Source organism: Lissotriton helveticus, chromosome 1_1 (assembly GCF_964261635.1).
Source record: "Lissotriton helveticus chromosome 1_1, aLisHel1.1, whole genome shotgun sequence".
NCBI lineage: Eukaryota > Metazoa > Chordata > Amphibia > Caudata > Salamandridae > Lissotriton > Lissotriton helveticus.
This window is the reverse complement of record NC_136057.1, coordinates 1329019982-1329164160: the sequence shown is the minus strand read 5'-3', so window position 1 is coordinate 1329164160 and position 144179 is coordinate 1329019982. Positions and strand designations below refer to the sequence as shown.

Below are 144179 nucleotides of genomic sequence, written 5' to 3'. Positions count from 1 at the left end.
ATAGGTAACCTATATCTTAGTATGGGGTGCATGCACCTCCTTACCCTGGCTGCAGTATCAGTCATGTGGTGTCATTTTGGAAGGCTTCCTAGGGGTGGCACAATATATGCTGCAGCCCCTGGTAGGCCTCTGGGGTACCTATGCCCTTAGTACCTAGTGTACCATATACTAGGGACTCACATGGGTATCCCAGTAACCATACTGGAGTGTACCTATAGTACATGGAATCAATTTAGAGAGGAAGCAGCTAGGCTGGCTTCCTGGACAGCAGGGCCCCAGCCACACAAAAGCCGAAAAACAGTGAAACATCAGCAAAAAGTGGGGGTAACCATAGTAAGCAGATCCTACTTTCCTACGCATATTCACACCTGCAGATCACTACACAGTATGCTGCTGCATCACGCTTGTGCTGCTTAACACTTGGCAAGAGCAGTATCCTTTAACCACTACGAGAGCAGTTATTTTGGCACCCCTCCCAGACCAAAAAGACTGCATGATCTGTGTTCGCCCATTAGGGATCCAGACATCATTACCGTTGGGGCACTCGATGTAGGGGTGCAAGTCCATCCCCAAGAAGGGAACATTTCCATCTCTAAAGACATCTCTCCTGGATGAAGACACTCTGAACCAACTCCTAAACTGGAGAAGTTGGATGGTCAGATCTGTAAAACCGTTGAGTCCATCAGCATTCCCATGGCTCTGTGCTTCACTACAAAGTCGACCCCTAGCAAAGGACCAGATAAGCTCAACAATTTGGAAATCTCTCTCTTCATAGCCATCAACTATTTCAGTGGCTTATGATTTGTTTGCACCACAAACTTAGTATCAAACAAGTAAGGTTGGAACTTGTGCAAGGCCCATACTATGGCAAACAGTTTTTCTCAATAAATGCCCAGTTCTGTTCTCTGGTTAGTAACCTTCTACTACTGAAGCCTACCGAACACTTTCTCCCTGTGTCATTCAGTTGAGAAAACACCGCTCCAACTCCCTTGTCAGAGGCATAAATGAAAGGATGACTAAAGTCAGAGGCCTTCAGTACCGGTGAAGTGCATAGTCTATCAGTTCCTCAAATGCAGTCCATATCACCTTCCGGGGCTGCTTCATGGAGGTCAAAGCAGTCAATGGGCAACTATAATTACTTATTTTGCGACAAAGTTGCTGTAATACCCGGTGAGTCATCCTGAAGAGGCCCTCGCCTCAGTATGGGAGGTAGGCACCTCCCACTCCATCACAGACTGAATCTTGGTATCCAAGGAATTAATCTTCCCCTTCTCTAACTCATGCCCAATGTAGACTACAAAGTACTGACACCTCGTGGCACTTGGTTGCCTTGATGGCCTGTTTCCCCTCCTGTATTCTTGCCAACACTTGTTCCAAGTGCCTCAGGGGATCCTGCCATGAAATGCTGAACCCCACTATGTTGGTATGCCACATAGAACTCCTCCAGCCCTGCAAGAACAGGGTTCACCAGGCACTGAAAAGCGGCAGGAGAATTCTTCAACCCAAAGGTCATCACCATGAACTATTATAGCCACTCTGGGGTTGAAATTGCAGTCTTCTCGATCTGACACAGATACCCTTCTCCAGGCGATCCAGGCGTCCAGGACTGCATTGGAGAGCCAGATTGGAGTGGTGGGGACAGTAGTGGCCCTCTTATGGCAGGACCTCAGAAACCTAGCGGGTAGAGTCACCGAGGTGGAGACGTGGCTGGGTGAGGTGGAAGACTCAGTACATGACCTCCATAAAGGTATGCGGGAACTTCAGTCCTCGCATAAAGAATTGTTGTGGACGGTGGACAACGCGGAAAACAGGGCCAGACGTAATAATTTCCGTTTCGTGGGCTTTAGAGAAGGAATTGACGGGACAAATATGCTGGACTTTCTCTACACGTGGCTACGGAACACCTTTCCAGCAGACAAATTCTCCTCCTGTTTTGGCATAGAGCGAGCCCATCAGACTTGGCCGGCCAGACCGTCTGTGGGGGCCCAGCCCCGGCCAGTGATAGCCCGCTTCCTGAACTTCCTAGATAGGGATATGATTCTCAGAGAGGCCCGGAAATTGGGGGACATCAGACATGAAAACACTCGTATAATGATCTTCCCGGACTACAGTAGGGAAGTGCAAAAGCAGAGGCGCACTTTCGACTCCGTGAAAGCTAAACTGAGAGAACGCAAAATCCAATACATGTTGCTCTTTCCAGCGAAACTGAAGGTCCTCTTCTTGGGCAAGTTGTACTTCTTCCAGATGCCGGAGGAGGCTTGGCAATGGCTTGAGGAATGCCCCCCCTTGAGGAGACTAGAAGCGCAGATGAGCGGGCCGGGGCCTTCAGGCGAGCCTGGTAATCGACCTCTGGACTCGCACCTTACACTCCGACCTCGCCAACTGCGAAAGGGTCGCACCTTGGAACCTACCCCATATGTCCAAAAGGGTTCGGGAAGGAGGAGATGCCGCACTGGTGGATCACTCGACTTTGGACTTACGGCGGGCGCGCGCTCCGCTCCTCCAAGCGGCGAAGGCCTGACACTGCAGTGGACAGAGGTGCTGACAATGACAGCGGCCAGTCCTCCTCCGGAAGGGAGGAGGTGTTGGACTCCTCGATGCACCCCCTGGCGGCTGAGATTATGGCACTGGAACAAGCAACATTGCCTGGTGCTGGGACATCCCAGTCTGACCCTCTGGACTCTAACTCCTGAACAGGGGCCTGCAGGGTTGACCGTGATTTACACTATTCAGCTGGAGTGAGCCAGCTGGATACGTACTCCCTTATCTCTACCTCTCTAATTCTTATCTTATTCTGCTGATTTCTGTTCTTTTACTATTTCTCTTTCCTTCACTTCTGGTGTTGGAACTTTCAACCACTTTTTTCTGGGCTTTACCCTGATGGTTCTGGGACACCCACAGGAGGGAGTCATGGGGGGGGGGGGGTGAGAGGAATGGGGAGGGGGTCCCGATGGTTTTCTGGTTGGGAAAGTTCTGTTATGTGTTTTGTTTTCTATTTGATTGGCATACTGTAAACAGTTCCGCTCTGGTAGGCGCACACGCCGTCAGGCCCACCCGCGAGGCACACTTGACCACTGCCCCGACATGGCCACCGTGACTACACATGAAGCCCCTGAGGGTGGATGGGCGATGGGCCCCTGTAAGGTTCTCACTTGGAACGTAAATGGTTTGAGAGACAAGATTAAAAGAGGGCTGGTAATAGCACACATTAAGCGGTTGCACCCGACGTAGTCTTCCTCCAGGAGACCCACCCTAAGGGAACGAAATTCGGTTTCTTGGCAAGAGGAGCCTACAAAGTATTGGATCATGCGGGATACATGACGGGATCACGGGGGGTAGCTATCTTTATAAAAAAATCTCCTCCCTTTACCGTGACTCGGACCTGGACAGACCCCCAGGGGACCTATGTAGGGGTGACAGAAACGTGAGGGCGACAGCGGGTCGCACTGGTCTCAGTCTATGCCCCCCCCAAAACTCCAGGCTAGGATGCTGTCCGGAGTGGCAGAGGTCTTACTGGACACACCGGATACACTACATCTCATAGATGGGGACTTCAACAACGTTATGTCCACCTCCCTGGACCGGTCGGGGTCTCGAGATGACGGCTCTCCACCAACGCCGCTGGCCAGGACTATGGGTACCCTGGGTCTGACAGATGTGTGGCGTTGGCTACATTCGGATACAAGAAACTACTCATATTACTCATGGGCACATAAAGTACACTCCCGCCTGGATTATATCTTCCTTCCCTGACATGCCCTTAAGGCTAATGACGAGCCCGAATATCTGGCACAGGGTATTTCGGACCACTCGCCACTACTGGGCAGGCTGGGAGGGAGGGAGGCTCCTGCCTCATGCTGGGGGGTGGAGACTGATGACATGGGATCTGCAGAATACTGAGATAATGCAGGGCCTCAGAGCAGAGACGAAGGTGTATTTTGCTGAAAATGTGGGCTCAGTACAGTCTGGGGTTACCGTGTGGGAAGCATACATGACAGTGCTCCGAGATAGGGCACAAAGTAGGATACCTTGGGAGAAGCTGTGGGTCCCTACCTGGCAGGTAGGGACCCACAGGTGCTTCGGCGCCTGATGGATACTCAACACCAGTATAGGGATTTGGTAACGAATGAAGCAAAAGCACAGGCACTCGCAACCCTGCACAGGTTGTACGATGTTGGGGACAAGTCTAGAAAGCTCCTGATGTGATTGAGCCATAGGGAAAGGGATGTCCGATGGGTGGATGGAGTGGTTGATGGACAGGGACAGTTACAGAAAGGGGACTCCCAGATCGCCCAGACGTTTGCATCCAATTTCCAGGAATTCTATAAAGCCAAGGAACTGGACGGCCCGGACGAAATCACGGCCTACCTGGCCAATATTCACACCCGAGTCTTAACAGACGAAGAAAATGAGACCATCGAGGCTGACATATCGGCCACAGAAATAAGAGAAGCAATAGCTAGGCTTCGGCCAGGGAAGGCCCCGGGGCCAAATGGTCTTCAGGTGGAATTCTTTAAAAAAGGTACTGATCTCTTGCTACCCCACCTCCTGGTGCTCTTCAGAGACGCAACCCAAGAGGGTACTCTCCGGTCTGACCTGAGAATGGCCACGATCATGCCTATATACAAACAGGGCAGGCCCCCTGACGCCTGCGCGTCGTACAGACCAATCTCCCTCTTGAATATGGAGGCTAAGCTCCTGGCTACGGTCCTGGCCCTTCACCTGCGCCAGGTGATCTCGGGCCTGGTACATCAGGACCAGACAGGATTCCTGCCGGACAGGGCGACCAGGCAAAACCTGTGGCGGACCCATAACTAGCTCATGGAGGTACAGCAGAGGGAGGACCCACATATGTTCCTCTCTCTTGACGCTGAAAAAGCGTTTGACACCGTCCACTGGCCCATTCTAGAGGCGACGCTGGTTAAATTCGGGGCCGGACCCAATTTTAGGAAATGGGTGGGACTTCTATACACGGACCCTAGAGCCCGGGTTGAAGTGAATGGAATACTGTATGATGACTATCCTGTCAGGAGGGGGACCCGGCAGGGATGCCCCCTGTCCCCGCTGTTATTCACCCTTACTGTTGAAATAGTGGCCTATGAGATCCGCCAGATGGAAGAGGTGCGAGGCTTTCGTATAACACAGTGGTACATATGTAAAAGGGTCCCCGTAAGGATAGTGTATCGTAAGTAACATACACTGAATTAAAATTAAAAGCAATCAAACAAAAATTAGAAAACAATTCTGGATTGGTACATGTGATTTATTACCAAACGCTGCGTGATTGCCGATGGCAATATATGAATTAGATTTGTGAATAGCAAGCCCCAAGAAGGGGAAGGGGGAAGGGGAGGGGGGAAGAAGTGCTCAAGGGAGTGATAAGGACATGGAAAATTAACACAATAAAGAAGGGTAACAAATGTATTACAAATTAAGTGACAGTATAAAGATAGTTACAGTACAGATGCCAAAATGTAAGGCAAAATTCAAAACATTGTCAATGAATCACATTCAAGGGGCACATCTGGATACTAGATGGATCGGGGGTGTGCCGGAATATCAACAAAGAAAAACAGTCGACGTTTCGACCCCTAACAGCAGGCTAATTAAAGTCCTTTCACGGGGTCTTCATCAGGACGTCACACAGGGAGGGGGAGGGGCAATTCATGGGGTACGGCCCGGCTGGGCTCTGTACATCAAAGGGACGCCACGCTAGGAAGTCGTGGTCAATCACTTGTGGTGGAAGCCTCGACTATAAGTTCTAAAAAGTGAATCCGCCAAGGATCCACGAGTGTGGCACACTATTGGAAAATTAGCTGCTTTGGTCTCCTGTGATCAGAGGAAAATTGGAGCGGACAACGCCGTCTGCGTGAGATGTTCAGCCAAACTCCGTCACGTCAATAGCGCGGAGCGGGAGATTCAAAAGTCTAACTCGAAGCGGGATTAAACTTCCAGCGCTCGTGTGTCTGTTGGACAGAGAGAAAGCGAGCAGCGCCGTCTACATCGGTCCTGCCATGAAATCTGCAGCTTTCGTATAACACAGGCCGACCTGCAGGAGGAAAAGATTTCGCTCTACGCGAACGATATTCTCCTATATGTGACAAAACCGGCTGCCATGGTCCCTGCACTATTCAAACCCCTGGATAGGTATGGTTCCTTCTCGGGGTACATGATAAACTGGCGCAAATCGATCCTATATAGCCCACGCGTGGAGGAAGAGTAGCCCCCGCTACCGGGCTCCCTCCAGGTCACCCAGTCAGGGTTTACATATTTGGGGATCTACCTGACTACTGACAAACATATTTCCTATAAAAAAAATTCCAGAGAGTGATTAGGAACTTTGCAGATAATGCCCTTAGATGGAAGTCCCTCCCACTTACAATCTTAGGCCGGGCGACAATGTTTAAGATGATCATGCTGCCCCGCTTTCGGTATGCCCTACAGAATGAATACTTCCCCCTCTCTAGACAGACATTCCAAGTAATAAATGTAGAACTACGTGCCTTATTGTTGCTAGGGAAGCAACCGAGGGTAGCCTTAGCTACGCTTCAGAGGAATCAATATAATGGAGGGATCTCACGGACATGGAGGCATATTATTGGGCTAAACAACTCGCACTGATAAATGAGTGGCTCCATGCGTCCGCGGACCACCCGACGTATAGACTGGAAAGGGGCACCATGGCACGTCGCACTAGCCTACACTATTTGTATGGGGGAGTCGGGAAGCGTCGGCTGCTCCCGGCTACACAAATAACTATAGAAGTATGGGACATGGCGACGAGGATGATGGGGTGGTCGCATAAGCCGACCAAGCAGACGCCGATATAGACCTGCACGTGGCTGAGAGAGCTACATAAACTCACCAGTTTTGGCGGGTGGGATGATATTGAGATCTCATCGTTGGGGGACCTAGTGGCAAGAGGAGAGCTTAAAACGTATGGGACCCTGAAGGCGGAGTATGGACTGAGCCCAGCGCAGTTCTTCAAATATGCGCAGTTACGTCATGCCTGGAAGGCTGAGGCGGTGCTCACCTCCCCATTGCCAGAATATGCCCCGTTGGAGGGTCATTTGTTGCAGGAACATGTACCCAATAAACTGGTATCCCTGACATATAAAACCCTGAACAATAATACACCGGACAGATTGGGGAAGCAACGAGCGGCATGGGAACAGGACTTGGGCTAAATGGACACAATAGACTGGGAGGAGGCCCTGATGCACCATAGAGAAGTCACGATTAAATCCCGACTGCGTCTCATCCAGTATAAGGTAGTGCATAGGGTCTACTATGACAGAGCCAGGATGCACCGCATGGATAGAGCTAGTGATCCCTGTTGTTTGAGATGCGGGCACCCGCTGGGAACCTTCTTTCATACCATATTTTGGATTGCCCCATCATTCACACTTACTGGACGCACATACTGGGAGAACTGAGTAAAGTACTGGAGGCGCCACTCGTACTGGACCCCAAATTTGTACTACTGGGTATTACTACTGAAGTGGATCTGAGCCGCCCACATTTGATCTTTGCGTTGCTGGCATTAGTGGTGGCGAAAAGGGATCTGGTACGAGAGTGGGGAGCACCATCACCCCCCAAGTGGGAGACTGGAGGAGGGGGGTGGATATGTAAATGGCAGCTGAGAGGGTGACTTACAACGCCAAGGGTTGTCCCCGAAAGTTCCGCAGAGTATAACGGAAATGGAGGAAATATCATGGTTTCGATGGGGGCCTGAAGGTCGGATTGACACGCTAAGAACCCCGCTGATTGGGACGCTGCCTCTTATTACGAGCCAGTGGGCCATGAGCCTGGAACCTATGAAGTCCCCTCGGAGGATGATGGCATATTGTGATACTATGTTTGGTGGGTGGCGGTTGGATATTACTGAACTGCTGTTCGTGATGCTGTCGCTGAGGATGGTGGGTGGGAGGGTGCTTGGAAGGGTGGAAAATTAACTGTGACTTGCCAATTGTGTCTATATTGATTCTAAAATGCCAATAAAAATATTTATTTAAAAAAAATTGCAGTCTTCTCCTCCATTTGGTGCCAAAGTACCCACTGGTCAGATCCAAGGTATTCAAATACCATGCAGTACCTAGCAGATCCACAAGGGTATCAGTTTTTGGGATTGGATGGCATTGGTCTTGGCTACCTCATTGTGGGCTCAGTAGTCCCCACAGTACCACAAGTCAGTAAACCCTTGCTTTATTGCTAGCACAACAGGACTAAAAGATCTGCCTATGACCCCACACATTCAACATTTTTCAAACTGTCCCATCACCCTTTTACACTCTCTCTGCTGCTCAGGCTTTTCCTCGGAGGCTGGCTGAACTCCTTCCAGAGTGCCATCCCTCACATCACTATGCAGCAAGTTAGGAAGAGGCTCACTGTCCTCCTCTACCTCCTCTGCAATAGTGATGACATTCATCAGGTAATCTACTGAGGGATAAGGCTTCAGGCACATGGAGCAGTCTCTTATGTTCCCTTGTGGCACCTCTGTCCACAAAGTAGTTATCCTCAGAAATTATCCAAACAACCTCATATAGCAAGACACCATTGGTTCTCCAAAGCCCTGAGACAAATAGGCTTTAGCACCAATTCTTCCTGACACCCAGCGAGCATAGCTTTCTGGCCATACAACTCCTTCAACAGCACTTGGCTGGCCTGAAGGTTTTCCTTTGCCTGACTCATGTATTGCACCGTCATTTTCCTGAGGCCAATAACATAGTCCAGCACATCCTTCTGTGGAGATTATGAAGTTCCTTCCCATCCTTCTCTGACTGAGTTGAGTGGACCCCACTCTGGGAGTCCATTCAGAAGCTCCAAGGCAGTAAACTCCACCACTTTCTGTGAAACCCCTCGGTAGGCAAACAAGATACACAGCAGGAGAAAGTCCTACTTTCTCCTTAGGTACTCCAGCAGTCTGCACATCATGGTCTTCATTGTCTTAAACCACTCCAAGAAACCAGTGGCTTGTGGGTGTTAAGCCATGGATAAGTGGTATGTCACACCAGCTTGCTCCCACATCTCTCTCATGTAATAGGAAATAAAATTGGTTCCCTGGTCAGAAATTACCATCCTCAGAAAAAACCCTAGAAGAGATCTGTAGGAAAGCTCTTGCGACCCCCCGTGCAGTCATGCTCCTCAGAGGTACAGCTTCCGAGAACCCAGTGGTATGATCCACCACAACTAAGATATACGTGTTGCCGGCTATGAGGAGGGATCAAATGGACCAATTATGTCTATTCACACCCACTTAAATGGAACACCTACAACTGCTAGAGGCAGTAACATTGCCTGTGTCCTCCCTCATGTCTTACTACTCATCTGGCAAGCAGGAAAGCTTCAATAGAACCTCTCTGTGGATCTTTTGCCAGTAGAACCTATCGTACATGTTTCTAATTCCTAAGTCTCCTTCCAAGTGCACTTCATGGGCCAGTGACAAGAAAAAGTTCATATGTACTAATGGAACAACTAGCTAGTTCCTGGCTCAAGAGTCACTGGTAATCTATCCTCCCTGTCAACTTAGTGTTTCCCTACCACTGCTTTGGTGACCTGTTCCTGGGCTTCCTTCGGCTTTCTGTTCCTGTATCTTGCGGAAATCAACCTGGGTAGGCCCTCAGGCATCTAGCAAACCCTACAACCCAGACACTTGGTCTTGTTCAGGAGTGTTATCCTCCCCTCCCTCTGGAGCAGAAGCAATTACCTTAACTGCCATTGCCTTCCTGGAGTCTTCCCTTTCCTGCAAACAACCTTATTCTGGTCCGTGAAAATCAGGAATGATCCTAGTCCCACTCTGAGACTGATATGTGCAGCCTGTACTCTGACCAGCACAGGTGATGTGGAGGAAGCTAAAAAGGCTTCTGGTCCTGGCATCAAGCCAAGGACAATCATGTAATTGCCCAAGTAACATCCTGTACCTTGGCCACCTTGCCATTGAGCTTAGTCTCGCCTTCGCTAGCTGATACTCCATGCCTTCTTCACTGTTACTAAACCTGCATCCTTGGTACCAGGGAGTATCTCCTCAGGCTTATGGTGCTTCCCGTCAGCCATAGTGCTGAAGGCTCCAATATCCCTCAGGTGTTAGGATGAATGTGCTTAGGGCTGGACTGGGAACCAAAACCGGCACCGGCAAAGTGCTCGTCCGGCCCCAGCCTCGGGCGTGCCGCCGAGCTCTTTGCCAGGGCCGGTTTTCGGCCGATTTTGTTGCAGGCCCAATTTTGCAGCTATGATGCAAAACGGCCCTGTAACAAAAACGGCCCGAGGGGCCCAAAACCGGCCCCCACCCGTGCGGCGCACCGGGGGATTGCCCGGTGCCCACTACGGCCAGTCCGGCCCTGAATGTGCTTCGGAGCATCTGGGTCCCTCTCCCAGATCGCCATAGCTACACGTTTGAGCTCAACCAGCCCAGTCAGGTCCCTAAACCTATGTGTAACATACTTGCTGGAAGAGGAGCTGCTGAGTCAAGGTCTTTCGTCTGACAATCCCTCTTGAAGTCTCCCACCTGGTGGCACTTGTATCTAGTCACCCCTTTGGACTTGGAAGAGCTTTACTCACTTCTCATGGTGCTCCTCCCTTGACACACCATACAGAATTCACTTGGGCCCTCCCCGAATTCCATCGGAATTACCATGCCCCTTACCCTCTGGTTTGTAATCAGTCTGTGTTGATTTCTTTCCCCCCTTTGATTTAGTACCATGTTGCTCTAGCCCCTTTGCAACCATGTTAGCTACCCACTTGTTAGTCAACACTGTACTCTTCTCTGGGTCCCTATCAGTCAATCAGATAGATATTACCTAAGTGAGGTAAAGCACACCTGCTTGTGTTCCTCTGTCGCCATCAACTCTTTAAGGGACTAAGGGCCAGATGTAGGTATCCAAATACCGGACGGTAACGGACGAAAATACCGATTTTCGGCCGTTACCGACCGGTATTTGGATATTGAGATGTAGGGCATCTCAAAATACAGATTCGTAATTTTACCGAATTGGTAATTTTACCAAATCGGTAAATTTACTGATTCAGTAAAATTACAGATTCGGTAAAATTACCGAATCTGTATTTTGAGATGTAGGTGGCACTGTAAACAGTGCCACAGGCTTTAAGGATTCGTTATTTACCACCGACTATTAGTTGGTGGTAAATAACGAATAGCTGTGTATATGCAAATCTGTGCTTGTACACCTGTGCCATGTGACAGACATACATGCCCTTAGGGCATGGCATGTATGTGTGCCACATGGCACACAAGCACTAATCAGGGGTACAACAGGGTGTCAAAGTGACACCCTGCCACCCTTGACTTTTTCGGTATTTACCGAATCGGTAATTACTGATTCGGTAATTGACATTCATGAATGGCAAATACCGATTCTGTATTTTTTACCAAATTATTATCTACATCCCAAATACCGATGCTGAAATACCGAATCAGTAAAATTCGGTATTTTAGAATCTGTATTTTCGGATTACCTACATCTAGCCCTAAAAGTCCTTGGCTTCCAGGCCTCTCACCCACTCATTCCAATTACACAATATGTCATGAATCCAGGTCTCAAACAGATCACCATCTGCTGTCTTGCAATCGGAAAATCTTTGAAGGCACTGATCTGGCTTCAGCCTAAACCATCTAATTAGAGCTTCCTTCATTCACTCATAGACCATCTGGTCTGCCACAGGCATTTTTCCAATGACGGCTGTCCCTTCCAATGGCATGCACCCTAATAAGGTAACTACGTTAGACACCTCATTCAAGGCCTGTGTCTTACAAGCAACCTTTAAGCTCACAAACTATTTTAAGGTGTCCTGACCTTCTACATACTTATGCACGAGATATCTTGGGAACTTGGCCAAAACCTGGCCTGAATTGGATGTAGAGTCACTTATCCCGGATGGAGATGTCATTGCTGACATCCGAATTTCCTTTCCTTCCACAGCTCTCTTTCCTTCTGTTTCTTCTCCCACTGTCTCTGTCTCTCCTCCTTTTCTCCATGTTTATCATTCCTCTCTCGCTATTTCTCTTCCCAGGCCCTTTCTTCCTGTCTCTCCTGCCTCCTCTTCCTCCTAATGAGCTAGTCTTAGGGTCTCCCTCTCAAAATCTCCGACCTTCTCCTCTTCCCTAGCCTTCTGAAGAACCATCTGCAAGCTCAGGGTCTCTGCTAGACTCAACCCACCCAAGGAATATTTTCTTGGAATTGGTGACAGCAATACCTTAGAGATTTGGAATTTGGGTACGCACCCAGGCATTGGAAAATGGGAAATGCATTGGGGGCACACTCTGCTTGTGTCTGGATTAGATCTATCCTAAGGGGTTCCTAACGCCAGACTCCACAGTGCTCCCTTCCAGAGTTCTTAGAATGGTTCCCTCCCCAGAGTCAGCTACAGCCGCATCCCTTTCACCTAATGTCTCAAACTGGTCCTTAATGAAGTTAGTAACTCCCAGGAACCCTCCACCCTCTGTCTTCATATAAATCCTTTATCTGAGATATGGACATGGTGGTGAGGTCTATTCCCAACACTGGGGCTTATTTACATGCTCTGTGCGCCGCCAGAACATCACTTTTTGTGACATTCCGTTGCTGCACAGGGCCTAACCACATCTACAAGGTCACATAAAGCCATCCTATGTGGCCTTTCATGGCCTTGTAGATCTGGAGTAAGGCAAAGCAGCGCAAGTCGCTGCCTTGCTTTATTTTGCATCAAAGAGAACTTCTGTCCAGATTTACAATATCAAGTAACCCTGGTGCAGTGTCAAAACCTTGTGCCTCCCTAGAGCAGGCGTAATGAAGAGAAAAGTTGGCATTTCGCCTCCTTTTTTCCTCTTTCCACGTATGCCTCATTCTGCAGCACACATAAAACAAGGAAAACACCTCTTGTGATTGATTTTGTGCAGGAAGGCGCCCCTACCATGCCAACGCAAGCTCGAAAATCACAGGAAAATTTCATAATCAGCTCTGTTTATAAACTTACTAAAGAGATCTCAAGTTTCCACGCCAAATTTATCTTTGGACCAATGAATCTTTGCCAACGTGTTAGAAAGGAGCACAACTCGGGGGGCGCTAGAGGGCGCAGTGCGGAATGGCTGCCTGCTAAGACAGCTCCGCCGGCCAGAGACGATAGCGGTCTTAAACGGCGGGTATATGGTGCGCAGCATGCTGAGACCGACGTGGTTATAAATCGGAAGAGGTGAGGAACAGCCTACACTGAGCGGATTGCTTCACGGTACAGTCAGCCTCCCGAAAACGATTTTGTCAGCAAGCGGCGCGAGTGGAAGATCTGCTGATATCGATCTTCGGGAAAGACCAGCTATCCACAGTATTTATCATTGAGCGAGCGCATAGGACCCTTGCACTGAAACCGAAACCAGGAGCTCCTCCGCGACCGATAGTAGCGCAGCTACTCAATTACAGAGATCGCGATATGATCCTGAAGCTGGCGAGGGAAAAGCAAGAGATTGAACATCAGGGTAACAAGCTACAATTTTACCCAGATTTCACCGTTAATGTACAACTGGCACGAAAAGAATTCGCGACAGCAAAACAGAAACTGAGAGAAATGAACATATCATATGCGATGCTGTACCCGGCAAGATTGAAAATCACTCAGGATGGTAAATCAACGATTTGTCACACTCCACAGGAAGCGCACTTATATCCTAAAAGACTGAATCACCGGAGGCGTGATCAGCGGAGACAGGAGCAGAACCAGGATTCGGATTAGCAACACTGGAATTGATTAGTCTACGATGACGGGAACGAAGGCGTCGAGTGCAAAACCGAGAGTCGGCCCGAACCCAGGAAATCCACGAACTTTGCCCTGCACGGCCAATGACACTGCTTAGGATAACCTACAGATACCGTGAAATCAACCATGATATGATATATTGGAGGTAGAGACTAGAATCAAGGCTGTGCAAGACCGTGGAACTCAACGCGTGACTACTTGTCCATTAGCTGTCTGGCAGTGAATGACTTGTTACGCAGTGCTAGGTAATACTGGACTGCTGGCTGTGAGACGTGCTGCAAAACCTGATTGTGGGGAGGGGACAGGTAAGATTACCTAATTAGCAGATTACAGTCGGAACACTGTAGTGGCAGGGAACAGTGCAGCGCCTGTTGTTGTGGACCGTAAGAGATCGCACTGCCTCTATGTACGGTAAATATGCAAACCTACTAATTGTATGATCAACATGTTGTACAGGGTGTGCGCTGGGAGTGCACGTCTCCGAACATAAGAGACTATATATATAGCGTATGCTACAGCACCTGCAATTTACAACCACTCTGGCCACATCCACTATGTTGGATGGAGGTGTGTGACCCGAGCGGACACCCCCACGGGGTGTCCCCCCACATTGGCGCATTGTTAGTTTTTGTTATACTCAGGGTATGTCTTTGGCATAATTGGGGTGCTGAAGTGGGAGGGGGGAGGAGGGGGAATGTTGGGGACTGTTGGTTTGAAAAACTGTGTTTGAGAAATACTGCCAGATGCCATGAGAATCATACACTGCGTTATATAATAAGTAGGCAATATGTGAGACGCTATATGATCGAGACTGTTCTTAGTAATCTGAGACTCAAAATAGAGATGCCAAGATATAATAATGGATGAGCATGTAAAGAAGTTCAAACTGATTTCCTGGAATGTGCGTGGGTTAAATAACCCCCAAGAAATTAGGCAAATATTAGCATACCTAACGAGACTACAGGTAGACGTAGCATGTCTCCAGGAGACACACATAGACCCCCGCGAACACACACGTGTTGGACACAGATGGGCGGAAGCCTCATATAGTGCTGCCTATTCTTCCTACTCCAGAGGAGTAACGATCTTACTACGACGAGGGCTACATTTCAAAATGGAACAAACACACACCGATAGTGAAGGGAGATATGTCATTGTATCAGGGGTACTAAGGGGCCACAGAATTAACCTTCTGAACATTTACGCTCCAAATGTCGATGACCCCCAATTCTACACAACCCTCTGGACGAAGATATCCGACCTTCCAGACGTTCCGATATTGTGGGGGGTGACTTTAACATGGCACTGAATGACGAGATTGACAGATCCAACGCATCGACGGAGACGCACAAAAGAGCGCTACATGCACTTCATGACATACTGCTCGATAGGCAGCTAGTAGATTTATGGCGCACACAAAAAACTGATGCACGAGAGGCCACCCACACCACTGCGGCCTATAACAGCTGGTCTAGAATAGATTACTGGTTTGGGTCACGGGAAGTGCTACAATGGATAGTTGACATAAAACACCTCCCGAGAACGCTATCTGATCATAACCCAGTGTTACTTACGATAAAACTGCCTAACTACGTGCCTCCTCCTTTCAGCTGGCGATTTAATGGGAAAGCCCTGCAAGACGAGTGCTATCGTAATACGATTGGTAAAGCCATAGCGGAATATTTTGAGAATAACAAGCCCACAACGAAAGATAAGGGGTTATTATGGGAGGCCTTCAAAGCCACAATACGGGGGGTATGTATCTGCACCACTGCGGGCATTCTCAAAGACTTACGCCAGCAATTAGAGAAAAAGGAAGCTGATATAAGGAAACTAGAGTTGGAATATACTGAATCACATAACCCAGCTATTCTGGGTCAAATTAGGATTGAAATTACAGAGTTTCAAAAGCAAGCAGACATAGAGCTGACGTATGTGCACAAACGGAAACTAGCAAGACACTACGGTGAGGCAGGGAGACCAGGTGCGACACTAGCGGCTAAAATATGTGGGCAAAAACCCCAACAAATGGTTGAAGTGATAAGGAATCAACACAGGGAAATGAGGCATGACACTAAAGGCATACTGGAGGCGTTCTGACATACATTTGGCACACTGTACCAAACTGACAAGACCGCCCAAACAGAGGAAATAGACAAAATACTGTGACACGATAGCGCTGGCGTGGTTGTCAGATGCACAACGTCAATTCCTGGCTCAGCCGGTGACAGTAGAAGAGGTGTCGGAAATAGCAAAATCCCTGCCGAATGGAAAAGCGCCGGGCCCAGACGGATTCACGGGGGAATTCTACAAAGCCTTTGTGGATTTACTGGCCCCGCATATAGTGGAAATGTTCGGCGATGCACATGAAAAAGGTGTACTACCGGCCCCCTTGAGAGAAGCAATGATTATTGCATCGTTGAAACCAGAGAAAGACCCAGAGACGTGTGACTCCTATAGGCTGCTGTCTCTCATAAACGTTGATTCAAAAATACTGTCTAAACTATTAGCAGCAAGGTTGCAGGTCTTGATGACGAGACTGATACTACCTGATCAGGCAGGATTTATTCCCACTAGATCGACCTCCCACAACACAAGGACCCTATTTGCACTGGCACACTACCTATCTCCAGAAACAAAAGCAGCGGCGGTGTTATTGGACGCTGTCAAAGCGTTTGACACCATTGCTTGGACTTACTTACACACCATATTGAGGAGAATGGGTTTCCCCCAACTGTTCCTGCAATGGATAGCGCTCCTCTATACTAACCCTATAGCGAGGATTAAAGTTAACAAATGTATCTCGGACCCAATAAAAATAGGGAGAGGCACGAGACAAGGATGCCCACTATCGCCCCTGTTATTCGCCATAGCTATAGAGCCACTAGCATGTAAAATACGACAGGAATACAAAAACTCAGCATTGCATTTCCCCCAAAGACCACTGCACATCTCGCTCTATGCGGATGATGTGTTACTATACGTCAGGGACCCAAAAGAGAATTTGAATCCACTATTAAGAGAATTCGTTAAATTTGGATACCATTCTGGACTAAACATTAACTGGACGAAATCCACGATTATACCCCTCACTGATAGTACTACACCCTTCCATTTAGATTACCCCCTGGACTGGCAAACAGATCCAGTGCGATATCTGGGAGTCTGGTTCCACAGAGACCCGGAAGTGGTGATCCGCACAAATTATGGCAGAGTGTTAAGTAGGCTGGACCAAAAAATAGATCAGTGGATACATTTGCCACTATCAATGGCGGACAGAATAGCTATAGTGAAAATGGTACTGCTACCAAAACTGCTTTATCTCTTTAATAACATTCCGATAAAACCACCGAATCCCGTGTTCCAGGAGAAAGCGGTCACATTAAAATTGATCTGGGCGGGTAAAACAGCTAGAATAAACCTTCATGCGCTAACACTACCGTATGCGAAAGGAGGTTTTAAAGTGCCTGATTTTCTACTATATTACCTATGTGCGCAAGCACAATATGCGCACTACTGGTTTCACCCCACTCCATACATCACACATGTGGCTGTGGAAGAGGGAGACACCTTCCCGATACCACTGAATGCAATACTATCACACAAGCGACCGGCGTTGCATAAAAAAGATATCAATACAGTAGATGCTACAACAATGGCATGGCAGGTAATAGCGCTAAAAGTAGGTAAACAACCGTTATATGCACCAAAGCTGCCACTTACCTATCATTCGGCTCTCTCAGTCACGCAGGAAGCAGTGGGAATGGACCTGCTCAGACAGGTGGGTTTCGACACATTAGGTGACCTATATCAGGCAGGGACAATTGAGAAATTGGAAGAGCTTGATATATATACAAAACCAGACATTGTTATTTAAATTCACGTACTATAGACTACAGCGAGCATTGAAAACGCACTACCCGACCTATCCTGCTGAGCCAGACGCGCTACTGACACTGCAATTACTCGTCACATCAACTAATCCGAAGCACTTAGTATCTAGACTGTACGCTTCACTGCAAGCTGAAATAGGTGCTACTGCAGACAAGGCACTTCAAAAATGGAATGCGTGTTTAGAACTTCGTCTGACAGAGGAAGAGTGGGCCTCAGCTGGCACGGTTACTGGAATATTGCCACCTAATGGTAACCTAAAACTGATACACGTCAGATACTTGCATCAAACGTATCACACGCCCCATCGACTACACAAATATGGATTGCGTGACGATTCACGATGTCAAAGGTGTGGAACAGACAATGCAAATTTCATACACATGGCATGGTATTGCAGGGGGGTGGCTCAATTCTGGTTGGAGGTTACGGAAATGTTGAGTAAGATGGTGGGGATTGAGATTCCATGTACCATACAGACATGCCTGCTGAATATACTACAAACTGTTAAAGCGAGAAAACGCAAATTTTGTGTACTAGCACTGCTTTTGGCTAAGCGGACTATTGCAATCTGTTGGGGGGGTAAGAAAATGCCACAAATTAAGAATTGGATCAGTGATATGATATATTGTAAAGATCAACTTCAATTGTACGAAGAAGAGTTGCCACCACGTGCACGACCTAAAGACTATTGGACTTATTTTGCGGACTATTTACTGAGCTCAGATCAACAGTCAGAATGAAAGCGATGTAACATTAAGTCAACTTTGCCGTGATATGTCTACCATGTAATATTCTACTGGTTATGGAGTGTTGTAATACAGTTCAGTTGTATGAAGCATTAATACCAAAATGTTGGACATTGTATGTCCTTTGTTGTCTCTTATAAAATACCAATAAATAAAAATAAAAAAAATAAAAAAATAAAAGAAAGGAGCACAACTCAAGGACATTTTCAAATAAATCATCAGCCTATAATGTTCAGTCAGTGCTCAGAAGTTTGATGCTGTTTTAATATCTGTATTTGGCTTATTAGGAGATTAGTCAATATTTTTGGTCTTTATTCTAGTAAGTAAGATTAGTATCAAGAAAATATCGGTTAGAAACAGCATACATACAAATAATTGCTTTTTCCATGAAGGTAATAGAACCTAATCTAAAGAAAAGGACCCAACCTACTCACAACCCATGAAGGGTCCCTTTTGGGAAAGAGTAACTGAATCTTGGAGCAATAGGCAAATATCTCTAAGAAGTTAAACTTCCCATAAAAGGGCAGCTCAGGAAAAACTATCCAATATCAGAAGCAACTGCAAACATATACGCGAAGAAAATCAGAGCAGTAGCTATGAGTTTGCAGTATGGGTATGGCAGGGGATATGTGAATAGAATCCAAGACATTAACTCTCAGCCTAGGTCACGTACTTTATATAAAGGCAGAAAACATGTTCCAAACTTCACACTGTCCAATAGGAATGTGTTATATCCTGCCAATGTCAATGCAATGCTATTCTACCACAAGTGGAATGTTAATGTGATGATGCTTTCGGAATGTTGTGGATCTGTCAGAGAAGTCACAGTTGACTGGGCTGCGCTGCCTGCTGGCTGCTCCTGGTGGGGTCTTGCTTTGGTCTTAATCTGATCTACTTATGGTCTCCCTGTGATCTTGTACCATCTTCAATAACACCTCCTTGAATCACCTGAACTGAGTGGACTCACTACAGAATGGATCTTCCTACGGTCTGTCTTCTCCTCTCTCGTTTCCCACTGTGAACATTCACGCCGACAACTTGTAATTCTTAAATTGCTACAACGTATTACTCCAAGTTACATCAACAAAGGTTTTCATGAGAACCTTTGCAAGCCTACTCTGTTAGCTGTTTAGTTGTTCTTTTGTGTAACAATCGTCTTCTCTATAAACAAAACATTAATGTCTAGTATGTCCTGATTAGAGCATAAGAAACACTCTATAGCAAATGTTTTCTTTCATTAATATACTGAATCCTTATAAGCATGTGGCAGAGGAAGCTATCTAAATGGAACAAAGCCATATGGTGTGAGGTAAGAAGAGACACATTTTACAGCAACAGCGCATTTCTCAAAAAGGTCAAGTTCTGCAGCTCAATTCTAACATTAAATCAGCATTTTACTAAAAGCATTAATTTTATTAATTGAACTAATAAAGAAGATTTGGGCTTAGTAGTGAGGGAATGATATAAATGGGAGCCTACTATAAAAACAGATGAGCAGCATTTTCGTTTCATGTGCATTTAATAAAAACACATTTTCCTAACCTCTAAATTAGCATGCATTTTCTATGGTAATGTAAAGGCACAATTCCACATTGTCATAAGGCAAATTTTATGTAATTGTTTTCAATTTCTGCACCAACAACTTAGATATCCTTGCACCACGGTGCAAGGGTGCCTGTGTTGGCACTCGGCACCAATTTGTGTGCCGGGACAGGCAGAATTGACAGAAATACACTGTATCTAGTAAATACAGTGCATTCTTGCCATGTCAAATTGGTGTGGGGCAACAATGCAAAATGACTTGTGGTGCTACCCTCTGCCAATTGTTTGTAAATACCCCCCACTGTGTTTACCACTGTCAAGTATGCCGACTTTGTGCATAAAAACTGGACTTATTGTACTACAGGCCTACATTGTAAATGTCCAATGGCACGCCAGTATCCAAGGCTCCTAAATGTTAGGAGCATCACTGCTTGCCTTTAATTGTCAGAACTCCGTTCAGAGGGCCATAGGGCAAGCAGGAACTACTGGGCCCAACCCTGTGTGTTGAGGCCTTTTACTGCTGATGTCTCAGGCCTGAACTGATGTGAATACTGAGCAAATGGGCCAAGTAGCATTTCAGCATTTGACCCTCAATGGTGTGTGGGTTGAGCAGTTGTATCTGGGGGGCAGGGAAAGGAGGTAGAAACAGATGGGTGTACACAGGCTCACAACTCAAAATACGTGCAGCACCATCCAATGATTGTCCAGTCAAATACCTGCTTTTATGAAATAAGGATTACATTTATAGCAACGCAAAGTAAAATACGACATTCGCAAGCAATTTGCACAGTCCCCTGAGGTGAGGGCTGTAGTATTTTAATGGTGGCTCCCTGAGTCCCAGTCCCTTCTTGCTAGTGGTACTGGTTATTCCCCATTCACTAAAGGTGACATTCAGGTTAAGCCCCACTATTAGTCCTAGTCTTAGGTGTCCCCACTCCGACTCTTTATTAAACTCCAACTGCACCTCATTATCGGAATCTATCCGCGAAACCCTTGATGTGGGTGGCAGGGCTGCCCTGGTCCTGGGTGGACCTATCAGCGGCATTGAGTCGCTGTCTTGCGGAGCACTGCGAAAGCCGACATTGACCTGACCAGAGGAGCGCAGCAGTCCAAGCAACGCCGCACTAGGAGCCAACTACCGCGTACACCAGGCACGCCACCGCCGCTCCGGGACTACTGATCCCGGGAGCCTTTGCGGCGGAGGCGCGTTCCCTGACGCGTCACCAACGCGCCAGGAGGGGCTGATAAGAACAGGATGCCCTCAGCTACGCGGGACGCGAGCGGGACGCCCGGGGCGAAGCCCGGGCAAAGGGCGGGCCCTCTGAGGCCCTCCGAGGCACGGAAAGGCCAGGCAAGGCTATCCCCCTGACATCTTTCGTGTGGACACTAAGGTACTGTTCCCGGCCTGCCACTTGGCACATAACATATTATATATGACATTTACTTTGTATCAAATATTAGCTGTTGACAATATATATTATATCGTGCCATGGTCAGTCCTTGACTTGGTCTAAGTCTAGCTTCGATTGATTGACCCTTTTAGAGTAATATACCAGAGTATGGGGAAAAAACTGGTACCTGCCCCTGTTGAGACCTTGAATACACTGGACTCTTATCTCGTTCAAGTGGTCAGCAGTATCAACAATAAACGAAGGCAATCCTTGGGCCTAAGCCAATCACCTGTGTTGCCTGCAGAAAGTCCATCCACAAGCGCTGTAAGCGCTGCCATGTCTGATTCTTTGATAGAAAATCCTCCGCTTAACCTTGCTGATTCTAACTCTCTAGCTTACCACAGCGAGGTCACTGATGACCCTGATCCTGTTATGGATAGAATAGATCTCATAGATTTATCTGACAATGCCATTACTGACTCAAACAGCCAGATAGCTGCCACGGATGAAGATCTACAACCCCCGCCGCCAAAAACACGTGCTGTTAGAGCATGCAGAAAACCACCAGTAAAACGAGGGGGGAAACAATTAGGTAGGAAGAAGCCTGCCACCCCTCCTCATAGACGGGCGGGTAAACATGTAGATTCCGAGGTAGATATTGAGTCTAAACGCATTATGGATGATGACCTTTTTAACAGGATTCAAGACATGATAGACATCAAAATTAGGACCATTATTAAACCTCTGATCGGGAAAGTGGACAAGCTAACTGCTGAAGTTAGGAAGTTGGGTGGGGTTCATAGTAACCTGACTAAGGAGGTAGAGAATCTATCTTCCCTCGTCACGGATTTAATATCCACGGATGAGGAGGCTCCCCCTACCGATAGTAATTTACAGCCCACTCAACAAGGGCTGTTGCCCTTACCTTCACCATTATTACTAACTGTCCCGGATCAGAACGCTGTAACTGGGGACCCTAACACCATTCCCACTGACGTAACAGTGATAAGACACCAAGAGGACGCTTCAGTCCAATTCATTGCGGAAGCCTCACCGGTAGTCTTGGTGTTGGCTAATGTCCCAGTTCTGCTAAAAGATAAAATAGAGTCCAATCAGGGTCTCAAAGATAAAGCCTTACATTGGCTTTCAAATAATATGTATATGGCCCAAGAAGGGTTTGACAAATTGGCAGGAGATATAGTTTTGACTAGGAGGGTACCTTGGATTGGCAGTAAAACGAAAAAGTTCAACGGCGACTGCGTCATTTTAAATCTTGCTAATGCCGAGGTCCTCCCAGATATTTTGAGCAATGTTTTCCCGCCACAACGCCGCAGCGGTTCTATAGTCCCACTAACTCTCAAATTTTTTTATGACGAGTCTCAGTTTGCCACCTTACCCAATACTAGTAGGCATAACAAGCCTAGTAATATCAGCAGTTGGGGAGGGGCTATGGGATCGCGATACGCAAATGTCCGGTCTCAGCCTATCGCACAGCGAGAGTTAGGAAGATCCATCTACCCGTATGACCAAAACATCCAGCCTGTCCACCCGTATGAGATAAGAACAAACGGGTGGGGGCCTGGCGCAATGGGGCTCGATCATAGTGTGCGGGGTATAAGGCCAATACGTTGGCAGAGAACGGACCCTTCTTTGATCCGCCCAAACACCCCACATTCTCTGTGGAATCCAGCTCAATATGGACAGGTTCAGTTAGCTACTCCATCTGCATGGGGCTTCACTACAGGTAACAGGTTTGGTCCTCTATCCGACCTAAACACCTGTGATTGACTTGAACCAGGAGCTGACCGAAAAAACGTGGGGGTGACCAATCTAAATACCAGTAGTGGCGGTTTCATCGCTGATGACCCTTCTAGTCTTCTCACGCTTAACGTAGCCATTGAGTCTCAACCTCCTACAATTCTTGACCAGCAATCAATCTTATCTGGGACTGAGGTTGGTGCTAACTTGGGTCCCATTGGAGAGGTCACACAGAGCCGCTGTCAAGCGAAAATTAGCGAGGCTCCACTACTGCAAGAAATAGCGGAAGGAGATTCAGAGGGTGGTAATGAGCTAAGGACTATCACGGATTCATGTAAGATTATAAGTTGGAACGTGGCAGGTTTAAACGCTAAACGCCAGGATCCTGTTTGGCGGAGCTATATTTCAAAGTACCACATCATTGCCCTGCAAGAAACTTGGGACACAGCCAGTAACATCTGGTGGGACGGGTACACCAGTTTCACAAGACCTGCTGCCCCTAGTAGAATGGGCAGGGCCAAAGGCGGTCTGGCGCTTTTATTCGCCTTGGACCTAAAAGGAAGCTACAGGCAGATTATCTCTGAATCTGACAATATATTAATTGTCGAAAGGGTCATTAATAAAACTAGTAGGACCTTATATGTTAATTTCTATAACTCTGGGAACAATGCCTATGACGGCTGTAACATTGCTAGTTTGGACAGCATTTTAAACACAGTCTTACAGAATATCGCATTTGCTTCTGAGTCTATTTTATTAGGTGATTTTAACATACATTTATGCAAATTAGCCTGTAAGGGAAGAGGAGTCAGCGAAGATGATGATGCCGCCCTAGTAGTGCCTCACTTCGAACATTCAGTGGAGGGCCAGGAGCTCGAAGATTTACTTGCAAACTATAATCTTTACGAACCCGATCACGGTCTGAGATTGCCAACTTTTACTGGCGGTCATCATGAAACTGTGATAGATTACATCTTTGTCTCTCTGGGTATTTTAACTCGGACCTCCGCCTATCGTACGGTAGCAACTCACTTCAGTGACCATAATCCAGTACTACTCGAAGTGGCTTGGGGGGCTCATATGGGTGCATCACCATCAATCATAAAACCAGCCCATCCCCTGAGGACTACCGATCAAGACAGAAGAGTGAAGTGGGCGAATGTGATCCCGGAAAATTTTTACAAAAAATGCTTCCCTAAGATTAAAGACCAGGTTGAGCTTTGTCAGAACCCGGACACTCAAGGGAATCTCATGATAGTAGCCTACGAGGATATATGTGTCCAGGTCTCTAACAAACTTTTAGCTAAACCCTTCCAGGGAGTCCAGGGTCACAAGCGATGGTTCGATTCTGTATGTTCGAAGGCCCATAGAGACTTGATGGTGGCTCTAAAAATCGTTCCGAGAGTAACAGATGACATCGTGAGGCTAAGGAAAATTTACAAGATAGCCGTAAGGAACCGCAAAGAAGCCATTAAACGTGAAACATGGGATAATCTCCTTTCGGCGGCGGTGCTGAAGGACAGTAGGAGATTCTGGGAGATCATTAAGCAGCCCCTATTCTCGGAGGATAGTAACGTACCCATGGATTGTGTGATCACTGAGGAAAAATGGCTGTCTTTCTTTAAAAATGTTTATGGGGGTGATGTAGTTGATGAGGGCATTAATATGGGTCAACTGCCTAGTGGGGTTGCACATCCTATCGTATTTAATCCCCAAGAAGTGGAAAAGGCACTCGCGGAAACTACCAAACATAAGGCACCTGGCCCAGATGGAGTCCCGGCTGACTTCTTTATGTATTCGCCTAAAATGTGGTCGAGGGTGTTGTCCAACGTGTTTAATGCAGTTAATGGCAATTCAGCTCCCGCATCTTGGGCTATATCTACTATCGTCCCCATTTATAAAAATAAAGGCCAGCGGGACGACCCAGCATTCTATAGGCCTATATCCCTTTTAGACTCAACTATAAAAGTTCTGGGCAGAGTCCTTTTATTTAGACTGAGGGAGAATGTTGAGGGCTGTGGAGGGCTGTGCGAGTTGCAATATGGCTTTAGAGAGAGAAAAGGTACCATCGAGCAATGTATTAATTTGCATTTACTCATCTCTAAGTACACGGTGGCCAAGGAGGGTTCAGTGTATCTTGCATTTATGGACCTCTCCTCGGCCTTCGACCTCGTTAATAGGTCCAAATTATGGTTGACCCTGTTGGATTTGGGCATTGACGAAGCCCTGGTCATGTTTATGGCCAGTCTGCACCAGGAGCATTTTGCAGCCGTTCGAGTGTCAAACAACGGCAGGTGTACCCCTTTATTTAGATCCTTAAAAGGGGTACGGCAAGGTTGCATTTTGGCCCCCACGCTTTTCACCATCTATATTAATGGCCTGGGGGCGCACCTGCGAGGCCAGGGCACGGACGTTCCACGCGCAGGAGATGCCCAAATTCCGGCACTCCTGTACGCGGATGACGCCGTGTTGATTGCCCGCACTGGTGTTGGACTCCAGGTTCTCCTGAATGCTTTTGGTTCCTTTATGGGAAATTTGGACCTTAAGGTCAATGTGTCCAAATCCCATACGATGGTCATGGGTCGTGAGTGTACTAAGAGAAGACACAAATCATTCTTTTGCTGTGAGGTCCCTGTTTCCGAGGTAACTACATTCCCCTATTTGGGTGTTTTGTTCGATCAAAAAGGTACCTGGGGACCGCAGATAAGTGCAAAGAGGCTGGCGGTAACCAGATCTGCTTCTGCACTTTTGGGTTTCGCTGGTAAGCTGGGAGCCCGGCCTATGGAAGCGATGTTAAAGATCTATAAGTGTAAACCTGTGGCCATCGCTTCATATGGATCCCCTCTGTGGGGGTACGCAAATCTTGATCCCATTCAGAGAGCAGAAAACAGATTCATAAGATCTCTTCTCTCTGTGCCCCAGTCAACCCCAACTTATTCCATCCATAAGGAGGTGGATTTGCCATATCTGTCGGATTCACTTAGTGTAGCGCCCTTGATCCTGTGGTTGAAATTGTGGTTAAACGACGATCTCCCACTGAATCATAAAGTTTTGAGGGATGTCCAATCATTGGATAAATATAGTAAAATCCCATGGCTGGCCTACTTAACTAAATCATTTCAAGAACGGGGCCGCCCGGAACTTTTCCTTTGCCCAGAAAAAATTAGGGTCCAGGATATAGCCTACATAAAAAAGGTATTCAAAGAAAGGAAGGAAGCATGCCGTGAGGCAGTCGAACTGCAGAAATCTGCAGTCAGGGCTCACTATTTATTGGTTAGCGTACCCTATTTGGCACCTTATCTCCGCTTTGTAACAATCCCTTACCACAGGTTTTTATTAACCAAACTCAGGTTTAACCTTTTACATTTTTATCTTGGTTCTTTTAAGGGCTGGCAGAAGCCAGAATTAGCCGCCCCCTGCAGTTGTGACCTTTTTTCTGTGCAGGATACAATGCACTTTGTCATGTTTTGTAGTCTGTATCATGAGCAGAGGAAAAAATACTTGCTCCCCATTCTGAAAGAAGCAGGGTTCACACAGGTGCGCCCTGCGCTGCTCTACTTACAGCTCATGACAAATCCACGCACAACGTTTAGTCTTGCAAACTTCTTAGTGGCCGCTGCGAGGGTGAAAGCTGTTGGCCAAACTTCGTCTTAAAAATCGTTTCTTGTAATGAGTCAATATGTATTCTTTTTAGATATAAATGTATTATCTTAAATCTTGTAAATAGTATTTATAATGAACATCTAGTATGATGCTTTTTAGATATTAGGAAGATCAAGTATGCTTTCTATGTTATGTTTTATTGTTTTCTTTGTTTTGTTTTGTTTCTTTGTATGACTTGGAATAAGTCGAATAAAGATATTCTGACTGACTATCAGCGGCATTGGAAACAGTCCCTCACTCCCTGCTACTGACCCGTCTTCGGGCTCTTGGAGTGGATGGCCCAGCCTGGAATTGGTTTAAATCATACCTGGTGGACAGATCCCAACACATTTGGATCCCGCCTTTTGCAGCTTCACCCCATGCACTGGATACTAGGGTCCCTCAGGGCTCAATAATGAGCCCTCTTTTGTTCATCATCTACATGTCTCCCCTTATTCAGTTAGCCGAAGATCTTTGGGACAAAGTAATCTCATATGCAGATGACACACAGCTGCTCATTTCTTGGTACAAAGATAGTGAGCCTAACTGTACTAATGCTAAGGTCTGCCTCTGCAATTTTTTATTGGTTGGCAGAGGCACAACTAAAATGCAGCGCAGACAAGACAGAGATTCTTCTTTTCGGTAAATGTGCCTCTCAGCTCTGGCGTTTATTCCGGCCAGGTGAGTTCCCCATGCCTTCTCCCCATGGCGGTCCGGTAAAAAACCTGGGCATATGGTCCTCAGATCAAAAGGCTAACGGGCGGATGTTTCGGTATCCTGAGATTTCTCTAAAACTTTCTTCCACTCCTGGCAAAGGCAGTAGTCTTTCAGCACTTTGAGGGTAGTGCTTTTGGCCCCCCATCAGCTCTGAAAAGGCCACAATCTGTGAGACAGGCCTATGACATGGCGAACACGCATGATCATGTTCACCCATGACAACAAAAACCAGCATCAAGGATCCAGACATCATTACAGTTGGGGCACTCAGGGCAGAAGTACGGGTCCATCACCATGCAAGGGGCTTTTCGGTCCCCACACTTTGTATGTGCTATGTCAATGTCAAAAATGTGTTTGTCATTTGCTTTGTTTTTTCATGTTATGTTTAAATCACGCTGTATGCTTTTCATAGGAAATCAGTGATCATCAGGACCGGAACCATACTTGGTCACAGTAAACCATCCCTACCATCGGTTCCTCTTGACCAGATTTCGGTTAAATTTAATTCACTTTACTCTGGGTGTTTATCACAAATGGTGCAGCCCAGAACAGGCAGATCCTTGCTCATGTGACGATTTCTCCACTCAAAACACCCTACACTTTTTGATGTTTTGTGATCATTTTAACGAGTGTAGGAGGAAATATTTATTACCAATTCTCAGAGAAGCAGGATTTGAACAAGTCAGGCCGGCACTTGTGTATTTAAAACAACTTAACACACCTAAAATAATGTTTCATGTTGCTAGTTTTTTAATTGCGGCCAATCGAATTAGGAAAAAGAATGTCACATTCCCACCGCTCTTAAATATTTGTGAACAGTAGACCCCATGATTAGAAAAAATATCATTAAGGGCAGGCTGACACCATGGTACTCATACATAAATGTGGTTTTTAGGAATAATAAAAAAAAAAAGTGAAATAATTTTAAAATGCATATCTTTTATACCATATGGAATTTTAAGAAAAACTTTCTATTTTTAGAAAATTTGTAATCTATTTGACATTTATTGTAAATGATTGTATACTTTTTATGACTGTGTTTTCTTGTCTTTATATGATATTAATTTATCGAAAATAAAGGAATTGACTGACAGTGATCATCAGAGATGCATGCTTAAATTGATCTGCACCACTGAGAATTGATCTGGGTGCATTCCACTCTATTGTTTCATCGCTCACCCTGGACTATTACACACTAAGAAGAACAATATGTACGCCTATTACAGAGCGTGAAGAATAATTTTCACACCTGTCTTAACACTACAGAAAAAAAAATATTACAACCTGAACTTTACTTAAGACAGGCAAAGACTAAAATGTTATTTTGAAAAAACTTAAACATCTGATTATTCAGATAGTAGCTGTTCTCCTACTCAGTGGCGGCAGCCTCTGTACAGAGAAGGGGGGGGGGCTGGAGGGGTGAGGCATGATATAAAAATTAAAAATTAACATATTTTTTTAGCCGCTGCCACACTTCTCTCCTCAGTCCTCACAGAGTACCGGAAGCACCCAGTCACTCAGACTCTCCCAGCCAATCACGATGCTGCAGGAGCCGAAACAGGCAGTAACTGGGAGGCTGGGCAGTGCGCATGACTGTTTGGACGGCCCCAGAGGGCCGGCTAAGCCATCATATGCACTTTGGAGGGAGTGTAAACGACTCCTGATCCCTCTGACTTGCGAGAGACCAGCCCCGTCTGTGCTCGCTGGAGTCGGAGTCCCGCAAAGAAAAAGAAAAAGGATAACAACTTGTTATTATCATTTTCTTTTTTTATTTCACTGCTCAATAGTTAAAGGGCGATGCTCCTCCATCTTAGCAGAGGAACCACCACTGCTCCTACTGCTCTGGGCTGCTTTCTGTTGCTGGATCACTGGAGTTAGACCTTCAGCGCCAGGACACTGCGGTTGAAGTAGCTATGCACCATCTAAACTTTTTTATTATAATTATTTACTGCTAAGCGATTCACCTCCCAACAAGTGTCAGCTTGGGTCCCCGTGGCACTGCGATAGCAGGACACACTTCTGGCCGTAGCAGGCCTCTTCGACTCATCTTGTGAAAAATTACAATAGCAATGGATGGAAACTATTGTGTTTTTGCTGCACCGTACTATGGCAAGTCCAAGTTATGTTATGCTCCTAAAGACTATGTTCATGCTGTGGAGTGCCTAAACTGCTCCATTCGGTGATTATACCATGATAATGTATACCATGTCATGTTTTGTGATGCACACTTACAAAGCACTGGATATAACCAGTGAATGGCCCAGGGTTCTTGCTAGCTTGCTGTCAGTTTCCCATAAAGAATGCGTAGATTATTTTACCTTTTCATTTTCATTTCACAGGTGATCAGTCTCACGAGGAACCTTACGTTCTTATATAAGAGTTGTATCTACTTTAATTTCAAACAGTGTTAATATCAAGACTAGAATACTTTAAATTAAGAAACTGTTTCTCTTATGTCTTCATGTCATTGTTTAGCTTAATAAATATATGAGGACAGTCCACTTTAACACTACTGGCGGAGATGAGATTTTCTTTGACGAAACCGGAAGCCTTCCAAGTCAGTATGACATCCTGAACTGTGTAGTACGTGAAGGCGGGGCAGTAACCTGCAGTACAGTTGGACGCTCGTTCATATCGAAGGGGGAACAACATCTTCTGGTAAACGACAGCGCTATCCATTGGCATCCTTACTACTCACAGGTACTTTCAGAGCACTTTGGCAGGATGAAATTCATTCATTTATTCAGTGGTCTTTGTCACATGTGAACTGCCAGTAACAATATATTTGCAGATGGATGGATGTTCAGTTAACTGTGTATATGAATATCAGCATTCAGAAAGAATGCCTGAAAGATCAATTCTGAAATGAAATTTTACTGTAATTTTGTTTTATCAAGGTTAGAAAAATCTGAATACAGTTAAAAAAAAAACTATTACAGAGATGTAACCAATGAAAAGATGAAAGTAAAATGCAGTCACCTTGATAATCATACACATTCTTAACCATGATAACAATGCATCACTGCCAGGGAAAGGAACCACCCCTTAACTTGTTTTATATACAATCGCATCCTTTTTTTCAAAGACCTATAGTGACATGTTGGGAAAATTATACAAACAAATGTGTATATCTCAGGAAATGCACTTAGTGCTATTTCGAGATAAAAACATACTGTTATAAAGACGCCTGGAACAGGTAGGTGAAGAATAAGGAGCCTTTATTACGGCCTCCACTGAGGAACCTCTAACACGCCGCGCTCAAGCCCAGCGACCAAGAACTCTGCCAGTCAGGCTGCCTTGTCAACATTCTAAGGCAGCCTCTGGCTGAACTGTAGGAACATTCCAATGAGTGAAAAGGGGAGGGGGGCAGAGAGAGAGAGTGAGGGAGAGACCACAGAAGGCAAGTGGAATGCCATAGTGCAAACCAAGTAAAATATGGGAATTATAACACATCTTCCCCGCATAAAACAAAGTGAGAGAGGAGTATAACACTATTACATAATACAGTCTTTATGCCATTTAGGCGAAACAATAGGTCTTCTGGCACAGCTCTTGGGAAGAGTGACAGGTCCTCCAGGGCGCCCAGATGGCAGGGAGTTTTCAAGAGTGGTGTCCTCTGGGTTTGGGCATTTTGCCAACTGGTCCATGCTCCAGTTTTGCCCATTTTCAAGAACCACAGTGTTGTTTCTGATCTCCACTATTCTTCTGGGTTCATAGAAGTTGTGGTATGTGTTGTTATGTTATGTTATGTTAAAGGAAATTTATTGAGCGCACTGTCACCATGAGTTTCCTGGCGCTGTTAGGGGGCAAATATTGCAGGTACCGCATGGGTAATACCCTTTGACTTTAGGGAGGTCCCACAGTGTCCTTCGGTTGTCCAGTTGTTTACCCTGTGGTCTTGTGTGCACGACCATGTCTTTAATATTCTGTGTACGTCTGAAGGCTAATTTTGGGCGCTCCAGTTGCATCCCTCCTGTGTCCAGTATTTTAGTAGGGTTTTCTTTACTTGATTTGATTGTGGTGTGTAGGCTGTAACACATGTAATTGTCCCATCCTTTGGTTTTTCAAGAGTTTCTAGTAATGCTTCCCGATGATTGTTGCGTGCCAGCTTCTGTACCTTCTTTATGATTCCCTGCAGGGAGTTCCTCTGTCCCAGGTTATTGCCTAGTTCTGCAGCTTGTGTTTCGTAATCCGTAGTATTGCTGCAGTTTCTTCTGAACCTCAGAAATTGTCCAAATGGAAGATTCTGTCTCAAGGCTTTTGTGTGATGGCTGTCATTGGTTAGTAAACGGATTCAATCTGTAGGTATTTTGTATGCTTTGGTGAGAAGTTTTCCATCTTGTAGGATGATTAGCAGGTCCAGGAAAGGGATCTCTTCACTTGAGGAGGTCAGTGTCAATTTTAGGAAAGGATTCAGTTAGTTAATCCAGGTGTAGAATTCAGTGCAGCGTTCTTTTGTGCCTGTCCATAACATGAGTATGTTGTCTATATAACGTTTCCACTCTTTTCTGCTTTAAAGGGGTTGGAAACTGGTAGGATGTGTTCTGCCTCAAAATGGGCCATGTACAGGCATGCTATGCTCGGTGCAAAAGTGCTGCCCATACAAGTTCCATGGATTTGTTGGTAGTGTTGATCTTAGAACTTAAAAAAGTAATTCTTTAGGGCTAGTTCTGCGCATTCCAAAATAAGATTTACTGGTTGTGGTGTGGCCAAGTCGTGGTGCCTTAGATTTCTGTAGCTTCTTGTGGGATGTTGGTATATAACACTTCCACGTCGAGGGTCACTAGTGTGTGATTTCCTCCGGTACCCGTATGTGCTCAATTAAGTTGACTGTTTCTTTTGTGTCTTTGAGGTAAGACGGTATCGCTTGTACTAATGGTCGTGGGAAGTGGTCACAGTATTGGCTGCGTGGTTCAAGGATAGAGTTAATCCCAGACACTCTAGGTCTTCCAGGTGGGGGCATGTTGTTTTTGGGGATTTTTGGCAAGATGTAGAAGTATGGTGTTGTAGGTTTGGAGTTCACTAGGAATTCTGGTTCATTCTTGCTAATCCATCCATTTGTTTGTGCTTCAGTTACTGAGATGGTGATTCTTCTCGTGAGGGAATCTGTGGGATCTGTGTCTATTTTTTGATAGTATCTGTTGTCTGCCAGTTGTCTGTGGCATTCATTATTGTAGTCATCAGTGTTGAGAATGACTATTTTTCCGCCTTTGTCTGCAGGTTTTATTGTAATCATCTTATCACTGTTGAGGTCTTGAAGGGCTTTCCTCTCTCTTGTAGGTAGGCTGTTTTAAACTTTCTTTGGTTGAAAACCATTTATGTCTCGTAATACCGCCTTTTTATAGGTCAGTATCTCAGTGTTGGTCATTGCAGTGGTAGGCGTGAATTTTGATGGGTTCCGTAGACCTGTTTCTGCCGTGGTCGGCAAAGGCCCTATATAAGAAAAAGATTTTACCCATACGAGAGAGCTTGGTTTTGGGGATGGCAAACTTTTTTAATGTGGAGGAACGGAGAGTGCGGGATGGGCGATATGGATGAACAAACGATTGAAGATATTTTGGGGCCATGCCAGAATTGATTTTATGCATGAAACAGAGTGATTTAAATTTGATACGGTTTTCGACCTTAAGCCAATGAAGGTCACAAAGGTATCGGGTAGTGGGAGTGGTTCTAGGGATTTTACATAGCAGTCTAGCTGCTGAATTCTGGATCACCTGCAGTCTGCGAATGGTTGCTTTCTTTGAGCCCAGATGAAGCACATTGCCATAGTCAATCCTAGAGGTAATCAAGGCATTGACTATGGTTTTCTTAGTTGATTCAGGCAACATCCAGCAGATCTTTTTTAGCCACTTTATGATGGCAAAACCCGTGGCCGAGGTTTTTACAACCTGCTTGTGCATATTGAGGGAGTCATCAATGATGATGCATAGGTTGCACGCCTGTGAGACTGGGACGGGGTGCGTGCCCATTTCCTGAGGCCAATGGTGTGGGTCCCACAGGTTTTTATTTTTACCGAGAATTATGACTTCAGTTTTTTCCCCGTTTAATTTGAGGATATTATCCTGGATCCATCCAGCTATTTTAGTAAGACATTTTTTGAGTGTGGAGGAAGTATCAGTGTTCTCAGAAGAGAGGGAAAAGATCAAATGGGAATCGTCGGCATATGAATACATCGATAGGTATGACTCTTCCACCACCTTGGCTAAGGGGCTCGTATACAAATTGAACAATAACGTACTGAGTATGGAGCCTTGAGGTACACCATGTTAAAAGACATGTGTATCCGAGCAGGCGGATTGAGAAAAAACTTGAAAAGTACGTTCCGTCAGAAAGGAGATGAGCCATTTAAGTGCAGAATCGCGAATACCAAGGAGGCGAAGTGTTTTAATTAATACAGTATGTGATACCGTATCAAATGAGGCACTTAAGTCCAGGAGTATAAGGGCCACAGTCTCTCCCTTATCCAACTAGCAGCGAATGTTTTCTGTGACTCCTAATAGAGTGGTTTCTGTTGAGAATCCAACTCTAAAACCTGATTGACAGGGGGGCAGCAAGTCTTGGGCAGTGACAAATTCGGTGAGAATTTGATGAACATGTTTTCCAGAATCTTGGAAAACACAGGTAGCAGAGAAATGGGCCGAAAGTTGGAAGGTTGATTTGGGTCGGTTCCAGCCTTCTTTAGCAGGGGGTGGATCATTGCATGCTTCCAGTCAGCTGGTACAGTATCTTCCTGTAGGGAGGTGTTGAGAAGATCCGTAATAATTTCCAGTGACCGAGGGCCAAGCTTTTTGAGTATGGAGCAGGGTAGGGGGTCTTTTGGGGACCCAGATTTAATATTATAAAGTAAGTATGGGCGAAATTTGCGAAATCGAATTCGCAATCCGCAAAATCCGCGAATTCGTGCGAATTTGCAGATTTTTGTTTTTTTGCGTGTTTGCTGGTTTTTTTGCGTGTTTGCGGGGGGTTTTGCGTGTTCGCGGGGCTTTTTGCGTGTTCGCGGGCCGCTTGCATGGCGAAGTTTCCCATGCGGTCGTGAATGGGCACAGCACCCTCTGGTTCAGCACTGCCACCCTCTGGTTCATCACTGCCACCCTCTGGTTCACCCCTGCCACCCTCTGGTTCACCCCTGCCACCCTCTGGTTCACCACTGCCACCCTCTGGTTCAGCACTGCCACTCTCTGGTTCACCCCTGCCACCCTCTGGTTCAGCACTGTCACCCTCTGGTTCACCACTGCCACCCTCTGGTTCATCACAGCACCTCTAGGTTCACCACTGCCACCCTCTGGTTAACCACTGTCACCCTCTGGTTCAGCACTGCCACCCTCTGGTTCACCACTGCCACCCTCTGGTTCACCCCTGCCACCCTCTGGTTCACCACTGCCACCCTCTGGTTCATCACAGCACCCTCTGGTTCACCCCTGCCACCCTCTGGTTCAGCACTGTCACCCTCTGGTTCACCACTGCCACCCTCTGGTTCACGACTGCCACCCTCTGGTTCATCACAGCACCTCTGGTTCACCACTGCCACCCTCTGGTTAACCACTGTCACCCTCTGGTTCAGCACTGCCACCCTCTGGTTCACCACTGCCACTCTCTGGTACACCACTGCCACCCTCTGGTTCACCCATGCCACCCACTGGTTCACCACTGCCACGCTCTGGTTCACCCCTGCCACCATCTGGTTCATCACTGCCACCCTCTGGTTCACCCCTGCCACCCTCTGGTTCACCCCTGCCACCCTCTGGTTCAGCACTGCCACCCTCTGGTTCGGCACTGTCACCCTCTGATTCACCCCTGCCACCCTCTGGTTCATCACTGTCACCCTCTGGTTCATCACTGCCACCCTCTGGTTCAACACTGCCACCCTCTACCGAGACCTTTTGTGACGCAGCGGCAGCACAAAAGATGCGCCATGGTGCTGGGTATTAACAACGTGACACATCTGAGAGATGTGTCACGTTGTAAAGCCCTGCGCCATCAGGAGGCGTTCCGGCGCAGGGGAGGGCGTTCCTGCGCAGGAATGCCTCCTAAAAGTGGCTGGGTGAAATCTACAAGATTTCACTCAGTCACTTTTAGGCCAATGCTGCGACAAAACCCTGCGCCTGCTTGAAGCAGGCGCAACGCTTGATGCAGCATTGGGGAGATAGGACCCCTCAGAGCATTGCTGGAGCTGTGTCGCAAGCATGACGCTGCTCCAGCAATGCGCTGCTTTTACGGCACAGATGCGTGACGCATCTGTGCCGTTTTTGCCACATGGTGCGGCGCATTGTAAATGCGGCGCACCATGGGTGGTGGAGCTGCGGCGCACAATAACTGGGGCATTCCTGGGGATGCGCCAGTTATTGTAAATCTGCCCCTATACATATAGCCAACGAGGGAGCACTTACTGATTACACATTAGAAAGTACTCCAGTTGAGTAGAGGTATTGCACAAAAAGGTGGCATCTTCGTGGACAAACACGCAGGGCGGGATTCATTCTGCCCCCTGTTAGACTCGTTTTTTGTGCCCTTCTGCCCTCTGTTAGACTAGTTTTTCCCTTGTTTTTCTTCCCTTCTGCCCTCTGTTAGACTCGTTTTTCCCTTGCTTTTCTGCCCTTCTGCCCCCTGTTAGACTCGTTTTTTGTGCCCTTGTGCCCTCTGTTAGACTCATTTTTCCCTTGTTTTTCTGCCCTTCTGCCCTCTGTTATTCCCTTGTTTTTGTGCCCTTCTGCCCTCTGTTACACTCGTTTTTTGTGCCCTTCTGCCCTCTGTTAGACTCGTTTTTGTGCCTTTCTGCCCCGTTAGACTAGTTTTTTGTGCCCTTCTGCCCTCTGTTAGACTCGTTTTTCCCTTGTTTTTCTGCCCTTCTGTCCTCTGTTAGACTGGTTTTTTGTGCCCTTCTGCCCTCTGTTAGAATCATTTTTCCCTTGTTTTTCTGCCCTTCTGGCCTTTGTTAGACTGCTTTTTGTGCCTTTCTGCCCTCTGCATCACCACATCATCACTCAGCGCTACCACAGCATTACTCAGAACCACCACATTATCACTCAGCACCACCACATTATCACTCAGCACCACCACAGCACCACTCAGCACCACCACAGCATCACTCAGCACCACCACAGCATCACTCAGCACCACCACAGCACCACTCAGCACCACCACAGCACCACTCAGTGCCACCACAGCATCACTCAGCACCACCACAGCATCACTAAGCACCATCACATTATCACTCAGCACCACCACAGCACCACTCAGCACCACCACAGCACCACTCAGCACCACCACAGCACCACTCAGCACCACCACAGCATCACTCAGCACCACCACAGCACCACTCAGCACCACCACAGCATCACTCAGCACCTCCACAGCACCACTCAGCACCACCACAGCACCACATAGCGCCACCACAGCACAACTCAGCGCCACCACAGCATCACACAGCGCCACCACATTATCACTCAGCACCACCACAGCACCACTCAGCACCACCACAGCATCACTCAGTACCACCACAGCATCACTCAGCACCACCACAGCACCAATCAGCACCACCACAGCACCACTCAGCGCCACCACAACATCACTCAGCACCACCACAGCATCACTCAGCACCACCACATTATCACTCAGCACCACCACAGCACCACTCAGCACCACCACAGCATCAGTCAGCACCACCACAGCATCACCCAGCATCACCACAGCACCACTCAGCACCACCCAGCATCACTCAGCACCATCCCAGTATCACTCAGCACCATCACAGCACCCCTCAGCATCACCACAGCACCACTCAGCACCACCACAGCACCACTCAGCGCCACCCCAGCATCAATCTGCGCAACCATTCAACAACAACTGGTTCAAATATGTTCTCTCAATGTTTCAAACTTTATTACAAATGTCACAAAAAGATGTTAATATTTCACTTCTGTTCTTGGATTTTCGTCACAATAAAATACACTGAACATAATCTTCACAAAAGTTATTTACAAAAGTTTAAGCTATTGCCATTATAAATTAAAATCACTTTTATTTAAGTATTAATTATTTAAAAAAATTAAAAGCAATTGTAATTTGTAATATCAATACAGCTAAGTCACGTAAATACAAAACATGTTGCATTAAAAATGCTATAGGTGTCACATTTGCGAAAGTTATAACTATTGGCATTGTAAATGACAAAGCTATTAATTTAGCTATTTTCAAAACCAACACATAAATAAAAAAAATTGTCATTTACAAGACCAATAGCTCAAACTTTCCTAATGCGAGACCTATTGCATTGCAAATGCTTCTTTTTATATCTGTCAGTGCTTCCTGTTGAGGTTTAATTTTCGTGACAGGCGCCTCATTGCCTACTTGTAACTATTCTCTGACCCTGCTTCAAGGGTCAGAGCAGGGTCAGAGAATAGTTGCAACGAGGCGCCAGGAAGCACTTACAGGCTTACAGCAGCAGGTGCCCAAGTTGAAGTAAATTTCTTTGTAACCCTTTTGTAAAAGGTTACAAAAAATTAGCTTCAACTTTTGCACCTGCTGCTGTAACCCTGTAAGTGCTTGGCTGAAAATTCGTCCCTGCTGATTCGCGGATTTTACTGCGATTTCGCGAGATCACGGAAAATCCGCAAATTCCACGAGCGGAAAGAATTTTTCAGCCCATGCTTAGTATTAAGTAGTTTGGTTAGAGTCATGGTGTTTAGTCTGGGCCAACTATCCAAAGTACTTCTGGGGTTCTGAGGTTCTGAGGGGCATGTAAGTAAAAATTACTAATGTAGTTGTGAGTCGAAGGGGCCAGTGAAAATGTTGTCGATGGAGGGCAACTACTCTGTGCTGCTGCAATTCCTTGGTAGATTTTGTCCACTTTTTGTACGAAGAAAGTGGCCAATGTGTCACATTGCTGTTTGTTTAAGTCCGGTGGTATGGCTAATGTTTTAGATCCCGCAAGTTCTTTCACCATCTTGAACAGTATTTTGGAGCAGTTAAGAGCCTCGGAGATGGTGGAGCACACATGGTCGGCTCGTGCCTTATTACAGAGGGTATGATATTTAGCTAATTTACTTTTGTCGACGTTCAAAAGTTTTGCATCCAGATTTTTCTTATTTTAGTAGTTCCGTCAACCATGGGGCGGGAGGTCGCTCGTCCTTAGGTTTTAATTTGGTCAGAGGTAGGCAAGTGTCAATTGCCGTCATTATCCAATTGAGTACTGCTGCAGATAGGGAATGTACAGATTGCTTTGAACAAGGAAGGTGAGAGTTTAAAAAGATGTTCAATGTATCAATATCTAACTTTTTCCAGTTCCTAATTAGCTTGGGTTGATCAGAGAGGACCTTAAGCTTCTGCATGGCTACTTGAAGTGAAAACCTAATCAGATTGTGATCTGACCAGCAAATTGGTAGTGTGGGAAGAACATTGATTTCCTTGAAGTTAGTGAAAATGGGGTCAAGTAGATGACCTGCCGTGTGTGTAGGTCCAGAATTTAGCAGGTTTAAGTTTAAAGTGGCTAGATCGGAGATGAGCTCAGAGGTTATTGTGCTAGTTTGATTTTCTAAATGTAAGTTAACGTCCTCAATGAGGGAGAAATTGGCAGCCTTCATCACTAAGGGACTTATTATTTCTGGGAGGGTAGTTGCCCATGCTGTGGCAGAGCCAGGTGGACGATAGACAAGAATATCAGAAAAAGTAAAATTGGGGGTGAGAGCAAGCTTAAATATAGCTGCTTCACAGCTGGGACTAGGCAAGTGAGTGAAATCACAATTGTACTCTTTTTTAAAGATGATAGCAATCCCGCCTCCTGTTTTATTAATGCGATCAATTCTTTCTATTGCATAATGGTTGGGCACAGCCACCGCAATATCCGGGCCTGAACTCTCTTGGAGCCAGGTTTCTGTAAGAAAGAGGGTGTCAGGCTTTTCATCCATTAGTATGTTAAAGATCTCTAATTTATGTTTAGGTAAAGACCTGCAGTTCAAGCTAAAAAAGAAAATGTTTTGCATTGGGATTGACATTGGTCGCTCTTGTCGCTTTCCCTATTCATGGTTAGTTTGCGCCCTGGAGCAACTGTGAAGCTGCAGTTAGGGCAAGGTGCAATTTCGCCCTACAAGTGTAGTTTGCAACATTCCGGTGATAGTGGGCTTTTTAGAGCCCAGAGCTGCTCAGAGTTGTACCTGAGTGATGGATGATGGCTGGTATAGGAGGTATGTGCGGCTTGGGTCTCTACTTCTACTTGGTTATTTGCGGAGTTAGCATTAGAAGGAGTAGGACCAGAGTTTCTGGCCCTGGCCCGGTCCAGGCGCGGACGGGCGCAGACAGGCATGCGGCGCGCCCGCTGCGCATGTCCGCTGCGCATCCTGGAGCTGGTGTACATTTCAGGCCTCGGGAGACAACGAGCTCCGCCGGGGCTGTGCGCTGATTGGCTCGCAATCAGACAATCAGCGAAGGTTACAGCAAGAATTCTCAAATGGAATCCGCCATGCGAACAAACAGCGTGTAAGCCGAGGGGCAGGTACAGAGGAAAGTAAGTGCGCAGTACAAAGAATTGTGGGTGCAATTTAAAAGTTTAAAAGGTTTTCAAAGATTGTCCCCCCAACAAATTCCCATGAGTATTCACCACAATAGAGCAGCGCGAACTGAAAAGGCGCACTTTTCAGGCCTCGGGAGACAACGAGCCCTGCCGGGGCTGTGCGCAGAATGGCTCGCAATCAGCCAATCAGCAAAGGTTACAGCAAGAATTCTCCAATGGTGTCCGCCACGCGAACAAACAGCGTGTAAGCTGAGGGGCAGGTACAGAGGAAAGTAAGTGCGCAGTACAACGAATCGTGGGTGCAATTTAAAAGTTTAAAAGGTTTTCAAAGATTGTCCCCCCAACAAATTTGCATGAGTATTCACCACAATACCCAGTAAAACGTATGGATACAAAAGTACACTGGCACTATCTAATCATCAATCTTATATCTATTTTTGTATGTCTGTCACTATGGTGAGAAAAATCGTTTCAATTATTCACACCACTGCTAATATACACATACTTATGCCAACCTGTAGCTATAATTCTCACGCTAAGGGTAATGCGCACCAGGCCCTCCACTGGATGACCCTGACAATATAACCTATCATGACAAGATATTAACCCTACAATACTTTTGTCCTATATTTTTTCTCTCTTCAGAAATGCTACTCCCTTCTAAAAAACCTAGTGGCACTGTTTAGTTCAGGCCACCACTGATACTGAAATTGACCTTCCTTTGGTCCTGAAGAAGCGCTTTGGATCTCCTTCTAAGGCCACATACAGCGCGAAACATGTTGACCGTTATATATGTAAAACAACAAAAACCCTTGGGTCTGAGTTATCTGAACAAAGAGGACACACGTTATATATGACCATTAGGGACATATACCCAGCTACAGAGGGACATAATATCCCCTAGAGCAGCACCACACACTTGTTTTAACAATGACAGAGTAATCACACTAATAAATAGTATCCACTCTCCCTCCAGTCATTTTTTTTAACACACCACTTTAGACTTCACTGCCACTCACAGCCACGCACCCAAACGGCTTCTCATCAAAAGATCTCCGATAAAGAGACCCTTTGGGGGACTCGTAGGGCATTACAGCATCGGCCCAACAAGGAGCATAGCCCAAACGATGAAGCATGACATCCTTCGTAGTGAGTGAGGGCATTATGATGAGGACACACTGTCCCCCCACCGATAGAGTAGCACACAACAAAAGTTTTTTCCTCTTTCATCCTCTACAAGGAACAGTGACTCACTTTGTGTACTAGTTACGTCTCTGGAGCAAGGGTCACTGGACCTAATAATCAGCTCCTTGTGTCCCCCCTCTCTATAAATAGGACAGTTCTTAAAGCAGTCAACAGACCTATGGAAATTAACAATCGCTTTTTATAAGGCTGTTTTTATGAAAATTGATACAGGAAAATAGGTGTTTCTTTTACATAATCAGAGAAAGGTGTTTTCTGTGGGAACCAGATTGGGAAACTTGAATTAAACCATGTACTAACTCCCACTCCTTTATTTTAATATGCAACTAGTGGCTGAAGATTTGGGCATCATAAGCAAGGGCTGCTCAAACACCTTTCTTACCTGCACTATGTGAATCAATCTTTCACTAGGCTGACAAATTGTCCTTCACTGAATGGAGCATGGATCATAATGCCTACTAGGACAATGTTTTTAAAGCACAGGAGAGCAAAGATTTCAAATGACCTTGGTCTGCCCTAAGGACGAAGGAATTGATTTTGTTCCAGGGATACAGAGAACCGTCCACTAGGGAGGTGGAGAGCTTAATGTCTACTACCACGACAAATGGTAGACCGTCCTTTTCAGAGATGACCACCGTCTCAGTTGTCTCATCCGTACATTGAAAGGAACTGCTAAGCCGGCCCTTCAAGGTAGCAATCGTTTGGTGGACAATCGCTGTTGGTTTTGATTGCCATCCAGTAAGCATTTAAGATTTTTGGATTTTCAAAAACAAAAAGCGTATGACACTTACACCCAGTGAACTTTTGGCAACACAGGGTTTGAGCGTCATTATTTTGTTTGTCCTTCACCACCAACATTTTATTAATGGTGAAGCTAAACATCAGACTATCCACTCTAAATAGAGTCGGTGGCATGATGGCTTTTCTCCCATGGCCCCTACTCTGTTGGGCCTATTAAGGTAGCTTTCCAGCAACAGAGTCAATGGGAGATCTGTCAATGGAAACCTGACAATCCACCCATCTCTAAAAAAAGCAGATGGACAATCAGTTTGGCGGACTGGGTATTTCATCATGTTTGAAACATAGAGGCCTATTACGATGTTTGAGGACGCACCGTCTCGGAAATGGATCCTACAAGAATCGTAATTAGAATATCTTTAGATTGTTGGTAAACCCAATCCAATATTCTATTTTCCTTAATCACATGGTTTCCCTTTCTTACTACAGTGTCTTTAGTCTGTTTAAATTTAACAATGGTTACTAATCTTCCTTCCCGTAATGCCAAATGCAATGATAACAGAATTTTTCTTGATTGTTTCATATACCATTAACTGATTGACAAATAAAGTTATTGCTCCACTTTGTTTGAATACACCAAATTGATATGAATTTGTTCTACATTTCAGTTCCCCTGAAGAAGAGATCACAGGATCTCGAAATGCATTGGGATTGACAACTGGAAATTGTAAATTACTAGTGATGATAACACTGTGTTATTACTTTGGTTGTTATTGAATTGATTTTGTATTGAAAACACAGATGCTTAGAACTATGTGGTAAATAAATTTTGAAAGTACAATCATTATGAACAAACAGTTGAGGAAAGATTATTAACATTTGTGAAGATTGTCACATAAGAATTAAAAAAAAGTTAACCTATTGGTTAGCCCCAGCTGTGCAGGAAGGGCCTAGTGATCATTCTGTCACTAATCATCTGATTCTTTACTATACCGGAGAATTGCTCCCTCCTCCCAACCTTGTACTCCCCGTCTTAAACTTGTTTACATCTTAAAAAACAGATCAATAAAATAAAAACAGAGTGCGCAGTACACCCCTCTATCTTCACTTTTCTCCCATGGCCCCTACTCTGTTGGGCCTATGGAGGTAGCTTTTCAGCAACAGAGTCAATGGGAGATCTGTCAATGGAAATCTGACAATCCACCCATCTCTAAAAAAAGCAGATGGACAATCAGTTTGGCGGACTGGGTATTTCATCATGTTTGAAACATAGAGGCCTATTACGATGTTTGAGGACGCACCGTCTCGGAAATGGATCCTACGAGAATCGTAATTAGAATATCTTTAGTTTGTTGGTAAACCCAATCCAATATTCTATTTTCCTTAATAACATGGTTTCTCTTTCTTACCACAGTGTCTTTAGTCTGTTTAAATTTAACACTGGTTACTAACCTTCCTTCCCGTAATGCCAAATGCAATGATAACAGAATTGTTCTTGATTGTTTCATATACCATTAACTGATTGACAGATAAAGTTATTGCTCCACTTTGTTTGAATACACCAAATTGATATGAATTTGTTCTACATTTCAGTTCCCCTGAAGAAGAGATCACAGGATCTCAAAATGCATTGGGATTGACAACTGGAAATTGTAAATTACTAGTGTTGATAACACTGTGTTATTACTTTGATTGTTATTGAATTGGTTTTGTAATGAAAACACAGATGCTTAGAACTATGTTGTAAATAAATTTTGAAAGTACAATCATTATGAACAAACAGTTGAGGAAAGATTATTAACATTTGTGAAGATTGTAGCATAATAATAAAAAAAAAGTTAACCTATTGGTTAGCCCCAGCTGCGCAGGAAGGGCCTAGTGATCACTCTGTCACTAATCATCTGATTCTTTACTATACCGGAGAATTGCTCCCTCCTCCCAACCTTGCACGCCCCATCTTAAACTTGTTTACATCTTAAAAGACACAGATCAATAAAATAAGAACCGAGTGCGCAGTACACCCCTCTATTTCCAGCAACAGAGTCAATGGGAGATCTGTCAATGGAAATCTGACAATTCACCCATCTCTAAAAAAAGCAGATGGACAATCAGTTTGGCAGACTGGGTATTTTATCATGTTTGAAACATAGAAGCCTATTACGATGTTTGAGGACGCACCGTCTCGGAAATGGGACCTCTGGTTGGCGATCCCGGCGACCTGATTAGGATGCAACCAAATACTGTTCGGTTGCATTCCGACATTTCCCTATGGGAGTATGTCTTATGGCCATAAACTGCCCGTAGTACATGTTTCCATAGGGAAATGGGAGGTGGTGTAAATCCCTGCTCCCCATGGCAGGCACCTCAAGGTGCCTGCCACGTGGCGCAGGGATTAACAGGGGGCAGCTCCCAACTTGAGGCTGCAGAGGCAATATGGCCCTGCGAAGGGGCCCCCATATTCGCTGTCCGACAGGCTTTTCATGTCGGAAAGCCTGACATCGAAAGCCTGCCTGTATCAGAAGCCGCAGGGAGGAAAGGCCGCCCATTGGGATTATGGGCCAGCCTCCAACTGGCCAATGGCTCCTGAGTCCATTGGAAACCTGCCAGAATCACTGGCCGGTTTAATTTCCGACCACCAGCAACGTAATGTGGCGGTCGGAAATTAAACCAAGATGCAGCCCGGAAAGGCTCCCACCAATGGTGGGAGCCTTCCAGCCCTCATCGCAATCGGCCCCAGAGTATCTTGTCTGCCAAACTCTAAATTAACCACTAAATCTGGTATTCTATTTTATCTCCAAGTACTGAAACTTTCAAGCAAATAACTGATGCATCAACAGCATGTATTTTCACTGTTTGACTAAACACTCTAAATAACTGTGGCAAGAAACAGTCAAGGAAATTTGCTCTTTAAAGGGTGATTCTTTGATTACTACAGGTGAGGTCACTCTGATCCCTAGGTCTTATAGTGCAAATGTTAAAAACAGCATCTTCTAACATCCAAAATTCTTTGGAATATTTTGTATTTATCACTGCCATCCAAGTTAAGATGATGTTGAGTAACCAGTGAATGATAATTTACAGGCCACACATGTGTCAAGTTAAAGATGTATCTGATCTTCATAAGACAGTTTTGCCATCCTAGTGTAATTGAAGTGGAAGTGAACATACTTTTGCTACAATTGGGAGACCCGCTGTCCATAGGCAATTGTTGTGTATACTTTTGATTACTTTGCGATGTTAAGTCACTACATACCTTGTTCTAGTAGTATGACATAGAATGTACTATGTGAAGAACATTGAATGTTGTATGTCATAAAAGAGTTCTTGTCAGTTAGGGCCTGAACTTCAGAGAGCAGGCCCTGTTGGCCTTTCTCTCTGTGCAACCTAATACAAATGTTTTACTTACTTCCTGTGTCCTGAAGGGTGTATATACAACAGCAATACAAGTGCTATAGTTTTCCCAGCTTAGATGGAAATGAAACGATTGTTGCCTAGTATGGCTCTATATTTAATAGACCAATGCAATACAATTAAATTTATTCAATTTCAAAGTAAAGCAAGCAGAGCATTGTGCCTTAAGAAGATAGTGTAAACATAAGAAAATTGTAGCATCATTTATGTAAAGAAGAAGAGGATTTTGATGACAGGTGGCTTTGTAAAAACGCAAAACATTTGTGATGTCAGAGCAGTGAACTATCAATCAACCAATCATATCATTTGTAAAGCGCACTACTCACTTGTGAGGGTCTCAAGACGTTGGGGTGGGGAATGCTGCTACTTCTCGAAAAGCCAGGTCTTGAGGAGTTTTCTGAAGGTTAGCAGGTCTTGGGTCTGCCGGAGGTGGATGCGGAGAGTGTTCCAGGTATTGGTGGCGAGGTGGGAGAACGATCTGCCACCGGAGGTCGCTCTTCAGAAGCGGGGGACTGTGGCGAGGGTGAGGTCGGTGGAGCGGAGCTGGCGGGTAGGGGTGTAGAAGCTGAGTCATCTGTTGAGGTACGTTGGTCCGGTGTTGTGGAGTCCCTTGTGTGCGTGGGTGAGGAGCTTGAAGGTTATCCTCTTGTTGACTGGAAGCCAGTGCAGGTCTCTCAGGTGGGGTGTGATGTGGCTGCGGCGAGGGATGTTGAGGATCAGGCGTGCAGAGGCATTCTGGATGCGTTGGAGCCGTCTCAGGAGTTTGGTAGAGGCTCCTGCATAGAGGGCGTTTCCTTAGTCCAACCTGCTGCTGACGAGGGCCTGGGTGACCGTTCTTCTCGTTTCAGTGGAGATCCACTTGTAGATCCTGCAGAGCATGCAGAGGGTGTTGAAGCAGGAGGAGGAGACAGCGTTGACCTGTTTAGTCATGGAGAGGGTGGAGTCTAGGAGGACCCCTAGGTTGCGTGCGTGGTCGGTGGGTGTTGGAGCGGTTCCCAGTGCAGTCGGCCACCAGGAGTCACCCAGGATGAGGACCTCCGTCTTGTCCGAGTTCAGCTTCAGTCGGCTGTTCCCCATCCATTCAGTGATGGCCTTCATTCCTTCGTCAAGGTTGGTTTTGGCTGTGCGGGGGTCCTTGGTGAGGGAGAGGATCAGCTGGGTGTTATCGGCGTAGGAGATGATGTTGAGGTTGTGCCAACGGTGACGTGGGCGAGCGGTGCCATGTAGATGTTAAACAGAGTTGGGCTGAGGGATGAGCCCTGGGGTACGCCGCAGATGATCTCAGTCGCTTCGGAGCAGAAGGGGGAAGGCGGATGCTCCCTTGTTCTTCCGGAGAGGAAGGATGTGGTCCAGTCCAAGGCCTTCTCTTGGATCCTGGCGTTGTGGAGGCGTGTTCGTAGTGTGTGGTGGCAGACCGTGTCGAAGGCAGCTGACAGGTCCAGGAATATGAGGGCCGCCGTTTCTCCGTTGTCCAGCAGGGTCCTGATGTCATCGGTGGTGGCGATGAGGACAGTCTTGGTGCTGTGGTTGCTGCAGAACCTGGACTGGGAAGGGTCCAGGATGTTGTTCTCCTTGAGGTAGCGGGTCAATTGTTCGTTGACGGTCTGCTCGATGACCTTTGCCAGTAACGGGAGCAGGGAGATGGGCCGTAAGTTCTTGAGGTCCTTGGGGTCCGCCTTGGGTTTCTTGAGTAAGGCGTTGATCTTGGCGTGCTTCCAGCTCTCTGGGAAGGTTGCTGTCTCGAAGGAGGTGTTGATGACTTTCCGGAGATGGGGTGCTATGGATGTGCTGGCTTTGTTGAAGATGTGGTGTGGGCATTGGTGTGACGGAGATCCGGAGTGGATGGTGTTCATGATCTTGATGGTGTCGTCGACGTTGATGTTGGTCCAGGAGAGCAGGCTGTTGGTGCCGATGGTTTTCGTGGGGGCGGAGGTCTCAGTGGTTGTCGGGGTGGTCATGGCGTTGAAGCGGTCGTGGATGTCTGCGATCTTGCGGTGGAAGAAGGTGGCCAGCGAGTCGCACAGGTCTTGCGAAGGTGGGACGTCATTGGTGTTGGAGCTGGGGTTGGAGAGTTCATTCACGATGTTGAAGAGCCCTTTGCTGTTGTGCGGGTTGTTGTCTAGGCGGTCTTTGAAGGAGGCCCTTTTGGCAGATCTGATGAGGTGATGGTGTCTGTGGGTTGCATTCTTGTGGGCTGTGTGGCTCTCCGGTGTTCGTTCACGGAACCAGATCTTCTCCAGTTTTCGGCAGGTATGCTTGGAGGCCCGGAGATCTTCAGTGAACCACCTGGCTTTGTTGTTCGTGTGACTGTTGTAGGGTTTCTTGATTGGGGCGAGGGTGTTGGCGCAGTTGTTGATCCACTGTCTGAGGTTGCGGGCAGCGGTGTTGGGGTCGATGGGTGGGCTCTGGGCGAGGGTGGTGGTTAGCTGGTCTTCGGGGACTTTGCTCCAGCAGTGGCAAGGCATCTGTTGGGTGCAGTGGTGCGTGGTGGTTTTCTTGAAGGTGAAGTGGAAGCAGCGATGGTCGGTCCAGTGGAGTTCGGTGGTATGTTTGAAGGAGACGTGGGGGCTTGCGGAGAAGATGGGGTCAGGGGTGTGACCGGTGGAGTGGGTGGGTGATGTGATGAGTTGTCTGAGTCTGAGGTTGGCTAGGTTGTCGATCAGGGTGGTGGAATTGGTGTTGTTGTTCTTCTCGATGTGGAAGTTCAGGTCCCCGAGGAGGATATAGTCCATGGAGGCGAGGGCGTGTCTTCTGACGAAGTCGGCAATGGGGTAGCTGAACTGTGGTCGGGGTCCGGGGGGTCTGTAGATGAGGGTTCCTCTGAGGGTGGTGTTGGGGTCGGTGTGGATCTGGAAGTGCAGTTGTTCGGCAGTGCGATGGTGTCATTGGTGTTGGTCGAGACTCTGAGAGTGTTCCTGTGGACGATGGCGATTCTTCCTCCTGCTCCGTTGGTGCGGTCCCTGGGGGTGATCTTGTAGCCTTCCGGGATGGCTATGGCTATGTCAGGTGCCGAGGTAGGGTTCAGCCAGGTCTCCGTCAGGAAGGTGACGTCAGGGGAGGATGAGTCGAGTAGGTCCCAGAGTTCAACAGCATGTTTGCGGGCGGAGCGGGTGTTGAGAAGGATGCATCTGAGGTGGTTGGGTTCTTTCCTGGTCGGCAGCATGGTGGGGCGGATGCTTGTAAAGCTACAGTTCCGGCAGGTGAAAGCTCCGTGGGTGTGCTTCGGGGCGGCCACGAAGCAGGTGTGTGATCGTCCGGTGTTGAGTGGGTGGAGGGTTCTGGCATCGTAGCGGTGTTGGGTGTTGTGGCGTTCCGGGGTCCAGGGGTCCTGGCGCTGGGCGCGGTCCAGGCTCAGACGGGTGCTGACAGGCTGGCCTTAGACACGCCTTCGGCGCGGCAGCGGCGCGCCTAATGCACGCGTCCGCTGCATGGCCGCTGCGCGGCCTCCAAATGAGGGGATGTGGGAGGGAGGAGCTGCTGGGAGGCGGGAGCGGGGCGGCGAATGGGATTGCAGGGGGTGCGGCCGCAGGAACACAGCGGCAGGAAAAACGGGTGGGGCCGCAGGAGAACTGGGCACAGGAAGGAAAAACAAGTTTTGCCATGAAAACAAGTTCAGGCACAGAGGGATAAAAACAAGTCTGAGGAAGAAAGCAAGTTAGGCACAGGGGAATAAAAAACAAGTCTGGGCAAGAAAGCAAGTTAGGCACAGGGGAATAAAAACAAGTCTGGGCAAGAAAGTAAGTTTAGGCACAGGGGAATTAAAACAAGTCTGGGCAAGAAAGCAAGTACAGGCACAGGGGAATAAGGACAAGTCTGGGCAAGAAAGCAAGTTAGGCACAGTGGAAAAATACAAGATCAGGCCAAAACAATGCAGGCAGAGCCATGCAGCAGCGTGGAGAGCGACCTGCCTGCGAGCAGGGTCAGAGGTCGCTCACTATGATTACACATGGTAATGACAGCAGAGCATTGTGAATTGAGTAATGTCAGAAAGCTATTTCAAGACTAACGGTATTGTCAAATGCCAGAAGGATGTGTAAGAAAATAGAACATTGTAATCAGAGAGCTATATAAACAGGCCGGTAACTAAGCTATCATAGAGTAATGCATACACGAAAAGAATCAAGAACTAAGAGTGCTATATAAGCAAGCAGATAATTGGGATGATAAAGTTTTATGTAAAGAAGTCGAGCACTTTGGTGTCAGGAGATTATTTCGAGAAGTACAATATCGCAATATTTAAGCCGGAAATATTTGTTGTATTTCTGTATTTTCCATTTGATAACTATAATGATATTAAAACTTTATTAGACACTGAATATCGCATATCACATAAAAGTTATGTTTGATATTAGCATGCATTGGGATCCTCAGCAATGACATTGACATGGATAGGTGGTAAAATGTGGAATACCCTGATTGCTGCACATTCTGTTCCTTTCCAAGATTTAAAATGATACTTTATTTATGCTGTACTGTGAATTGGGGTTGGTGGAAATGAATGCACCCACTACTGACCGCGTCACGTCACTGTTAGTTTGCTTGTGGGGAAGCGCAATTTAGATTTCAATGGGAGAAAACATAGGAGTGCATCATATTCACTTGTAGTTGCAACTCAAATATTATGTTTGACTAATTTTTACTAAAGATGGGGTGACGTTCATTTAGTACATTACATTTAGAGGTAAACTTAAATAAAACTGTGCTTAAAATGTGACTAATGGAAATTATTGTGAGGGATGTGGTAACGTTTATGAGAAGATAAAGGGTTAAATTGTGATATTGTGATACTAATATTTAACGTATGAGGGTAGTTTCAAATCTAATCAATTGAATGTGAAATATGTGTGGTTAGTAATAATTGAGTGGAAATGAGATATCGGTGAATTATGTACATTTGTTAGCCACAGAGATGTGCACGTTCATGTAACCCAGTGCATTTTGCATTCATTTAACTTTATGTGTGATTTATTCTACCCTAACGCTGTATTTCAGTGCGAGTATACAATGCAGTTAACATTTGATTTGTTCTTAACCTTCAGTGTGGAATGTTTTTGCTATATTTTTTCTCCACTGCAGATGTGCATAAAGCCTTACTAGTTAGCATAGAAGAGTTATTTTATTGTTTGATAGTGAGGTGTGAAAGCACAAAGTAGCATGAGAGGAATGTGGTAACGAGCATGTGGATGAGTTTACATGGACGAGAAGAAGAATGATTAAATACAAAGAGGATCGCTTATCTGTGTAAGAAGGGAGATGGAAAAATCAATCCTGGCTGATGGAAAACTACTTAAGGGAAGGTCACGTGGGACATGCTCCTTTCAAATGCAGTTAATATTGTCTGTTGTTACTTGGTGAATGAATGAATTAATAATTTATTGTGTGATTACTTAAAATCATTACAACATAAGATTAAAAAAACATATGTCATACATTGAAACATGGTCAGACTTTAAAGGCATGGCAGCAAAAGGGTGTGTAGCCAGCTGATGCAGACTGCATGGTTGAATTATAAAAATAACATTTCACCATAGTTTATTCTTTGAGTCCCTGGGAGAGGTAATCTTCGCTGAGTAGACTTTTTTTATGGAGGAGCATGTCTAACTGTTAATTGTTCTCTCTGTGTGGCTTTTTTTCTTTCAGGAGTGAGTGTAATTGGTAGATGAATATGCCAAAGTGGGCCATGTTCTTTAATGTGTCCAAAGTGTAGAGCTGGCAGATGGCATCCTTTGCAGTACGTGTTCCCAGTAAGAAAAGTATGGGCCTGAGGTAGATTCGGCGGGCTTGCCGCAGCGCCAGGCATCATCGGAGTATATGTGCCAGAGACTCTCTTCTATAGATGCATAGTAGGCATGCAGTAATATCTGTACGAGCTTTCCAGGTTCGATATAGGTCTTTTTTGGGAAGCGGGTGTAATTTTGTAGCTAAAATCTTGTATAATGCCTGGCTCCCCACTGCCTGTGTGTGATGATGCTTAGCTGTTTGTAGAATTTGTGGGAGGCACACAGTTTCATGAAAGTCCGTGGCAGCTTGAGCTTCTGTGTCCAGTTTATGGGAGCAAAGACGCAGCTGCTTTTTTTATAGTTAATTTGATGGTGGCATAGTCTACTATACTCGGGCCCGAGTTCTCAATGGCTAGGTGCAGTTGCGCAGTTGCACCTAGCCATTGAGAACTCGGGCAAGTTTGATGGACCAAGGATTGTTTGGTTTTGATTTTTTTTATGACAGCCTTCATAGAATTGGCTGGGGCCTTGATTGCCAAGTGATGGTATTTAGCTAAGATAGCCAGTTCTTCCAATTTTTGCTGGGTAAGGTCAAACTCTAGGCGGATCAAGGTATTTCTTGTGGATGGGGGCAGGTTATATATTTTCTTGTACGCTGCACATTGAATTTTTTCCAGATCTTCCAAAAGCATTCCAGGAAATGCCTGTTGCACATAGTTAAGTGATGGTAGGAGTTTGGCCCGCATTACTCTTCGGATCGATATTGTTGTTGGGCTTTCTAGCGTGGCATGCAGCTTACAGAGAGAGTGCTTAACCATCTTTCCTTTCAGCTGCAGTTTGTGTAAGTGGATCGAAGGGCGGCCAGTCTCGCTTAGCCATGCGCCTAGGTAGTTGTAGCTTTGCACGCATTCCAGGATCAGGGTGCTCAAAAGCCACTTGATGAGCTTTTTCTTCGAATAGCTCCCAAAGATCATAGTTTGGGATTTACTCGAGTTAGCTGTTAGCATATTTTTGGTATTGTGTTCAGCTAGGGCTGTGAGGGCTTTTTGAAGGCCTGTTCTTGTGTGGTTCAAAAGGACCAGGTCATCGGCATACTGCATTAGATGGATTTTTTTGTCTCCGTTTTTTGGGGTGACGAGGGAGGCTCCCTGTAGTGCCGGGCCCAAGTCGGCATGTATACAGGTTGAATAGTATTGTGCCAAGAAGCAGCCCTGCTTGAAACGACGGTCTATGGTGATTTGTTTTGTAGTTGACTCCGTGGAGAGTTTTATCCTTACCCATGTTCTCGAGTACAAAGATGTAACAGCACGTAGTAGGCCCGGTCCAATGTTCCAGCTCCCCAATTTCTGCCAAAGGATATTTCTATCAATGCCATTGAAAGCTGCTGAGTAATCTATGAAGCATGTGAATACTGGGGGAGAGCGGCGAGCAACTGTGTGTTGGGCTAGGTATGACAGGACTGTGATGTTGTTAACAGAGCAGGCCCCTGGTCTGAACCCGGCGTGATAAAATGGTAGTAGGCCTTCTGAGTCCACCCAGTTTGCTAGTTCCTGCAGAATGGTGCTTGCATATGCCTTCCCCTCGATATCCAACAAAGCGATCATCCGATAATTTTTGGGGTCGGTGTTTGATCCTATTTTAAATATAGGTTGCAGCAATGAGCCTCTCCAAGAGTCTGGACCTCCTCTGAGAACCTGCATTCTGCGTACAGGGAGCTGGGCAATCCATTGGGGCCTGGTGCCCCATTTTTCAGGATCCTTTTTAGAGCAATGCGGACAGCACTTACGCTTGGAGTTTTGAGTTCAGCAGAATGCCTGGGGCGATCAAACTTAGCGATTTCTGTATCCCTCTGTGTTAAGTGACCTTTTATATTCGTGAGTTTCTGTTCGCTAGTGTATACAGACTTCAAGTGTGCTTCCAAAGTCCCTGCGGGTATCAGGTCCCCTCTATTAGAGGATCCGTGGATTAGATTGATTAAATAGCCCCAAAATTGTTGGGTCTTATTCGGTGTGAGCAGGTCGAAAATTGCTATCTATTTCCCCTCATTTGCTTCCCGTTTTAGTTTCCAGACAAGATGCCTGTGGGCCTTTGTTGCAAGTTTCAGCTCCTTCTTAAAGGCTTTAGTGCCTTTTTTATTGTATGTTCTATTGATTTTTTTAATTGCTACACACTTTGTTTGAAATGTGGGGCTGAAACTTGGATGTGAGCTCCCATGCTTGTTTTGGTGTAAGGTAAGCTTTCATGAAGCAGAGTGTCTAGTTCTGGAGCAAGATGTTCCCATTCCCGTATGATGTTCGGAACAGTAGCTCTAGTCACCCAGCTGGGTCATGAGGATTTCCATGAAACAAATTTGTTGATGGTGATGCTCACCCATTTGATTCTCCTCATGAATCTGTGCCATTCCTCACCGTTTGAGTGCCCGGGGTGCCTAAGAGTATATTGTTTATGATTTTGATTTGATTATGATTTTAAAATGTATATATCGCGTGAATGCCTGAGGGCGCCTATGTGCTGAGGACTTTAAACTCAGTACAAGGGATGCATGGTCGCTTTCACTCTGAGGGCGCACTTGGTAGCTTAAAATAAGCTTCCCTAATTGTTGGATCAGTAGGATGTAATCAATGGTTGTCTGGCTGTTATAAGTCGGTGGATGAACTATACCCGGCATGAGTTGTATCGATAAGAAGTTTGCGGATTCTAGTTTATGCGTCTGTAGGAGGAAGTTTAATCTCCCAGTGCTCCCAGTTGTATTGCTGTCGGCATTCCTTCCCCCCGAGTTGGTCCGTGTTGAGGTCCCCAAGGATAATAATTTCCAGGGATGCATATTGTGTTATCATTTTTTAATTTTTTAATTTATTTATTAAGGGATTTATATAGCGCTAGCCTGACCCGAGAGTATCGGAGCACTACACAACAGTTTTTGAGCAAGAGTCATACAAAAAAGCAGTATTCTACATATAGGTTCGGAAGTCCAAGTGTGCTGAGCAGCTTTGAGGTAGTACGTGAGTCCTGAGATAACCTCATAGAGTGCACGTTGTCTTGGGGTTGATACAATAAAGCAGTATTCTACGTATAGGTTCGGAAGTCCAAGTGTGCTGAGCAGCATTGAGGTAGTCTGTGAGTCCTGAGATAACCTCTTGTGCACGTTGTCTTGGGGTTGACCCACTTGGGGGGGAGAGAAGTGGGTCAAATAGCAGGGAGGAGGTTAGTCTTAAAGCTACAATGTCTGGGAGAGAGAACGAGCAGGGATTTGCTTTTAGATGGAGGCTATCCATTCAAGAGGGAGCGGTTGAGAAAAAAGGCTTTTAGGTGTTTTTTTAATTTTGTGAAGGACGAGATAGTCCTGATACCGACTGGGAATGCGCTCCAGATTTTGGGCACGTTTCCGGCGAAGGACCATGCGGCCGTTTTTTGTTTGCGTGTTTTCATGGGGATGAGTAGTAGGGTGCTGGAGCTCCTGAGGTTCATTGTCCGACCAGCCCTTTTGAGTTTAACAGCCAAATACTCAGGTTTTCCCGTGTGCAGGGCGTTGTGTGTGAGGCAGGCAGTTCTGAAACTGGCACGCAGTTCGACTGGAAGCCATTTTAGTTCTCTGAGTGCTGGTGAGATTTGGTCATATTTCCTGATTCCAATGACCATTCTAACTGCTGAGAGTAGTTTTGAGGGGAGCTAGGTGAGATGTTGTGGTACCAGTGAGGGTGGCATTCCCATAGTTGAGTCTGGATAGCACCAGTGATTGGGTGGCTTGTTTGAGGTCATTGGTTGGAATGAATGGTTTATTTTGTTAGTAGCTTCAGGTTGACGAAGGCACTATTTGCGGAGTTCTTGATGTGTTTGGCCATGTTGAGTTTTGAGTCTAGGGTGATTCCTCATGATTTAACGAGGTGCGTCAGAGTGTGAATGCCGTTAAGAGCATCCAAAGCTTTTAGACATTATGAAATCTGAGGGTTCTCTTCTTTGTTTGAGATGAGGAGTATTTTGGTTTTGTCTTGGTTGAGTTGTAAGTGGTTAAGCAACAGCCAATGTTGGATTTCATTTAGAGTGACATTTAGTCTGTGAATGTCAGCAATGGAGGAGGTTTCTAGAGAGATCTGGGTGTCATCTGCATAGAGGTGGAAAGGGATGTTAGCATTTTTGAGTAGGGTGGTGAGGGGTTCCATATATATGTTGAACAGTTGAGGTGAGAGCACTGAACCTTGGGGGACGCCCCTGTTGACGGGGTGTAGGTCGGAGGTAATGTTTTTTTTTATCCTTTGTAAGCGGCTGTATAAGAAGGAGTAGAACCAGCGTAGGACCATCTCATCAGCTGCTACCCTTTCTTGTAAAGCCTTGATGAGTAGTTGGTGATCAACCATGTCAAAGGCTGCCGATAGGTCTAGGAGAATGAGGAGGCAACATTGGTCGATATCGAGGGATTTGTGGATGTCGTCTGTGATGTTAAGGATCGCGGTCTTGGTGCTACAAACATTTCTGAAACCCGATTGGTGGAGGTCAAGAAGGTTGATGTTATCCATGTGGTGAGTCAGTTGTTGGAGATGAATTTTTCAAGGATTTTGGATAGGAGGGGGAAATTGGAGACGGGTCTGAAGTTATTCAGTTCCTTGGAGTCAAGGCCTGTTTTTTTTAGTAGTGGCCTGACTTGGCCAACTTTGAGGCATTCAGGTATGATGCCGGTTCTCAGGGAGCTGTTTATGATCTTGCAACAGAACGGGGCTATGGAGAGTTTCAGTTTTTTGGTGAGTTTGGTGGGTATCGGGTCAAGGACGTGAGAGACTAGTTTGGAGGTGGAGATCAGTTTGAGGATTTCGGTTTCAGGGATGGGGTTGAACGACTTCCAGGTTTTTGTGGGGTGCGTCATTGGGGGCAGGCTTTTGCAGATGGGGTTGATGTTGATTTAAAAGGGAGAGATCAATCTTGGTGATTTTTCTTTTCAAAGAAGTTGGCGAAGTTTTCACACAAGTCTTTGGAGGCCTGTAGGGAGGATTCCAGGGGTTTGGAGATTTGTTGCCTGATGATTTTGAACAGTTCGTTGGGCCTGTTTTTTGCGTTGTCCAGGGCGGTGCAGAAGAAGGTAGATTTTTCGGTGCTGATGTGTTTTTTGTATTTCCTTCGGGCTGCTTTGAGTTGTTCAAGTAGGAGGGGTTGCTCTTCCATAGTCTTTCTGTAGTTCTTAGTTATCTTCTTTCGTTGTTAATGTCCGTGTTGAACCAAGATCTGGATGGGATGTTCCTGTTTTTTTTTAGTTTCAAGGGGCTACGTGATCTAGAATGGATGTCATGTTTGTGTTGTAGAGGGAGGTGAGTTCTGATGTGGATAGATCATCCATGGAGGCAGTGAGGCAAGAGCTAACCCTTCCCTCTAGGTCAGTCATGTTAATCTGAGTGAAGTTTCTAGTCCATTTCGGAGGGTCTTGGGTGGGGGGGTTTAAGTGTGATTGGCTGAGTGAGGTGGAAAAGGATTAAGTGGTGGTCGGACCAGTGCACGGGCAGGGTGCAGTCTATCGTGACAGTGTCGTGCTGGGCGATAATGGCGTCTAGGATTGCTCCTTTGTTGTGGGTTTGATCTAAGCAGTGTTGGGTAAGGTTGTTGCTGTGAAGCAGCTCCGCAGGTTCTGGATTAGCAGGTTGTTTTCTTAATTCGAGTGTAGATTGAGGTCACCCAGAATAAGGTTGTTCGTGTCTTGGAGAGAGCAGTGGGCAATCAGGTCAGACAGGTGTTCAGTGAAGGTGGTGGTGTTGCCTGGAGCGTGGTAAATAAGGTGGCACATAAGTGTTTTGTTGTTGCTAGTGTTGATGTTGATGGTTAGGCACTCAAAGGTGTTGTAGTTGAATGTGTCTATTTCCGTCATGGAAATATTGTTTTTGTGGATGATTGCTATGCCTCCACCTCTCTGATCTTTTCTATCTTTGTTGGTGATTACAAAGCCAGCGGGGACAAGAGTATCCATGAGTGGAAATGAGGAGTCATTTAGCCATGTCTCGGTGATGAATGCTATGTCTATGCCGTGGGTTAGGATGGATTTCGCTAGCTCAGTGGCATGCTTGGTGGCTGATCTGCAGTTTATGAGCATGCAGTGTGTGGGGGACATCTCTGTTGTGGGGTTTTTCTTTCGGGGGACCGTGGGGATGATAGTGCGTGTGAGTGGGGTTCTGGGGGATTTCGGAGGGGCCAGTTCTCTTCCCAGTCCGGTGATCACCTATATTTTGGATTGGAGGGTGGCAGTAATAGGATTTTCATACAAGGAAGCGAGAGCTAGCGCTTCACTCGCAGGCGTTTCATCTCTAGTTCTTTTCGGTCTCTGTGTCTGATTAGAGAGGGGGGTAGAGATCCCTTTCAGGTGGGGAGCCTTGGAAAGCCTCTGTTGAGAGAGAGAGGGGAAGGAAGGGAAACGGTGTGGCTTTAGGAATGTGGCGAGGTTGGTAAGGATTTCATTAATTAAACCTGGATTATGGGTGTAATCTGGCTTTCAAGCAGGGAGAGCCGCAGCCCAGTCTCTATGTCGGTGTGGGTGTTCTGGACGGGAAAGTTAAACCTGATTGGGGAGAGCCTAACGTTGTTAAGTTGCCCTTTTGTGAGTGAGGTGTCCGTGTGGGTTTTAGCCGGGGTCGGGTGTGGGGAGGCAGGGGCCATGTTGGGGCGTTGGTGTTAAATTGCATGAGGGACTGGGGAGGGGGTTGGGAGTCATGCACTGTGTGTTGAGGTCATTCAAAGTGGGTTGGGAGGGATGGAGGGTGGGGGTCAAGTGAGGGTGGTTGCCGGAGGGGGGTAGAGGGGTCTTGTTCTCTCTGGTAGTGTTGGGGGTGGTGTCTCGCGGTGGGAGGCAGGTGTTATTACTAGGGTGCACCAGAATGATGGGTTCGTTCTGTTGACGGGTCAGGTTCTTCAGGGAGAGGAGGATGGGCGGGCAGGGGAGGAGTATGTGGGAGGGGGAAGTCCGGAGGGATAGGAATAGAGCATTAAAGGTTTCTAGATTGTCATTGTTGGATTGTATCAGGATTGTGCAATTGGAGTAGGTGGTCGCAGTGGTGTTCCCATTTCACCTAGTGTGGTTAGGGGCTGAGAAAGTCAGTTTGCAGCTATGGGAAGTGTTAGTCATTTTGGAGATATTGAGTTGCGATCTGAGGATGGGGTTCCATATTTTGAGTCTTCAGTGTGGAAGATGAGATCCATTTTTACTTGTCCTTTGGAGGCGCAGTGATAGATGTCCACAAATAGTGATTCAGGATGTTGTCTGATCAGTTTTTGTTTAAAGTTTTTTTTTTGTTTTGGGTGAGAGGTTAGGGGGAAATTGATCGAGAAGGTGTTCGGGCCATGCGGTTTTAAGTGGTTTGCAGTGGCAGGGTTGGAATAGGCTGACGTGGCGGATGGCATAGTGACTAGGTGGGACGGGAAGCAGGCACCCTATAAGGAAGGGTGGGCTAGAGTTTCCCGAGCCGTCCTTAGAGGGGAAAGTGCGAGTAGTAGAGAGATTTCGTGCTGTTGCTCTAGGACTGGTTGTTGACTCTGGAGCATAAGGCTGAGGGTGACTCCTAGGAGGTTCCTTATGGGTCTAGTTAGTGCCCGCTGTTATTCGCTATGCCTCTGTGCTGCGGGGAAGCCCCCATATCTTTCAACCATGGTGTTGTTGGTTTGTGGAAGAGACTCAGAATGTATATAATGCACGTTGATTGTGGGGGGTCTTCGTTGTTTGCGTGCCGTAATTCCTTTGGGTCGTCACTCACTGTCTATTAAGATCCAGCTTGGCATTTGCTGGGTCCTGTATATGATCCCTCTGATTTCTGACAGAATGGGCCAGGGCCAGACACTGCTGCCGAGCCCACAAGTCTGATGTAGGGACGTATCAGATTTTCAATTTGCTTAATCAGCCCAAGAAGCTCATTAGTGGCTCCTTGCCCGTGGGGGTTATAATATACATTGATCAATAAGATAGGTAGTGGTCCTTCGGCACACTTCAGTCCTTTGAGGATGCCAGCTAAAACCATGTTGGAGGTGTTTTTTTTATTTCTGTGATACTCAGTGTCGAAGAATGCTTTATGTATGATGAAATGCCCCCAGAAGGTCTTCCGGAAAAACTGGTTTTGTTTGCAGGTTTGTAGCTGTTGTTATTTGGTGGAGAGGCACACCTTTTGAGACTTTGTAAGGTGCAGACCTATGCTTGCGTGGCTTCATGCTACTTGACCCATGCTTGAAGTACTTCTACTGAAGACTTCACTGTGGACACCTTTCTCTTCTTTTCCTCTATTGGTTCTGAACCTGAGAATAATCAATTGGAATGGGGGATCTTTGCCAGGCTAATGTAGGTAAGGGCAGGGTTAAAGTTGTTGGTTGAAACTCAATGAAATTTGATGCAGCTTTCTTTTTCTTGATTGTTTGTTTCGTAATAATTGAACTAACCATACTTTCTCTTCTGTATCGAGTACATCTCTTCAGGAGATTCGGACAAGGTTTACTAATTTTGTATTTTTACATGCTTTTTCTAAGAGTGCTTTATGTGAGCTTATTTTTAAATGTGTAATAAACCCCACTAAATCTGTTTCCAGTTGTTGACTGCGTTATTGCGTGTACTAATGGGTTACTCCTTGACATTTCGAGATGGAAGTTTGTTCTCCTTTTACCTCTGATGTTGTCAAAGATCCATGGTTATCAGAAAGTAAATGTGTTCAGATTTTCTCAGTTGGGAGTGATCTTGAGCATTGTCACACAGTCAAACCTTTCTACTGTTCTAGCTGTCTCACTTGGCATGGCAAATTGTAGCCATTTGCAAGCAGTCACAGAACTTCTTTCTCATGATTAACAATGAAGCAGACAGCATTCTGTGCTTACTTATCAGTGGCAGCAAAAGCAGAGATGGAGTCCTGCACAGGAAAGCAGACCTCTATGTCTGCTTTCACATTTACAGTGTATGGTTATTGAGACAGGGGGCGCAGTACCATAAAATATAGCACATTGCGAAAAGAGTACTGGGGGTATGCAGATGTCCTTGGGATCTGTGTTGGTTCTCTTCAGTACCAACAGCTGAAGCTTGCAGAGTGTAAGCTGTCCCTCACAATCAGCATACATTTTGCAAATATTTAATATTTAATGACAAGGGAAGTAGGTAACTTGTCAACGTTTTGCAACTTACATGAGCACTCCTAATGCATGAATATATTCCCTTGGAAATAACAAGGAGAGACCAACTCTTCCCACCTGCCCCCACGCACCCCAATACATTTCGATGTTGTTGACATGAGTGGCAGAGACATTTGGAACTCCATGGTTAATTTTATACTTTGCAATTTGTATTTTCACCCTCTCATAGCTTGCTATTGTGTACAAAGCATGCTTGGAGAGGGTGAAAAGCCATTGATACATTGGGCTTATAACCACTAAATAAGTTTGTATTGGGATTTATAAAAATGCTGTAGCTGCGATTGATGCTTATTTTTTTATTATACTCATGTTTCACTCCACAGACTCCCATCTCAGTGTGCAATCCAAGCTGCCCTCCAGGATCAAGAAAAGTCCCACAAGAGGGTCGCCCAATCTGTTGCTTTTCCTGCTATACATGTCCGGAAGGGGAGATTTCCAATCAAACTGGTAGGGGAATTATTACTCAAACCAACCCTGTCTTTTAAAAGCTCTCCAAAAATGAATTAATCAACGGAAAATGTGCAATGAACAATACGCCTTCATGAGGAGTACTGAAACAAATGCATATTGGGGCTCATGCATTATTTAAGTACTATTAATGAGAATTACTTACGCAATAATTTTCATCATTTGCACCTTTTAGATTAGTCGTTCTTAGTCTTTCGACTTCTGTGGACTCCCACTGAATCATTACTGGAATCCGGGGACCCTACTGAATCATTATTGGAACCTGGGGTGCCCCCTGAATAATTAATGGGAGCCGGGCGACCCCCTCCAAAGCATTTTAGATAATATGTACCGCAAAATTATACATCAAAATTCAGAACCAAGCATTCAAAAATCATATATAATAATGATGGAATATTTTATTTAATTCACAGAAAAGTATAAAAAAATATAAATTTGAATGGGAAGGTTGGTGCTTTTCTAAATTCAATTGAGGCCACTCATCATCCATACTCTGTTCTGTCTGGTGCATTTGAACTGCTCCCATGAATCAATCTAAGGATATTACCTTAATTTATAGTTTCTCATTTTAAATTACTTTACATTTACAGAATATTTTTAAATATTCAATAGTATTTTTTGCTTCTCTATTTATATACAATTTATCAATTTGTTGATATTATTTTATTGTCTTTGGGCTGGGTTAAGAACCACTGCTTTAGATCTTATGACTATTGTAAGAAATTGAGTTATTGGTTAAGGCAGGTGTAAACCCTTCTCAAGCAACAACCACAATGCTCATCAGCGTGAACCACATGAGTCACTAAATTAAGCTGTTCTAAAAGAGTCAGGCTTAACTTAGAGGCAATGTGTAAAGTATGTATGCAGCCCTTCAAAAAGTAATACAGTGAAACATCACACAAGAAAAATCCCACACCAATTTTGAAAAATAGAGTAAAATTTAATAAATAATTTAAGATCAAAACAGGGACGATCCAATCAGTAGAACTGGAGATATGTACTTTGCTAAGTATTTACTAAGCACGCACCAGTAATAAAGTGAATACACAAAACAAGAAAAATAGCAAAAAAATGTAGACAAATAGAGTAGCCTTTAATAAATCAAATGACACAAAATGAATTAAATCCAATTAGTAGAGCTAAAGTTATGATTTTTTTTACTTTTATGTGAAAAAAGCACCTAAAAGATCAAACTACAAACCACAGCCATCTAGTCCCGCAAGACCGGGGCAAAGTCAAAAGGTATGTAGAACAGCAATGCCCTCGCACACAACAATCGCGGTATTTCAACAGTGGTTAAGAAGTTTACAACATTCTAAGCATAGAACCAAAAATTAAGACAATTGCAATCCTGTTCGGTTTCTTAGGTAATGGATGTAGGTTTATTGGTTCCACAACCAGCCGACACGTGTTTCGTCGCGTGGGAACAAAATCACTGCGACTCCTCAGGGCTGGGAAAGAAGCACAAAAGTACAGATATGGAACACTTGGTCATATTTAGTGCATGCACATACGATTTTACATTTACACGCACTAGGTATAGTAGTGGGTATGTCCAGTGATCAAGGTGCCAAAACAGAAAGATCCCACAGACCCTGTTTGGAAGGTTCCATCAACCGTGAAGATAGTGGCGGTATGGAGAACATATGATTTTAGTGGTGAACATAAGCTTATATCAAAAGATCACATTCTCCATATAAAACACATTGGTCAGGAATAAAACTGTGGGATGTTGGAGAGTTTTATATTCTGACAGATAAAAAGCTTCACTATAAAATTAGAAAAAAGGAACACCACAAAAAGGCCTAGTACGGCAGCGTGACATGCACCATTCGAAGTCACTCTCACGTATGTTGTGTGAAGTGAACGCATGCATGCCCAATCTCAGCAATCACTGTGAAAGAAATTATTTGCACGCTAAGAAACTCTCATACCTTATGACACGACCTAAAACCCTATAGGTCTGAGGTGATGTGTTTACACAGTCTATTAGCTGCAGTGGGGAAGATAAATTAAGGGGGCGGGGGTTATTTAGGAAAGAGGGAAAGAAGGGATAAAATGAGCCAGGGAATACATTTGTTGGTGTTTACCCCTAGTTATCGTGTATCTGTAGATCCAGATCCACATCATCAATATCATTAGACTACTGACTTGATGTCTAGCATACTGTATGCAGACATACACAAGAAAAGTAACCTCTCACCGTATGAACTTGGTAGTCCTACACATCCCAGCTGGGTACGTGTATCATAGGAAAGGAGAAAAAACGCTTTTAGCGTCTAGGGAGGTTCCAGGTGTGGTGGTACCTTCCTGTACAGAATATAAAAAGGGCATGTGTGTGTCAGAAGGAACCTCTGTTCATCGGTTCTCTTTAAGTAACGCCTTGTTTTGTACCTGGCGTTATATCATCTTAAAAGCACCACTCACCGTAAATATGAGTGACAAGCGAAGTGGGGTTAATTATATCTTCTAGTAGTGGTTTCCCAACGAGAATCTGGGTTCATGAGCAAACGGGTTGAGAATGTTCGATCGGCCGTGCTAGGAAGAAAAAATGCAAGTGCCTCACACTTACAGTATGTTATAAGTCCTGAAGTCTGGTGAGAACAGACGGTTGGTCAACAATCTCTAGAGTTATAATGTAGATCCAAATACCTTAATGAGTGTGCTCATCAAGCCTCTAACCGGGAGGGGATACACCTACAGGCTCCGGTTCACGCGGGTACGTCGTAAATCCGGAAGTGTCTGCAGGGACAAAGCGGAAAGTGAATTGGCATTATTAGCGGTCCCTGTGAATGTTACCATTAAGGTTATAGATCAGGAAACTTTCCTGTCTCACATCGTAAGTGAACTCACCGTAAACACAGTATCCCTCCTCCTTTGGTTCCCGGTCGCCGTGTTCCAAATACGGACATGTGACCGGAAGGAGACTGGGATTAAATACCCTCGTTCGCTGAAAGACTAGAACGTAAATGGCAATGCCGGAATCGGCCATTAATAGATTCTTGCGGCACCTCGTATCGAGTCCCGTGGGTGCCGGCAATAGAATTCACGTGCGAAATCAACCCGAAAGAAAACAACTCTGTTCCATAATGTTTTAGGTAAGAGGTTGTTGAGGCACTAAATCTATCGTCATCTCATGAGACTTGCTTTTTGTTGTTTTTTTACAATTCCGTCTTGCTCGGAGAAATTCACCATAAGAGATAGAACATATTTGATGTAGTGGATGTGAACTTGATGCATGCAGAATAGCATTGCAAGAGGTCGGTTTCCTATAGAGTCTGCTGTGTAGTGCATTGTCTTTGACATAAAATTCTAAATCCAGAAATTCTATGCTACTCTTGCTGTGTTGCATCGTGAACCTGATCTCCCAAGTGTTACTGTTGAGGTAATCAAAAAAGTTTTGTAGTAATTCTTCAGAACCAGACCAAAGTAATATGCAATCATCAATATAACGACCCCAGAAAATAATGGAGTCGATATATTGTGATCCTTTGGTTCCCCAGATAAGGTCCGCCTCCAGAGCTCCCATGAAGAGGTTAGAAAAGGAGGGGGAGAATTTAGAACCCATGGCCACCCCTCTTTTCTGTTGGTACCATTTGCGGTCGAACATGAAGAAATTATTAGTGAGGATAAGGTCCATCATGGATACCAACATATTTGTATGTGCCCATAGTGAGGCTGGTCTATTGGACAATGTCTTATTCATAGCTTCCATACCAAGATTGGGGTTAATACTAGTGTACAAAGACACCACATCCATTGTTACCAATGCGGTGCCCTGTTGCCACTCCATGTCTGTCAGTATGCTCAGTATATGTTTTGAATCTTGTATATAGGAGGGCAAATTCTTCACCAGCGGTCCCACAAAAAGGTCAACATATTCTGCTATTCTTTCTGTTGGTCCCCCTATCCCCGAGACTATAGGTCTGCCAGGAGGAAAGGGGAGATCTTTATGTATCTTGGGCAGTGTCTTTAACCAGGAAAAGGATGGTCTGGATACTTTCAAGTAAAGGTACTCATCATTGTTCAAGAGGCCAGATTGCTTCCAGATAAGAAGTTTCTCATTAATTATCAAAGTCAAAGGACCCAAGGGGTTCTGTGCCAATTGTTCATAACAAGAGTTATCGCTTAACTGGTTCAGAATCTCTTCATTGTAGTCCGTAAGATTCATCACCACGATGTTGCCCCCTTTGTCTGCTTCCCTAATGATAATATTGGGGTTGTTACTCAAAATTGAAAGTGCAGTGCGCTCCCCCTTCGTGAGGTTGTCTCTATATTTAAAAGTCGAATCTAGATTTTTGGTTTTGACCTTGTTGAGATCTTCTAGGATGTGTCTATGGAAGTTATCTATGGCATTACCCCCAGGTAACGTGGGAGTCCATTTGGATTTACATTGTAAGCCACTGGCCACCCCATAATCTGTCTCAACATCAAGCTCCTCGAGAAGCCTCTCTAAGTCATAAGGACTCTCCTCACGGTCTGCCAAGGAAAGAAGCAAGTGTGTTGATTGCACATCTTTTATTGTCAATTGTTCAACATCAAAAACAGTAGGATTATTCTTAGACTGTTTATTAGTTGCATTTTGTCCTGCAAAATGTTTTTTTAATTTTAGGTTTCGAACAAATTTAAAAACATCAATTTTAATTTGGCAAATGTCTCCTGTAGAATAGGGATTAAAGCTAAGGCCTTTACTAAGCAGGGATGTCATATCTGTAGTTAATGGAAAAGAGGAGAGGTTGATAACCTGTACTTCTTGGTTACCAGTATTCAATTCCTCATGGTCCCTGACCTCAGTTTCCTGCGGTAATCTTCGTTGTTTCCCCCACCTGCCCCTGTGGGTTTTGGGTCTGGTACGTTTCTTGGTGGTAGCGCCCTGTTGCCTTTCCTGATGCGCTGCATCTCTAATAAAAAAGCCGAGCTAGTGCTACTAGTACTGTCTGTTAGCTCAGTCTCTGGCTCACTGAGTCCAGCCGTACTCAAGGACGTATTGCTCGATGTTGCCGAGCTATTGGTGGTGGATTTCCCTGCTTGCATCCCTTGCTTGTTACTGGGGATCATAGAGTCATATTTGCGTGCGTAGGTAAAAACCCTACCATCCCTATAATCTGCCTTGTCCCTTTTTAATTGGCGTGCCTTTCTGTTTTTGATCTCAGCTTGATGTTTCAAAAGGATCTCATCCAGTATGGTGTAGTTTTTAACTGTTGACTCAGGTAAGTTGAGGTCTTTGATTTCCTGTTCTAGAATAGATATTTCGGTCTGTAATTTAGTTGTTTTACGTTCCGCACTTTCAATTAGAATATCCATTAATAACATGGAATTGTTGTTAAGAGAGTCTTCCCATTTAGTCATGAGGTCTGTATCTAAGTCGTCGTAAGTAGGGAAGACTTGGCAACGTAGTCCCCTAGGTATTCGTTTAAGCCACATGTATTGTTTCAAGGTGGTTCCATCCCACCAGCGGGAATTTTCCAGTTAAGCGATGACTCTTGTTATGAACAATTGGCACAGAACCCCATGGGTCCTTTGACTTTGATAATTAATGAGAAACTTCTTATTTGGAAGCAATCTGGCCTCTTGAACAATGATGAGTACCTTTACTTGAAAGTATCCAGACCATCCTATCCCTGGTTATACACACTGCCCAAGATACATAAATATGTCCCCTTTCCTCCTGGCAGACCTATAGTCTCGGGGATAGGGGGACCAACAGAAAGAATAGCAGAATATGTTGACTTTTTTTTTTTTGGGCGACCGCTGGTGAAGAATTTGCCCTCCTATATACAAGATTCAAAACATATGCTGAGCATACTGACAGACATGGAGTGGCAACAGGGCACCACATTGGTAACAATGGATGTGGTGTCTTTGTACACTAGTATTAACCCCAATCTTGGTATGGAAGCTATGAATAAGACATTGTCCAATAGACCAGCCTCACTATGGGCACATACAAATATGTTGGTATCCATGATGGACCTTATCCTCACTAATAATTTCTTCATGTTCGACCGCAAATGGTACCAACAGAAAAGAGGGGTGGCCATGGGTTCTAAATTCTCCCCCTCCTTTGCTAACCTCTTCATGGGAGCTCTGGAGGCGGACCTTATCTGGGGAACCAAAGGATCACAATATATCGACTCCATTATTTTCTGGGGTCGTTATATTGATGATTGCATATTACTTTTGTCTGGTTCTGAAGAATTACTACAAAACTTTTTTGATTACCTCAACAGTAACACTTGGGAGATCAGGTTCACGATGCAACACAGCAAGAGTAGCATAGAATTTCTGGATTTAGAATGTTATGTCAAAGACAATGCACTACACAGCAGACTCTATAGGAAACCGACCTCTTGCACTGCTATTCTGCATGCATCAAGTTCACATCCACTACATCAAATACGTTCTATCCCTTATGGTGAATTCTCCGAGCAAGACGGAATTGTAGTGAACAAACAGAATTCAACAATTGCATCTTGAACATGAGTGATAGGTTCTCAAGAAGAGGGTATTCTGAGGTAACCATAAATAGAGCAAAAAAGAGAGTAAGGAAAACTAAGAGACCAGACAGTCTCAAGAAACGAACTGAGCCTAAGTCCTCTAAAAACATTGTGAGACTTATAACATATTAATGCGCATTACATAACACTGTGAGAAAAAGTTTTAACAAACACTGGAATCTTTTAAAAACAGACTCCACAGTGAAAGAATGGATTCCAGATACGCCAGCAATCACATACAGGAAAGGACAAACATTGAGAAATAGACTCAGTCCCACTGTCTCCCGCAACACCACTGTCAATAACTGGATGACAAAACACAGCACCGTTTTTTTTAGGTGCAGATTTTGCTCAATGTGCAGGTGGGGGAAACATGGGACTAAAACATTTACAGGATTTGACAAGGAAACTTATAACATCAAGCAGAACATTACCTGTGTGACCAAATTTGTTGTCTACATCATAGAATGCCAATGTGGCAAAAATCATGTAGGTAGCACCATTAGGACTCTCAAAGACAGGATGGCAGAACACATGAGGGCTATACAAAAAAGAGACCCCAAATATCCAGTGGCACTGCATGTTGCAGAATGCCAGCCTATGGAGGACGATGTTAAAGTTTGCTTCTTTGGCATTGATGTTATTCCACTAAATATCAGAGGTGGAAATCGCAAACTTACACTGAGGCGAAAGGAAGCAATGTGGATAATGCGTTTACATTGCATTGAACACGGGCTCAATTATGACCCGGAGTTACAATTCTTCCTAGGGGACTGATTGACCTAGTTACATGTTATCAGGGGTTGCCTTGGGCGTGTAAGTGTTCATTGTTCGATACAAGATAGGTATAACCTTAGACTTCATTGGTGACCGTTTATCACAATCATCTTTCTCCAAATAAGTCCAAGTTACTAACTGTTATAATATATCCGAATTACATTGTTCTTAATAATTATGTACAATCTTGCTTATGACTGTTTTCCATAACCTTACTCTGTATATAGAAATAGATGTAATTCACCACGTGATGCCATATACTTCCTGAAGTTCAATATTGTACAGGAATAATTCTCTGCAATACTGTATTCGAGTCACGAAGTCACTTGGAGGTGGGTGCTCTTCGTATCCTCTATGACACATTTGGTGCGGCTGAATACTGTTAAATTGCCTGCAATTCACTGACTAGTTGGATTCACAGCCTTAGTAGGTTTGTTCCCGCTGATCTAAATTTACTTTCCGCATGACAGCAAGTCTCATGAGATGAGGATAGATGTAGTTCCTCAACAACCTCTCACCTAAAACATTATGTAACAGAGTTGTTTTCTTTCGGGTTGATTTCGCACGTGAATTCTATTGCCGGCACCCAAGGGACTCGATACGAGGTGCCTCAAGAATGTATTAATGGCCGATTCCGGCATTGCCATTTACGTTCTAGTCTTTCAGCGAACGAGGGTATTTAATCCCAGTCTCCTTCCGGTCACATGTCCGTATTTGGAACACGGCGACCGGGAACCAAAGGAGGAGGGATACTGTGTTTACGGTGAGTTCACTTACGATGTGAGACAGGAAAGTTTCCTGATCTATAACCTTAATGGTAACATTCACAGGGACCGCTAATAATGCCGATTCACTTTCGGCTTTGCCCCTGCAGACACTTCCGGATTTACGACGTACCCGCGTGAACCGGAGCCTGTAGGTGTATCCCCTCCCGTTTAGAGGCTTGATGAGCACACTCATTAAGGTATTTGTATCTACATTATAACTCTAGAGATTGTTGACCAACCGTCTGTTCTCACCAGACTTCAGGACTTATAACATACTGTAAGTTTGAGGGACTTGCATTTTTTCTTCCTAGCACGGCCGATCGAACATTCTCATCCCGTTTGCTCATGAACTCAGATTCTCGTTGGGAAACCACTACTAGAAGATATAATTAACCCCACTTCGCTTGTCATTCATATTTACGGTGAGTGGTGCTTTTAAGATGATATAACGCCAGGTACAAAACAAGGCATTACTTAAAGAGAACCGATGAACCGAGGTTCCTTCTGACACACACATGCCCTTTTTATATTCTGTACAGGAAGGTACCACCACACCTGGAATCTCCCTAGACGCTAAAAGCGTTTTTTCTCCTTTCCTATGATGCACGTACCCAGCTGGGATGTGTAGGACTACCAAGTTCATACGGTGAGAGGTTACTTTTCTTGTGTATGTCTGCATACAGTATGCTAGACATCAAGTCAGTAGTCTAATGATATTGATGATGTGGATCTGGATCTACAGATACACGGTGACTAGGGGTAAACACCAATCAGATGTTTTCCCTGGCTCATCTTCTCCCTTCTTTCCCTCTCTCCTAAATAACCCCCGCCCCCTTAATTTATCTTACCCACTGCAGCTAATAGACTGTGTAGACACATCACTTCAGACCTATAGGATTTTAGGTCGTGTCATAAGGTATGACATTTTCTTAGCGTGCAAATAATTTCTTTCACAGTGATTGCTGAGATTGGGCATGCATGCGTTCACTTCACGCAACAGACGTGAGAGTGACTTCGAATGGTGAATGTCACGCCGCCGTACTAGGCCTTTTTGTGGTGTTCCTTTTTTCTAATTTTATAGTGAATCTTTATACTGTCAGAATATAAAACTCTCCAACATCCCACAGTTTTATTCCTGACCAATGTGTTTTATATGGAGAATGTGATCTTTTGATATAAGCTTATGTTCACCACTAAAATCATATGTTCTCCATACCGCCACTATCTTCACGGTTGATGGAACCTTCAAAACAGGGTTCGTGGGATCTTTCTGTTTTGACACCTTGATCACTGGACATACCCACTACTATACCTAGTGCATGTAAATGTAAAATCGTATGTACATGCACTAAATATGACCAAGTGTTCCATATCTGTACTTTTGTGCTTCTTTCCCAGCCCTGAGGAGTCGCAGTTATTTTGTTCCCACGCGACGAAACACGTGTCGGCTGGTTGCGGAACCAATAAACCTACATCCATTACCTAAGAAACCGAACAGGATTGCAATTGTCTTAATTTTTGGTTCTATGCATAGAATGTTGTAAACTTCTTAACCACTGTTGAAATACCGCGATTGTTGTGTGCGAGGGCATTGCTGTTCTACATTGTCCCGTAGGTTAGGTGACTGACCTACTTTAGGGCGGTTAAGGGGTCTTATCCGCTCGCCTTTCCGAACCACGCCTTAACTTAGCAATCAGTAAACATTAACGTTCACACTAGGCAGTGCGCCCAATCTTTTCTGAAACACTAAAAACCCCACTTGTTGTATTAATGTCAAAAGGTATGGCCAACCGCAATGGAGCGTGTTTCGGCTACACAAGGGGGTTTGTTGCCCGGTCTTGACTTACCTTCAGACTTACTGGAAATTTACAAAGAAAAGTTCCTGAGAGTGTAAAGTTCAACGGGGCAAGGCAGCTGGTTATGTCTGAGGAGGAGGCATCCTTATTGGGGAGCTGCTGGACAAAGTCGTGGTGAACAGTTCAATGTTTCAATGTAGTCACTTTTTATGCAAGTGACAATCTCAAGCAGGAAGAAGCTGCAGCATGCAGCCGATGAGGGCTCCATAAGGCCGACTACCCTTTCTGAGAGATCACGCTGAACAAGACTTTTTGCTGCAGAGAAATGCATAGCTGGAGCTACCGGGAAGTCAGGACGACCAACGATGCACCTCAGAAGGATTGGCGAGTAGGTAGGTCCTGGTCTCCTGTCGCTTCTCAGGCCACGTTTAGGTTTTAACAGGAGGAGCACCTTTAGTACCACATCCAAAGGTCCACAACTGGCTGGGCACCACTTGGGGGAGGGGTCAGGTCTCACTCCAGGCAGGGGCCATGTGCAGGATTCAAGGTCTCTGGATCATGTTATGTCATTGTAACTCATAGCAGAGGTGAACCCGCTAGTGTTAGGATCCAGCTCCTCAGTGTCGGTATGACGTTATAATGATTCCACTTGATTTGATTTGATTTGACTTGTTAACTTGTAGAGCGCGCGAATGCCCGTGGGCGTCTTGGCGCTATGCTGAATCCTTCCATCCCTTGAGCGGCGTCTAAAGTTATGCAGAGAATAGCCATGTTTTTACTTCCTTTCTAAAGGATTCCACTTCCAGATCGTTCCGAACTCAATACGTATAACACTGAGTTCTGGTCAGATCAGGCAGGGGACAAAGGACGGGAAGGGACAGCAGGGACAAAGTATCTGGAATACATAAACAGACACATTAGTAAAGACGACATTTCCTGGTCTACTCTCAATAGGTCTCACTAATACATCTAATTTCTTGTACTATCAGACCCTACAAACAATGACCAACACGAAGACTATCCAGCCTCCATTAACCATGAACCTTCAACTCCGGTTCTGCTGCAAGACCAAAGAAAAGTACTGTCCCTTTGTTTCCCAAAAGAAATGAATAAGAGTGTTCGAAAGTTAACAGATTAATCGAGTCACTTATATAAGTCTGGCTTCCACGGTGTAACAACCGGCGCCTTAAAGAAAACTCGGTGCAGCGCTCCCCCCTCACCAGGTATCAACACGCTGTCAGCTGTTACAACTATAATGCAGTTCAGTCTGCTCCCTCAGCGCTCCTCCTCACTGGGGAATCAACACGCTGAGAATCTCAAGCAAAAACAGGAATGTTTCCAAAAGTGAGTTAATCCCCCAAACAATTCACAGATCAGTGAGATAGCACCGTTACGTCACTGTGTGCCTACTCGGCTCCGGAGTACAAAGTAAAGAAGCAGAAGGCAATAGTTCAGAGAGAAGGAGCTGATCCCTCACTCCTCTCTCCCTACCTGTCTTCTGCACCCCCTTCTGGTTACTGGACGACGTGAGTGAGTCCTCTCTCACTAAACTGTCCACACGAACCACGGTTCACTGCGGTCCCGACTCGGCGTTCTACAACGCGGCTTCTCGGCGGGTGAATCCTCTCTCCTCCGCGCTCCACGTTTGTTAATCCGCACTGCAGTCTCTGTTAGGCGTTCTCCAACGCTAAACCATTTCCAAGGTCAAAATTACGCACACGCGGAAGTGCGCACTTCCCTATTTTATCGGTTCCTCCTCCCATGAGCTTTCTGGGACATGAAGTCCGTTCTTCAGCCGGTTTCAAACAACTCGGCAGGCGCATCCATGTCATTGCCCCGGCGCGATCCTGACAGCTAGCACTTGGAGTCACTCTGGTAATCCTAGGATCAAGCAGCAAGGCAGTCCTTAAGCAGCAGGACAGTCATCAGGGGGTATAAGGCAAGCTTCAAGTCGCAGGGCAGTCCTCTGGTAGCAGCAAGGCAGTTCTATGGGGTACAAAACAGGCCACAAACAGCAGGACAATACTTCAAAGTACAAAGCAGTCTTCTGGGGGTCCTCGGCAGGTCTCAGAGTGTACTGAGGAGTTGGTCTGATGATCCAATATTTACACTAGGTGCCAACCTTTGAAGATGCTAACCTCCCCCTCACACATGGCCCTGAACATTCCCTACACCTGCTGAGGTTCCAAGTGGTCTATGTTGACAGTAGTCTGGTGACAAGTTCTTTTGTGACTATGCTGGAAACAGTCCTTTAAAATGTACGTGGGGTACCTGACCCACCCATACTGTGCCTCACCCACCCTGGCAGGATTGCCCATCCTGCCAACACCCAGTCCTCCTTTGTTTCACTGTCTGGGAGGAATACACAACGGCCAAATGCCAGCTATTCAAAGTCATGGGACCCATGACACAGGCTGCCGGCACCAAATGGTTAGGCCAAGAAAATGGCAACTTTCAAAAAGGGGCTTTACAGAATTGTGACTAAAAATCCAGCTTTACCATTAAAGAAAATGGTAAACTACAATTCATTTGAGACCAAACATTACTTTTCTACCCGTTTCTAATCAAAAGTTAACACTGCTTAAATGTGATTTCGTACCCCAATGTTATCCTATGGGAGAGGTAGGCCTCACAGTAGGCATCAGAGTTTGGAGCTTTTTACTACCAAACAAATGTAAAACTTAAAAACACATGCCCTGCCTTTTAAATTCAATGGACTCTGCCCCTTGAGACCAAACATTACTTTTCTACCTGTTTCTAATCAAAAGTTAACACTGCTTAAATGTGATTAGGTACCCCAATGTTGTCCTATGGAAGAGGTAGGCTATTCATTTGAGACCAAAACTTACTTTTCTACCTGTTTCTAATCAAAAGTTAACACTGCTTAAATGTGATTTGCTACCCCAATGTTATCCTATGGGAGAGGTTGGCCTCACAGTAGGCATCAAAGTTTGGAGCTTTTCACTACCAAAGAAATGTAAAACTTAAAAACACATGCCCTGCCTTTTAAATTCAATGGACTCTGCCCCTTGAGATGTATTGGGCCTACCAAAAGGGTGAGTTATATGTATTAAAAAGGAAGGTTTAGTCCAGGCAAAGTTTTTATTTCCCAGATCAAATGGGCAGTTTAAAACTCCACACATGCGGCACTGGCAGGCCTGTGACATGTTTTAAAGGGCTACTTAAGTGTGTGGCACAATAAGTGTTGCAGGGCCACTAGTAGCATTTATAATTGACAGGCCCTAGGTACCTGTGGTACCACTTTACTAGGGACTTATTAGTAAATTAAATGTACCAATTGGGTGTAAACCAATTTGACCATGTTTCAGTTAGAGAGCACTAGAACTTTAGCACTGGTTAGCAGTGATACAGTTCACAGAGTCCTAATAGCAACAAAAATGAAATCATGACAACAGGAGGGGAGAAGGTAGAAGATTTGGAGGATGACCACACCAAGGATGTGAGGTCTAACAACCTATCCTTCAATTCAGTGTGTGCTGTTATGCCTATTTTTGAAGTGAACATGCATCAAGGAGTTTATGACTTTGCTCTTCCTTCACTATTTCACTGTAGGCCAGGGTTCTTCTACATAGAGAGTGCCAAAATGCAAGTGAACTCTTTCTGAAGAAAGAACCTGGCATTTGATCCCACTGGCAGGACGTAGGGGCCCCCTCAATCCAACTTTGTGTAACGCAAGCTATTGTGCCAGTCAAATGATGTTATTGATAGCAGTTTAGTACTGCCCAATGCATGCAGAGATCCATCACTTTTCTCAGTCAGGGCAACTGATCTTAAGATCTCTACACTTTGTTCCTGAGATAATGATAATGAAAGTGAAGTTCTTCTTCAAGCTGGGAAACTCATTAATTTGTCTTGGACACTGCTATTGGAGAGCTGCCATCTGATGCAAGGTCTGATTGCCAAGTCTAGAAGGGGAAAGGAAAGGAAATCAGATTTAACAATTCAGGGTCTGATTCACCAAAGAAATCTGTAGTTGAAAGTGTTCGACTGACAAACGTTGAACAAAGCATGCCTTTAAAAATGCTATGGACACCATTTTCCAACTGTGCTTCCAGACTCTACTCTTAGCTTTTAGAAAATAAGTCAAGACACATCTGCTCAAACAATTCAGGTAATAGTACGTTTCTCTCTTCTATCCTGTTATTGACTATAATCATAACTTCCACATGGGTGTAGTTAACTCCCCATTTGTCTGTGTAAAGCACTATTCTACTTCTTGGTCATGGTTGCATTACGCTAGGAAAGGAAGGGGAGAAAGAAAGAGAAAGAAAGAAAAAGAAAGAAAAAAGAAAGAGAAAGAAAGAAAGAAAGAAAGACAGAAAGAAAGAAAGAAAGATGTGATTTTTTCCCTATATAATAATAATATATAAACATATAGATTTACACAGGAAAATCAGTAGCACACGTGCAGTAGAAATAATGTTTTACCTAAAGTAAATAGTTTCCTTGTAGAAGAACTCTTTCCTCTCGTTCTTCACCAATTCTGGGGTGTTCCTTTCCCCGTTCCACATTGGAAATGGATTTAATTCTGCCCTTCACAGGAGTACATTTGCAACCTTTTCCAAGATGGGAAGAGCTCGGTCATAAGAATGTGAATACCCAGAAATGTGTGCATTCGTGGGTTCTGACAAACTGACAGGACATTCATACCATGTAACACCCACATGACACCCACCTATTCCCCACCTATGCTTGTAGATTTTCTGCCCCAGAAATGTTTAGGGGAGTAAATTGATTTGCAAGTGCAGAACCAACTTTAAGAAATTAGAAACGTGGTTTTGCACATGTAAATAAGGCTTGTGAGTCACAAGCCAAGAGGTTTGAGAATGGGCGCTTGGCTGTTTTTGAGTGTGTGGCTTTAGGAAATGTTGAGACATCCAGTCCTGTGTCATAAGTTGGAAATCACATTTGTTTGTAGGCTTCTTAAAACTTTTTTAAAGACAAAGTAAAAGCTACCATTTCTATTCCTTTGCACAATGTCGGGATAAACAGCATGGCTATAATGATATTGCATCCAGGAGCAGACCACTGTGTAGAATCCCAGAAGAAAAGCAAGTGTTTCTGCAAGCCTCAACCTCTGCAGCGGAAGAGGAAATTGTTGACCGCTTTCAAAATAACACCTCATTGCCAGACATAAGTTTCCCTGAGGATCTCCGAGTTCCCAGGCACCAACTAAAAAAGCAGTGGAGACTAGTCCTGCCTATTCAGGACTGGCCTCCAACCCCTCATGGCCTGTAGGTACCTGTGTTGTCTCTCCTGTCACAGGCAGATGTAACTAACACCTGGGTCCCCTCCTTTGTCCATATAGAGGCGGAGAAGATCTGCACTGGGGAAGAAAGGTCCTGCCATGCTGGTTTTAGATGGAGAAGGGCACTGTGAGATTGTTTGCAGTGAGGCACACAGGAACTGCTGCAAAAGTGGGTAGGGTTCCCCAAGGCAATCTTTTCATTATTGGTTGGGGAGAGTATAGGTGTCACCCCCACCCACAGGCTAGTGATAGGCATAAATGTGGCACCCATGTGCACGCTCTTCAGAAAACAACTGTACTTGTTAGAGACAGAAGAATGACTGCACCTGCTGTTGAGCACTAGGACGAGAACACTAAGGGCTAGATCTGCTCCCACTTGTACCCAGAACACAGAAGTGGTCTTCAAGTTTCAGTTGGCTGACCTCCTGTTAAGCTAAAGGGACACAAACGCTTCAAAAAGGACACTCTTCTGAAAGAACCCAGCTGGCCAGTTTCAACTGGACCTGCAGTGGACCCTGCTGGAGGCTTCTGTTGTAGTGAGTCTTGACTTCCAAGTGCTGTTCTTAAGGGCCTGAAACTCTTCACCAGGGTCATAGTGTACTCTTACTGTCTATACCCAAAACGTGGGATTTAGAAACTCTTTGCTAACTCTTTGCCTGCAGAACCATAGGGGGGCTGGGACCAACCTGCCAGCTGATCCACCGAAGGACATTGCTGGTGGGCCTTACTTTGTCACAGCTCCCAATACATTCTTCTCCCCAGCAGCAAATCCATTTTTGTGCGATTGAACCCAGCCGACGTCTGATGATGCCAGACCCTCCTTAGCTACAGCCAGCAACTTTGCTCTCCTGGGGAATTCCTACTTCCAGAAAAGAGTCCTATTCTGAAAGTATCGAGCAGCATCCTATTAGGAAAAGTCAATTTTCTGGGTTCAAAATACAGACTTTTCCCACCCCAAGCTTTTCCTACCTTCATTGACAGTTTCACTGAGACCTCGTCCTTCCTCAACTCATGGTTGACAAGCCCATTTTTGGATCCAGCCTGGGAGCTTGCCCTGCTAAAGACTCTCCCTTCTCTGAAATCTTATAAGTGTCAAGATAACTTTCTAATCAGGGCAAATCCAAACTGGGTATCCAACCCATGCTCTATCACAGTTGGCCTTAAACCTTACTCTTGTCCTAGTCTAGCACAAGCTGTTGCCTGCTGTCAGCACGTTGGGCTTTTCGGAGATATTTGTATTCAAAAGTTTAAAATTACATATCTTCCGTTCCCCTTTTTGAATTTTTGTCATTTTTCTGTCATTTTGTTCATTACGTTATTCTCTATTATAATTTGGAATGGATTTTTAATGTGTTGTCAACTTTTAAACAGTTTTGGTACTTCTTAATGCTTTACGCATTTTCTTAATTTACGCATGTCCGCCCTGTGCATTGCTACCATGGGTTGAGCTTAGGTTTAAATTACTGAAATCTTTACTGGACTTAACAGGAAAGGTGACATTATTACTCGTGATGGACTACCATGGACTACCATTAACCCTAGCTAATAGTCAGGGTCAACGTCAGAGCAGACACAAAGATGCAAGGGTGGGTGCTTATGAACCCTCCCACTACATACTGATGCTCACGGCCCTTGAAGTGATGCTCAGGAGATAAGACTTGGGACCTGGATACTTGCAGCCCACCCACAGATTTGCTTGTTCCACCTATGCACTGCCATTGGGGGGGGGACAGGATCTGCATTGTGGTGGAGGGGATTGGACTGCTGTGTCCCCTCCTGGTCAAGACCAGGCCTGGCAGTGGGCTTCCTTACACTCCCAGCAGCTGCGCGATGCTTTACACATGTATAGAATTAATTAAAAGTAATTCAATCTAATTTTTATAACAATTAATGTCATGGTAATTTATAAATTCAAACAAGGGTGAAATCATTGATATTGAAATATTTTTGCTTTATTTTTTAACATTAAAATATATGTATTTTATTTTTTACCTATTTTAAATAATTTAGTTTAATTTCACAATATTTCATATGGGGTTTTATTTTAAGTCCCTACCTCAATTTTTTATACATGATGTGGTTGCAGTTTCAGTGGTTGACGATGTGTGACACTGAACTTGCCTGGTTCTTTTTTGGCAGTAGTAACTTAGTAGTAACTTAAACTTGTAAATTTTGCTCCATCAACATTTTCAGGTGGAGATGACTAAGACTACCCATTTGAATACATTTACACTTAGATCTTTTGATCAGCCAAAAGTAGTATAACTACTCAAAAGTGTAAGAGTAAATTACACATGTAAGTTATTCACAAGTGTAAGTTACCTTTGTGGATAGTCTCGAAAGTTCTTAAAGTCGATATTTGTGTCCTCTGCATTTTTTGGCAATATATTTGTAGCCGATATTTCATCATGCAACCATTTCACATGTGGAAGATTACATACTGGACAAGAGCAAACAGCTGCTCAAATTGGATAAAGTTCTGAACTTGACCAGGGCAATGAATGAAGATTTGGAAGCTAGGCCCAGGTGTTGCAATCACCACATATTTTAAACACTAGAATCCTTGTACCCTGAAAAGCAAGAAAACTATTGACCTCAATGTTTGGTTGTGGAAATCCTCTCTTGCCTGTTTGCGGTGGAACTTGGGCATACATTTCTTGCACCATGCATACCTCAGGTGTGTCAGCACACCCCATTGTGGCATGACTTCTCAATTTTGGCAACAGGGACCCAGTCCTCTAGGTGGAGAGGAAGAAAAAAGTATCTTTTCTATAGTGCTCTGATGATCCTCTTCTTCACGGACATCACCATGGTGGTTCAAGAGGTAAGATGAGAATATATATATATATATATGAAAAAAAACTACAACAGGCTAGTCCAGGTTATGCATGGTGTACTTTGCCAAGCTAAAAGTGACTCTTCAAGGCAGACAACACATTTTTCTAATGCACAACAGGTGATCGTCTTTCTGAAACAGAACCCTTTGGATCAGAACAGGTTATGAAACAATTCATTAGAATTTCTGCTGACCACAAGACTGGTTAACCTCACCTCTTATTTATTAAAATACATTATTTGCATGATCTCTGACAGTTTGTTGCCCGTTACCTGCTATTGGACTGGAACCTAAATTGAACATTACATAATGCCAAATACTAATATAGAAGGCTCCATCATTGACATTGCAAACACAGCTAAATATGCAACTAAGATATGCTGCATTTTCATCCATCTCGCCCACCTTTACCTTAGTGGAGGTCTCTCCCATGTGCTCATGGCACAAAGCTTTGGAAAATCCACTTGTGCTTGGGTTACATGTAATACTTTGCATAAACATGCTGTTTTTCATTGACATGTTTTTGTGGAACAAGGTTGCGAGAAGCTGTTGATAGTGTAGCAGAACAAGGGGGTCCAATCAGAGTATGCAATGGTTATGCCATCATTCTACATCAGTAGGGTGATGCATGTGCATAGGACGAGTAGGAATAAAAGCAATCTAATTCAAACAACCTCGCCCCCACCCACACAGGCACTACAAATGCACCAGCCAGGCTTTGCACTGGAGCTGCTGAATTATGCACCTAGGACAAAGATCCTCTCTGTAGGGTATTGTTTCTTTCACAACACATGCACTTTAGGCACGAAGCTTAGTTGAGGGACCGGGGAGGTAGCCTTAGATGTATACCCTGGACAAATAGCCTCTGTTTAGGGAATTATAGATGATTGCCTCTCTTCTGAAATGTGTGGTTTGAACACAGAACATCTCTAGAATGTTTGTGGTGTCTCTGCCTGTCTCAAGACTGGGATAAGCAGTGTCAGGACAACCTAGTGCTGAAGACAAGTTCTTGGAGTAAGTTATATTTTTGCTTGACTCATTATTTCTTGGTTGGGGCATCATCAGCAGTGCACCCTTTCCTCACACACAAATGCATGCAACACTTGGCTCTATAAACATAGATCACACACTGAACAGGAACAGCACAGTGAGTACCAGGTGTCTGCCAAACTTAGCAGTGGGTACCTTCAAGGCAGAGGCTCTGGGCTACATCACCATTTGCATGTTGTATCTTAAAATACATAGCTACTTTTTATAGTCTGGCTTGTCAGATGTACAAGACAATTATGTGAGCATTACTAGAGAGGAGCTGTGGCTCCGCCCACATTTTAGGAACCTGGAGTGCATGTTTTGATTGGGTAGAAGTTGTGTGCTGCCACAAACAAAGTGCTTGTCCTTCAAACAGCTGTAATCATTTTGTTTATTTATCCAGCAGCCTGAGGCTGGGCTCTCAGGGGCACACGCATGACATTGCTATTGCTATTAAAATGTCTTAGATAACAAGATCATTTATCATGTTTTCCTCTGGGAGGAGCACAGAAGACTCGGAGAGCAGTCATTAACCAATATGGATATTTAGGTCTGGCTTGACAGTACAACTGTCAGCTGACCTTTTAATCTACACCAATATTAGTCTACAGTTTTTTGCTTCCACACAAATAAATATTAATTCCCATGCGTTTTACTTCAAATGATATACATTGCCATATTAATGCAGAGTCAGGAGTAGTGTTAATGCAGAGAGATGCAATGAGGTCTATGTCTGATAGCCAAATGGAATATATCCTTTCATGCATTTATTAAATCAAAATAAAAAGACAGATTGCAGTGGGGAAAAAACATGAAGAAAGTTAAAATCTTCCACACTCAAGCATTTTACACGTGACATCAATGAAAACATAATAGTAAGATCACAAACTGTAAGTACCCATGCTCATATATACAAATGAATAATTACAAAAATGTAAGTCAAGGTGTCAATGATGTTTCGATCCCATTAACCAGATATAAGGATCATCATCAGGACTTAAGAAGTTATGCCTGAGATAGGAATGATGGTTACTCGATGTGTAGCCTATAGCCTGCAGAAGAAAGGTAATAAAAGGGAGCAAAAAGAGAGCGAGAGAGAGAGAGATAGAAGAAAACTGGATTATATGCCATATCATAAAACGTGAAGTCGTCCAACCACGCAGGAGGCTACCAGGTACATCTTTTTGTGGCATGTCAGTATCCACATATTGTAAAACATTGTTGCGACTTGGTTCGTTTACAACTGTTCACCACACCAATTCAGCATGTGTGTGTGGTTTCACTCACTGCTTGTTATCTTCACTTCAATGCTGTTGCACCACTAGCAGCAGTGTGCATGTCTCTAAGAAACTCACTCTATCATGTTTTACAGTATCCGGATACTGGCATGATTCAAACGGCTGTAACTGGAAGTCTCCTGCATGGCAGGATGACTCCTTGTTTTATTATATGGCATCTAATACACTTGTCACCTTTCTCTCTCTTTTTGCTCCCTTTATTTCCTCTCTTCAGCAAGCTCTGGGTTACACATGGAGTAAACCTCATTCCTACCCCAGGTATAACTTCTTACGGCCTAATGATGAATCCTATATCTGGTTAATTGGATCGTCGTCAACTACAGTAACTTGACTTAAATGTTTGAAATTTGTAATTTGTATATATGAGCTTGGGTGCTTACAGATTGTGATTTTACCATTGTGTTTCATTAAAGTTATATGTGAAATGTCTCTCCAATGCCCCAAATAAAGGATTGTCTCTAAAGAAAATGGTTCTTAAATAACCTTAACAATGTTCTGAGAGTCTCTGTGTCCAGGGTACATGTCTCAGACAAGCTGTCAACAACTCCTAAAAGGGAGATTTTTTGTCCTGAGTCCGTGGCTCAGAAGATAACTCATCACTGCCCTAAAAAGATGACCCTTCAACATAGTCAAGATAAGACCTCACGAGTCCCCTAGATAGGATCAGTGCCCAGGGTACATATATTATAAGAGACCCCACCAATTCCCTCAAAGGGGCGCATGTGTCCAGAATACCGGTCTACGAAGAATCTCACCTATTACCAAGACAGGCTCTTCATAACATGATGGATATTTCTTCAGTTAGAGACTTTACCCTATACAATGTAGACTGTTGTCAAACTTTGGTGCATATTCACAAGGGGATTGTGCCACTAGAACGTAACTTTTTTTGATGTTCTGGTGGAGCGATGCCCTGCAACATTGTTACATAGCGGCGTTAAGCCACTTTGCTTCGCTTAATGCCGCTTTGTAAATATGGTACACTTTCACGCAGTTTTCTGCGAGAAAGAGGCATGCAATGGGTGTAGCTGTGGGTGTTCCATCACAGCACCCATTGCTTTTTTATGCTTCCCCAGATTTCGAAGTATGTGTAAATTTGAGGCAGTGCCAAAAACTAAGGCCATGCAAAAGCAGGCATCAGATTGGAGCAACGAACATAAATACTTTCATTTTATCTCGTTTTTGCTCTGTCTTTGTGTGCTGCATTCTTCAGCACACATAGAAAGAGCAAATCACCTTTAAAGATTTTTTATGTGCAGGACGGTGTCTCTTCCTACAAAATAAAACAATCATTCCTTGCAAAACAAGCACCCTTGCACTATGGCATAAGGGTATCTGTGTTGACGCTAGGCAGCTATCTTTAGGGCCAGCGCAAGGGGTGAAAACATTGCATGCCTGCGCTTTTGAAATGATGCAGCGCTGCAAAATTTGCCACAGCGGCACACAGCACCATTTCCTTGTGAATACACCCTTTTGTCAGTTAGATCAAGTGATGTTGTCCAACGCCTGTGCTTGGATCTGTATAACCAGGGCACAGATTTTTCTGTAAGAGGTTTGATACTTTTTATGCACAACACAATTACAATCACAGATACTTACCTGGAGGTGTTGTGATAACACCAGGAACAACCTGGTCATTTTCTCCGCCAGTCTGTTGCTGCTGCAGAAAGGGTACACTGATTGCCTAAACTCAATGCTTGCATACTTTATCCCACACATGAGCAGCCTAACGCTTAATCACAGCAGAATAGGTTGGCAGTGATGATACTCCTGCTTCAGCCATTTCTGGCTTTTATGTTACTGATAGGGAGCCCCAACCAAAATGTGCATGTGCTCGGGGATCAATGATTCCTTAAAATGGCTCTTTATTAAAAGGAGTAGGACTTAAAGAAGATCCAATGGGACGCCTGTGTTAAATGCTTAAACTCAAAGAGAAGGGCAAATTAGCAAATAAACTGATTAGGCACTATCAGAAAGGTAGGTTTTAATGAGACAAGCCTCCACCAAACAAAAAATAAGACGGTCATGGGAGACAGTATGACACACAACAGAGAGGTCTAAAAGGCTACGTTGCTTAATTTTTATCATTGTTTTCCTTTACCATCCAATTTCCCTCTGTGTGGGTCTGAGTGTTTTATTTTACGTGTTTTCCATAAGGCTGTAGCCTGTTTTACAGATTTTCCAATATTTCCCCTTTCCAGTCTAGTGGCTGTGCTCCTGGGGGAAACAGCAATCACAACGCGGATTTTACTCCGTGTTGCAATTACATCGCATGCGTTATAACGCATGCGATGTAACTACGCGTACCATTACTACGCGTACCATTACACCACAGGCGCTGTTACAACGCATGCAATGTAATGCTGATCCACCGCGTTGTGAGGAAACTGGGGCTTTTCAGTTTCCTCACAACGACGTGCACCGCCGTGAAGCAGGAAGCAGGATCTGGGAGCAGAAACGGCGTCGCTCGAGAGGAACCCCGAGGAAGGAGAGGTAAGGGTGATTGTGCTTGGGGTAGTGTAGGGGTGGGAGTAGTGTGGGTAGTGGGTGGTTTAGGGTAGTCTTGTAGTGTCGTAGTGTTTTAGGGTTAGGGGTAGAAAAGGGGTGGGAGTAGTGTGGGCAGGGGGTGGTTTAGGGTAGTAATGTAGTGTTGTGGTGTTTTAGGTTTAGGGGTAGTGTAGGGGTGGGAGTAGTGTTGGTAGTGGGTGGTTTAGGGTATGTCGTAGTGTCGTAGTGTTTTAGGGTTAGGGGTAGTGTACGGGTGGAAGTAGTGTGGGTAGTGGGTGGTTTAGGGTAGTGTTGTAGTGTTTGTGTAATGTAGTGTTTTAGGGTTTAGGGTAGTGTTGTAGTGTTTGTGTAGTGTAGTGTTTTAGGGTTTAGGGTAAGAATGGGCGTAAAATTCGTTCCGCTCATGGATTTTTGGCAACTTCACGGTCCGCGAATTGCGCGAAATTGCCAAACAATCCGCAATTCGCGAGTTGGCGAATACATTTTTTTTGCTTGGTCGCGCTTCAAAAATACAATCTCGCGCGCGCGGCGTTGACTTACCGTGATTCTGAGTTTGCTGAGTTGTTTTCCTCCCGGTTTGCGTGCGCTGCACCATTTTGGATCTGGCTGCGTGATCGCGCAAGGCCTTTCAACCGCGAGTACGTCGTAGCGTCCCGCCATCTTGCACTGCGAGACTTCGAGAACGCGAATACGTCATAAGGGCCCGCGATCACGCATCGCGAGAGTAAACAATAGCGAATACGTAGATGCGACGGGCAGCTGAAATCCGTCAGGAGATTTGAACAGCTCGCTTTCCCGAAAGTGCATAAATTGCAATTCTGCACAAGAAATCTATCGCAGGCAGCATAAACCTTCTGAAAATGATGATTTGGATCAGAATAACTCCTCAGATTGACATTTGGCTGCACTTTTTTGTGCAAGGAGTCCATTTTTGGGGGGGTGGGAGGAAGGAAGTGCCCCACAGTCTCCAACTTCCTGTTCCTGTCCTGCAGGCTCCTCCCAGTGCTTTGTCCATGTCCTGGTCACTTTTCATTTGAATCTGGCGCTGGAAGGATTACTCTTTGTGGCTGCTGCTGGATATTTGTAATTGACGACTTTTTTTGGGATCACTTTTGGATTTGATATTTTAGTAAGTTGGTGTTGTTTGTTTGGGGCATTGCAGTTGCTGCAACTACAATTTATAAACTTTTTCACAACTTAAAAAAATATATATTGTGGGTAGCCAGTAGTATCCAGTAGGCCCAGGGTTAGTCATGGGTGCATGATAAACTGTTTCTGTGTGGTCTCTTGAATTTAAGCATCACTTAAGGCATGGATGGCATGTTATTGAGTAGCTCAATGTTATATGTGGAAGTTTTTTTTAATTTTGGGGTGCGTGTCACAGCCACACTAGCCAGTAGGCCCAGGGGTAGTCAGTGGTGCAGTGACCAAGTCTTTCTGTGTGGTCTCTTGAATTTAAACATCATTTAGGGCATGGAAGGCATTGGATTGGGTGATTTTGTGTGTATTTCGATTTTTTGGGTGTTGTTGGGACCTGGTCTAGGGCCTGGCCATGTGGGTGGTGGCCATTTTGAGGCCTGGTCCCGGGCCTGGCCATGTGAGATGGGGGTCTAGGGGCCATTTTGAAGCCAGGCAGTGTGCTTTGTGCCATAGGCCGGCACCCATTCTGCCTTGCTTTCATCCATTATGGCCAGGGGTAGTCAGTGGTGCATGGACCAAGTCTTTCTGTGGGGTCTCTTGAATGTAAACATCATTTAGGGCATGGATGGCATTGGATTGGGGTGATTTTTGTGTGTATTTAGATTTTTTGGGTGTTGTTGGGGCCTGGTTCAGGTCCTGGCCATGTGGGTGGGGGCCATTTTGAGGCCTGGTCCAGGGCCTGGCCATGTGGGTGGGGGTCTAGGGGCCATTATGAAGCCAGGCAGTGTGCTTTGTGCCAAAGGCCTGCACCCAGTCTGCCTTGCTTTCATCCATTTTGCCCAGGGGTACTCAGTGGTGCATGGACCAAGTCTTTCTGTGGGGTCTCTTGAATTTAAACATCATTTAGGGCATGGATGGCATTGGATTGGGGTGTTTTTAGGTGTATTTCGATTTTTGGGGGTGTTGTTGGGGCCTGGTCCAGGGCCTGGCCATGTGGGTGTGGGCCATGTTGAGGCCTGATCTAGGGGCCATTCTGAAGCCAAACAGTGTGCTTTGTGCCATAGGCCTGCACCCAGTCTGCCTTGCTTTCATCCATTTTGCCCAGGGGTACTCAGTGGTGCATGGACCAAGTCTTTCTGTGGGCTCTCTTGAATTTAAACATCATTTAGGGCAATGGATGGCATTGGATTGGGGTGATTTTTATGTGTATTTTGATTTTTGGGGTCTTGTTGGGACCTGGTCTAGGGCCTGGCCATGTGGGTGGGGGGGGGGGCATATTGAGTCGAGGCAGTTTTTGCCATAGGCCGGCAAGCTTGCGGGGCCGCTAGGCCTAGGGTTATGGTGAATGGGTGCATGAAACAACTCTCTCTGTGTGGTCTCTCTTATTAATTTAAACGTCCATTTTTTATTAGAATTGGAATTTACATTTTGGGTCTTTCTGTTTTTGGGTGTGTTGTGCTAATAATAATAATAAATGCCTAGTTGCAATAGTATTAATTGAACCACGACATATGCAACATTTATTTAACTGATGTTCCTCTGGCTTCTTTGCTTTTAGGTGCACAAAGACTGAGAACCAGGAATAATCCTCAACATCATCACTTGTTGTAGTGCCCGGAAGAAGTCCTGCTGCTGTGTGTGCACAACATCACGTGTGGCCACAGACAACTCTGCAACTTGTGCAACTGCGTCCTGCTGTTCTCACATCTGAAGAAGATGGGCACAAAGAAAGGTAGCCGTAGCTCCTCTACCAAGAAAGTTGCCAGTGCCACTGCCAGTAAGAAGGAGCAGAAGAAGCAAGTGGCGCACTTACCAAGGAGACTGGTGTGCCGACCGCCACTTTTTTTGGGAAGAAAAAAACTACGCCTGCAGCAGCGGGGTCCGCCGGGGACCAAGCTGGGAGCAGCACCTCCGCTTCATTGGTCTCAGTGCCACCACGCCAAGTTAAGCCCAAGTCCATGAGTTCCGCAGAGGCAGCCACTTTAATTGCTCTTTCACCATCGACCAGTGATGTTGGTGTTGACTCATCGCAAAGTAGCATCCAATCAACGCAGGGTGTAACTCATCTGCGAGTGTTCAACCACAGCCGCAAGGACAACCACAGGTGCAACAAGGAGAGGCGCAAGGAGAGACGCAAGTAGAGGCGCAAGGAGAGGCACAAGTAGAGGCGCAAGGAGAGGCGCAAGTAGAGGTGCAAGTAGAGGCGCAAGTAGAGGCGCAAAGAGAGGCGCAAGTAGAGGCGCATGGAGAGGCGCATGGAGAGGCACAAGCAGCGGCACAAGGAGAGCCACAACTGCCCACAATACTTGTTCCTCCAGAAGTATTGGCACATCAGGAAATCGAGATTCATGCGGAGATATCAGCCGAGCAAGCCACTCCTGATGATCCATTGTCTTCCAGATCACCAGCAAGGAAAAGGAGGGCTAGTACATATTCTTCTTCAAGCCCCCTTCCTTCTGATGATCTAGATCTTGATTGGCACCCACCAACAATTCCGTCTGAGAGGGAGGCACGTCATGAGCTCAAAAAGCTAGGTAAAAGGAAGGTTCCCGCAAGGCTTTCAGTTATGGGTGATGAAGAAGAAGTAGAAGTGGTGTCTTCTGCTGCTGATGAAGAGTCTGACGATGACGAGCCACTCATGACAGTCATCACTCCAGCACCAGCGGGCATGCAGCAGACAGACATTTTTAACCTATCCCGAAATGCTGCGTGGGATGTGGGCGGCGTGGCACTGTTACCACCACCAACACAAGTAACTACTACACCAACACGACCTACAGCTTCCATATTTTCTCTTCAGAAGGGCCGCATGGACCTCCATCCAGCTCAACCTCCATTACCTCAGGTAGTGGTGCTGTAAGTGCGCAACACAGTCAAATTCCGCCACGCCAATCCTCCACTTCATCTGGCATTGAAAGTAGCACCTCCACCACCACCACCAGAAATCTCAACTCCCCAGTTTGGGACTTCTTTAGTATTAGCAAAAAGGCAGAAAACCTAGTTATTTGTTCAATTTGTAAACAAGTAGTTAGTTGGGGTAAGCTTGGTACCAACTATGGTACCAGAGGCCAGAGAGGTCATCTCCCAAAACACCACATCATCCGGTGGGAGGCACACCTAAGTAACATCAGGAAAGCCAAAAGTACAAATCCAAATGTAGCCATTGATATTGCATCTGATTATGATGAGCAGATCGTACAGGGGGGAGGTGAAGATTCAGAAGCAAGCAACATTTTTTCTGGTACAAACAGTAGCCCAGCCAGCAGCACTGCAGTGGTAGCGCCCACACCCTCTACCCCGGCAACATCTAGGTGGCATAGTAAGAGTGTGGGAGAGACACCAATGCGAAAAAGTACATCAATGAGCCAAACTGGGTCGATGAAGTCTGAATCATCATCACATATGAAAAAAAGGTCCAGACCACCATTAAAAGCATGTTTTGGTCAAAGGCGCCATTTGAACGCCACCACCCAACGGCACGTCTGTATAATGCAATGCTGGCTAAAATGTTAGCGCTGAACCTTCTCCCTTCTTTTTCGTGGAAGGGGTGGGTTTTTGAGAATTTGTGGCAACAGTCTGCCCTAAATGGAAGGTTCCTAGACAGTCCTATTTTGCCAGAGTTGCGGTTCCAGCACTACATCAAGATGTGCTGGACGTGATTGGGGCAGCTTTGCAGAAGAGTGCTGTTCACACTATCCCCCTGACAACAGACATGTGGACCAGTTGCCAAGCCGTTGATTACATGTGCATCACTGCATACTGGGTATCTTTTGCGGGGGTTAGAGACAAGATAGCTGCAGGTGTTGACAGTGTCACAATTTTTCAAGCTACTCGGAAACATGCAACAGTAGCCATGTTTGCCATGGAGAAATCTCACACTGCAGCAAACATTTTGGAGGAGCTTAACAGTAAGGTCTTTCGATGGCTGCATCCAAGAAGGGGCATGATTGGTTATGTTTCCACGGAAAATGGCAGTAATATAGTTAAGGCCATGCATGATGGTGGCTATTTCAGAGTGCCGTGTTTGGCGCACCGCATTAACATTGTTGTTCAAGATTTCTTGAAAAAAAGAAAACACAGTCAGCAAGTTACTGACCACCTGCCGAAGAATCTGCACACATTTTAGCCATTCTTTTAAGACCCGGAAGCAGATGAAGATCATTCAACGTGCCCGTAGAGTGCCAGTCAGAGGACTCATCCAGGAGGTGGCAACACGTTGGAACTCAGCCTTCTACATGCTTGAGCCTCTGTTTGAGCAGTACTTGGTAATCAATGAGTATGTCTTTTACGCACGGGGTGCTGCTATAAAAGACATGAGGCTAGAGGTGGAGAAATGGTACCTAGTTAAAAGCCTGACAGACATGCTTCGTCCTTTTGAGGTCTTCACGCGTGAAGTCAGCAGGGAGGACTGTACTTTGGGCAAAGCTATCCCATTGTTGCGCATGCTAGAGCACCAACTGACGGCAGTGTCTTCAACGTTCCGAGTTGATGCTGAAAAAAAAGACACATATCAGTTGGCGGACAGCTTATTAAGCTGCGTAGTTGAGAATGCAAGGCTTAAAGCAATACATGCAGAACAACATTACATTTGTGCCACTATTCTGGATCCACTGTACAAAAAGGTACTGGCAAGCAATACATTCATTCCTTTTCATGAAGCAGATGTTTCCAAGTACAAACATTGGCTAGGTCTGTCAGCCACTCGGTTCGGAAAAAAACGGCAGGAAATTGAAGGAACCACCACAAGTACTACTGAAGCAGCAGGCAATCCGGCCTCAAGTTCCACTTCTGTGGCCGAAGGCAGTCACTTTCCCTCAGAGCCGTTACCAACACCAGAAACCGTATCATCACCTGCACTTCCTTTAAGTCCCTTAAAAGATTTATGGATTTGGTTGTATCGTAGATTTGTTTTACTTCATTTGTTGTTTCTCCATGCTGTGTTTTTTGTTTCTCTCTCCAAACAACTTTCCCAAAAATCCCCATTCCCATCCATTTTTCACAACCTAACCATCTCCCCTCGGGCTGTGTGGTTTTCATTGAGGTGCGAGTAAATGACACCAATAATTCTACATGCTTGCTGGGGAGGATAAGGTCAAAAGCAACAGAAAATCAAATTTAAGGCAGGTCAAGGAATCTGAGGATATATTCCTAATCTGCTTGACACACACCCATGAGTATTTGCAAATCAATTCAGAATTTCATGTCCGCCATCGGGTGGATTCATCATCAACAACATCATCCTCCTACACGTGACAAAACCAGCTCGCTGATGTGTCCTTCAGTACTAGTTCTTGTAGTATCCATAATCCACGCAACTAGTAGTTAACTTTTGATGGAATACTTTAGCATTGCTTAGGCTACAATTTATGGAACTCTTCTTGTGTACTGTACTATCGTACTGTTCTAATGCTCCTCTCAGGCCACTCAATGTCTCATTTCCTTTTTTTCATATGCTGCTACTGCCAGTGTGTACCACTACTACTACCACCACAACAATGCCATTTCATCCATCCAGGATTCCATAGCCAACCTTAATCGCCATTTGCCAAGCAGCTAGCCCTGTGCCTAGCCCTGGCCTATTCTCAAACATGAATCACAGGTAAGATAAGCATTTTGGGGAGGAAGAATAATGGAGTAGGAAGAGAGGAGAGACTGACGGTAGTACTAGTAAAGTAGTAGGACAATTGAATTCACTAACCTTGTCATTGGCACTTTTGTAAAAATGTGGGCGATTACTTAGACAATTTGAATCAACCAGCCAGTTAAGTTTCAGGAAAAGGTACAGTTAACCCCCCGCCTCACCCACAAAACAGTAAAAACGCGTATGCTATGTTTAAGTTGAAAATAGAAATTAATTATTTGGCCCATACCAAAAATAAACTATCCCTCAAGACCCGACTCACCCCCCTCCCTAACCCGAACCAATGTCCAAGAAAATGTCCCAAAAAGTCCGAAAACCCCAACGCCCAATTCCCACCCCATCTAAAAGTCTTTAAAAAAGGGGCAAGGGACAGTCTATTTTGGCTGGCGGTGTCCTGTAGCCAGGTGGTCACGCAGTTCTCTCCGGAGGGCCTTGAGAAGGGCTTTCTGCCTCGCCCCATCCTGCTCAAGGTAGGCCACTTGCAGGGTTAAATGGTGGATACGTGCCTTGCAGGTTCTGTGGGAGGCAGCTGTTGTTTTTGCTGCGCGGCGAGAGGCTGCCGGACCACAGCGCCGTACCGCTGGAGGATTGCACTGACCGTATGACCCAGGGGCAGCGGAGGAGGATGCAGCTGTTGTAGATGTTGACTGCGAGTCATCCTCCTCCTCCTGAGCCACCAGCCGCCGATATTCGGCGACAATTGCCTCCAGCTTCCAGCGCCTGGCCCGGATAGCCAACTCCTTCCTCAATGGTTTAGGAGTATCTATATGAAGAAAGAAAAAATACTGTAACCAATACTCTTTAAGATTAACACAAAATAATTTAACAGAAAGTTGTGTCACAGTAGCACTAGCAACTTGCAAGCACAGTAAATAACATTTGTGGCATGTATCTATCTAACCTCCCAATTCGTCAGCCTCTGCTCTAACATTAGTGGGACTTTCAGGAATTCTACTAGCACTATGGACTCTCTACATTTGACTCAGACAGTACACCAGTCTTCTTCTTCTTCTCTCTTGTTTAGCGAAATTAGTACGTAAACTTGTGGAAGCCGGCATAATGCCAGCGCAGTCAGCTTGCACCCAAGAAAAACAGACGCAAGCCATGATGACGCCGACTCGTTGCGTTGCTGTTACCAGTCCAGGACATGCTGGTGGGGAAGCTCTTACTTTTCTATTACGGGTGGCACTGGCCATACTCTGTTACAAGGGCTACTGCTCAATTAATTTAACTTTCATCCTGCCCTGCCCCTGACTCCTACAAAAGGAAAATGAAGAAGATAATATGATCATCTATCCCTTCACAGGATATTTGCTTATTTAAGGGATGACTTTAGGTGCTTTGTTTTTATTGATTAAGTGAACACCGATAGGCCACACATGAATGACAGAGTTGAAAAAAAAGCATTAACAGAGGTAGTGAGTGGTCCCCGTAATTGCCGGAGGAAGGCACTTGTGACTTGACTTGATAATGTGAACTATTATATATAATATAGATACACAATATATGCTGTGCTTGCAAACTACTGTTAGTCAAGGGAGTATTCAGAAAAATTACAACTTCTACTTTCCTCGGCTTTGCTACTCTGGCACGGACGTGCGGTGTTACATGCTCTTCAAAGTAACACTCTTCATCCAGTGACCGTCTACACTGTCTACTCTATATACACCTATGCTATCTATGAGGAAGATACCATTAGGCATCCATCCATTCAAAGTAAATGAATCATTCTTCTTAATGTCTCAACTGGACAAACCTTACTTTTTCTCACCGAAAAAGACCCTTTTTATTTTATTTTGTAAACCGCCAGCCATGCATCCGTGCTTGACTTGCATTTGAATTTGAACCAAAGGATATATTGCGCACACATACAGTTTCTGTTTCACCCACCCAGGCAGTCCTCTTTTCTTTCTCCTTCCACCCATCCTTGCTTCAGCCTTCAACCGGCATGCATCAGATTCCCAATTTCCCAGCCACCTGTGCCTGCATTCAAAAAGACGTATCATTCTTTGCCAGTCATTAATTTAACTCGCTCGTCCTTCCTTACACCCTTCTTTCCCTTTTCGTTCATCCCATCCATCAAGTTGATCTCTGATCTGACTTGGCTTCTCGATAAAACTTTCACAGCTGAGTTGAAGTCAAAACTAGAGGAGGCCATTGGTTACTCGTCAACTTCCGCCGCAAATGCTATTGCTAATGCGAACTTTTGCGAAGTCAAGGGTGACTGTCTTCTACCTGGTTGACAAAAACTTAGTTCTTAATTTGTAAGTCTTCTTAACAGTAAAGTGTACTTGTACTGTACAACATATACACCCCTGCAGCGAGCCTACTCTGCAATCTCAATAAGTAAGGAATATAATAGCTTACCACTGCCCGCCACTATCGTGGCCTCCCCCACAGCAGTTCCTGCTGGCACTGCATCTGCCCCTGGAGTGACCACCTCCGCGCTGGCCCCGGCACTGGTGGTGGGCTGTGCCAATGGTATTCCGCATAGAAAATACATTTAATATATTTAGATGCCATACACCACTCCCTATTTTGTCTAGGAATGAAAAAATATGTTACTACATAAACAAATTTAATTATTTGTGACTCTCTAGTCTAAACTAAAAATTCCCCTTTTGGAAGGGGAGGGTGTTTGTATGTATGCTTAGCCATAACATGCTACACTTTTTGGCACAACTGATGAATGCTTGCTTTTTAACACGTATCCATTTTTCTCATAACAGACAGAAGCTTCCCTTCAACGAAAAAGAGAAATATGTTACTTGGAGTCGGACTCGTCATCAATCATCACCACCAAGACTTTAAGTTCCAACCAGGTGAGGGGTCTCCCACAATTAAGGTGTAAAATCAGCCACTGTTCAGTTTTCAAGAGTTCACCGTTTATCTTATATGAATGAAGTTGATTTTAATAAATGTTTTTATATAATGCACAATTGAAATTTAATATAGATATTACACACAGAGCTAGTTGTTTTACTTTTAATAAAGCTTCAAAACTTACATATACTCTGTGGTTTTTGGTCATGAGTGAGTGAGCGAAAGGGTTTGCGATTTGCAAGCATGATTCCGTGACTCTGAGAGGTCGGGACTCTGACTTCGTAGTCTTGTTCTGGGTTGCAGAATCATTGGGGATCATCGCTGCATTTGAGAGCTAAATAATGACTCTGACACACTACAGGAGATTGGGGGTTCAACTTCTGTTATGACTGAGGTATGTGGAAAGTCTAAGTGTGCCTATTATCACCAATGCCCTATTTCTTGTCCATAGTTCTCCATGTGCCGAATAGTCCCTGCAACAGTAGTAGTATGTCCTCCTATCCAATCAACAAGTAAACTAGTATCTTATTCTTGGTGGCCATTGACATTTTATTGTTGGGAATTGTCAAAGCATAAACATTAAGAAGACTTCAATAGACATTATGGACAACCCAGAGGACTGCACTCAGTGCCTAGAGCTACTGCTGAACAGGAGTTTTGTTTAACACCTTTTGCCAACTGTGCAAGCTTAGCTAGCTACACAGACAGACTAATAATAATAAATAGTAGTAGCACAGAGAGTCATAGCAGAGGCAGGATAAGAATTTAGAAACAGTCTACAAAAAGATCAAAGACGATTTAGGAAAAAATAGAATTATGATGAACGTTTGGAATAAACAGGTGCTGTAAATATTAGGGAAGTATAAATATTAAAATTAACAGGATAACTTCCTGGGGCCAGCAGAGGAGCCCTCGGCGGACAAATCTTGGCCTTCCTGCTCCACCGGCGCCGCCACCTCAGTCCTCTTGCCCCTGGGGGGAGCTGATGTACATGAAAGAAAGACACAAACATGGACGATTGTTGTCAACGGAATCAAACATTTCAAAAAAACAATAACAAATTATTTTGGGGAAATAAACAACAATTGCACTAAATGTATTGACCTATCTGATGTGGTCTACTAGGATATCATCATAGTATTGCTGGATTCGTGGACCGTCTAATTGGAAAGTTATGTAACTCACTAAACCACCAACAAAAAGGTTCTACTAGGACTGGCAGCACTCAGCAGCACGCGAAGTGACAGACACAGTCCGTCACAAGATTGCAGACCACTAAAACATTTCCTACTACATAACAAGTCATAATATAATCGACCTATCAATCAACCACCACTATCTCTTCTTAGTGGCAGGAGTACAAAGGAAGGACTGGAAATGAGTCTCTAGTCAGGCCAAATGAGCACAAAATTGAAAACAAGTAAGCATAGTAGCACCGCCACTGACTGAGCAGGCGAGCACCTGCAATCACAGAAGCTTTTGAAACATAATTTACCTGCAATGTAATCTGCAGCATTCTTGCTCTTCGGAAAAAACATATATTTGCAATATAACACAGAGCAGAAGAAAACAAAGTACTTATTAAATAGCTACTAGTACTCACCAAGGCCAGGGATCTCGACGCCAAGCAGGTCGAGCAGGTTTTTGTTCCCGGTCCAGTATGTCGGACCACCGGTGCGTCACCTGGTTGTAGGTATGCTGGACCCCAGACTCCCGATACATGGCCCAGCACACCTTACCCCATAGCTGGCGACGCTCCCAGAGGACATACCCGGCACAGGGCCTGCCGCCTGCCGCAACGGTCTTGGGGAGGTGGCGCTGCACAAAGAAGACCAGTGCGGCCACCTCCACCGCGCTGAAGATCTCCCTGGCAGTTACTGACCCCCTTAATCGCCCACAAGGGAGCCGGCTACAGGGTGTGGGTCTCTTCCCCTTCGACTTGCCTGCTCCCTTTGCCATGGTCCTAGGTCAAAGAAGAAAGGAAAAATAGGAAAGAATAGGGAAAAAAAGTAAAGAAAAGAAAAGAGAGAGCTAAAAAAAAGTAGTTATTAAAGTAACAAAAAGTTGAAAAAAACACAAAATATAGATGTAGAAAAATAAAGAGTTAGATAATGAGTAAAAAAGATGAAAAGAAGTTCAGAAAAACAAAGGATTACAAAGATTAAAGCTGGATAGAAAAGGCATGCCCAGGACCATAGCAATGAATGAAAAACAAGATGGCCGCACCCATTGCAACCACGTGGGTAAGTTTGCGCGATATTTCCCTCATGAGCACGCAAAATCAGACGCAAACAAGCAATTGCGCCCCCGAACTGGAAATGCACAACGCGAACATGCAACTAGCGACCAGAAACGGAAATACGCAACGCGAACAAGATGGCCGTGCCCGTAGAAGGACGCATGGGTAAGTTCGAGGTAGCCGCGGTGGAAAAAAAACGCGAACTGGCAAAAAGAAAATAATCCGCAATCGAACGAAAGTTTGCCAATTTTGCGGACTGTGAGTATGCTTACGCGCGAATTCGCGTACTGCGAATTCACAAATTTCGCCCATACTTAGTTTAGGGTAGTGTTGCATTGTAGTATTTTAGGCTTTAGAGTAGTGTTGCAGTATAGTGTTTTAGGGTTTAGGGTAGTGTTGTAGTGTTTGTGTAGTGTAGTGTTTTACAGCAGTGTTGTAGTGTAGTGTTTTAGGGTTTAGGGTGGTGTTGTAGTGTTTGTGTAGTGTAGTGTTTTAGGGTTTAGGGTAGTGTTGTAGTGTAGTGTTTAGGGTTTAGGGTAGTGTTGTAGTGTTTGTGTAGTGTAGTGTTTTAGGGTTTTGGGTAGTGTTGTAGTGTAGTGTTTTAGGGTTTAGGGTAGTGTTGTAGTGTTTGTGTAATATAGTGGTTTAGGGTTTAGGGTAGTGTAGTGTAGTGTTTTAGGGTTTAGGGTATTGTAGTGTTTGTGTAGTGTAGGGCTTTAGGGTAGTGTTGAAGTGTAGTGTTTTAGGGTTTAGGGTAATGTTGTAGTGGTTGTGTAGTGTAGTGTTTAGGATAGTGTCAGGGGGGTCGCAAAATGTAGTGTAGTGTTATTGTAAGGATTGGACTGGGGGTCGGGGGAGAGTTATGTAGGGGTAGGGTAGTCACTTACCTTGCAAACTTTTACCACAACCCTAGCTTTACCACGCATGCCTTTGCATTGTAATGGCATGCGTGGTAAAAGCATAGTCATGGTAAAAGTATGCGAGGTAATGGCATGTTGTTATAATTACATCGCGTAGTAATACCCGCGTTGTAATGGCACGCGTGGTATTAGTATGCGATGTAATTACATACATCCGCTCCTGGCGTGCTTGGAGCCTATTTACTTTAATCTGCTGGATCTAATCACACCTACAAAATAAACATAGTTGTGGAGTCCTGCATCCCATGGCAAATGTAACTGACAGCAAGTGTGAGCAGTATACAGTAGTCCTAAAATAGCAGGGATATGTAACCTGGTAAAATGTGTAGTGACTGCAGACAAACCCACTGGTCACCACCCTTCATTCTTTCACCGACCAATATCTCAATATATCATTTTGTATCTCAGCTATGTGCTCTAAACTCCAACAACTACCTCGTATACAACGGGTATCCAAAACCTTTGGAGTATGTAAATGAAGGGTTCTCTTTGCAACCTAGGAGCTGTAAGCTAGACAATCATCTACTCAGCCACCTGCAACCAACAACAAAAATACCAAAAAGCACTTCAAACACACACTGCTGAAAGAGTCCCCCAAGAGGCCATCCTCATTGAGCAACTTAACAGGCAAATGCTGTCATCCCAGTAGCATACCTCATGTACATGTATTTATATAGCGCAAATCACCGACACGGTATCTAAGCGCTTGCTTAGGGAACCCATCCTGGTATTCCCCTGTGAGAAACCCCAGCAGGGTGTCCACAAGGTGAAAGCCAGGCATCCCGCCGCGAGGGACCGTAGTGGAGATTAAGCAAGCTATTGCCCAGAGTCGCAGAGTGTGACCCCGTGAGGCGAGTAGGCACCGGAACGAGAATTATCGAGTCCGTGGAATTTTGAGCCCGAGAGCCGCCGAGGCGGGGAATTGAACCCTGGTCCACGGCCGATCTCAGCTTCCGGGTCTGCCGCCTCTAACCACTGAGCCACGCTTCTCCACACGCTTCACCTCATTGTTAATCACTGGCACCCCGAATCTTGGCTACAGACATGCATCTGAAAACTCACCAGCTCCGAGAATTTGGAAAGTCCTGACTTGAAATTTCAGGAAATCCCACATTTCACATCCAATGGGCCATCAGTGTTTACACCAATGGTCTTGTCATGATTTTAGTCAAGTAGAAGAAGTTTTCCAAAATCAGAGGATTCACACCCATGTGCTATGAACAGAAAAATAATCCGAAAAATTAACAATGGGTGACCTCAGAAGAAAAACCGTGACCCCAGTCTTGAAACCTGAATGAACCTAAGTCCACCCAACAGGCAGAAAATATATTCTCAGTCAGAGTATGACACATCACAAGATACACCAAAAATATAGAATACACACTTATGGTATTTAATCACCTGTACACAACCAACTATGAATATCCACAGCCACCTTCAAATTAATTATCAGGGCTCAGAAGGATGCTATTAGCATAAATGATCTCATCTGTGACAACAATTACCATTTACCAAAGCTCCCTGAGGCATGCTTTAATGATGGATATCCTGGAATGTTTATAGATTCCTCTAGGATTCTAAAGGTCTTCAAAGACAGATAGACGAAAAAAGGAAGTTGTGTGCCCTGGTGTACTCTACCAACATGATGTATTAAAAAAATCCCAATACGATCCTCTTTGAATGTCTGTTTGCAAAAAGTACTACTCGAACAATGTCTTCATCATAGCTATAACATACCATCTAATTTGAAGGTTCAAACTGACAGCAAATCCACCATCAGGGGACACTCGCATACAGACCCCGGACCACAACCCAGTTTCTGCAACATCCTTGCCATGGACAAATGACTACATCTTCCTCGGTGACCTAAATTTCCACTTCAACCACCCCACTGACCACACACTGCCATCCTCCTCAACAGCATGAACAACATCGGCTTAACTCAGCTCATCAGTGACTACATCCACATCGCAGGACAGACGCTGGACCCCAGCTTCATTGCCAGCAAACGAGTCAAATACAGCCATGTCACAGAACTCATCTATACCTACCCCTCCATTGTCCACATCAACATCTCCAGCCCACGTACCGCGACCACCATACTACCCAAGTCTTCACCACAGCTGGAGCAAAGTTACACAGTCCCATTAGACCAATGCCCTCAACACATCCAACCCAGCCACTGCCACAGAACTGGACGAGGGTGTCAAGAATTTTAACTCCTGGATAGCCAACAGCATCGCTCCTATCAAGACCAACAGAAATATCAGATACACCAAACAAACAAGATGGTACACCGAAAAACAGAGAGCAGCAAAACAAGACTGCAAATGGCAAGAGGGAATACGGCGCGTAAGCAAGAACACCTTCGACATCACCACCTTCAAAAACTCCCTAAGTCACTCCCACAAGATTCTGAGAGAAGAAGACGAGTGCTATAGCCGATCAGATAAACTCCAGCTCCAACCACAGCAAAGAATTTTTCAGGATCATCAGGGAGTTCTCCAATCCCACTGCCACAGAAGATAGCAGAACCCCCTCTCAAGAACTCTGTGACAACCTGGCCAACTTCTTACAGTACAAGATCGTCACCATCTACAGAAACTTCAAACCCCAGTCCATACCAAAAGACTCCCTTTACACTCCCCCACTCCCCACTACTAGCTCTGACCACCTGCTGACCACATGGAACCTGCTCACCCCCCAGGACACCACCACTAGCAAGAGCACTTCCACTCGGAAGATAGCAAGGATCCTTGTCCACCCCACATCTTCAATTTTGAAAGCCACAGGATCAGTCAAGAACTGACCACTCTGTTCAACACCTCTTTAACCACACCCATCTTCACAGAAGACTGGAAACACTCCAAGGTCAAGCCAATACTCAAAAAGCCATCCACTGACCCCAGTGAATACATAATCATATATGAAATGGGTCAATACTTTTACTATGTTGAGTCGAAATGAGCTGTAACCTGGAGTTTGAATATGGTTTCTTTTTCTCAATATGTGCCTAAGGTACCAAAACCAATAAAGAGCTTTTAGGAAAAAGACCATAACAAGCCTCAGCTCCAACCTCAAACATGGTCAGACAATACTGTAACTGCCCCACATTTACTAAGCATAGGCTACCAATTATGCCCACATACAAGAACTAAACAAATACCTGCAACGAGCAGACACCACAGAGACCAAAAAAAATAAGTGTTGGATGTCGTATACAAAGCAGCTTGATTCGGAGCAGCTTCCAACATTTATTCATATTTGATAATTGAACACAATTACCAATTTGCCACAAGGTCACCTTTGCACTCAATAAGCTGATATGATGGGGGGGGGGGGAACAAACAAACCACAAAGCGGTGAACAAATGGTTCAGGCAGTATTCAGTAGCATTAAGAAGACAACATTGTAAACATTGATTAAATAAACTGAAAAAAGAGATTATCATAAAGTTTCTTGAAAAATGTGAAGAATAATACATTAATAACTCAGCAACCACACAAAGAACATTTTCTGCAAATATAAGGAACTGACCAACTCCACAGCCCCAAAAATATCCCACACACCATTGTAAACCTTGTAAAAACCTATATCAATTCTACAAATACAAAATCATAAATACCTGTGATGCAGTTATTCATAATCCCCATCTTGCAACTCTGTCTTAAACCTAGATATCGTGAAATCATCTTCAACCTTCTTCAACTCAGTTCCAAGGGAAGAAATGATCAAATAAACTTCTTGAAATAAAATGTTCATTCTGCCAGTGGAATCAATAAGAAAGTCTCTTCATTAATAAAGTTAACTCCCTGATTAACTGCTCACTATCTAAAGGGCACAGTGTCATGTCAACTGACACAAGCACGTCATCCCACTACTGATGAAACCCACAGAAAATTTACCGGTTGTGAGGAAACAACTATAAGAACATGTAGATCAACTGCAACTCCCACACAATCTCCAATCAGGGTTAAGGCTTGCTCAAGGAACAGGCAGCACAGAGAGGTATCAGAGGACAAAGCCTCATCACTTTAAATGATGGCTATTAAGCTATCTGGAGCCTCCTTTACCACTCACCTGCCAAACACTCTGTGGACCTCAATATACTGTTGCCTCCAACTCTCACGGGATGCCAAATCACTTAAATTCACCCTGGGCACAAACATCTCACTCACAGAACACATTGGCAAAAAAACAAAGATTGTCCATCGTGAACAGCGCCAAAACTGGTCAGGGGTTGCTTGTGTATTCTTCTGCAGAAGGCCCTGCCTGGCAGTTTGAGACAGACTCTTCCCTTGAGGAGCAGGGTCAGCACTAGTTTGCATACAACAGGCCATTGTCTAGAGGGACAGAGTGGGCGAAAAATGATGGATTGGAATGCAACCCAAGCAATTGCCATTGGTTAGAATATTTGCAAGTATTCCTCTCATCATCTTTTGTGTTATGGATGTAAAGTCCTAAGTGGCCATGGGCATGCCCTGATTTGGGTCCCTTGCTCGCTATGCTGCAAGATCCAAGCTATACCTCACAGATGAGGCCTAACCTCTCTGGGGTTGCTTGTGTTTCCTTCTGGAGGGGGCCATGCTTGGCAGTTGGGGCTGTACTGTTCCAATGCGGAGGACAGCCAGTACTGATTTTCATAAGGTAGACCTTCGTCTAAAGTGGTACAGTTGGGTGAAAAAAAATGGGTTGAAATGCTACCGCAATCGATTGCCATCGGTTAGACTATTTGCAAGCATTCTGCCCATCGTCTTTTGAGTGATTGACCTGAGATATTGACCGTTAAAGCTTCTTTGTTTGCTGCGATGTGTTGAGCCACATTCTTGGAAATGTGGCCCGTAGTATCAACACATCGGTCAGACCATCAACATGCTTTTAAACATGGGCACAGTAGAAGCCATCTCACATATGCACTAGACCCAAATTTGATGCAGGTGGTTGCAATTATTTCTGCTTGTAAGATGAGAATGTGTCAGAGAAAATATTGCAACTCTAGCATTCCTCAGAGAAGTGCATCTCTAAAAAGGTGAAATACTGAAATGGAAATAGGGCAAAAGGAACAATGATGAATGTGTCCAGAACTATTGACCGCCAAGGGGAATCCAATGCTAATACAAAACTTCAATGGCATTGTTTTCAACGCCAATTGTAATTGTCAGGCTGTTGTCAAAGCTTGTGGTGCTGACAGACAGCAAAGAGGTAGCTGCTGATCACACTACACCAACTAGACAAAGGTAATATTAATAATTAGCCACTTGTGTGATTACTGTTTGGGAGAAAAAACTAAAACTCCCAATAATCCTTTAAAAAAAAAATCTTCATTTTATTAGCCATAAATATAATACAATACACCACAGAAAAGCATGAAATAAATCCATTAACCAAATCCAAAATCATATCAGAGCACAAAGGAAAGAGCTTTGATTGAAAAAACGGATATGAATATGAAAATAACTTTAAACGTAACTAACACTAAAAATCAAATCAATTCTAATCCCACTGAAGACTGGACCAAACCAGATTGAATTTTAACCAGGAACGTGAACCTCTGGCTTTGGCTAGCGGCAGTTCCATTTCGTAAATTTTTATGAGTAGGACTCAAAATTCATTAATACTAGGACTTTTTTTTTTAATCCAAACTCGAGCGATACACAAACGAGTAAATGTAATTATGATTTAAACAAATGGTCCCGTAAGACAACCGGATCTAGTATTGCCCCCAATAACATTTCCTTCTCTGTCATCAGAATAGAATGGCCGAACAGTGTTGAAAAAACATGATTAACATTAGACCAAAATGAACTCAGCCTTGAATACGTAACAAACATATTTCGTGAATCAGCAGCATGCTCTTGGCATTTTGGGCAATATGATTTAGCTGACGATTGGTTCATATCCCATTTAGAAATAAGCTCTGGAGTATAGTACAGCATGAATAAGACCCTATGCTGCTGTAGTTTCAAATTAACTGATGCTACTGCTGAATCTATAGTTTTTAACGATTCCTGTACTTCCTCTTTAGTCATAGCAGTTTCTAAAATCCGACTTAACTGTGGTGCAATCTGTATGCCGTCATCACTAGCAGTAGCTAGACGTTTCTGATATACTTTACCATTAAGCCCTCGGCCTGAAATCTGAAAAAGTGCAGATAACACCTCGGAAGGACTAGGCATCTGCAATAGACCCAGACCTAATTTGCAAATACTTAAAAAATTTATTCTGCGACAACCCAAACTCTTCTATCAAAGCAACAAACGACCGAAACCCTTGTCCGTCATAGGGAGGCGTGGCTAAGCCAGCTGCAAAATGGCCACACCTTGAGTGGGCTCTGCCAGCCAAGCCTAACATCCTTCACCATCCTGCTGACACCTCATCCATCGCCACTTGGAACCCGCACCATCGCCACTTACCTGACCTTGGGGCAAGGTTTGAGCCAACTCCTGCATTCCTGCGATGTCGCTGGGCCGTGTTCCGCCGCTGCGTGTGCCCAGGGCCTGCGGGCGCGGCCACCCTGTCTACCTCGCAACCAACTATTCATTCCTGATTGCGGGCTGAACCTCTGCCCAACGAGCGACTCCTCTCCTCAACCATTGGAGCCGGTAGGTGCCGCTGCTGTGGGGGAACGCTGTGGCAGGATAGGGGGCGCGCTCGTCGTACCGCATCGCCCAGCCTGTATACTCTAGGGCGCCATCTTCCCTTCACAGGCGCCTGCCGCTCGGGCCTTCAGCATCAGGCCTGGTGACGTGGGCGGCACGCTCCCCTTGCCCCCCATTGCATGCTTTCCCCCTCCTGCTGCAGCCCCCGGCTCCCCGGGCTTTTATCAAGCAGCTGCTGAATCGGCCCCACAGGCATATGGGCCCCACCTCTGCAGTGGCCTGAACCCCCACGGATGATGTGCTCCTCTTGAAGCATCCCTAGCACTGGGCACACGCTCACTGTCTCTGCGCCTGATGCCATCATCAGTGGGTGCCACCAGCTAACTCCGCTGCCCACCGGCCCCTCCTCCTGGGCCAAAGCTGGCCGCAGTGCCTTCCATGCAGCACCTGGCTGCCATCTCCTTGATTCTGGCCGAGGAGTGATCTGTCACGTTGCACCTCATAGCAGCCCCCTGCTGGGTCCTGCTGCCGCTTCTACACGGGGCTGGAGGTATCTGCACAGAGCTGACCCCGCATTTCAATCAGCCCAGTGCCCGTCTCACCTGGTTGGCCTTCCTCCGGTAGGCCTAGCCGTCCGAGCCCTGCGTGGTGCCTCCTGTCTCTACTGTGCTGCTGTCCCCTCAGGCCTGTGCCATCTTGGCTACACTTGCGGCTGGGCTGGCACTGCTGCTCCTTCTGCTTCTCTGGCGGTCCTGCTTACTGCCCACATAGTCTGCTGCCATATCGTTCTGGCCCGCCTCCCTCAAGACGGACCCTGCCACCTCTCCCTCAAATAGGTGGGCCAGCCGGCCATCTGCTGCTGACAACTGGTGCCGGACTGGTCGCCTGCAGATTTCAAGCCTCTCCTACAACCGGCCTACCTGTATTCTGTTTCCAAACATCGTCGCAACTGCCTGCGGGGATCGAGCCTCTACTCTGCTGGCTCACCACCCTTTGGGTACTTTTGGTCCTTTCTCCGTTACTGTGGCCTCTCTTCTGCTGCCTGGCTGTTTCTCTCACCGGCGACCTCCTGCCATGGGGAGTACCGACCCCAAGCAGCCCAAGACCACCTTAAATCAGTGCCGCCAGACCCGCCAGGAGGGTGCCAGTTTGGACGGGAGTGACCGTCTGGTTCCATCTGAAATGGCGCAGTCTTGTGAGGACGATCTGAAGGCCATCATGCTGGATGTCAAATCCACTGTCACCAGCGTAGCGGCTCAGCTGAACCAACTGTTGGCCCGCCTGCACACTGCTGAAGGCTCGGCTCGGGTTGACTCCCACGATGCCCGACTCCTTCATGTTGAAACCAGGGTGTCTGTGCCAGAGGACACCGCCACCCAAGACCGCCAGAAAATGCTAAAGATGGACAAGATACTAGATGTTATCTGAAATAAGAACAAGGATTTGGAGTAACCTTTGCATCACAGGAGTGTCCAAGTCTACCAACATCTCTCATATGGAGGACTATGTGGAGCAATTGGCTTGTGAGCTCTTTAGCGATGTTCTTTCATCTGTTTTTATTGTTGAGCGGGCCCACTGCTTCCTCGGCCCTCGTCCTGGCCCTGGACTGCCGCCCCGCCCCATTATAGCCAAAATCTTGAACTTCAGGGACCGTGATGCCATTCTCCGGGCGGCCAGAGAAAAAGGGGAAATTCGCCACCAGGGTAACTCCCTCTCGTTCTACCCTGACTATACCATCACGCCGTTCTTACCAGCCAAACGGATTCTCCAGAAGCACGAGATCTCCTACTCACTGGCGTCCCCTGCTAAGCTGCGTGTTAAACAAGGCTCCAAGACTATGACCTTTCTTGATCTAAGAGAGGCATTGGCGTTTGCCAAAAAACTTGACAGGTCCCACCGCTCTTCGCCTGCCAACTCCCAAGCAGCTGCAGATGATAATATTAGCGACAATGACTGACCTGTTCTCAATGCTAAGATTTTATGTTTTTTGCACTGTTTGTTATTCAGGCTGGTAACTTGCATTGAGACCTTTCTGTTCTTGCTGCCTCCTAGGTCGTTCTCTCTCACCTATTTGCCATTGACGTGAAGTTCCCTCAGTCCTCGATGTTTATTCCTGTTGTTTGCTGTCACTTACGGCCTGGCCACCCTGTCTCTCTGGCAGGGGCATATGCTGGGTGTCGCCATGTCCCCGCAGGATGATTCCCATTACGGACACAGATCTTTTCCTTCCCAGTTGTGGGTCCATGGGGTGGGTTTGGGTGGTATCTCAGCCTGATTGGGGGGTAGGAGTGGGTGTGGGGTTGTGGGTCTTCCTGGCGTTTTATGTTTTGGGGTGGGCTCGGGGTGACTGGTTTGGGGTCTGCAGCCTCCCTATGAGATAATGTTGTTCCCTTTCGCACAGTCTCTTGACCCGGGCCTTTTCGAGATTAGATTTCCTCCCCATGCTATCCAGATGCCTGCCGAGGGGATTGTTTTGTTTGTATTGTTGGCCTATCTTGGGGATTTTGTAATATTTTTGATTGTGCCATGTCAAGATGTTCCCATGGTTATTGCACTGCTCTCTTTTCTCATTATCCATTGCACCGCTCATTACATATGCATGCAGCTCCTGCCCTCTGTGTCCCCCTTTCTGGACACTCCCTCCCTTGTTGTAGCATCATGACTGACACTACACTCTGGACATGAAATGTCCGTGGGCTCAATGACCACCGCAAGACACGTTTGGTTCATGCCCATCTCAATCGACACAAGGTGGACATCTGTTTTTTACAAGAGACCCATCTTCGGCCGGCCACTGCCTCTAGGCTCCTTTCCCGACATTGGGGCGAAAACCATTCCTCCTTCTACTCCAACTACTCTCGGGTGTGTCCATACTGCGGCGCAAAGGGCTCCCATGGCAGACCTCTCAAGTGCTCACTGACCCTGCAGGGTGCTTCATAATACTCCACGGCACCCTGCAGGCCCATTCCTTGACGCTAGCTGCGCTATACGGCCCTAACTGCGACAACCCTGACTTCTTTGCACAAATTTGGCACCACATCTCATCCTTTGGCCCTGCTGCTCTCTTCTGGGGGGGTGATTTTAATGTGACACGGTCCGCCACTTTGGACGGGTCTGGCTCTCATGTGTCCCACCCGCGCGCGCGCGGCTTCACTCCTCAGCTCCATCCCCCTGGACAACTCCCTGTACGACGCGTGGCATCATGCCCACCCCGCTGCGCATGAGGGCACATGTGTCACTGGTTCTCGTGGCTGCTGGTCCAGACTTAGGGATCAATACTCTGGATGCATTGGTCTGACATACTTCGGTTGATCATATGGCGCGACTCTCTCCGACCAAGCTCCTGTCCGCTTATCCCTCTGTATTCCACACTCTCCCTGCCGAGCCTTCTCCTGGCGGCTCCCCGATGTAATATTGTGATGCATTCTAGTAGTTGGGAGTGGGCGGAGCTAGGGGGCCAGAGGAAGAGGAGGAGCGGATACAGGAAAGGGGCAGTTAGAGTAGAGACAGGGACGAATATGGAGCATGTGAATAAAGCTCTTTATTTATCAAGTTAGTGTCTGTCATTATTACATCCACGACACTACAGCTGGCGACGAGGGTGGGATGGTGCAGTTTGCCATCCCTAGAACACCACGAAGAAGCGTCCCGTCCCTTGCAGCGCCGAAATAGGAAAACGCTGCTGAAGACACGTGTGTCTTCATTGAGGCCGCCGCCCAGACCAAGAGGCCAGCGGTATTCGCCCCTGCTCCGCGATCGGCTGGTCGCGTAGAGCCCCGAGGGAGAAGCGTCATCGAGCGCTGGGAGCTTTTGATGTAAAACGCCGGTGCGCGTTAAAAAGGTGCTCACCCCCGATGCGTGTAAAATGGCACGCACTCGAGGAGAAGAAATCGGGAGCCTACCCCGATCCTGCCTGCTCTGGTGACTGAGAGGCGTCTGAGGCACTGTGAGAGGCGTCTGAGGCATTGTCAAAAGCCTCGTGAAAGTGCCCTGAAACCGAGCACTATTCGGCGCCAAAAATCGGGAGCTCACCCCAGATGCGTGAGACTTGGCACGCGGTCGCCGATCGAGAGTGCGACTGGAAAAAGTAAGTCGGGAGCCCACCCCGATCCTACCTGAATGCTGCAGCGACGCAGAAAAGTGAGAGTCCGTAGAGAAGCCCCACCACCTCCAAAACCGGCTGCTGGTGAGTCCTGGAAAGAATCAGCCCTGAGAGAATGAATGGAGATTGAAGTTTCGTGTGAGCTGAGAGTTCAGGGACGGCGGCCATCTTGGAGTCAGGCAGCTATCAGGACATCCCCTATGTGAGGATTGCAAGCGGCCATCTTAAAGTCAAGCAGTGTCAGACATTAAGAAATAAGCATTGATGCATGCAAAATAAGCACTGGCAAAAGCACCAGGAAAGCAAACAAGCACTGATAGATGCAAAACAAGCATTGGCAAAACAAGAAGCAAACAAACAAGCATTGGCAATGACCCAATAAGCATTGGCAAAGGCCAGAAACAAGCAAACAAGCAGTAGTAGATGCAGAACAAGCAGTGGCAAAAGCAAGCAGCAAGCGAACAAGTGTTGGCAAAGACCAAACAAACATTGGTGAAGACAAGCACACGCAAATAGAAGTGGTGCAAGAAAACAAGCACTGGCCGACATAAGAAGTGTGATGAAACAAGCCTAAGCAGATGCAAGAAACGTAATCAAACAAACATAAGACAAGACATAAGACATGCAACAAGAGGTGCAAGAGACCAAGCACAAGCTAATGCAAGAGACAGATAAAGACAAAGTTGAGCACAAACCGAAGAGTGCAGAATTGCTGAAGACCCCGAAGAGGGCAGTCCTGCAGAAGAACCCGAAGAGGGCAGTCCTGCAGAAGACACCGAAGAGAGCAGAACTACAGAAGACCCAGAAGAAGGCAGAATTGCTGAAGACCCCAAAGAGGGCAGAATTGCAGAGGACCTGAAGAGGGCAGTCCTGCAGAAGACCCTGAAGAAGGCAGAACTGCAGAAGACCCAGAGAGGACAGTCCTGCAGAAGACCCCGACGAGGGCAGTCCTGCAGAAGGCAGTACCAGAAACAAGCAAAGATCGCACTGAATGTAAACAAACACGAGGACAAGAAACATGAAGTGAAAGGAGCAAAGGGCCAATGAACACAGCAAACACTGGCAAGTGCAAGGGATGCACTGAAAACAAGCACACGCCCGCACAAACCTCGAATGCGACAAACACAAGCAAAGGCAAGGGCTGGCAAGTGCCAAAGTAAACGTTCAGCACCACGTGAAGACAAACAATTCAAAAGTAACAGAGGCTAATAAAATAAATGATCCAGAAGTATGAGTAGATGAATGTCGAGGAAGCCTTCCCTCATTAACGAAGCGATTGAAGGACCTGTACTAGTCCAGAAGAGACGCATGAACGATCAAGATGTCAAATGTGCCAGGCACCATCTCGGAAGAACCATCAACCACCTGCAGCAGAGAGCCACGAGTTACGCATTGTGTAGCTGAGTGGTGGCCATTCTGAACTCAAGAAATCCAAGTTTCACTCACTGGCGCATACGGAGATAGTTGCGAAGCTTACCAACCTCAAAGCAAATGACCAGACCAAGGATCTCGGCTGAAGAAGTCAGCAAAGAAGACGGAAAGCAAAGTGAACAGTCCTGTGCCTGTAATAGGTCAGAATCTTCCTCTCTCATGGTGATGGGAGAAGTAACACAACGGTCCAATCCCTGCATTGAAGTGCCGCCCCCAGTGACACAGACTGACACTCGGAGTTTGGGTCTCAAATGGTACCGGTGGCTGGAATCACTGGATGATTTTCTTGAGGCAATTGGTGAGCGAAGAGATAGAAAATGTCTGATACTACTCCTCCAGCTGATAGGTCATGAGGGCCGACACTTAATCAGAAAATTTCCTGAAAAGGACACAGAGACATACGAAAGACTCCAAGAGAAGCTACATGCCCACTTCCATGCACAGGCAGACGTGGATCATGATCGAAACCGTCTTCAACACAGCACGGCAGGAACCAGGAGAACCATTGCCAAAATTCATCACCCGGTTGCAAAGTCTGGTACCATGTTGCCATTTCAATACATTTACGAATGAGGAAGCAGTTCGGCTCCGGATGATCGAAGGCTGTTCAAATTCTAACACGAAGCGCAAGATCCTTCGAGGGCAGTGGTCGCTAAAGGAAATCATCAGAAAGGCCGAAGCTGGAGTGCCGGTCAAAGCGAGAGACATATCGAAAGAATTGCACTCGAATGCAAGACACAAAGATACCAGGAAAGAGACATCCCTCATGTCTGGGAACAAAACCTAAGAAACAAACAAAACCAGAAAGAGGGAGGGTGAAGGCAGACCTGAGTCAAGACAAAAGGAGAGACAAAGGGACATGAAGTACTCCAAACAACGGGAGAGACAAAGTGACATGAAATACTCTGAGTCAACAACACAAAAGACCAGGATGAGTCAGGATTGCGATAGCGGCACTGATACAACCTCAAGGAGTTATTCAACCTCAAGGAGTCATTCAACATATGTTGCAAATGGTTCTGAAGCAGATGAAGTGTCAAGTGGGACAGATCGCACCAATGGACCAGATGACAGTCTGCCCAACAAATGCGCAAGAAAGGCAAAATATAGAAGACTGGACCAGTCACGTCAACACTGGAAATCGGTACACGACCACACACAAGCACCTCACTGTTTGCCAAATTCTAGAGACGAGTCCAAGGAGACATCAAACAGGAGAACACATCACACCGGTAGCACAGATGTCAGTGCACTAAACAAGTGTGAAGAGGAAGCGAACTACATAAGATGGACTGATTCACTCGGATAACGTAAAGGGGAAGACAAACGCATTCATGACATTCGAGACAATGAAGAAACTGAGAGGAGGTCATTACCATCATGCGAGAGAGGCAGAAATGAAATACCTTGGGATCAAACTCAAGAAACAAGTACGTGGTTATCGAACAACTTCTCCAGTGAATTGACAACGAAGACACGTCGAGAAAGATACTCGGAGAAACAACCCAAAGATAACTCCGACGTGAAGAGCAGCTCGTCACGGACAACCCATGTTAGAAATCCCCCCGTTAAGACATTCTCAAAGGAACGTTCTCAAAGGAAATCGACAAAGAACTCCTCTGATTCAGAAAGCATGTCGGTCCGATCCTTCGAGTCGACCGAGTCGTGGTCCCAACAACGGCCATGGCGTCAATCACCCGAACACACCAGAGAACCAAGGGACATTCTTCCCGTCAAGAGCAACATGTCTCACACCAATGTCTCTGAACAATCAATCATTCCACAAGACAACCTGTCATGGCAGTCACAGGTGTATCAAGACGTAAATAATACACCGACACCCCTGATGGGGTCAGCAAGGCTGACTCAAAGGGCCTACAAAAGGAAAACAGATATAGTGGACCTTACTTACCGGATGGAAAAGGACCAGCCAGTCAATCTGCAAGGAAAGCCAGACGTGTCAATAGAGACAGATCATCATCAGATGAGAGAGAAACATACATATGCCCAGATGTTCCAAGGGTTCACCAGTCCCGAGCGGGAGTGGATGAGACAACCAGAGGCAGTAAATGAGTCCCCAAACCATACCAAGACGATCTCTTCAGATCGTACCTTACCGTCTGGCACCCATGACTCTGAACAGGAAGGCAGTGGTGCCCTCAACCGGACAAGACAAACAGAAGCAAAAAGACATGCGGGTGCTCAGAAGAGAACCAGAACAACATCCCCTCAGAAAAGAGATCGAGCGTCAATAGAACGAGAGTCGCAAAGAAAGACAAACTGCCGATATCAAACTGAGCCCTTCGCAGTCACCTCAGACACTGAAGGTGAGTGGATCACCCAGAAGCTGATTGAAAACCACCACGAATCTGAGCATACGCAGATCACACGAGACGTTATGCAATTGCAGAGAAGCACTCTTGTAGTAAAGGATGCTCTCGTCAAGGTGACAGAAAGTCACACAAAGGAAACAGAGATGCGTCTACACGGCTCAAATGAACGACCCGCTGACCCGTGTGGCTGATTGAGGAACTAGAAATATGTTGGACGCTAAGTTCATTTTGTTAACAAGGGGGGAGATGTAATATTGTGATGCATTCTAGTAGTTGGGAGTGGGCGGAGCTAGGGGGCCAGAGGAAGAGGAAGAGCGGAGACAGGAAAGGGGCAGTTAGAGTAGGGACAGGGACGAATAAGGAGCACGTGAATAAAGCTCTTTATATATCAAGTTAGTGTCTGTCATTATTACGTCCACGACACTACACCCCTTAATGCACTACGCGACTCGATCTTCTGCGACGAGATACGAACTGCAATCGTGAACTACTTTGAGCTCCATCAGGGTTCAGTTGACTCCCCATCCATGCTTTGGAAGGGATTTAAGTTTTAATCCGCGGGGAATGTCTCTCCAAGCAGCCTGGTGTCCTACGCTCCATTCGTGGCACTCTGGACAGAACTGAAAGGGAGATTAAACTGCTAGACGCTTCCCACGCCCAGAACCCGCACTCTGATACACTCACTCAGATACGCAAGAAACTGACTGGATTTGCTGATGAGGCGCATAGAGAACTGGTGTTTCTCGGCAGGGAGGCGTGGCCGCTTCGCTTCGGTGAGGGTGATCACGCTGGAAAAACCCTTGCTAATTTCCTTCGCTGGCTTCATACAGCATCATATATCACTGCCCTTCAGGACGGCGGACCTTCCCGCACTACCTCCCCCGAAGAAATCAATGTGCGCTTCACTGCATTTTACACACAACTATATACGGCCGGATCAGTACCACATTGCGAAGTTCTCAACCAATATTTTGATACTCTTCAACTTCTCTGGCTTGGTAATTCACATCGGGAATTCCTGGACAAGCCCTTCTCTAAAGAAGAGATTCTAGCTGCAATTAACAGTATGCCCGGTGACAAGGTCCCTGGCTCTGACTCCCTACGGGCCTCCTCTTATAAGGCCTTCGCCCTGCTTTCGATTCATCACTTAGCTGCCATGTATAGCGAGTCCTTTGAAACGGGCCACTTTCCCCCATCGCTGCGTGAGGCATTATTAACCTTACTTCTTAAGCCAGACAAGTCCCCCGAGCAGCGAGATTCCTACCGCCCCCTATCCCTCATTAATACAGACAACAACATTTTCGCCAAGTTGCTTGCTTCCGTCTCCTTCCTCTCATGCCGCTCATTGCCTGCCCAGACCAGGTTCATTGGAATAAATCTGTACTGCTTCGGCTACACATTGAGTGAGACGCACGCTGTGAGAGCTCCGGGCCACCATCGCTACAATTAGCGATCTTTAGCCTTACCTTCACACTGAAAGTGGCCCTTGACGGAGGACTGTAGCTACAGAAGGGTTGGCGCTCCCCTTACTGGGCTTACAGAGCGTTGGTGGTGCTCAGGGGTGAAGATCTCAGCGATCCGCGAGGAGAGGCCTGGGGAAGATTGGTGAGCCCGCCATTTTGGTCACCAGGGCCCAACGCGGCTCCTGCCACTCTTTGTGAGGCCTGGGGACATTGAGGGTTCTTTGGCATACCGGGAGTGTCTACACGAGCTCACGGCAGCCACCCGGCACAGTGGAATATTCTGCTGCCCTGCACCCGACCTGAGCACTCCGGCAAAGACGCGAGGTGTCCGCCATCTTGGACACCCAGAGCCCGCTCGGCTGAGCATCCCCCGCCTCCGAGGACTTGAGGTGCCCGAGGTTTGCTGCGACTCCCCGGTGGTATACTGGGGGTCAAAAGACGGATCCGCTCCTGCGAGACCCCCATCTGCCCCCACACTGAATCAGAGAGGAGACTTGCAGTAAGACGTGGGTGGCCAGAGAACAAACAAATGACGCGGCCGCCATTTTTGCTGCCTGGACACGGCACTGCGATTCCGGTCTCCCCCTTGAAGGTCGGGGGACTGGGAGACCTTCTGGGAAACCTGGGGGGCCCGGTAGAGCTTGAAGGCACACTGACACTGTGAGGGCCCAGACACCTGCCTTGGCTGCTCCTCGGGGGACTGTGGGAGACACCTGACATCTTGGCTGACTGGGCTGTGGAGTGCGGCAGTGGGAGGAGAAGGCCCGTCAAATTGCAACCTGAGTGCTGCCTGGACCCAGCCTAGACATCGGTGGTGGACAAGCAGGCAGAGAGGTATGAGCTGCTTTCTGGGTGCTTGGCGAGCCCTCAACACAGCGACTTGCGGAGAGGTTGGTGATGGAAGGCGAGCGCTCCGGCCTGTGTAGTCCGCCTGCCATTTTGTGGCGTCTTGTGTTGCGCGCTCCCGGGGGAGAGATTGCTGTTGGGGACCCACGCTGCCCGACCGGAGCACATCAAGCAAGCGGCACCCAGGCCTCTGACGGGGCTGCAAGGACTGAACTGGGCTAGTGTTACATACTTTCTCCCTGATTCCGCCGAGGGCACCCTGATTCGAGAATGCCTGTGCCGCTAGGCGGGGAAGCGCCCGCCATCTCGCACTCCCCACCCATGGGCCCTGTAGAGTGACCAACGGCTGAGTGCAGGGGTGCAGAGTGAGGACTACTGGTATTGCAAGGCCAGTGGGGGCCAAAGAGCGCCGGCCCTCACGACCTCGAAGTGTTATTGCAGCCGTTTGCCTGCCACCATTTTGAGCCCTACTACATTGACTGGACGTTTCCAGATTCTCCCTCGCCAGAAACACCCCACGTTTAGCCCGTCCCTTGTGTACCCCAGGGTGGTGGATCTCCGCTGCAGGCTGTGTGGGGTCTTTTGCTGCCAGACGACTGTTGTCCTCCCTTGACCTCCTGCCCTAGATCTGCATGGGAGTGCGGTTGTCCTGCTCTGGTGTGGCCCCTCAGACTGCGGCTTGAGCCTGGGGCCCCTCCGTTGATGCTGTTGGGGGCAGTGTGAGCAGTGCAGAACCCGACATAGTGGTCCCCGTGCTGGTGGCTGCTTGTTTGGGGCAGCTCATTGCCTCATCTTGGGCCCCCGACCCCCCTGTGGTGGAGCGCAGGGAGCCGCCATTTTGCAGCCTAACTGGGGCTAACGTGATGGATACATTGGGCCCTCTGGAGCCTATGGGAGTGCCTGCTGGCTAGAAACTCCTGAGTGCTGCGCCACCGCCTGCCCCACTGACCACCAAGCTGCTGGGCCTACCTGGGACTGCCTTGGTGACATCTGGGAGGCTTCTCCCGCGGAGGACAGTGGAGGACTGCAGTCTCATCGGCGGGCGCAGCGGGCCCTGAAGCACACAAAGTGGAAGTCGAAGGAGAAGGGAGAGCCTGCCATTTTTCGCCCTGAGATCTACATAGGCCCTGTCTGGACTTCGGTGGCTGGCTGGAGGCGACGGGGCCTAGGAGAGCGGGCCCTGCGCAGGTACGGGGGTAGGGGGTGTCGTCATCGCCGCTGCTGGGGGGGTTAACTTTATGCCATAGGCTGCTTGGGTCTCATGCAACCCCACAGTTCCCCCAAGATTGGTATTGTACCCCAGTGGCGACACCCCTGCCCTACCGAGTAAGCCAGTCACCGCCCGCAACTACAGGCCACTCATACAATACCACAGTCCTGGATGTGCATTTGGCCATAGACACCCTGCCCGCTACTCCTACATGTGATCCTTGCTGGGGCTAGACGCCCCCCCTGACCACCTGGTGATAACCTCATTCAGAGCGGGTGCAGAATCGAGGGTTTACAGCGCCACAGTCTGAGCCCCCCTTTCCCCAGTGAAGAGTTTTTGGAGGGGTAGGGAGAGGCACGGCCATCCCCTTGGACATTTGACTGTTTGCATCCACATGGTTCCTTGGGGCCTAGCCTGTTCCACCTCCTGGGGGGCACGGGCATTGGTCCCTTTGTTGTCTACTGCAACGGCTCCTCGTCGGACAGTCCTGGTAGGGCATTTGGCCATAGACACCCTGTCCGCTACTCCTACATGTGATCCTTGCTGGGGCTAGACGCCCCCCTGACCACCTGGTGATAACCTCATTCAGAGCGGGTGCAGAATCGAGGGTTTACAGCGCCACAGTCTGAGCCCCCTTTTCCCCAGTGAAGAGTTTTTGGAGGGGTAGGGAGAGACACGGCCATCCCCTTGGACATTTGTCTGTTTGCATCCACATGGTTCCTTGGGGCCTAGCCTGTTCTTGCCGCTTCCCCCGGGCCCTCCATGGCTACCTCCTGGGGGCCACGGGCGTTGGTCCCTTTGTTGTCTACTGCAACGGCTCCTCGTCGGACAGCTGTGTGTGCCTTCCTCAGCCTTCTCCCAATTGAGTGGGGGCCCGTTGCCTGCTGGTTATCTCATCCGGGCTGCAGGTACCTCGATGCCTTGGGGAGTAGACCCTGCTGCGTAGCTAATCTGACATCTGCCCGATTGACTGCCTCTTACATCCTGAAAACCAAGTTCACTCCATAGACTCTGGTAACTGTGCCTCACATTAATGCGCTGCTGGGCCTGATCTCCATTTGGCCTACACACTGGTAGGCGCAGAAGCTGTGCAGCGGGGCACGCAGATTCAATAATCCGGTGGTGTTCACCAACGAGATGGCACCCACCGTGGGGTCCGCAGTGGAAAGGCACCACTCTTAAGCGAACATGACTCGGTCACGGAACGGAAAAGACTCCTCAGTAATCCCTAAAGAAGATACGAACACGGCCACGTGGGACAAACCGGGGCCGGCCCCAGCTTCTGATGCGACGCTGGCAACTGGGGGCCCATCCAAGCCGGTCACACAGGCTTTCATGTCCCTCTTCATGCAGGAACTTAAGAAAGAGATGGGATCCTTGCGCAATGAGATCCAGGCCTGCGAAGGCCGGAAGGATGTGGGAGAGCTGGGAGACTGGGTAGACGACCTTGAAAGAGCCCTGGACACCCGCACAGAAGATCAAGAGCATTTATGGCAGCGGTTAGCCACCCTGGAGGAGCAGCACATTGAATTGCAGCTCAAGCAGGAAGATTTGGAAAATAGGGTGCGCCTGAACAACATACGCATACGGGGGATTCCGATCGGAGCAGAAGGTGCTGATATAATGACATTTGTAGCAGACTTGCTCAACGACATCGGGGGGGGGGTCGACACCTCATCGCCTGCCTTGGATCGTGCCCATCGAGTGGCCGGCCCTGCAGGGAGGCCTGGCCTCGTCCCTGACATCTTGACTCAAGTCCATTTTTTTACCCGACAAGGAAGCAATTCTCAAGGCAGCTCGGGACAAACCTGAGATCCGGTTTAATGGTGTGTCCATTCAACTATACCAGGAATTGGCTCCCACGACCCTTCGACGCTGCAGGGACTTTAGACCCATCACTGATAAGCTTCGGGAGCTTAACATCCGCTACCAATGGGGTCACCCTTTCGCCCTCATATTCCAGTGAGAGTCCAAGTGGCGAGTGGTGAGATCATACAGGGAGGCAGCCAAGCTCCTTCAGATTCCTGACTCCTCCCCGTCGAGCCCTTCCAGTGTGCCAGCTAAGGCTTGAGTCCCACTAAAACCACAGTGGAACTTGGTGCGCCATACTCGACACCCCTCCTCCAGGGATGGTAGCAGCTCTACCCAAGAGAAGCAGACATAATCCAACATATCAAATCCTGTGAAGGAGGCCACACACCCTCAAGCTCGCAAACAGCTGCCGTCAAGTAAATAGACTCTATGATCATTTCCCGCCTTGAAGGAAATACCCCTCGCCATTGGGTAATCCCTCCCACTGTCGACTCCGCAGCTACTTGGATGTCCCACTAGAAAAACCCTGTGCACGCACCCCCACTGGATGGAGCTTAGTTGGGGCCGTAGTGGGCTGCGACGCGCCATGTTCCTCCGTAAAAGACTGCAGCAAATCTGCCCAACGAATGCAGGTTCCGCCACAACATGCAAGTATCTGGCAGGAGTCCCGTCTTTCACACCCCCACAGGACTGAGCTTAGCTGAGGCCAGGATGGACCCTGACGCCTAGAGGCAGGCTTTAGCCCAAAGACGAGGCACGCAAACGCCCCCTTCCTGCTTTTTTGCTTTACTTCAGAAGGTGCTTCACTGGACATTTGTTGTACGCCACGACGGCGGTGGCCTGGGGCTACATCCCGGACTTCTTGATCTACTTTACAGCACGATGACCGGCCCCCACACCTATTCCTGGGAGAGTGACATCTCCGGGACAACCTGTGCCGGTTTGCCTGGCTACTCCCTGGACTGGATTAGGATGTTGTTGGCTATGTTGGCCATTACAGTTACTATATTGTTTTCTTTGTATCTATCCTCCCCTCCTCCTTCCTCTCCATACCTGTCCCCTTGGTGGGGGGGGGGGGACACCTGAGCGCTAGGGAAACCCTCCAATGGTTAACCACTTCCAGTGCCACTTGCTAGCCACTGCGACACTACCTGACAGTAGCTGACCTCTGTACCATGTTTGAGGGTCCTTTCTCTCAATGTCAAAGGGCTTAATTCCCCCAATAAGCGCCGCCAAATGTGGCGCTACTTATTGTTGCAGAACCCGGACATCATTCTCTTACAAGAGACCCACCTCCTTAGGCGCGATTTTAAGCTTATGTCCCACCCACGCTTTCCACACCAGTTTTGGTCCTCGGCAGTCACCAAGACAGCAGGCGGGCATTCCACAGGGCGACACTAAAGTAGTCCGGGACATGGAGGGCAGATTTCTTAAAGTGGAGGTCAGGAGAGGGCATCGCGCACTCACCCTCTGCAATATGTACGCGCCAAACCAGGGCCAAGATGCTTTTCTGCGCAGGGTTCTCCACGAGCAGGTAGGGACGGTGAATACGGACCTCATAGTTGGGGAAGACTTTAACTTGGTTTGGGATGCGGAGATGGATCGTAGTGGGGGTGCCTTCCATGGGGTGGGCGCTATGTCGGTGGCAACGAAAAACTCCCTTACTGCTCTAAATCTTATAGATGTCTGGTGTTACCATTCGCCCGAGGATCGCAGTTACACTTACTACTCTCACGCGCACCGCTCTTACTCTCGCATTGATTTTCTCTTCATCTCCCACTCGCTGATTGGGGACACCCTTTCTGCCGACATCTCTGACATATCAATCTCCGACCATGCGCACGTGGAACTACTCCTTCAGGAGCGCTTTGCATACCCCAAACAGCCTACAAGATGGCGGTTTCCGCCCCATATTCTTAAGGACCCAGTAGATAGGGAGGAACTCCAATCGGCCATCATATTTTACTTTGAAACTAATGATCTCCCTGACACGCCCCTTCCTGTTTTGTGGGATGCGTTTAAAGCTAAGATAAGGGGTGTGCTTACATCCCTTGCTATTGCAAGGGCGCGAGAAGCTTGCCTGTATGAAGCCAAACTCGCGCGTGAAATCAAAATGTTGGAGAAACTGGATCAGGAACGGCCCTTGGCAAGCCACAAGCGACGCCTGGCGGTCCTCAGGGGTCAGCTTAGGGCCCACAGGACAAATACGGCGGAACGCGCCTTGCTTGCATTACGGCAGTGCTACTACGATGAAGGAGACAAAGTAGGAACGGTGCTGGCGCGTCACCTGCGGGTGAGGGCAGCCAAAGCCCACATCGCAAAACTAAAGCTAGAAGACGGATCATGGGGATACCACGGAAGCAGATAAGCTTTGAATGTTTCCAAATTATTATGCACAACTTTACGCTCGGGACTCGCCCACCCCAGCCCAGATATCCGCCGCCTTGGAAGCTTGCGATTGGGATCCTTGGTCAACTACGCTCCGAGCATCTAGAGGAACCAATCACTCTGGAGGAGCTAACAAGTGCCCTCAAGGAACTTCCGCTGGGGAAAACACCGGGCTCTGATGGACTCCCAGTCCTGTTCTACCGCACCTTCTTGCCATATCTCCAAACGTACCTGCTGCGCCTTTTTAACTCTTTCCCGGACACTGTCGGGCCGTCCCTTGATATGGCAATGGCGGTAATTGCCCTCATACCGAAGCCTGGGAAAGATCACACACTGTGCTCTTCTTTTCGCCCCATTGTCTTGTTAAATACGGATCTCAAATATACACTAAAATCCTGGCTAAACGGCTTATCGTGCTTCTACCTTACCTCATCGGACCAGATCAAGTAGGATTTATCCAACAATGCCAAGGAGCAGATAACGTGCGGCGAGTGGCGCATCTTGTAGGGAAGGCGCATCATTGGGGGATCTCAGCTTGTCTGCTCTCGTTAGACGCCAGAAAAGGCGTTCAACCGGGTGGACTGGGGATTTCTTTGCGCTGTCTTGCAGAAAGCAGGTCTAGGACCACACATGATAGCGTGCATCATGGCCCCTCACATTTCTCCCCTCGCTAGGGTATGTGTAAATGGCCAACTTACGCAGCCCATCTATATTCTCAGGGGCACCAGTCAGGGCTGCCCCCTGTCACCCCTATTGTTTGCCCTGGTAGTGGAGCCCCTTGCTATTATGGTGCACTGGTAAACTACCATCCGTGGCATTGCACTTGGGGGTATAGAACATAAAATTGCCCTCTTCGCGGATGATTTACTCCTTACCCTGACGGACCTGTTGCACTCGCTTCCAGCAGTGCATACTTTGCTCCAATTATACGAGCAAGCGTCGGGACTTAAAATTAACCACAAGAAACCTTGGGCCCTTAACCTTACAATCCCGGTTGATGAGATTATGACCTTGCAAGCCCTTGTCACCTACCAATGGGCGACCAGTTCTGTACGCTATCTCGGCCTAAATCTAATGCCAGATCTAGCTACCTGGACCCAAGCCAATTGGCAGGAATATAGAAAAACTCAGTTATCGCTGACCTGCGAGCATGGAAAGCCCTGCCACTCTCTTGGTTAAGACGCCTCAACACTGTCAAAATGTCTATCCTGCCCAAAATCCTTTATTTGTTTCAAACGCTGCCAATGCCTATCCCAGAACATCAGATCCAGGGGCTGCAACGCGAACTCATCGCCTTTGTATGGGGGGGAAAGAACCCACGATTCTCTAGTAAAATCTTAATGCTTCCAAGTGATAAGGGGGGTCTTGCCTGCCCTAACCTGAGTACTATTGGGCATCCCACTTTCGCTTTATACCGGAATGGGTGGCATGGGAAAGCGAGAAAGTGTGGTTCCATATGGATAGAGCGATCACTTGTCGCCCTCTTTGGGATCACGCGTGGTTGCCCCGCGAAGCGTGCCATCGTAGCGCGTACATGGCATTTCCTACTAAAACGGTCCTTGAGAGTTGGGATAAAGTGGCGGATTGTAGAGGCCTCACTACCTTTCCGTCCCCGCATACCCCAATTGCTCACACCCCACAGTTCCCCCCTGTGTATCGCCCGCCTTACTTTGCAAACTGGACAGATAAGGACTGCAGAACGATTCGCGCCCTGTTTATTGGGGAAGACCTCAAAACGTTTGCCCAGTGTAAACAATAATTTTGGCCAACTGAGAAGGATAGGTTCCAATATATTCAACTTCGTCATTGGTTACAGGGGTCCTCTCTATCACAGGCGGCCACGCGAACTTTTACGCCATTTGAATGACCAGCGTGCACCTTTAGCTCCTCCAGGGGGTTCTCCAACACTCGCGACGCATGGAACTTCATCCCTACCAACGATAGTGGCAATCCGTATCGGATGCCGACATCATTCCCTCTCAGTGGGCACGCCTTTGGCGTGACATTACAAAAACTTTCCATAGCATCCCCCAACAGGAATCCGCTTATAAGGTGATGACCCAATGGTACTATACTCCATCTCGACTTCAAAAGATGTTCCTTAATGCATCATATCTGTTTTGGCGCTGTAGACAAGAGGTCTGGGCTTTCTTTCACATTTGGTGGACATGCCCTCTCCTTGCTACATACTGAAAAGAGGTCCTCAGCCTTATTAAGCGGGTGTCAGGCTACCCGTTACCTGAGAGTCCGCTCGTTCTCATCCTGGGCCTTGAGACAGTGAACCTACGAGCAATGACCCGCCGAGATCGGTACCTCAGTCTTCACATGCTGGGAGCTGCGAAGCAAAATATATTGGAAGAAACCAGAAACGCCTTCCATCAATGTATGGTTCACTCGCTTGTGGCACACGATGGCAATGGAACTGCTCACGGCGCGCTTATAGCTGTGGGAAACCAAATTCACGAAGCTGTGGAAGCCGCTGGTATATCACCTGGGACGCCTGGAAAATGCTAGAATACAACCGCCAAGACTTCGAGCCCTACAGCTCTTTGATGACGCAGGATCTCCCACTGACCCGGAGGGCTTTTGGAACCCCGCTGACTAGTCACACACCGCAATGTCACAAGGTATGCCTCAAATTCAGGCACCTCCCCTATTGGTGCGCTGGTCAATACTGCCATCCACGACCCACCTCCTCACGCACTCTCAGAGACACTGTTGGCTATTGCTAGAGTAGTGGTCCCACGTGGTGTGAACAGACTTGGAAGTTACATCAAGGCGCTCCTTCTTCTCCCCTCCCGCCACCCACTGTCCCTTCTCTCCCATTTTCCACATCCCTCTCTTTGTCTATGCATTCTGGTTATGTGCTTGTTCTCTTTTTCCTTTTTGTTTTTTTCTTACATCTTTTATTCATGATTTCCAGCGTATGGATACATTACTGCATCATACTTGAATCTAGGCATGTCTATTAGAAACAGAATGCTAAATTATTGGATGGTGTTTTTGCCCTGTAGCATCATGGCACCGCTCCTCAACAATTGAAGCTCTATGAGGCCAGTCATAGACGAGAGTGCAGCTGTTGCAGTTGTATACCACTGGTAAGATAAGTCAGGAATATACGAGGCAGGGACACTGGACAGCTTAGGACTGCCACGCTAACATTGACTGAGACCATATGGGGCTCAGGAGCTATTGCTATAATTTCCCTCTTTGTGATGCAAAATCTGTACTGTTTCCTCTCATGGATGCCACGGCTCCCTTTGATCCCGATTACCCTTTTGTGTGGGCATTGGAGCCCACTAGAAACATGGGAATCTGGCTAAGCAGAGATGTGAATGAACTCTGGAGATTTAACTTTGGCCACGCAGTGGATTGGTTAGAGTCCAAGATCCCTCTTTGGAACCAGCTGCCTCTCTCCTTGGCCGGGCGCATAGCTATTACCAAAATGGTGGTGCTTCCGAAGTTCTTATATCTCTTCGTAACATCCCCATCACTCTCACCGCTCATTTTTTCCGTAAGGTTCGTTCTTTGCTTATTACTCTGGTTTGAGCCGGACGGCAACCCAGGATCACTTATAACATCCTGACTCTCCCGATGTAGCGTGGCAGGCTGGGAGCCCCGGACTTCAAGCTCTACGCTCTCAGGCCAGTTTTCTCCATTTCTGGCTCCACCCCACTCCGTTCCAGCCCCATGTCGCAGTGGAGGCCGACCTCACCACCCCGTGGCTGCTCACGACTGCACTATTCGCCCCGGCAAAACTCCAACGCACTGAAATCGACACGGACGAAACCTTGCACTGGGACTGGGACGGAATTCGTAAAATTTCCGGCTCTGATATGCTTTCCGCGAATGCGATGCCCATTGCCCACCACCCCGCCTTTCCTCCACTCTAGTCATCTGGGATGGTTAAACACACCGCTCACCTGGGCCTCTCCACAATATTGGACCTGTACCCGGGGATACATTTCTCTCGCTTGCCACCGATTCTGGCCCCATGGACACCCTGTAGCAAGTGACAGATGCTTGCGCTGCTCCACGCCTGCGGCTGGCTTCTCTCATCTTGCCTGGCTGTGCCCCCGGGTTTCGGCCTACTGGTGTGAGGTTTGCCCTATTATCTCAGAAATTACTGCGTCCCCGCTTCAACCTGACCCCACTGCTCTGCCTCTTAGGCTTCATTAAGTTTTGCCTGGATGCCTCCCGTCGTTTGACTGCCATGCCGCTGGTCCTAGCGTGGCGTAGGGTCTCCATGTGCTGGGTTTGCAGGCCCGCGCATAAGGTAGCCCTCTGGCTTGAGGATGCGTCCCACTGTCAAACCCTCCTGGGACTTTTTGCCAGCCAAATCTCGCCCACTTGACATATGGGGTCCATGTGTCACCTACCTTTCCACCCTTTATTCCCAGCATCATGCCAATTGTCCCGCGCTCCCCACCGGCAGCCTGCCCGCAGTGGCCGCTGGTGTTAGTCCATGAGCTGTTTCCTCTTCACTCACCCCCACTCCATTCCCCATGCCCCTCTCTGTCGTATGCTTTCACCTCTCTAGTGGTTTTCTGACTATTCTCCATGACATTGTCTCCAATGTGTCACAAATTTGCGACAGTCTCTGTTGTGCTGCAATGTATTGCTGTGCTTAATTCTTTGCTATTGTGGAACTTTGTAATTGTGCTGTGCAATCTTTCCCAATAAAGGTTTTTGAAAAATCGAAAAAACAAAAACACCCTTGTCCATCATACAACTGGCCAAGCTGTACTATACCCTTACTTTGCCACCCTCTCCCAATGTAGCTATGAAATATATCGGGTAATGTGGGGTTTCCCCATAACATAGTGTATGCAAGCAGCTCTGTTAGTGAATATGTGTTACAAATGTCATGCCATATCCTAACGATATCTCTGACTACCTTATATCGAACCCTCTTATAGTAGTTAGGGTCGGCAGTTTTATATAGAAAACCCCCGCGCCTATATTGCTATCGCTGCATTTGATGTCTCCGGTCAACTAAATCAGCATATTGGGATGCTGATGCTGGACGCCGAGAAGGCCTTTGACCGGGTGGCCTGGAGATCTTTATGGTAAACGATGACATCGCTAGGTCTCGGAGACATCAAATGCAGCGATAGCTGTGTAGATGTGAGCCACTGTGTCTCTACCAGGTACAAAGCCATGCTGCTCTGAAACTAATACATGAATGACTGGAGCCAAGCGCGAGGCAAGAACTTTTGAGAAGATTTTGGCATCAGCATCAATCAACAATATAGGCCGATATGAACTCATCTCCTCTACGGGTTTCCCCTTTTTTGGAAACACTATGATATTGGTAATCTTCTAGGAGGAAGGAACGTCCTCCCCGTGCATGTTTTCCTTACGTAATGCAAAAAAACCCAGCACCAACTCATCTTTAAAATCTTGTAAAATTCCAACGGAATTGTGTCTTCACCGACAGCCTTGCCAGCAGGCAGAGTGCTAATCGTTTCCTCAATTTCCCCAATATCAACATCATTTTGCAAAGGCTCGGAAAGTAGAGGGTTCAGAACGGGTATTGCGCTCTCCTGAATATACTCCAAAGCAGTTAGCTGACTAAGGGCCATATGTATCAAGGCCAAATGGGTTCGCAAACGCCGAAATACGCAGAATTTCGGCGTTTGTGAACTCATTTTCGCAAAATGGTATGTATGAAAGAATTTGGGTGCAAAATAAGGAATCGCAAAATTTGCCATTCCTTATTTTGCGATTGCATTTAAGGAATCAGAAATTTTGCGATTCCTTAAATGCAATGTATTAAGCAAAAAAAAATTCAAAAATGCCCTTAAGGAATCGCAAATTACCACCAACTTCTAGTTGGTGGTAAGTTGCGATTTCCTTGAAAAATGCACATTTCAGCATTTTACAAAGTGCCATGTGACGCACATACATGCCCTTAGGGCATGTATGTGCACCACATGTGCACCCATACTTATTTCAGGGGTGCAACAGGGTGTCCTTTGGACACCCCTGCACCCTTGAAATTATTCTCAATTTGCGATTAGCAAATTGCGAATCGCAAATTGAGAATGAATTCCTATTCCTTCCTATGGGCCAGGAGGCCGATAGAAATGAATGGGAAAGTATTCCTTAATTGCGATTTCGCAATTTGCGAATTCGCAATTAAGGAATATCAAGAAATCGCTAAAATATTGCGATTTTCTTGATACATACCAATTAGCGATTCTGAAATAGCGATTTCTTAAAAATCGCTATTACAGAATCGCTAATTGTTATCTTGATACATATGGCCCTTAAAGAAGTTGAATTACCGTACAAATCAGCATAGAATAGCCTGAATTGATCCACTATTTCTACAGATCTAGTATAGGTTAGACCGTCTGACCCTTTAATTAGTTTAATGCAAGATCAGGTCCTTAAATCGGCGATCTGATTGGCAATAAGCAGCCAATACTTTCCCCATATTGATATTGTTTAGATTTGAACTCATATTAATTATTTGCTACTTTGTCCCTTAACCTTCTCTTAAGTTTAGCTCTTACTTCGATAACCTGCTGATAAACCAGCTGTTTTCCGGAATCCTTTGTGACAATCGCTCCAGCTTGTTTTTGCTCCAAATCTAAGTAAAGCTTATGTTCATGCTCCAGCAGTCGTACCCCCTGCCGGTTCTGTTTTATAATTAATTGCAATGTAGCCCCTCTTACATAAGCTTTCATACAATCCTGGACAACTGCAGTAGAATCCGTGCCCCAATTATTCTCTATATACTCCCCCAGTGTTTCTCGCATACATTTCACATACTCTGGATTGCTGAGGAGGTGTCTAGGGAAAGAAAATTCCCTCACTAACTCTTTGTCTCCCGGCTGAAGCTGCACTGTCAGCATCACAGCTCTGTGGTCTGAAGTAATTTTAGGACAAACCACTATGAATGCGTTTTCCAACGTAGTATGATTAATACAAATCATATCTATTCTTGAATATGACTTGTGCGGATGCAAAAAAAATGTGTATCCAGGTACAGTGGGATATAGTCTTAGCCAGGCATCCTCCAGTTGATGTATGTGAAGAAGTTCTAAAATTGCTGCCCTAGTCCTGCCCATTCTGACACAAGTTGATATATTAGTAGTGTCTATCTTGCTATCTAGGCTACAATTAAAGTCTCCCATAACAATCAACTCGCCTGCCCCCTCCATTAATTCAGAACATAAGTATAAAAAGACATCAGGGTAATCAGTGTTAGGGCATATCCCATACATTCCGTAACCTTACGCCCAAAAATCAGAAATTGAGCGATTGCCCATCTCCCTTTGGAATCGGCCAGTGTGCGGAGTACAGTGACCCGGCAGTTCTTAGACTTTAATATAGCCACCCCTCGAATAGAGATTGATTGCGAAGTACTAAAAAGTATGTCATATCCAAGCTGTTTTAAATGTGCTCCGTCTTTAAAAGCTAAATGTGTTTCGGAGATCCCCAATATATGAGGTTTGAATACACGAAGTTACTTCATTAGAAGCTGGCGCTTTCTGGCATAATTGAGCCCAGATACATTCCAACACATATACTTAAAGTCCAGCATTCAACAATTCTTGTGAAGCCAATCCAATCATCTCCCTCCTCATTGCATGTCTCCTTCCCTTGTACTGTTTAAACCCCTCCCTCCCTGACCTCCTCCCCACCTGCCGCTCGAACAAATCGACCCATAACGGCCGACTACTATTCTCTGCCCCTCCCCCACCCAACCAACCCACCGCGTCAGTGCCTACAAAAAAGAATTTGTCCCTTCTTTGCTGTCCCAAAGTGACAGCATTAGGAGGACACTCCCTCCACTCCCCCGCAAAAACCCCAGGCCACCGCTTTACCCCGCCCCCTCCCCCCCAAATGTGTGTACAATAACAGCCAAATGAAACAAAGAAACTGTGAAAGTATTGTGAAACATATTTCATAAGCAATCACAAATTATTCCTCTGTATTAACCCAGGAAGCAAAGAAAAATTACACTTGGGGGGAAAGGAAGATGGCGGATTGATTCTGCGATTGAGGATGCTCTTCCCTGATCTCACCTCCTGAGCCCCGGGTGAATCGCTTCCCGCCCGCTCTCCTCACAACGAACGAACTCACAAGTTGTTGTTAAGATACCCAGAAGTTTTACAAACTAAAAATTGACAGAGGCACTTATCGCTGATGTGTCGGATCGTGCCGTTGCATAGTGCGGTGAATGCTGGTCAAGCGGTGCAGTGGCTCACACAGCAGTTACCGCAGCAGTTACCACAGATGCCGCTATCTGAGCCTGGAAGTGTCTTTGCGGTCCAAGGTGGTAGGCGAAGGTCGGGGGAGTTATCAAAGGTGGTGCAAGCTGTGAGAATGGCTCACAGCGTACTGCCAGAGGACGAGGTTGTGTGAAGGTTCCCACTGAGGCCGGAGCAGCTGTGGGGGCTTGGACGACGGAAGAAGCTGCAATGATGCCACTGCTGTAGGTGAGCTGCTGGGAAGGGAGGTCGTGCTGGAAGGCACTTCTACTTTCAGCACAGGCAATGGCACTGGTTCACAGTTGGGGAAAACAATACTGAGGTTATTGCGCTCCGGGAAGGCAACATAACATAACAGGTGTATTTGTAAAGCGCACGATTACCCGAAGGTGTCCTGGCGCTGAATAACAGATGTTTATTGTTACCCAACTCTATGGTACTCATTTTATTGATCTCAAATGGATGAAAGGCTGAGTGGACCCGCCGGGATTTGTACCTGTGACCATGCGGTCAAACACAGGCCCCTGCAGTGGCTGCTTTAGTCCACTGAGCCACCAGACACAGAGCTACTCCAGTCCTGCGGTACAGAGACCTCCAGTTCAGGTCTTGCCATGGCCGAGATGGCCGAGTTACTTAATGCAGCAGTCCAGGAGGGTAATGGAAATGAGGCTGTATCGGCAGAGAGATCGGCTTTGCCTCCAACACTTTCTGCCATTGCCTGTCAAGAAATTGGCAAAAAAATTGGGTCGGCCATAGAAACTCCGCTTAATAGCACTGAGATAAGGAACAGACTGGAGCCAGCTGCTTCTGGCAGTAAGAAGGTGCACACCGACCTGTTAGTCTGTTCAGCTGCTACCCCAATATCTAATTCAGTGGCTACGTTAGATCCGAGTAGCTCAACTTTAGAAGATCTTGCAGTAACTATTAGTCAGATGAGTCAGATGTCTGAAAAACTGCCTAATGAAGGTACAGGGAATGAGAATGGGAACTGTGCTAGCAACGGAATAGTGGACCTGCTGGAGCAATCGACTTGTAGCTCTTTGGGTATCGAGCTTATTGAAGCAATAAATGCTGAACAGTCTACAGATGTGGAGTCACCTAACCCTACTCGAGCCAACTTAGCCCCCCAGCAGAATCTGCGAAACAGCAGGACACTGCAAATTGCACTTTGAGAAGTTGTACTAACGATGCAGGGGTTTCAAGTAGTCCAAAAGCCAATCTTCAGGAGGGGGCGAAAGGTGCTAAAGCGAAAGGTCTTAAATTGACCAGGGCTGGTAATGGAGGCAAGGGTCGGGGTGGTGGAGTAAAGCTTCAAGTAACTAATACAGTGGGGCAGCTTAAGGAGGCAGGGGCTAGCACTGTCGAGGTCGGTCCTGAACGCGAATGGGTTGCCACAAAGGGTGAAGTCAAGGCTATTATTTCAAGGTTGTCTAACACTGGCAACATAACAACAGATGCAAAGGCAGCAGGAGCCAGTGTTGGCACTGAGCAGTTGATACTAGTAACAATCCCTGGGACTGTACCCACTATTCACAATGGCTTTGATGACCAGGGTGGGTTGTCTGGTGGATTAAACAGGGGATCTCTAAGTCTCCCAGTATCATCATTAGAATCAGCAGTACAAATAGTGGAAACTGTGCCTCCTGCGGCGAGTCCTGCCCTTTCAACATCCTTATCCTTGGCTCCTAGTTCAGTATCCTCATCATTGGCTGCACTAGGAACTGAAATCTCTTCTAAGGGTCAGCAACCGGCAGAATGTGAGGAGCCATCATTGTCTAAAATTATGCAAGTGCTAGTAACTCAGAGAGCGGAGGCCCAAGAGTACTATCAACAGGCTAAAGCTGATAGTAGAGAGATAAAGCAAGCACTGCTCGATGTCACTTCTAAGGTTTTCCAGCTCTCTTCTGAGGTCACGGATCTACAGCAACGGGTTGCAGCTGTGGAGGAGGCTAACACGTACTCAGTGAATCTTGAAAAAATGCAAGATTCTCAAATGGAGCTTATACAAGCAAAGATCAAAGACCTTGAGAACCGCCAAAAGCGCCAGAATTTAAGGGTTTTTGGTATTCTGTAAGGGAGGGAAGGCAAAGATCCTCGGGTTTTTATTGTTAGTCTCTTTCAGAAAGCCTTTCCTGACCTGGCAGACTGGGATATGGACACCCAGGTCCAGCGTGTACACAGATTACCTTTGTTTATATCCCAGGGCAGCCAAGCCAGGTCTAACTTTGCACGGCCAATGCTGGTGTATCTGGGCAACTTTTTGTTACGACAAGTGATTTATCTGAAAGCGCATTCGTCAGCCCCTGTGCAACTGGATGCAATGTCTATATTTGTGCGTGCTGATTTGTGTAAACAAACAATGGACAAGCGATGGAGGCTGCGCTAACTGATGAATCAGTTCAAAGACGTGTGTTCACAAGTATTTCTGCAGGAGCCTGCTCGTCTGCAGATTATGAAGGATGGCCGATCACATTTTTTCTTTAATGAACATGACGCTCAACAAGCCTTATCAGAGTGGCAATCTGCTGCCGAGAAAGGGCTGAATGTTTAAAGGCAACTCCCAATATTCCATGGGGCACTACATCACGAAAAACTTGATAAATAGACATGGAAAACAAACAAAACAAGCAATTATTACTATACACTATACCTTTGAATCCACTGATAGCAGCTGAATGTTCTGTAGGATCAGCCAAAGTAACAATGACATTGTCAACCAAGCCAATGACTGAAGGGTACTGATTCATTGCCATCCCTATATATATTGTGTTGTGGACTGATCGAACGTGTAAATGACAGTTCAAGCAACAACAACATTGAAAGGGGCTGACCCGAAATATTTGTTTCTTTTTTGTGTAAGTGTTCACATCTAGAAAGAAGCTGAGGTCCAGACCTAAAATACTTTCAAGAAATAATGTTGGTGTAATCCCAAAAACTCTAGTTACATAAGGATGTTGTAGACGAAACATGTTCTCTTTTTCAAATCAAATGTTTCCCTTTGTGTGTGCATTACACGGTCTGCAGTTGTAAAACCTTATCTCAGGGCGCTATATCATAATTAAAGGTTCCAAATTCTGAACAGATCATACATTTTTGTTTATTTGCTTGTTGAACACAATATTCTCTCTCTTATCCTAGACATGGAAAACTGTGTGAGATGCCCCGAAGATCAATGGCCAAATCAGAGGAAAGATGCCTGTGTTCCAAGGACGATAGAGGTGTTGTCCTATGAAGATCCACCGGGTGGCGCTTTAGCCTCCATTGTTGTTCTGTTCTTTATAGTAGGAACTGGAGTTCTGGGAATCTTTGTAAAACACCATCACACAGCTCTAGTGAAGGCCAACAACAGGAACCTGAGCTACATCCTCCTCATTGCTCTTATATGCTCCTTCCTTTGTTGTTTACTATTCATTAGCCCACCTGTAAAAGTGACCTGCCTACTCCGACAAACAAGCTTCTCAGTAACTTTTGCAATTGCAGTTTCCACTATTCTGGCAAAGACAGTAACTGTCCTAATAGCCTTTAATGCCACAAAGCCTGGCAGCAAGTTCAGAAAGTGGGCTGGGCAAAAACTTACCAACTCTTTAGTTATTGTTCCATCTTTAGGTGAATGTGTTATATGCGTTGTGTGGCTCATCTTCATTCCACCCTTTCCAGATGCTGACACCTCTCAAATGGGAAAGATCATTCTTAAGTGCAATGATGGGTCTGAAGTGGCACTGTACCTTGTTATTGGCTACATTGGATGTTTGGCTCTTGTAAGTTTTGTTCTGGCTTTCTTTGCCCGGAGGTTGCCAGACGGTTTCAACGAGGCTCAGCTCATCACTTTCAGTATGATGGTTTTCTGCTGTGTGTGGGTTTCCTTCATCCCAGCCTACCTTAGCACCAAGGGCAAATACATGGTCGCAGTTGAAGTCTTTGCTATCTTGGCCTCCAGTGCTGGACTGCTGGGCTGTATATTCATCCCCAAGTGCTATATTCTTTTATTAAGACCTGATCTCAACACAAAAGAGGCTCTAATTGGAAAACCAACGCTTAGTGAAAAACACACGCAGTGACACCTATTTGCACACCCTAAACTAGAGTATATCATTGGAGTTTTAACTCCTAATCTTGACATGTTACATTTCGATCAATATCAAAAACAGCACTTGCCAAGAATTCACAAGGAGATTCCAGTTGGCATTAATAAATCTGCTACTGCAGATTACATCGGCATAGATGCTGAAAAATCCACTGTAGAAAATCTGCCTTAAGGGATAGGAAGTGGGTGTTTAAAGTTGTGGTTTGCATTGGAAATTTGGCAACATTCAAAAACATCTGGCTTCGCGGGCATTAACAAACGTCTATCTAACCCCTTTCCACCCTAGAAATTGTCAGAGATTTACTCGAGTATGTCCGCTTCTAGGATAGAAAAGAGAATTGATCACTTTTAGATTTGATGGGAGTGTGGAGCAGCACATGCTTTCCTCATGGGAAAAAATGTGCCTTCCCACATGCTTATCAGAATTCTGCACAGCTAGGATAGCAGCCTGGACTATTAGGAATGTCGGTGAATTCCCTCCCCCCAAAAAAAAATGATATTCTAGGGATTTCAATCCAACTTGTACTTTTACTTTTTTGTAGATAGGGCACCAAGGAGCCCGTTCATGAAACTGTGGTGCAGTGCAGCAAGTCCCTTTGCTGCGCTTCACTGTGTGACAGGATAAGGGCAAGAATATGCTATATTTGGCAATATGGAACATTCCTGTCCGTTCCCATGTGCTGGTGCACTTTTGCCAGCCTTGCGCCAACACAGGCATCCTTACTCAGTAGTGCAAGTGTGCCTGTGTTGCATGAAGGATTGGTAGGCATATATATTCCTCTTTGTGTGTGTGTGCTGCAGAATGTGACACACACAGAAATAGGAAGAAAAAGGAAAATTAGAGATATTTCTCATTGTTATGCCTCCCTTGAGAAGACCAGTACTGGTAAATCTGGAAATGCGTCACAAACCTTAGGAATTGCTTGGGAACACCCATGGAATGCCTACCCAGTGCAGAGTAATGCAATGCAGGGATTTGCTCTACTTTGCGTTACTCCAGATTCATGAAGCCACTCAAGGCCACGCAAAGTGGTTCTGCATGGCTTCCTAAATCTTACTCAAGGTTTGAGTCGCACATGTACCGTGCTGCATGGCGCAAATGCAATGTACACCTTCTCTTAAATAGGCCTCCAAGTGTTTAAAAATATTTTACTAATGCATTTCTATTCATAAATTTGGTTTCTTATGTTTTTGTTGCGCTCCCCTTCTTCCAAATACCAGGAAACCTCTTGAAGTACTATAAAGTATGCAAGTCCTATTGTTCTTCACCCTCGACTTGCAGCAATTTCAATGGTCAATATTTCAAAAGGAAAGTGAAATGAAAAGATAAAATCAGAGGATGATTAATAGGAAGTAATTTGACAGTTCCCATAAAGCCTCATTTGAGTTCCTGTCTATTACATCACATAGGGTTGCCATACTTCTTTTGCTTTCTCCATTCTACATTTGCTCAATGGATATATCCCTTTCAAAGTCTCAAATAATGCCTTTACTGGTGAATTTAACCTGCAACTTTTGCACTTCATTTTCTTTCAAGGCATTTTCCATTTGTGTATAACACACAGCCCAAATTGCAAGAAAATTTAAGATATCTCACATTAATGTTGTTTTGGCAGGCGATGGACTTTTTAAACCAACTGCAAAATATAACAAAATGTTTCTTGAGCCCTTGAAAACTGTGCCCATCCTCTATCAATAGACACGTATGATATTTTAGGGAAAGGTTGTTGTAGCAGTGAATAAAACCACACAGAAGTAAATCCAGAAGAGGTTTAATTGGAGCATCCATACTCCAGGATACAGAGAGAACAACTGACCTGGGATCTCCATGGAATTAAGAACAAAGGTTAAACAGAAACAGAATGACATCCATTACATTGAATAATAACAAGACACACGTTAGGCTGACCCTGCAAGGCATCTAAGCTGTAGTAGAACCCTAAACAATAGACATTCTACAATAAAGCTAACAAAGTACATCACCACAGTAGTGTATCGTTGTTTAATAAAAAGGCCACACATTTATTTTCTGTACATGGGAACTGCTTTGATTTGAACATACTACACATATGAGTAATTGATCATTGAACCAATGGTTTTACAACATTCAATAATCCTGAGAAAATAGTTTTTATCAATCTGCATTTAAAATTTTAAATATGTGTGATGCAAACATACAACTGTAACGTGTGCTGTTAAGTATTATTCCAAATACATATCCCAACTCCATCACCTTGGAACTCTGATTCTATAATCAAGTCTTAACGGGACACCATTCACCATATTGTTCTATATCTTCTATATGTTTGAAATGTTCGGTTGCATTGAATTGCTCTTTGTAAAGAACTTGAAAACTAAGGGTCTGATTACTATCTTGGTGAACAGGGTTACTTCCTAACAAACTGATGTGTAGTTCCTATATCCCTGATAGGCTCTGCACATTGGAATAATATACACTATAGATTTGACATAGGACTGAGGTCAGTATGTCTCTATCAGGTACATTAAACTTAATTACTTGTGTCTGCTAGCTAACGCGGAGGTCACTAGAAACTTCTCGAATATACAAGAAGGGATTAGTTTCTGACAACCGCATAAACATGACAACTGTGTTTCCCTTTAGAATCGGAACAGTTTCAGAATCGTGAAAACAATAGATAACAGTTTCACTCAGTCACTCGTGCATGCTTCCTTTCTACAGAGTTGCACAGAAATAGACAGCTGGGCGTTTCAATAAAAAGGGTTTATTGAACAGTCTTATTTCTTGTGCAAGAGATATGAGCTGCTACAATTCTTAGACAGAATGCGAAGTATAATACGTACAGCGTTAGCAGTAAGATAAAATAATACTGCAATAGCATGGTTTGTAGCTATGACATATATTCATAAAATACATACATAAATAACACAGGCTAAAATGTGAATACTCATCTGGTGCTTCTAGCTAGTTCTACCCTGGTGTACCTAACCTAAGTGGAGTACGAGGTAAGAAGTAGGTGCCGTTTTTTCTATAGTCTAGCTGGGCTATAGTCTTGATTGGTGTTGCCAAGATTTGCAAAAAGTCCCTCTAGGTTCTAGTCTGCTCCATACCTTAGAAGGAGAGAGGTTGGAATCTCTTTCCGGGTCTCGATCTCTAACACCCCGCAAGGGGAGTCAGGAACACTGGAGCTGGATTCTCTGCGAGGAGGATGACAGTGTCTGGTCAGTGCGTCAGACGGGGACTTGATTTCCTTCCGAACTTGCCTTGGCGAGCCGTGCAAGTATACAGCCGAATCGTGCTATGCCGTGCTTTGCCATGGCAAGTGAAGGTATATTTATACCTTGAAGGTGTTTAGGAATGCCAGTATTGACGTAAAAGTCGGGCAGAAGAACGTCATGAATGAACTCCAAGGAATAGATGTTCTTGCATAATAAATGAATTCTTGGAGAAATCAATAATCCAAGCAAGGGGAAGTCCTAAAGGCTTAAAAGTCTGGTTTTCCAAGAACTCGTTGTGACGTTGATGGATGGATGTAGGTGACCATGCCTGTATTTGATTAGCATGTATAATGCCTAAATAAGGGTAGAATTTCTATGCCTAAATAAGGGCAATGTGGATTGTGCCTATATAAGGGCGCAATCGGGAAAACCTATATACGGTATCTAAATCGACAAACTACAAAACGTGACAGATGTCCCATCCGCCGTATTACAATTCCATTATATCCTATGAAACTACGGTGGATGAGATATTAATCACGTTTGTGACGGAGTAACCCATCCACCAAGATTGCAATTAGGCCCTAAATCTGCACTGAGTAATTAATAATATAAATATAAGTACGAATCAAGAATTGTTACTACGGCTCTTTTTTCAATTTACCTTGTTGAACTCTTTCTTCAGGTTAGGTAAACAAGTGCATATTTACAACACTCTTGGTGTAGCTCTTGCACAACGCAACGTGGTGCAATGAGATTCATTAAGCCAAGCAAAGCCACACTGAATGGGCCTGAGTGGCTTCATAAATCTCGAGTAATGCAATGCAATGCAAATCACTGCATTGCATTACTCTGCACCAGGGAGGCATTTCCACGGGCTTTGCATGGGTGTTTCCGTGCAACATCCATGGATTGTGACACATTCCCAGATTTACCAGAAGTATAGACATGGGAATGGGTCAAAAACCTATGCAATGCCCCCCCCTCCAAGTGAGGAGTAACAAAGAGAAATACGTTTAGTTTGCCTCGATTTTTCCTCTTTCTATGTGTGTTGCATTCCGCAGGACACATAGAAACAGGAAAAAGCCTCAGGGGATTGGTTTTGTTCAAAAACAATCCTGCTTACAATGCAGGCACCCTTGCACCATGCAGCTAAAACGGTGTCAGCACAGGGGAAAGGGAGGACTGTGCAATATTGACTTAAATATGGCACATTCCTGTCTTTTTCCTGTCATGCAGCGCAGCGCAGCAAGGTGACTTGCGGTGCTGCACTGCGTGACTTGCCCATAAATATGGCCCTGCGTCTAATTCACAAAGACTGGTGTATGAGTAAATGTGACTTAACTAGTATGGCTGTGTTGACAACATTGAAAATAATTTCATGGAATATTTCAGGGCTGTCCCTGAAGCTTAATTAGTACTCATTTGGTGCTTACATTGATATTTATTTTTTTCATGAGAGCTGGATCTTAACGTAGATGTTTTACCAGGGCTACAAAAAAATTATGGGCCTATTTACGAGCTGATTTGTGTTGCTCTTGCACCACGAAACGTGGTGCAAGAGCAACGCAAACCTTAATTCAGATTTATGAAGCCACATACGGCCAGTTTGCGCGACCCAGAGTGGCTCCATAAATCTGGAGTAAGGCAATGCAGCCAAATCACGGCATTGCCTTACTCTGCCCTAGGAAGGCGTTCCATGGGTATTGCATGGGTGTTTCCACGCAACTCCCATGGTTTTTGTTTCACTCCCAGATTTACTAAAACTGGTAAACCTGGAATGTGCCAAATAGACACACCTCCCCAGGAGAGGCGTAACAAGGGTAAATATCTTTATTTCTCCTCGTTACTTCCTCTTTCTTTGTGTGCTGCAGCACACATAGATAGAGGAATACTCCGCTCAGGATTGTTTTTGTGCAGAAAGGTGTCCCTTCCTGCACAAATACAATCCTGCATGCAACGCAGGCCCCCCTTGCAATATGGTGCATGGGGGCCTGCATTGGAGCTAGGCTGCAAAAAAGGCCCCAGCACAGAGGAAAAGGCAGGAATGCGCCTTATTGCCTTAAATACGGCACATTCCTTTGCTTCCTTGTCACGCAGTGCAGCGCAGCAAGGTGACTTGCTGCGCTCCACTGCATGACTTTTCCATAAATAGGCCCCTCAAAATTAATGTCCAACAAGGTCCAACAGCCTCTTCGTTTAATGGCTTGGCCTCATGGATCAAAATTAGTCATGAATCCGCTGTTTGTCTGATTGACTTAATCAATGATAATATTTGTATAATTTTGCGAACCAACATATTAATAGATAGGTCAGTCTGAAAAATTCCAGTGGTCACAAAAATACTGGTTGCAATTTTCAATCAGCATTTTGCAACCAGTGCTTCCTATGTCAGTGCCAGGTTCGAAATCCAGCCTCTGCTCAACTTCCTGTGATTGTAGGCAAACCACTTAATCTCCCATGACTAAATACATGTGAAACATTGTCTGATTCTCTTGTAAAAGTGCTCTAACTCCTCAGGCCAAGATTGTGCTATATAAAATTCCCAAAACTTCTGTTCTCCATTGCTGGAACAATACTGTAGCTTTCTTATAAGAGTATGATCGGTGGAATAGATGCCAACAGCTCTATGAACATGAGAACACATCCTTGGTGTCCCAGTTTCCAGATATTAATTTTGACTGAGGCATCGGTCAGAATATAAATTGGATCGGGCCCAAGAATGAAAGCTCTCTGATTACTTCTTACATCACCTGACAATTGCACTAATGACCAATACATGTACAATGAACTATCCCCCAGACGGATCTCAGCCTGTTCAGGAGTCCACAAGTCACTGTTTAGGTAAGTTGGGATCATATCTTGTCAAAATACTGTAACTTATTGCTGCTTGAAGTGCATGTACTGGGTCCACTTAGTCTCTTTAAAGCATTCATTTAAATTCTGTTTCCAGGTTGTTTTATTTTCACTTTCTCTGTCGGAGATTTTAAGTCCCATATTATTTCAGAGAAGATACCGGTGCACGAATTGCAATTTATAGATATTAAATCGACAGGCAGGCAGGCAACCTGATTTTAATTTACTGCCCTTGTGTCTGTCTGGTTAATGAACTTTACAATCCGACCCTCAGCACAGAGATCTCGCTTGTATTACAATGGGTAACAAAAATATTGTCATACAAAAATATCTTGATACAGAAATATTGTCGGGAATAGTGTTGTTTTTCAGGTAAGTAATGTAATTGGCAAAAATATTGCTGTTGTTAATATCGTTTTTTTATAATATAGTACAAAAATATAGTTTTTAAATATTTTAATGTGTTTAAGTTAATTTATCAATTTTATGTTACTATTGTTTGTAGCATTGTTATTTTTTTTAAATATAGTTTGAAATTTTAAGTGATTTAAATGTTTTAATTGAATTGCTCATGGTATTTATAGTGTTGTAGCAGGTTTTTGGGTTTGTGGGGGGGTAGGGTAGAAAGTTAATTAAGTAATAATTAATTCATTAATTACTACTTTTTTAGTAAGTTTATGATTGATGCTTATTATGTACATTATGCAATGCTCATTTATTTTATTTATATTTTAGAAGTGGGTTGCAACATTTGTAGGGGTATAGTGTGGGATGTTAATTAGGCAATAATTAATTAACAATTACTTTTCAATGCATTATTAATCATTTAGGGCCCGATGTAGGTGGCTAATTACCTGTCGGTAAACCCAAAATTCGGTAAATTTCAGGCTTACCGACCGGTATTGAGCCATTTCCAATGTAGGTGATGATTCTGTAAATACAGAATCGGTATTTACCTATTCTGTATTTACTGAATCTTTATTTACCGATTCGGTAGGTACTGAATCGGTAAATGGTATGTAGGAAGCACATTTAAGAGTGCTTATGTGCTTTAAGGATTCGTTATTTACCACCAACTACAAGTTGGTGGTAAATACAGAATACCTTAGAAAAAGCATTTTTTTGCTTTTTCCTCAGTGCCATGTGGCAGTGTGCCACATGTGCACACATGCACGATTCAGGGGTGCAGCAGGGTGTCAATGTGACACCCTGCCACCCTTGAATGTGTTCCCCCTAGTACCGATTCGGTATTTCCCGAATCGGTAATAGTGTATGGCTTCCCATTCATTCCTATGGGCCTCCAGGCCGATAGGAATTAATGGGAATTACCGAATCGGTAAATACCGATTCAGTAATACCGAATGTTACCGAATCGGTAATATTTACCGAATTTTTAGCTACATACTATTTACCGATTCTGAAATACCGAATCGGTAAAATTTGGTATTTTAGAATCGGTAAATAGTATTTACCTACATATGGCCCTTAGTTGTTTATTAAATATGTAAATTGTCTAATATTAACATATTTTAGTTAAATTTTAGGTGTGAGCTGCTGGGGTTGTAGGGGTATAGGTTGGGAAGGTAATTAAGTAATAATGATTTAACTTTTTTTGTTAATTGCTGAATTGATTATTACATATGTTCTTAATGTAATACTGATTTATTTTAGTTACATGTTAATTTTGGGTTGCTAGGTTAGTAATGGTATAGGGTGGGAAGATTATTAATTCATAATTAAATAATAATTATCATTAATGCATAATTACATATTTAATTAATTGATTATTATATTAATTGTGCAATAATTATATATTTTAGTTATGTTTTAGGTGTGGTCTGCTGGGTTTGTAGAGTTATAGAGTGGGAAGTTAATTAAGTCACAATTAATTAACAATTACTTTATAATAACGTTTATAATTATTTATGCAGTTGATTATCAAGGATGTTAATTGTGTTATACTTTTATATTTTATTTATATTTTAGGGGTGGGTTCCTAGGGTTGTAGGGGTATAGGGTAGCAAGTTAATTAAGCAGTAATTAACTAACATTTATTTTTTAATTAATATATATATATATGCAATTCACTGAAAAAACCATAGGTTTCACACCAGTTATAGTTAGGTGGAAATTTTACTCGCATAAAACCATTGAAATTCCCACGTTATAGTTAGTTGGACTCACTATAACTTGCGCGTGCAATGCACTGCTGATGACGTCACATATTACATCACTCATGACATGGTCAGTGACATCACTCATGACATCACTCATGACATCTCAAATGACATCACTGATGACAACATCCTTGTGGCAAAGTGGCAGACCTCCTATCAGCATAAAATAACTTTTGACACACACATTCAAAAATAGAAACTAACATTTTCTTAAAAAAGGAGAAACCAATACCAATTACAACAAGTTATTAGGTAATTCCAACATCTACATACACATCCACTCATTCACCAACAGTTCTATATAGTCACTCATGCATGTACTTACTCATCATATGTACTCATACACCTATACATCCTGTTACACACTAATACTCATCCATATAGTTACTCACACACAAATTCACACATGCAAATAAACTATCAAAAAAACATTTACTTGATTATACTGCTGTATACACACCACTACACATACTTCTACAGAAACTGAAACATATTTACTCTCTTAAACAATCAATTATAAAAACACATACTCACTAACCCACCCATACACACAATCATCCACCCATACAGTCTTGCACACATGCTGTCTTCAAAATACATACAAATAGTGAGTCACTCATTCATGCATCTGTGCTCTAAGTAATATCCCCCACCGAACCATACAGACACTGATACTGATACTCACAAAAACAACTAATAACCCATATACACACTCATGTAGCTACTCACCAACCCATGCAGCCACTTATACACAAAGTGAGACACAGATACAGATATTTAAATATTTAAACATTACTCGCTAATATATGTATTCACTAAGATACATTTAATAAGTCAGTTAACCAATCAAATTTACACAAAAAAAACATCCATTTAGACATTTATTTACCCATTTATTCTTCCATCAACCTTTTGATATACATATATAAAAAATATTTATTTTTCAGAAAGATACACATTCACTGGATGATGTCATCAGTGATGTCATTTGAGATGTCATCAGTGATGTCATGAGTGATGTCACTGACCATGTCATAAAAGTTAAAGTTAAAGTCCACATTTGTAAAGCGCACAATCACCCGTAAGGGTCTCTAGGCGCTGGGGGGCCGTCGGGAAGATTAAGCGAGCTATTGCCCAGAGTCACATGGTGCTGGGCTAACCTGCTGCCGGAGCCGGGTATCGAACCGTGGTCCCCAGATTCCAGCGTCAGTCGCCCTGGCCGCGGCGCCACGTAATATGTGACATCATCAGCAGTGCATTGCACGCGCAAGTTATAGTGAGTCCAACTAACTATAACGTGGGAATTTCAATGGTTTTATGCGAGTAAAATTTCCACCTAACTATAACTGGTGTGAAACCTATGTTTTTTTCAGTGAATTTAATAGGTTTTTTAAATGCTAATTCCTAACTATAACTGGTGTGAAACCTATGTTTTTTTCAGTGAATATATATATATATATATATATATATATATACATATATAAAATTTCTATGGCAAAATGAAACCCCTCATTTTGTTCCTTTTCAAATTAAATGTATTAAGTGTTACCACTTTATTCCAATCAAGATGACTTCAGGTGTGCCATGCCATACTTTTGTCATACGTAAGACTGTTAGCGTTCTAGTTGTTCTTTAGAACACTCTGGGACATTCTGTCATTGGGCTATAGTTGGGCTACATCTGGCTGATATTTGGGCTACATTTGGGCTCTTTTGTCTCTGGTGACCATCTTGGGAGACTGCATATCAGAATATTTTTAATGAAATATAAGAGGATTTGAGAAGTCACTCAAAATGTGCCCTAATTTTTCTTTCTTCAGCACTAATCATAATTTCTATGGCAAAATGAACCCCCTCATGTTGTTCCTTTGCAAATTAAATGTTTTAAGTGTTAACACTTTATTCCAATCAAGATGACTTCAGGTGTGCCATACTTTCGTCATAAGTAAGACTGTTAGCGCTCTAGTTGTTCTTTAGAACACTCTGGGACATTCTGTCATTGGGCTATAGTTGGGCTACATCTGGCTGATATTTGGGCTACATTTGTTTTTTTTTGTCTTTGGTGGCCATCTTTGGGCTACATTGGGCTACATTGGGCTACATTTGGGCTCTAACATATATATAGCCCAATGTAGCCCAATATATATTTTTTCAAAGTTAATTTTCGTAAAAACCACTGGAGCATATTTCTTGAGACATAGCAAATGCACATCGGGGTACCAGTCCCTACAATTTTGCCAAGTTTGGTGGAAATCCATTCAGCCGTTCGGGCTAAAAGTGAGTCCCACCGCCCTATGGAAATTAACATGGGGAAAACACGTTTTGGGACCCCCCTTTTATCTCGGCCCCCGCTTGACGGATCCCCCCGAAACTTTCAGGGAAGGAGCGGAGCGCAGCAAGGCAAACTTAAGGACAATTACAGGCAGATCCCTCATTCAACGCCAAAGTTATTCCCTATAGAATGTTGCGGATTTCCTATGGAAAACGATCCTAACTATAACTACCTACTGGCAACCGCCAGTAGGTAATATATATATATATATATATATATATATATATATATATATATATATATATATATATATATATATATATATATACATATATATATATATATACATATATTTATATATATACACTTTCCTCATATCAAGGAGAAGCCTGCACTCGGATACTTAGGAAATATCCGTTTTATTTGCTGACAGCACTTGCCACTGATGTAGGAATGAGTTTCGGCTGTTTACACAGCCTTTATAAACCTAGCATAGGGTGCCATTTCACTTTGCATTTAAACCTTCACAACAGGTGAGGCCACTTGCATAAACATAAACAAATTACTTTCTTTGCAGTCTTTTTTCCAGTGTTCACCATGTTTCTAATTCTGCTGTCACTTATTGTAATAAAATGAATAAAATTCAGCGCAATAGAAAGGTTTTGCAGTTCAGTATTTACAATAAAAAGGCTGTTATTTTCAGTCTGTTCAAAACTTGAGCATTGCACGACATCTGCAATTGACAGCCCGATAAGCAGTTTTTGCTATTTATACATCCATTGTGGAAGAGTTCTCTTTCGATTTTCTCATAACGTGAGCACTGCACATTTCACAAGTAACCAGCTTATCATCATGATCTGTTTGGCTCATCGCATGAAGCTGCATTCTGAAGCTGGAAGCACATTTCAGTGTCATTACGAAATTACAAATCATCACAGTAACTTCCATGTCTCTGTCTTTTACTCCTACTGCTGCCGACAATCTTAAAGGAACAGTAATAAATCGCTTCATCACATGGCTCACCTTGTTTTATTTCGTACTGCTTAAACCTTCAGTTTCTTAAAGCATGTGCTGACAATCGATATCTGGATCCTTTGGAGTCATTAGCTTTCACGCGGACTCCGAGCACCCTCATTAATCAAATGCAGGGGTCGTCCACAAAACAAAAGTCCATGCCAAGGAATTCATTGCTTGCACAGTGCCGAGTGTTACATCACTGACTATTGCACTGCTTGGCGTGGGAATAATAAATGTAACCCTTCGAAGTCCTACTCTTTCTCTACTGTCACAGGATTCAGTATCTGGCCTGGTAACTTCTTAACTTCTTAACAAATCCGTGGTATAGGGGGTCCCTTCCTTTGTATATTGACTGTTTACGGATCCCACCCTCTATCTCCTTAATACGATCACTCCCCATCATGTTAGACACTCTCAGAACGTTGGCATTATCCTGCCTTTACCCCACTGTGCTAGCAGCCTGTCTTAGGTCACAAAACTGGGTAATGCTGACATATAGACTTGGTGGCAGTCAAACAACAGAGGGATTGGGTGTGCCTCAATGAACCGTCGGCTGGCAGGATGAGGGCGAAGCTGAGCACAGCCCCACTTGTACCTGAATAGCCTGTGCTCTGCCTTCACACAAAGGGCCTAACGACCCTTCATTGTCACTGCCTCCAGCTTTGAGCCAGGGCAGGTGAGTCAGGAAATACCATGCACTTCAACTAACCTTGCCAGAAGATTCCCCCACCTTCCAGAAGAAGGGCACCAGGGTATAAAAATAGGACCTTCAGACCCACTCTTCAGTTCCCTACTGGCCCAGTTCCCTACTGGCCTAACAACCCTTCTTTGTCACTGCCTCCAGCTTTGAGCCAGGGCAGTTGAGTCAGGAAATACCATGCACTTCAATTAACCTTGCCAGAAGATTCTCCCACCTTCCAGACGAAGGGCACCAGGGTATAAAAATAGGACCTTCAGACCCACTCTTCAGTTCCCTACTGGCCCAGTGGAAGGATTCTCAGAGGACTGCCTGCTGCTATGACTTGCTGTGTACTCTGCCAGGCTGCCTGAAAAGACAGTTTTTCTGCCTGGAGCCAGTCTGGAACCTTCAGAGGCCAGCCCTGCTTTAGAGACATATCTCTTCATCTGTACCCAGGACTACCAGAATGACAGCAAGGGCTAATTTACTGTCCTCCTGTTCAGAGCTACCAAGAGATAAAAGGCTCCCACCACCTTGAAACCTCCTGTGTACCCAGCCTGAGTGAGTCGTGAACCCTCAAGAGATGTACCACCAGTCCCGGACCCATGGTTTTAGCTAAAGGTGATATGATGGTGATAAATCAAAACTGAGGACTTAGACACATTTTGGCCCAGAAGTGCTGAGAGAACCACGAGAAGACCAGAGCCGACTTGTTGGCCTATCCGCCCGAGGTGCATCGCTGGTCAGATTGACTTTGTAGCTTCTCCCGCTACATTCTTTTCCACAGCAGCAAATCCTTTTCAGTGGTCCTTTGCCAAAGCGGTATCCGACATTGTAAAGCTCTTTTTGGTTACAGCCCTCTGCCTTGTCCTGCTGGAGATTTTCGACTTCCATTTCTGGTAGTAAATCTCAATGTAGAAATCCTCACTGCAGCTTCGACCCAAGGCCATCTGACAATGATGCTCCCTCCTCAGACACCACCTATAGATTTGCCCCGCTGAACTTTAACTTCCCGGACACTTTTTCTCAGAATTTCTTCTAAGTCCGAAGGTAAGAGTTGACCAGCCTCAATCTACTTCTTGTTAACGAACCGTGCTCCATCATGGTCGGCCATATTTTTCCACTATGGCCCAGTCTTGTGCGACTAGATGTCTGTGGTTGGCGCTTTGAAATTGTAGGCGCTAGTTTTCACAAAAAGAGTTACAAGTTCATAACTATGGTTCTACTGATTGGATTTCTTTTTGCTTTGGTGTCAAGTAATTTATTAAAAATTACGCATTTATTTGTAAATTGGTTTGGGATTTTACTTGTGCTGTATTTTCACTTTATTACTGTTTC

The 144179-nt window shown here is 45.6% G+C and overlaps 1 protein-coding gene across 1 annotated transcript; it reads left to right on the top strand.

Moving 5' to 3' along the window:
- The first annotated feature begins 30028 nt into the window (after window positions 1–30028).
- On the top strand, window positions 30029–131340 carry LOC144772790 (vomeronasal type-2 receptor 26-like). The gene is made up of 3 exons (XM_078657366.1): window positions 30029–30133; window positions 60466–60589; window positions 129698–131340. The coding sequence occupies exon 3, from the start codon at window positions 129700–129702 to the stop codon at window positions 130615–130617; it is 918 nt and encodes a 305-aa protein (XP_078513492.1). The 5' UTR covers window positions 30029–30133; window positions 60466–60589; window positions 129698–129699; the 3' UTR covers window positions 130618–131340.
- The last annotated feature ends 12839 nt before the right edge of the window (window positions 131341–144179 follow it).

Excerpts from the sequence above, each read along its gene's own strand:
- LOC144772790 (XM_078657366.1), top strand. The coding sequence starts at position 129,700 with ATGGAAAACTGTGTGAGATGCCCCGAAGATCAATGGCCAAATCAGAGG.